At 35.7% G+C, this 144179-nt stretch overlaps 1 protein-coding gene across 1 annotated transcript; it reads left to right on the forward strand.

The window, feature by feature from the left end:
- The first annotated feature begins 65935 nt into the window (after positions 1-65935).
- Positions 65936-66892, forward strand: LOC128108877 (C1GALT1-specific chaperone 1-like). The gene has a single exon (XM_052735895.1). The coding sequence runs from the start codon at positions 65936-65938 to the stop codon at positions 66890-66892; it is 957 nt and encodes a 318-aa protein (XP_052591855.1).
- The last annotated feature ends 77287 nt before the right edge of the window (positions 66893-144179 follow it).

Consider the following 144179-nt stretch of genomic DNA (forward strand, 5'->3'; position numbering starts at 1 on the left):
TGAAATTAATCCCATTTATTTTACAATGGGGAAGTTATAAGAATAAGAAAGACTTCTCAGTTTGCTTTCAGCCATATAGTAGGTGTAAATATTTCATAGTTAAATGAAGTGCTTTTTCAAATTACAAAAGTGAATGTCATAAAATATGAAATAAAATAGATCATTTTATTATAAAAATATGACAATATAATAAATAAACTTGAGTTGAATATTTATTTGAGACATAAATTCTAAATGTTTATTTTATAGAGTACAATAAAATACCTAACAAATGGGGCATTATTTTATTTATATAAATAGGATCATAAATGTATATGACATTGCAATGATTGGTGTCAGACAACGAATTCTGAGTCATAGCAATTACTGCTATAAATAGTTATTCCTCATGGAGAACAAAAATGTGCATTTAAAGCAGGTGTTTGCATCTGAATTTTTAGGTTTTAATAATAGTTAGTAGTAAATGCTTTCGATTGTAACAGACATATCATGAGTTAACATAAATGAAGATCTGCATGTTTATACTCTATAGACAATACTCACCATGTACATCCATCAAAGAACAGAATTATTACCTTTCGCCACGTCATTTTACCTCTGCACCCTCCCCAAATTTCCACTGTTCTATTTTCCTTTCTTCTATTCCTAAAAGTAAAACTTTTGCTGAAACATTTGAAAACTTTAGCATATAATTCTAAGAAAAAGCACAATTTTATATTATTGCCATAGCATTATAGCAAGTGAAATTTAGTTAACATTAATATTGTCTAACAAATGGTGTTTTCTACATTTCCCAGTTATTTAAAAATATTTTACTATGGCCATTTTTCCTCTACTCTGGGGAATTATTAAGACTCAAAGGCTGAGTTTGATTTACATTAATTTTCAGTTTCCCTAAGACTTTCACAGAGCTTTTTTGTTTGTTTGTTTTTATGACAGCAGTATGGGTGAGGAATTACTATGGGTGTAATACATTTCCACTAGCCCTATGCACTGATGACTGTGATGCTCTAGAGTCCCACAACTCTTTCTAGTAAAAATATTTTGAAGTTGAAATACTGGATTTAGTGTGTTCTTTATTGAGTTAGACAAGGAGCATAGAAGGGCATTTCGCTCCTCATTGGTGAAGCATGGATGTAACATCTGTGATCACTCTGCTCAAAGAGATTTCTTATTTCCCTTCATAAATAATATGTACATTATAAAATGTTACTTTAAGGAAATGTGAATATTGATCCCCAAATATATCCATTCCCTGATTTAGAATCATTTGCTGCCATATTCCTGAAGCTTTTAATACATTAATGGTTGTAAACTGATTTTGAAATCAAATTAGGATTTATATTTTAAATAAAATTCATTCTTTCATCATACTCTTGTTAGCGAGTATATTCTTCTTTTTTTATTAAAAGATTTTTATTCATTTTACATACCAATCACAGATCCCCCTCTCTTCCCTTCTCCTGCCCCCCAACCTTCCCCCCAACTCACCCCCCATTCCCTCCTCCAAAGAGCTAATCCTTCCATAGGGAGTGAGCAGAGCCTGGTACATTCAGTTGAGGCAGGTCTGTAGATGTATCCAACCTTCTTATTAAATAAGAAACACAGAACCAATGTAAAGAAGAAAGCCAAGAGGTCAGAGCTAAGAGCTAAAACCTTACCCTTCCTCCTGTGGTGGTCCTACCTCTCCGAACCAGAGCTACCCCTGTGTTAAAGTCTTTATATAGAGTTCCTGTCCTGCCTTCTCATTGGTTGTAAACCCAACCACATGACCGCCTCCTCACGGCCTGTCTGTATAGGCCTCCAGGTTTTCCATGATTGGTATTAAGATTAAAGGCATGTGTATCCAATAATGGCTGTATCCCTGAACACACAGAGACTTACCCAGCTCTGCCTACCAAGTGCTGGAATTACAAGCGTACGCTACCACTGCCCTGCTTTCCTATGGCTTGCTAATAGCTCTGACCCCCGGGCAACTTTATTTATTAACATACAAATAACATTTTAATATAAATAAAATATCACCATACAGGTCCAAGCCTCTCCCCTGCATCAAGGCTGTGCAAGGTATCCCACCATTGGTAATGGGCTCCAAAAACCCAACTCATGTACCAGGGATGGATGGATCCTGTTTCTACTGCCAAAGAGCCCCTTAAGCAGATCAAGCTCCACCACCCTCTCACTTATGAAGAGGGTCTAGTCCAGTCCCATTCAGGTTCCATAGCTGTTGGTCTAAAGTTCATGAGGTCCCACTAGCTTGGTTTGGTTGTCTCCGTAGGTTTCCCCATCATAATATGGATGCTCCTTACTTATAGAATCCCTCATCCCTCTCTTCGATTGGACTTCTGGAACTTGTCCTGGTACTTGGCTGTGTATCTCTGCATCTGCTTCCATCAGTTACTAGACAAAGGCTCTCTGATGACAGTTAGGGTATTCTCTGATCTGATCACCTGGGTAAGCCAGCTCAGGCACCCTCTCCACTATTGTTAGTAGTCTAAGCTAGGGTCATCCTTGTCCATTCCTTGGAACTTCCAGAACACCAGGATTCTCTATTCATCTATTCCCATGATGTCTCGCTCTATCAAGGTATCACTTTCATGCTCTTTCATTGTTCCAGCTCGACCATATTATCATTTCAGTATAATTTAATTAATTATAAAATTGTATAAAATATTTACATAGAACTATGCTCTTCTGTCACATTATCAGTAGTATTGGAATATATCCTTTTCTCTGTTTAAGAAAATATGTTTATGGTCAACTTTTAAAACCAGTTACAACATAGTTGGGAAAATTTACTCATGAGCCATTTTAGAAGATACTTAGTTGACCTAACTTTTCACAGGAATTATCTCTCTTCCTCTCCCACTCTCTCTGTTACACATAAATACAGACACATGCAAACACACACACACACACACACACACATGCACACACACACATGTACAATAGCAAATTGTATGTAAATTTATTTTGTGAGGGCTTTGGTGTCAGCATACCCAGTAGTCTATTCAGAAAATTCTTTCTTCCATATATCATTTATGGTTAATTTTCCCATTCTTATTCTCTACATCAGGAGCAGAAAACATGATATCTATTGCCATATAGAATAACATCATCAAATAGAAAAATATGTTAATTTAGTTTTAGAAATTGTTACATAAGTAGAAAAATCAATTTTTCTCTGAGTGAGAATATTATTCTAACTCCCATGCTGAACATTGATTCATTTTTGTCGTATTTCTGAAGAAGTCCCATGATGGAGGTTATTTTTGTGACCCCCCTATTTATTTGAAAGCTTCCAGAATGCATTGCTGCTGTACAATTGGCTGTTTCTGTACTTCAGACCACATCTGAGTAAAGTTATTTAGAGATTCCATATATCACCTCTACCAATAATCTACACGTCACACAGTTGTGCTTTTACCCTCTTTTAGTGCAGGTTCTAGAATGTGCGCAGCTTTTAGTTCTGGAATCCTCAACCACTCACACCCATTTTATCATATACTTTTCTGATTTCATGTACCTTTTGATCTTTACATTGTCTCCATATTTCTCTCTGTTTTATGACTTATTTCCAAATTCATTCTCTTTATGGTATATAACACATAAGAGGATATATATATATAAAAATTTATAACAATTTGACCAAAAAAGAATAATTATTATTTATTAAGTATGTTATATTTTCCAAATTTTAGATGGATGTATCATAATGTATGCAACAACTGATTTATTTTGTGCATATAAACAATTTTATTAACCAATAATATTTCAATAAGTGTAGATGAAATGAAGTAGAAATGAACAGGCACATGAAATTTTCATATAGTGCTCACTTATTAAGTGACTGTGATAAAAATTGAAAGTTTAAATTCACATTATTTTTATGGATACATAGAAATTATAATTAAGACATAATTAAAGCTATAATAGGTTATATAAATTATTCTTGATGATTTAGAGCAAATTAAACATTAAAAAAAGTTTTGAAAGTCACTGTCAACAAGGGGATTCCTTGAGTAACCTCAGTATCTAGGGAACATTTATGACATAAAATAAAAAGGAGATAGTAAGGGAATTCCTGTCAAAATATCAATTTATGCTGTAAAATGAACTTAAAGGACTCTATACTATTTGGCAGGAGAAACACAAAAGAATGTATATAAGTTATACCACAAATTTTGTTTGAATCAAATAAATAATCTTACTTTGCTACTTGAACTATTAAACAGTTTAAAAAAAGAATCTTTTTTTTATTTTTATTTTGCAATACAATTCAGTTCTACATATCAGCCACGGATTCCCTTGTTCTCCCCCCTCCCGTCCCCCTCACCTTCTCCCCAGCCCCCCCCCCCCATTCCCATCTCCTCCAGGGCAAAGCCTTCCCCACAGACTGAGATCAACCTGGTAGACTCAGTCCAGGTAGGTCCAGTCCCCTCCTCCCAGGCCGAGCCAAGCAATCCTGCATAGGCCCCAGGTTTCAAACAGCCAACTCAATGCAATGAGCACAGGACCCGGTCCCACTGCCTGGATGCCTCCCAAACAGATCAAGCCAATCAACTGTCTCACCCATTCAGAGGGCCTGATCCAGTGGGGACCCCTCAGCCATTGGTTCATAGTTCATGTGTTTCCATTCATTTGGCTATTTGTCCCTGTGCTTTATCCAACCTTGGTCTCAACAATTCTCACTCATATAAACCCTCCTTATTCTCTCTAATTGGACTCCCAGAGATCCACCCAGGGCCTAGTCATGGATCTCTGCATCCAGATCACTCAGTAGTTGGATGAGGTTTCTAGCACGACAATTAGGGTGTTTGGCCATCCCATCACCAGAGTAGGTCAGTTCGGGCTGTCTCTCAACCATTGCCAGCAGTCTGTTGTGTGGGTATCTTTGTGGATTTCTGTGGGCCTCTCTAGCACTTTGCTTCTTCCTATTCTCATATGGTCTTCATTTACCATGGTCTCCTATTTCTTGTTCTCCCTCTCTGTTGCTGATCCAGCTGGGATCTCCTGCTCCCCCAAGCTCTCTTTCCCTCGACCCTCGCCTTTCACTACCCCCACTCATGTCCAGGCTGTTCATGTAGATCTCATTCCATTTCTCTGTCATTGGGCGCTCCCCATGTCTTTCTTGGGGTCCTGTTTTCCAGGTAGCCTCCCTGGTGATGTGAGTAGCAGACAAGTCATCCTTGTTCCACATCTAGTATCCTGCTATGAGTGAGTACATACCATGTTCGTCTTTCTGAGTCTGGGTTACCTCACTCAGGATGATTTTTTCTAGATCCATCCATTTGTCTGCAAACCTCATGATGTCATTGTTTTTCTCTGCTGAGTAGCATTCCATTGTGTATATGTACCACATTTTGTTTATCCATTCTTCAGTTGAAGGGCATCTAGGTTGTTTCCAGGTTCTGGCTATTACAAACAATGCTGATATGAACATAGCTGAACAAGTGCTCTTATGGTGCGGTTGAGCATTCCTTGGGTATATGCCCAAGAGTGGTATAGCTGGATCTGGGGGGAGATGGATTCCCAATTTTCTAAGAAAGCACCATATTGATTTCCAAAGTGGTTGTACAAGCTTGCATTCCCACCAGCAGTGGAGGAGAGTTCCCCTAGCTCCACATCCTCTCCAGCATAAGGTGTCTTCAGTGTTTTTGATCTTAGCCACTCTGACAGGCGTAAGGTGGTATCTCAGATTTGTTTTGATTTGCATTTCCCTGATGATTAGGGATGTTGAGCAATTCCTTAAATGTCTTTCGGCCATTTGAGTTTCTTTGTTGAGAATTCTCTGTTTAGTTCTATAGCCCATTTCTTAATTGGACTGTTGGGCATTTTGATGTCTAATTTCTTGAGTTCCTTATATATTCTGGATATCAGTCCTCTGTCAGATGTGGGGTTGGTGAAGATCTTTTCCCATTCTGTAGGCTGTCGCTTTGCCTTGTTGACTGTATCCTTTGCTCTACAAAAGCTTCTCAGTTTCAAGAGGTCCCATTGATTGATTGTTTCTCTCAGAGTCTGTGCTACTGGTGTCCTATTTAGGAAGTGGTCTCCTATGCCAATGCGTTCAAGACTACTTCCTACTTTCTCTTCTAGCAGGTTCAAAGTAGCTGGATTTATGTTGAGGTCCTTGATCCACTTGGACTTAAGTTTGCAACAACTGATTTTTATCCTTATAATATCTACATAGTATAGTTATGTACTGTGGAAACAGTGAGTGGATGTTAACATTAGACAGGATATTACAAAAGTAAAACAGTGAATTTAAATATGAGAGATAATTACATAGAAAAATATGAACACTATGTTTAAAAATGGAGTCACTTTAATAAATTCTAAGAAATAACTCAAGTATCCTGAGTAAAGTAACAGTGTACCTCAAGGAAAAAATTTCATGGATAAGCTTCAGTTTTGAGATGGAATTAAATCAGGAAGCACATGCCTTTCTCAAGCTACTTGTGAGAGTTCCAAGTTTCTATCAGCAAATTAACAACAATGGAGTAGTGACCTTGAAAAGAAAAATAATTTAGATTATTCTCAGTTATAACATCCCTTTACAACATGTTTTCATTGAGATTTTTGAAGGATTTATTTCATTATTTATTTTATTAATTCTTAAACTTCTGAGATGAGAAGTCATTCTCATGACTAAAAAAAAATATAAAATAAAGACACTGAATATGATGTTATATTCATGACATTAAGAACATAAGGTTTACCGGAACAGAATGAGTAAAACTAGTCATAAGACTTGCTCAAAGAAATCTTAAGGGCCTAAAATTAATCTTGAGAAAGCAACATTTGTTTCCTGTTCAGCAATAATCATCTTTTGCTCTATGATTGGGTTAAAGAAAATTCTATAAAAACAAATAGCAAGAAATGTCTTACACAGTGGATGAAGTAGCAGAAACATCCAGTAACTCTTTAGGAAATTTTAGTCAATGTGATAGACACTCTGTATCTGCTATTTTGAATCTCATGGAAGAGAAGCCCCTACCTCCTGGAAAGACTGAAGAATCAAGCCATTGTAGCTTTTACAGAAGCCATTTCTGGACCCAATAGTAGCCAGAGGGTCTGTTGGTCACTTTTGCTGTTGTTTTAGATTTACATTCTAAAGAGAAAGACTTAAACATTTTACATTTTCTTCCTAAATTAATTAATGTAGTTCATTCATAGCCACTCAGGTAGTGTGGCTAGTGCTTTCACATTTTTTTAAAATAAATTTATTTATTTTACATCCAGGCTGAAGTTTTGCCTCCTTCCTCTCCTGTTAGTCTCTCTTCCCTGAACCCGGCCCTCCGTTCCCATCCCTCAATCCACTTCTCTGTTTCTGTTTAGGAAAGGGCAGGTCTCCTCTGAGTATCCACAAAACACGGCATACCAAGTTGCAGTAAGACCAGGCACCACCCTATGTATTAAGGCTAGACAAGGCAATCCAGTATGGGGAGTAGGGTCCCAAAAGTCAGTAAAAGAATTGGAGGCAGCCCCTATTCCCACTGTTAAAGAGTCCCATAAGAAGACCAAGCTATACAACTGTAACATATATGCAGAGTGCCTAGGTCAGTCCCATGAAGGCTTCCTGGTTCTCAGTTCAGCCTCTGTGAGCCCCTAGGAGCCCAGGAGAGTTGATTCTGTGAGTTTTCTTGTGGTTTCCTTGATCTCCCTGGCCCCTACAATCCCTTTTCCCCCTCTTATGCAGGATTGCCTGAAACTTTCGGTCTGCATTTGTTTCTATCAGTTGCTGGATGAAGCCTCCTTGGTGACAATTGGGCTAAGCACCAATCTGGTCAAAGGAGACGGCCTGTTCAGGCTACATTTCTGCTATTGCTAGGAGTCTTAGCAGGGGTCATCCTCATAGAATCCTGGAAGATTACCTTGGACCAGGTTTTTACCTGACCCCAATACCACCCCTGCCTTTTTTTTTTTTTTTTCCGGCAGTCTCTTTCAGTACTCTCTTCTATGTTCCTGGTCACTCATGTTCCCGTTCCCCATCCTGCCTCAGTCTACTCATGGTATTTTTATTTTCTCTTCCAAGGAAGAGCGGGCCTTCCCCCGACCTCCTGAACCCTCCTAGTTACCTAGTCTCTCTGGGTCTGTGGATTGTAGCATAGTTATCCTTTATTTTACAGCTAATATCCACTTATGAGTGAGTACATACGATGTTTGTCTTTCTGGGTCTGGGTTACCTCACTCAGGATGAATTTTTTTTTCTAAATTCATTCATTTGCTTTCAAATTTCCTGGTATCCTGGTTTATAACACAACACTTTAAAAATGTACCACTTTTTCTTTATCTATTTCTCATTTGAGGGGCATCTAGGCTGTTTCCAGGTTCTGGCTATTACAAATAAAGCTGCTATGAACATAGATGAGCAATATTGACATAAAAAAGACAAGTGGATCAATGGAATCTAATCGAAGACCTAGACGACATAAATCTACACACCTATAGATGCCTGATCAACAAAGAATCCCAAAAATATAGAATGAAAAAAAGAAAGACTATTCAACAAATTTTGCTGGTCTAACAGGTTGTTAGCATGTAGAAGAGTGAAAATAGATCCATATCTATCAACCTGCACAAAACTCAAGTCCAAAGGGATCAAAGACCTCAATATAAATCCAGTTACACTGAACCTGACAGAAGAGAATGTGAGAAATAATCTCAAATGCATTGGCATGGGAGAAAACTTTTTGAACAGAACTCCAATAGCACGAACACTAAGATCAGTAATTAATAAATGTGACCTCATGAAACAGAAAAGTTTCTGTAAGGCAAAAGACATTGTCAGTAGGATAAAACAGCGGACTACAGAATGGGAAACGATCTTCACCAACCCCACATCTGACAGAGGGTTAATTTCCAAAATATATAAAGAACACAGGAAACTGGATATCAACAAACCAAATAATCCAATTTAAAAACAGGGTACAGATCTAACAGAATTTTCAGCAGAAGAATCTCAAATGGATAAGAAGCACTTAAGGAAGGGTTCAATATCCTTAGCCATCAGGGAAGTGCAAATCAAACGACTCTGAGATTCCACCTTACACCTGTCAGAACAGCTAAGGTCAAAACACAAGGGCGGTAGTGGCACATGACTTTAATTCCAGCACTCAGGAGGCAGACCCAGGCGGATCTCTGTGAGTTTGAGGCCAGCCTGGTCTACAGAGGGAGATCCAGGATAGGCACCAAAACTACACAGAAAAACCCTGTCTCAAAAACAAAACAAACCAAAAAAGACAAAAACAAATAAACAAAAAAAGTGACAGCTCATGATAGATAGGATGTGGAGCAAAGGGAACACTTTTCCATTGTAAGTGAAAGTGCAAACTTGTACAGCCACTTTGGAAGTCAATGTGGCAGCTTCACAGAAAACAAGAGTAAATCTACCACAAGACCCAGCAACTCTTGGGTATGAACCCAAAGGATGCTTAATCATACCAAAAGAATACTTGCTCAACCATATTCATAATGCTTTCACTTTTAAGTAAAAATTCACAACACAAATATTCACATTCAAATTATATACGGCATTATTCTCTGGACTTCAAGGTTTCCTCCAAATGGAAGCTTTTCATCCAAAGAGGAAAAGGAGACACATGAAGTAAAAAGTCAATGATACAAAATATTTAGTTTTATTACTGTTCATATGATAAAAAATGAAAAGAATAAATTATTATTAAATTTTAAATGCATGGCAAGTATGATTTACTACAACTGTCTCATGAATGTTTTAGTACAAGTATTTATCTTCAGTGGTTATTTTGTATTTTAATTTAAATATCCATATATGATTATTTTTTCCCCAAAGAAAATCTGCTTGCTTTGTAAGAAGAAAGGAGAAGTTCCAACTGTATAACTAATTTTTACATGTCCTTGAAACAGTACAGTTGGCAAAAATCACCACCCAAGTGTAAAATAAGCTAAGCTTCCAATTAAAATGTTACAAGTTGGTACTAAATCTAACCAACAATCTCAAATCTTCAGTAACACAAAAGTTGTCACTGTTTTTTTTTAAGGTGGCAGACAATGCCTCAATGTAAAAGGAGATTTTTAAATGTATCTACTCTGAGATCAAAAGAATTCAAGAATAGAAACAATGAGGAAGCTAAGTGTGCAGAATAAAAATACACTCTTAGCACAGTCCACTTACTGATGAATTAAAACAATAAAGAAAGGCCTTAGGTATATTAAAAATTATGATGACTTCAAAAGATGGTAATTAGTAGTTCAATTTTTTTTAGGTAATAAGGACAAAACATTATCAGTTAAATTTTGAAAACTCATTTTATTCTCAGAAATAATATTTTTTTTCATAGAACTAAAATCAAAGTTCTTTAATTGTTCCTAGTTTTCATTAAATGTAATCATTTTATCATATTTCTTTGGAAAGTAATCTGTCATTTCTCCTTTTATATAATTGATTTATCTATTCCATTTAGATATTCCTAATAAATGGAATTCACTGTCTAATTTCTTAGTATTGGCAATGATCAATTAGAATACAAGTTTCTCCCTTATTATGATAATGTTAGATTTAATTGCAGAATGTTTATCACCCAAATGATATGTTGGACTTCTATAAAGTTTTAATATAACAAAATTTTTGGTACTTAGAATAATGTGTATATATATATATATATATATATATATATATATATGTATATATATATATATATATGTATATATTAGTAATATCCAATTTCATCTTCTTTTTCATGAATTACCACAATCACGGTTGTGGGCAAACCAAGATCAAGAATAAATATAGTGGCCGGGCAGTGGTGGCGCATGCCTTTAATCCCAGCACTCGGGAGGCAGAGGCAGATGGATCTCTGTGAGTTCGAGGCCAGCCTGGGCTACAAAGCGAGTTCCAGGAAAGGCGCAAAGCTACACAGAGAAACCCTGTCTCAAAAAACAAAACAAAACAAAACAAACAAAAAAAAAGAATAAATATAGTGGACACAATTTCTGGTGAGATCATGGTATGCCTAGGTAGAGGTCAGAGCCTCCCTTCAATTGTTACCTTTTTAAGGAGCATTTTTTCCCAAGAAGAAAAAGAAAAAAACTGTTACATTTTATCTCTTTCTCTACACACTGAAGAATAATCCAGTGAAGGGAGTATTCATATGATCATAGTTTTCATATAACAGGAATGCTATGCTTTAGATATAAAAGGCTTAACTTCTTTAAATGACAGCTAATGTACCAAGTAAATCACTTCTATAGACATCACATGCAGCCATTTTTTTTTTTTTTTTTTTTTTTGGTTTTTGGTTTTTGGTTTTCTTCAAGACAGGGTTTCTCTGTGTATTTTTGGTGCCTGTCCTGGATCTCGCTCTGTAGACCGGGCTGGCCTCGAACTCACAGAGATCCACCTGGCTCTGCCTCCCCAGTGCTGGGATTAAAGGTGTGCGCCACAGCTGCTGGGTTCAGCCCATGTTTTAAGAAACAAAAATTTCCCTTTTTCTCTATCACTGGCTTGAAAATATAAAATCTATGTTCTGTCAAGAGTGATGGTGGAGATCACTGCATTGTAATTTCTATGTTGAAACTTTTGGCGTAGATACAAAATGTGTTCTATGTGTCACAAATCCATTTAGTGAATTTTACTTTGTCTTCTTTATGTTCCTTCTGTGGCTTTTGTTCATCCACTATTGTGTTTTACTTAGTGGTAGGTATTTTTTCTGCTGTAATGTTTATATTGAGATGGAAATTATCTAAGTCATCCATTGTTTATTTAAATATCAGACAGTGTGTGATCATGCTTTTCAAGTATGGGTGTCTGTGAAAGGGGGTTTGGTATTACTGGTTTTTTTTTTCATATTTTCACATATACCCTTGAGATTTTTGTTGTTTGCTATTAATCCTGGCTTGAATATCAGTAATCATTCAGGGATACATTTGTATTCATGAGTCTCATGTGCATGCCTCCTGAATACAAGCCCAATGGTAAATGATGTACTACCAATGTGTGCTGTTTTTTCAACACAATTTAACAATGTTAATGTTAAAATACTTAATAGAAGAGAATATCATAAACATTAAATATCTCAGTAATGGAAACTATTAGGGTCCAGTTTCCAATAGTCTCCTTCGCATGGTCTCCAGGAAATATGTTACCAACTGTGAAAATAAACCGAGGGTAAATAATTTAAAAAAAAGAAAAAAGAAAATATAAATTCTACTTTATCCATTATATTACCACTCACCCTCCACAAAAATCTCAGAGTATCATAGAAATATTACCAGTGTTTAAATATGATTTTACTTACTGTGTTCTGTACTGTAGAATTGGTTTAATTTTTCTTTTGCAGTTTTCTTTTAGTTTGCTCTAATGGTGACCATTTATTTCATGTTGCCATACTAGTATTGGGACTTCATTGAAGATGGCTGTCATTCTCATGTATGTCTTTTGTACTTCGAAGAGAATACAACAAGTAGGGCGTAGATGAATTTTTAAACAGTCTTGTTAAATAAGAAACACAGAGCCAAACACAGGGGAGCAAGCCATAGAGATCAAAGCAATAGCTGCCAACTAACCTTAGCTCACCACCTCGCCATAGCTTCCCAAGAGAACCTCTTCCTGTCTCTTGGTACTTGTACCTTTATTGCTTTCCTGTTCTGCCTTCTCATTGGCTCTAAGCCAAGCCATATGATTTCCTGGTTACTTGCCTGTCTACAGAGACCTCCAGATCTCCATGATTGGTACTGAGATTAAAGGCAGGTGTCACCACTCTTGGCTATTTCCTTGATTTGAACACACAGAGACTCTGCCTGCCATGTGATTGGATTAAGGGCATGTGCTACCACTGCCTGACTTCTGTTTATAACAGACTATGATCTCTGATCTCCAGGCAAACTTTATTTATTAACATACAAATAAAATATCACATTTCAGCACAAATAAAATATTATCACAGTAGGGATTTATTTTTTCATTTAGTCCAGGTCACCAATGATATTTGCTAAAGCTGATATTCCCTATCATTCCACTACAATTAGTTCACATAAATAGTTATATACACAAGTTACATGCAGAGTTACAGAAGTCTAAGAATTATCCCTTTTAAAAATAATGAAAGAATGATAATGTGTCTGTTATCAGCAGAATCTTAACTGAACTGATGCCCACATTGTAATTTCTAAGACCTATGAAGATTTCTCAGTTGTCCTGGCAGAAGAGGGCAAAAGATTGTGAAAATGCAATTAAGAGTGATTATTTAAAAGTCTTCTCTAACACAATTTTCCTTGCATTTCTTGAATAGGTTTAGTGTGATCCTAGACTTAACATAGGAGGGAGTGGTATGGTTTAAATATATAATGACCACAGATGTTCATGTGGTGAAAATTTGATCTTCAGCTGGTGCTGCTATTGAGAGTAATGGATAATGGTAGTGCTGTGTGTGCTGAGTTAACCCATCATAGTTGGAGATAGTGACCACTAGAGTTGTGACTTTGAAGGATACATCATATCTTCTGATGCTTCTCTCGGATCTCTGGTTCTAGGAAGTGCACAGATTGTCTTGCTGCAGCTCAAAACAAATGAAGCCAGCTGTCCATGGACGGTAAATATACAAAACCATGATGTTAATAAATCTTTCCTTTTTAATCTGCTTTATCTGGTATTATGGGACAATGAAAAGATGACTAATATAAGAAGACAGTATATCAGAGTTAGAGAGAGAAGACTGAACATCAGAAACATGGGTCAGGAAGAGAAACAATGCTATGCATCTGAAGTTTGAAGATAAAGTAAAAAGCCCCAAATTATGAAATGTACATAGCCTGCAGATTCTAGAGAGAAGTCAAGCATTCTCACCCAGAGATTCTAGAAAAAATTAAAATAAAACAAAACACATTTTTGCTGTTATCATGATTTTATGATTTGTGACATTCAAAACTTTTAAATATGATGATTTAAGCTACCAGTTTCTTAATAATTTGTAACTGTGATGGACTAACATTTCCTTATATTGGTACATTTGATGTTTGACTAAGAAATAAGTAACCATGTGTAAGCACTGCTGCATCTTTGTGATGCATGTGGATGAGGGTGTTTAGATAAAGCTTGGGTAGGACTTTTTCCTTTAGACTTCTGTGTTCAACTCATGATAGGAAGGACAGAAAGTGTTACCTCTGCCAAAATGAGAGAAATAGAATATGAACGCAACAATTAAAAATGTATTTCTAAATTATTGTTACACCAAAAAATACCATCAACATAGTTGGAATACCAATATGATAGAGAAATATACAAAATTAGATGGAACTATACAAGAGTGATCATAATAATATTTGTAGGTTTTGAATTTGCTTTTATTTTATTTTAAGAGTTCAAATTTTCTTTGTATGTGTGTGTTTGTGTGTGTGTGTGTGTGTGTGTGTGTGAGAGAGAGAGAGAGAGAGAGAGAGAGAGAGGGGGGGGGGGGGGAGAGAGTGAAGAACAAAGACCAGAGACAAAGAGATGATATGATGAGCAAGTGAGGATCAGAAGACCACCTTAAGTGTCAGTTATTGACTTCTACTGTGTTTGTGACATGATCAAGGTTAGTTACTATATACACCAGGCTAAAGAGCTAAGGAGCACCCATGAATTCTTCTGTCTCCACCTCCTGGCATTACAGATGAGTACTACCATTTTGAGTTTTATATGTGTTTTGTGGATTCAAACTCAAGTCCTCAATTTATGTGGTAAGAGATTAACTTCTGGGCAACCTCCCTAATTCCATCAAGTTCTAACATGTAGTGAATAGATTTAGTAAAAGTTAGGGAAACTTGTGACTGAATCATAGGGAAGATGTTGTTACTTCAAAATGAAGGGTGCCAGTAGAAGTATGGAGAGAAGAAAATAAAGTAGGAAGAGTTTGCTAACACAATGGAACATGCTATGGGGCAAGAGAAAGATGAGTGCTTTACAACTCATAGACTATTGATCAGAGCTATATTGAGGGTACACACTGATTTTGCAAACAAAAATAGCAAAATAAAGAGAGAGAAGAGGGATTTTTATGAACAAGTGAATCAGGATCATGATGGCGAACCCTGTAGAGACAACCAAACCAAACTAGAGAGAAATCATGAAAGTTGGATCAATGGCTGTGGAGCCTGCATGGGACTGGACTAGGCCCTCTGCATGGTGAGACAATTGTGTAGCTTGATCTGCTTGGAGGCCGCCCTGGTGGTAGAATCAGAATCCATCTCTAGTGTATGAGCAGGCTTTGTGGAGCCCACTACCTATGATGGGACACCTAGTGCAGACTTGAGACAGGGGGAACGGCTTGGACTTGCTTCTACTGGATGTGCTTCCCCATGGGAGGCCTTGACTTCTTGTGGGGGAGTGTGGGGGGGTTTGGAGGAGGAGGCTGAGTGGTAGGAGGAGGGAAGAGGGGATCTCTGATTGGTGTGTAAAATGAATGAAAAATTTTTCTTAATTAAAAAAATCCACTGTAAATCTAAGATTTATAATAAACAAGCCATGCAATTCAAAACTATTCGAATATTTTAGATTTGATGAGTGACTAGGGATTTTTATTGAGGTATACTATGAATAGTGGAATATAGAAATTTACAAGGCTATAACTCTGTGAGAAGCAGAAGGGAGAGAAAACACAGGCCTCCAATATTATAGGTTAAAAATAATGTTCAATGGGCTGTTTTGTGTACAAATACAAGAATTTTGTTTTCCTGACTGCTGGGAGTCAATCAGCAGATTTTATCATAGGAGTAAGTGATGTAAATTATCTTTTATTACACTGTTCCCAGCAGACATGTGGAAACTATGGAAGGCAGAAGACCAGTTGCCAGTGTCAGAGACTGACATATCTAATGTGTTGTATGAGGCACAGAAAAGAGGAGGATTCCTAGTCTGAGACACATGCAAGAATAGAATCATTTCCTGAGAGTGAAAAACTCAATTTCAGACCTAGAAAATTTGAGAAACATATTGGATATGGGTATGAGATATCTAGTAGATAGTAGGAAACGATCCTGAACTGCCTAAATGGTCGCCAGGCTGGAGAGCTATATTAGAATTGACTATCAGACTATAGATTTTTTTTCTTTGAAACAGATATCACTATGTGGTCCTTGGTGGCTTGAGATAGGAAGAAATACTCAGGTAAGTAAACACATATTAAGCAAACGTAAGAATCAAGAGCTATATCCAGGGGCAACTCATCATTTAGTAATTGGAGAAATAACAAGAAAAAAGAAAAAGGGAATAAGAGAAAGCAGCCAGAGGCAATAGAGTCTGAAATACTCCTGATCACCAGGAACTCACTCTGATGATTGGTTTCTGAAGGAGAATCAAAGGTATCGATCACTGAACTTATCTTCTTCAGCACTGCACAGACATCAGTGGAATGTAAGACAATTTCATCACTTTTTATTAGGAAGTTAAGAACTTCTCTGTGTTGGAGATTTCGCTTATCTCTTTCCATATATTGTAATCAGAATTTGAGTGAATCTTGATTCTCTGTCTTTTCTTGACGTCTGCGGTACAATTAGTCTATCATGTATGCTCTACGTCTGAAAAATCTCTCCATCCATTGCATAATTAGTTCTGTAAACAATTATTGACTTGATCAAGCTATCTCCTTGAATCTGCATTGCATATCACATTAATATTTTTATCAAATTGTCTTTTGATTTTCTACATTTGCTGCACTCAGATTATTACAGCTGAAAAGCATCACCATACTCACTCATATACAACTCTAACACCTTGATGAGTAGACATTAATGAGTAGTAAGCTTCAAAGTGCAGGTTTTTCAGCTGGTCTCTTTGTAAGGAATTCTGCCTCTCTCCTTTGCCTTTGAAAATTTTACTGTATTTTCTTGATTTAATGGACCTGATCATTTTCAAGATAAATATTACTTTTAAAAACTATTATGCAATTCCCAAAATGCACTATGCTGTTCAATTTATATGTTAGTAATATAAATCTACCACTTTAGAAATTGTGCTTTTCTTCTTACTTATTTCTCATGTATTTACTTTAGATATTTATGAACTTAAAAGGGTCCACTGAAAATCATGCAAAATTCACTTCTCTCCTTATATTCGGCATGCATAGTGACACATGGATGTGGCTATTACAATCCTGTGTAAAGATAACTTTAGCAGTTGGACTTCCCTTAGTGAATAGATGATGTCATTTTACCTCCAGAGCTATGGAACGGTGCTAGTGGCTGGGGATAGAGCTCAAATCGGAGCACACGTTTGACTCAGGGACTGATTCTCAGAATGACAAGAAAAGAGACAAAAGTGTGATGTCAGGAACAGGTAAATAATGCAAGTTTGAAGAAGGAAGGAAGTGAGGAAGGGGAATCTGGGCAAGATTTTCTAGAAGACAGTCTATTTGTTCTCCAGCCATGTGTGAAAATTCAGGCCTGGAATCCAGCACTAAAAAATCTGAGGCAGGATTGTGAGGTCAGAGCCACCCTAGGTTACAAATATAGAGTAAATCTCTCTCTCTCTCTCTCTCTCTCTCTCTCTCTCTCTCTCTCTCTCTCTCTCTCTCTCTCTCTCTCCTCTGTGTGTGTGTGTGCGTGTGTGTGTGTAGATGTAATTCAGTTTAGATGTAACCAATGGTTTTATCAGATAAAAAACACAGAGCCGATTCAGGGAAGAAAGCCAAGAGGTCAGAGCCAAGAGCCTCACCCTTCCTGATTCAGGGATCCTCCTCAGCCAAGAGAGCTCTCCGAAAGAGAGAGAGCCCTACTTCCTGTGTGTCTGTCTCTAGTCTCTTTGTTCTGGCTTCTCATTGGTTGTAAACTCAATCATGTGACTGCCTCGTCACTGCCTGCATGTACTGCCCTCCAGGTCCTTAAAGGCGTACGCCACCACTGCCATGCACTTTCTATGGCTCTAATAGCTCTGACCCCAGGCAACTTTATTTATACTACCACATTTCCCCTTTTCTAATTTAATAAAAAGGAAAAAAAAGAAAAAGGTTATAACTAACAAAAGAAAAACTACATACAAAAGTACAATAACTATATACAATGTCTAAATAATTTCTAGTCCATTCTTCTTGGCTGTGTAAAAATGGCTTCATCTCAGCATCCTGTTCTTCTCCACATCCCTCTGTCAAATGCTATATTCTGTAGATCTCTGAAGGGTTTGAAGATGACCTGTCTAAAATATATCTGCTCAATTTTTAAAACATATCTAATATGACTACAAGTTCCATTGTAATGTCTAACTACTAACTTTCATTTCTTTATATCCTAATAGTTGGTAATAATAACATTCAAGGATCAGAAAATTGCATTGTTAAATGAACGGTATAAGTACAATTAGAAATATACATATAGCATTTTCTAACAATATCAATTCCAATATATATAACTTGTATACAATATAAAACAATCCAGTCCAATGTAAAATACTTAAAACTAGTAATTGTCTTTTTCTTCTTCTTTCTTTCTTTCTCTTTTTTTTTAAACAAGAACCTTAAATCTAATCTCCTTTGCTTAGCCTTTTTCCTAACCCTTGACAACAACTTGTAACCAACCCCCTAAACAATGAAAACTATCCCAGACCCAAAACCCATTAAAAAGACCAAAAAACCACCTGCCCCACACCACCTCTTTGGGAATGTGGGCGTCGTATTCTTAAAATTGCTTCCTACTGGGTATGGGCGAAGTTATCTTTATCCTGAAAGAAAAATTTTAGGTTAATTGTCAAATTCTAGGAAAGGTAACCATATCCTTCATTATCCAGTCTGTGTATAATGCCAAAGTTCAGGGTTTATCTCAAGTCCTTATTCAAGTAGTCTTTGAGATTGGATTATCTCAGCTAGTCATCTCAAAATTACTCTGAGCACCTTGTAGTTCAAAGCTGATCAGTTGTCTCATTTGTCCAGTGTTCTTCAGATTCCTTAACCTTCATTCTCCTAAAAGACAAAAACAAAAACCTTTCCCCAAGACTAATTTTGGGGATGTTCCTTTTTGGCAAGTTATTATCTGATTAAATGAAAAGACATGTGTTACTGGTATAAGTTAGTTTAAATTGGATGTTCATGTTGGTTGATGAACTATCACCTCCTCTAATTAAGAGGTTTCACTTGTTCAAATCGAACCTTTATCAATTTTGATGGTACCCACGACTTATCTTCTCCTGTAGAAACAAAAGCAAAACCTCGTCCCCAACGTAACACATACCCTGGTTTCCATTCTGAGGTCAGCACATCTTTAAAGTATATAGGCTGATTTAATTCTGTAGTTTTTTCTATTATTCAATGTCTCTCTGCAGCTGTTGTTCCTTTCTCATTGACATTAAGAAAATTCAAAGTTAATAGAGCATTATGCAGTCTGTTTCTGGGGGTTTTTGTTACCCCTTTCTGTTTATTTAGCATATCCTTTAGAGTTCTGTTTGAAATAGAAGTTTGCCAAAAAATTTTCTTTATGTTTTCTCCTGAATTTTCTATTCTCTCTGTTTCATCATCCTGACCAGCATGACTTATTCCAATAGGCATTTGGTTATTTAATTGTTCTGAGTAGGGGTTTCCTCTACGACTGCAGGAAAGGTTTGAACTGGATTTGCTATTGGGGCCTGCATGAGGCCCCTCTGGGAGTTTCCCGAAGACTGAGGCAAAGGATTACCCTGTCTGTCCCTTGTTGATCTACATTCGTTGGTCCTGTGTTTTCCCTTACCACACCTTCTGCATACTCCAGAAGGAAGGGGCATTCTGTTGCCATTGTTCCTTGAGGAAACATTGTTTCTAGAAATGACCTGTTTACAGTCCCTTCTCAAATGTCCTTGCCTTCCACATCCAAAACATCTAACATTCCTCAAACCTTTTGAAATTGCTTCTCCTACCCACGTATCATCATGCTCATGAGCTTCAACATTAACCGTGTCTCTAATCCAATCTTCCAAAGGTGCAGATCTTGCCTTTAACGGCCTGATTATTGTTTTGCATGCTGCATTCGCATTCTCAAAGGCCAAAGTTTCAATTATTATCTTACCAGCTTCTGAATCTGGGACCATTCTCTTTACTGCTGAAGCCAGTCTTTGTAAAAAATCTGTGAAAGATTCTTTTGGGCCTTGTACAACCTTTGTAAATGACTCAGTTTTTTTTCCTGGTTCCTCAACTCTGTCCCATGCATTCAAGGCTGCTGTTCGACATAAAATTAGGGTTTGGACATCATATAAACATTGTGCTTGTGCTGAAGCATATTGACCTTCTCCAATAAGCTGATCCTGGCTGACTTGTATTCCTTTATCCCTCCACTGTTTTTCTATGTTTTTAGCTTCATCCTTGAACCAAGTTAGCCACTGAAGCCTTTGACTGGGTTCCAGAACAGCTTGTGCCAGCTCCCGCCAATCCTGTGGTACAATCCTATTCTATGTTGACCAAGAGTTTAACATTTGCTTTACATATGGGGAATGCATGCCATAAGATACTATTGCCTCCTTAAACCTTCATAAATCTAACATTTCGATTGGAGCCCAAATATTTTGTGTAGTCATTTGATCAGGCAACTGCTGTACAGTTACTGGACAAACTAAGGGTGACTGTGTGAAAACAGGCTTTCTTTCTGTAACCCTATGATCCAATCTTGAAGCAACTTCACTGTTAGTTTCTTCTGTCTGAGTTTTTACAGGTGTATCAAGTTTTTGTAAAGCTGTCACCCTGGCACTTAAATTGACTATCTTCTTAAATAGTAAAATAAGAATAAATATAGTAATAAAATGCATAATTCTATCAACATTAATCTTCTCATATAGCTGTTCCATTGTTCGACTGTCTAAAATTGCAAACAAAGCCCAATTTTCTTCCAATGAACATAGAAAACCCATTTTTTTTTAAATGTGGAAAAAAATTTCTCTTTTAAATAGTTTCCTTTAAAATATTGGATAACCAAGTCCTCGTAGAACAGTACCAATCCGAGGGAATTTCAAAACAGCCACCTAGTGTCCGAGGTGTGAATCCAGCTCAGCAGTTAAATGGTTTTTAACGGATTCTTGTCACGTTGGGCGCCAAATGTAGATGTAATTCAGTTTAGATGTAACCAACGGTTTTATCAGATAAAAAACACAGAGCCGATTCAGAGAAGAAAGCCAAGAGGTCAGAGCCAAGAGCCTCACCCTTCCTGATTCAGTGATCCTCCTCAGCCAAGAGAGCTCTCCGAAAGGGAGAGAGCCCTACTTCCTGTGTGTCTGTCTCTAGTCTCTTTGTTCTGGCTTCTCATTGGTTGTAAACCCAATCATGTGACTGCCTCGTCACTGCCTGAATGTACCGCCCTCCAGGTCCTTAAAGGCGTATGCCACCACTGCCATGCACTTTCTATGGCTCTAATAGCTCTGACCCCAGGCAACTTTATTTATACCACCACATGTGTGTGTGTGTGTGTGTGTGTGTGTGTGTGTGTGTGTGTGTGTGTGTGTGTGTTTGGCTACTTTCTGTATCTATTAGAGATTCTTCCATTGAAAATATCAATTTCATGTTATTTGCTTATTTTAGAATTAGATATTAATTGTTCAAGATTCTAAACCATTTGTTATTTGTTTTAAAATAGGTGAGCTACAAGTGTGTGTGTGTGCATATTCATGCCTGTATTTTCCACAATTATGTCATTTGTCTTAATCAACAATCTACTTTCAAGGGAGTACGCAATATTCAACCAGAAAGAATATACTCCAAAGTGCAGTATTTTACATATTTCAACTAGGTTTACTACCAAAGCTTTGTTATATTTTATAAGTATTAAAATCATTTTAATGTTTTATATCAACCTATTAATCATCAAAATATAGTTTATTAAAGTTAATTACTAATAAACTATCATTATTTATGTTACTGTTGTTTGGGGAATATGGATTAGCTACTTTTATTTTGCTTATTTTGGAGGTAGTTTCAACACTTGCTAAGGTCTTTAGATATAACAAATAAGGATTTATTCTCCAGGGGTTTAAATCCACTGACTGATAGGTTTCTAGCTCCTTCATACTATTGCCTAAGAACTACTTCTAAAATCAAATCATGTCAGAAATACAGTCTTTTCATAAACAGCATGGAGGAAGAAAGAAACAACTAAACATTGCTCCCAAACAATTGAAAGACTTTTTAATTGTAATCATTAAATTGTGGTAATCTTTTTTTCTTGTGATAAAGCCTGAGTAAATATATTACATTCAGCCAAATCCTATAGCTGATAAGAGCTTAATAAAGTAATTGCCTTATATCCAATTGTAACTTTGACCAACACTAGTTTTTAAGAATTTTTAAAACTAAATTGGGATTGCATGGATGTTACTATGCAACAGTTAAATATGATATGGTGTAGGAGAAGCAGAAAAGGAGATGTCAGACTAGGAGCTAAAGTGTTGACTATCACTACATCTGCTGATGAAGTCAATTGCATTTGCCAAAGCTCTTTCAGGAATGTGCTAAGGTGTTCCAGATAAGAGAAATCAAAGTTCACAAGGTGAGGTGTGATAGGAAACCCTTTGCCATAAATAAAACATGTTCTGATGATGTTGTGCATCTGTTTCTGTTTCAAAATAGCAGAAGAAATTGTTCACATCAAAATAGACGAGAACATCTATGGGTTATTTATTCCATGCCTGTATCTTTTATTCCTCTTAATATTTCTCAAATTCAGTGTCATTATATCTTATGGTATATTAATATTTTTAAGACTGTAAATTACTACAGGGAATGTCAAAGAACATGATAGACTCCTCAAATGAGGGAGCCTGGACACTAGAATGACTCAACAAAACCCAAGTAGAATGAAATAAAGGGATAATGAACTGTCATTCAATTACTCAGCCCCTCCAAGAGCAATTCTTTTCAGAATAAAATACTATAGTTTCCTAAGGAAGTACACATAGAAACAACAGTTAAGCCATCCAGATACCCAAATTCAATGCTGGCTGTAGCAGGAGACATTGGCACCCTTCACTCTACTACAGCATTCCTATCTTGTCACTATGGCTCCTTCAGCTTCATTCCTCATTGTGATGCTACTGCTCAGACAGCACTAAGATTTCTTCATTTTTTTCATCTATACATTTTAGTTTTCTCAGAATATAGAAATTTCAACATCGTATTATTTATGCCATATATATATATATATATATATTTATTTATGCCATATATATATATATATATATATATATATATATAATGAAATTGAACAGTAGAACTTTCTTTTAGGGCTATCCTGGTGTTGCATAATATTCTTAAGGTAGATAGTCATATATCATTCATTTAACCCCTTTCTTTAGTCCCTTGGTTGGTTTTGAGAGGTTTGATTTCAATAATTGCATATAACACAAATACTCATGGCTAGAATATATGTCTATTCCATCAAGGCTGAAGAATAGTTTCACCATAACAATGGACAAGAAAAGCCTCCTCCACATATATACATTTAGCTTGGTCAGTACTATGTCAGGATTTTGGTCTGAGGAAAGCCCAAAATTTCTATTGTTTTAAAAGACTAGGTCACTAGGTGGTAGTGGTGCATGCCTTTAATCCCAGCACTCAGGAGGCAGAGACAGGTGGATCTCTGAATTCGAGGCACACCTGGGCTACAGAGTGAGTTCCAGGAAAGGCACAAAGCTGCAACCCTGTCTTGAAAAAACAAGAGAGAGAGAGAGAAAGAGAGAGAGAGAGAGAGAGAGAGAGAGAGAGAGAGAGAGAGAGAGAGAGAGAGAGAGAGAGAGAGAGACAAGATCTGTGGTAATCTAGACCAGTTAGCAATAGAAAAGTATTACAATTGCTAGCATAAAGTAAGAAATTAATAATTATTCATGTGAATGAATGACTGACTCTGAAACAATAATGTAGAAAGTTCAACAGATTTGCAAACACAATCCAATTCCTGATGAACAGAATTTTGAATTATAATTATCTATTTTTTTTTTTTTTTAGTTTTTCAAGACAGGGTTTCTCTGTGAAGTTTTGGTGACTGTCCTGGATCTCACTCTGTAGGCCAGGCTGGCCTAGAACTCACAGAAATCTGTCTAGCTTTGCCTCCTGAGTGCTGGAGTGAAAGGTGTGCACTACCACCACCTGGCACTATCTAATATTTTTACATAAATATACTTATCTAATTTACTGTATTCATATGTGTCTTATTTTTTATGTATGATTTTAAGGATTTATCTCAATCCAGCCAAAATCTGCTGTATTTTGGTTGAATTTCAAATATTATTTTCTTCATGTACAAAGCTGGTTTTTCATGATGACTTGACATCATTATATTTTAATTCATTTGCCAAGACATGATGCTAGACACATGAAAAGGAAGTATTATGTATTGCATATAGAACTGATAGAAATAGTATCTAAATTGCAAAGTAATTTCCAAATCATTTTTGTAATATAAAAGCAACATCTTGACCTCTGTGAAACTTTGGTCTACTTACATGGGCAAAGCCCAGCTCCTTGCTGCCCTTTAGCTATTTAATTTTATTTTGCCTCAAATAGAATCAGCATTGCTTTTAATGAATACTTTATTCCTTAGTGCATTCTACCAGCTGCTTATAAGTCCAGTTCACACATATTTTTTATTTCTCTGCACCTAGACACCATGACATCACTTTTCCTCACTCTCAACTACTAACACTATTTCTTTTATGAAAAACAAAGCAGGTAGAAATGAACTTCAGCCTACTTAAACATGTGACCATATGCATACTTAATGACTCATCTACTCTTAGTGGTGGAAATTTCCTGAAAAGCAGATCCTGAACTTGCTGTGTGCTGGATCCTGTTGTCTCTTTAAAATATTGTAACTTTAGCTCTTCTTCTCCTTTTTAAGTTTAGAAAATAGAAGGATAGAAGGCAGAAAGAGAAAGGGAGAGAAGTCTTCTCTAGTTCCTAACCATTCTTAGTGTTGGGTTATTCAATGAACCTTCCCTTGAAAAGTCCCTGTATGTTGCCACCCACCTCCAGCACATCTGTTCCTTACATATTTTAATTATTTGTTCCTTACTGATTAATCTGATTTAAATATGTATCAAACATCTTTCTCATTTTCTCATGGATCCTCTTCTCTAAATACAGATTACAATGAGAGCCCATTAAAGGCACTGCATTGAAAGACTGAGAAAGTAGACAAAGTAAAAATGGTATGTTCATATACACAAAGGACCTATCTCATACCCTCTCAGGCTCCTATAATATCACTACAGTTTCTATGAGCCTCTATGAGCATTGCTCATTTCATTCTGTGGGCAATATTCTCTAGGTGTTCTCGACCCCTCTGGCTCCTACTATCAGTCCTTCCCATCTTCTGCAAAGTTTCCCAAGTTCTGCCTAATGTTGGCTATGTGTATCTGCATCTGCTCTCATCAGCTGTGAGAGCAGATGCTTGGAGAAGGTACTGAAGATATTTGTCTTTCTGAGTGGGGTTACCTCACTCAGAATGATTCTTTCTTCTAGTTTCATACATTTGCCTATGAATTTCATGATGCTATTTTTTGAACAGTTGAGTAATACTCCATTGTGTAAATGTACCACAATTTCCGTATCCATTCCTCAGTTTAGAAACATTTAGATTGTTTCCTGTTTCTGACTATTATGAATAAGGCCACTATGAACATGGAAGAGAGCAAGTGTCCTTTTGGTATACCGCTCCCGGGCATATAACCAAAGTTGTTATATGCCCGGGAGTGGTATAGCTGGGACTTGAGGTAGATTGATTCCCAATTTTTGAGGAACCAACATATGGATTTCCATAGTAGCTGTAAAAGTTTGCACTCCTACCAGCAATGAAGGAGTTCATTTCCCTTACTTCACATCCTTGCCAGCTTGAGTTATCACTTTTGTTATTGATTTTAACCATTCTGATAGGTTTAATATGAAATCTCAAAGTCATTTTGATTTGCATTTCCCTGATGGCTAAGGATGTTGAACACTTCTTTAAGTGTTTCTCAGCTATTCAAGATTACTTTATTGAGGATTTAAACCTGTACTCCAATTATAAAATTGGACCATTTGGTTTGTTGTCTAGTTTCTTGAATTTACTATACATTTTGGATATTAGCCCTTAATTGGATATGAAGTTGATAAAAATCTTTCCCCATTTGGTAGGCTACTATTTTATCTTATTGATGGTGTCCTTTGTCTTACAAAGGCCTTTCAGTTTATGAGGCAAGACTTTTAACAGTGGAAGTAGGGTTGTCTCTGACTCTTTTGTCTGTTCCTCCTACTGGGTTGCCTTGTCCAGCCTTGACATGAGGGTTTTGCCTAGTTTTATTGCATCTTTTATGCCCTATTTGATTGTTATCCCTTGGAGGACTGCTCTTTTCTGAAGTGAAACAGAGGAGCAGTGGATCTGGGGAGAAAGGAAGTGGGGTCAGGACTGGGAGGAGTGGAGGGAGAGAAAACTATCATTTGGATGTATTGTATTAGAGAAGAATAAAGAAAAAAAGAAAAAACTGGTATTCTCACCTCAAATAATGATGTACTTTAATCGACAAAATGAACTCAGAGGGTAAGTCTCCAATACCAAACAAATGAAATTAATATTTCAATGGCTCACCTTAGCTCACACTATTAAAAATAAATATATATTTATTCTCCCTATTTGAACATTTTATATTAAGAAATATTCTATTACTGAAAAGTATGCACTATTTTAATGCAACACCTGTTTAATTTTTAAACCACTATATTTTTAGATCTGTCATGTTAATTTAAAGAAATTTAAAAGAATGCTAACTGAGAAAATGGAGAATACAGTATTATTGCCATTTATAACTGTCATCATATATAGAATATTAAGATGGAAGTCCTTGTTGAAAGTGTTTTATGCATACATAATAGACATAGGATTAAATGACAGTGGTTAGAACTAAAGTCAAGGTAATATTTTGTTACCTTCAACAGGAGCATCAGAATTTAACGCACTGTTCTTTTTGGTGTGATTCCACAGAGGCAGAGCATAGCTCTAAAGCAATGATAAGATACTTGCTTTACTATTGAAGTCTTTTTTCATTCTGTGCTTTCTCCAATAAAATATTTGTCCATTCAAATCATTGTCTAGAGGTAATCTGTTATGTTCCCTTCTCAAAGTGAATTCAGCTCCAAAGGTATATCTTTGCCTCATTGACTCAACCAAAAGATGAAACCTATACCCAGAAACGTGCCTATAATTTCTGTTGTTTGCATAGCTACTTTTAAACAATATGCAATTTCTGAGCAGATACTGTATTCTATTCAGTCTTATATAAATACTGTAAAAACTGTACAAAATAATCAGGAATAGGTTCTTGTTTGATTTTTGCATAAATATCTCTTCTCTTCATCTGAAAAAATAATTTCAAGAGGCAACCAGGAGGTAGTGGTGCATGCCTTTAATCCCAGCACTCAGGAGACAGAATCAGGCAGATCTCTGAGTTCAAGGACAGCCTGATCTACAGAATGTGTTCCTGGACAGCCTAGCTGTTACATAGAGGAAACTTATCTCAAAAAATAATAATTTGAAGAGTGCACATAAGTGATATATATATATATATATATATATATAATGTATCATTTCATATTTCATCACTATTTCAAAATAAACACATTGACTTAGTAAAGTAAATCATTTGCATTTTTAAATAATGTCAACAATATAGTGTCAATGAAATGCAATAATCACCAGGGAGGCTACATGGAAAACATCACCCAATGATGAAGAAATGGATGAGATCTACATGAACAGCCTGGACATGAGTGGGTGTAATGAAGGGAGAGGGTCAAGGGAAAGAGAGCTTGGGGGAGCGGGAGATCCCAGCTGGATCAACAACAAAGAGGGAGAACAAGGAATAGGAGACAATGGTAAATGAAGACCACATGAGAATAGGAAGAAGCAAAGTGCTAGAGAGGCCCAAAGAAATCCACAAAGATACTCCCACAATAGACTGCTGGCAATGGTTGAGAGACAGCCCGAACTGGCCTACTCTGGTGATGGGATGGCCAAACACCCTAATTGTTGTGATAGAAACCCCATCCAATGACTGAGGGAACTGGATGCAGAGATCCAGAGCTAGGTCCCGGGTGGAGCTCCGGGAGTCCAGTTAGCAAGAAAGAGGAGGGTTTATATGAGCAAGAATTGTTGAGACCAAGGTTGGATAAAGCACAGGGACAAATAGCCAAACAAATGGAAACACATGAACTATGAACCAATGGCTGAGGGGTCCCCAACTGGATCAGGCCCTCTGAATGGGTGAGACAGATGATTGGCTTGATCTGTTTGGGAGGCATCCAGGCAGTGGGACCGGTTCCTGTGCTCATTGCATGAGTTGGCTGTTTGAAACCTGGGGCTTATACAGGGTAGTTTGACTTGGCCTGGGAGGAGGGGACTGGACCTGCCTGGACTGAGTCTACCAGGTTGATCTCAGTACTCAGGGGAGGCTTTGCCCTGGAGGAGGTGGGAATGGGGGGTGGGCTGGGGGGAAGGGGGGGGGAAGGGGGAGAACAAGGGAATCCGTGGCTGATATATAGAACTGAATTGTATTGTAAAATAAAATAAAATAAAATTTAAAAAAATGAACTGCAATAAATTAACTGTACTTATAGTAAGCAATTCTTATTACAAATCAAGTGTTAAAACAAATAGGTAGTTGACATTCTCATATAAAATAAATGTAAACATAAACATTTTGAAATATGGCAATAAAATCTAAATCTATTAGTATATCTGGATAATAAGGGCAAACGAGTGCTTTTACATAAGCAATTTGCTCTCCTTTGAAGAAACAGTATTTTTCAACAAGAATATAAAAAAATTCATAGATATACAATATCATAAGGTATATAAGTTTTCCTATACAGATGATGAAATAGAAAATCAACTATGAAAGTATTTGAGATCATTTTCTTAAGAAATGGAGATATATTTATCATATTTGCTTTATTCACAGTATGTTATAATGTCATATGAATAGCTTTATTTGTGTCATATTCCTTTAAAAACACTCTGTGAAAATAATTTGTGATTCAGTTTCCAAAATATTATTTGTTGTCAGTCTTTTGTTAGCTTACTATTTTTAAGTATTTAAGGATTAAATCTTTTGTTATTTTTAGAAGTAGTTGAACTCACCAAAGTTCTCATGTCAATATGTATGATAAGTTTATGATTTGAATAACCAGACTATATTAAAATCAATTTATTAAAAATTAAAGTGTATCAATGTGCTCCATTTCAGAATAAGTCTTAGCACTATTAAACAAACTAGCAAACTTAAAAGTTATATACTCTTAATTAGGGTTCAGCCCTGTCATTTGCTAAGTTTTGTTTGCTGGAAGGTATTTTCTTTATTTGCTCATTTGTGTCTACATATTTTTGTTTCACATGTGGACAGACAGAATTTGGCCAACGATATTTGAATTCTTTTTTATCCACAGTCTCAGACAGAACAATGCTGTCTTGAGAGCATTCTGTTTGGTCAATATTAGTAAAGCAGAATGGATGTAAATGTTCAGCTCATTTTCCATGCACAAATTGGAAATCATGAGTAATGAATACTAAACTCACATTTCTTATTTATGTATTTCTTCTCATTTTTGTGGATGTTCCCTTTGCCTCTGGGCACATTTACAGGATTTAATAAGAGGAGAGGCGATATCTGCCCTCTTAATTGTACAGCAGGATGATAAACTCAGAGACAGAAAGCTTGTCTTGTAAATTTAATTTCCTCTAAGCTTGTTAGGAAAAATATTCTAGATGATATAACAGTCCTCATTCCAAAGCATTGTATTACATGAACTTTCAATTTCCACCACAATTAGTAGAAATATAGTTAAAGCCATATTGCCTGTTTTAGAATATATATGGTACACACTTTTGTTTAACTCAAGAAACATCTGTGTGGTCTACATCTACTATAGACCTATCTGACTTGTATCCATTAAATGGTTTTAATAAGTAGGGCTTTAGAAAATTTCTGATTGCCATTATTGTTTGCATTCCAGGGGGCATGATGTACAATTCAATTTGCCATTACTTAAGGGAATTACCTTGTCCCCAAACTAGGCTTATTGTAGGTGAAGGAAAACATGAGGCACTGGATCATTTTCCTGTAACAGGATAAAGCTCTGTAATTTTGTTCTATTTGAAATTTTTATTGCCACTGATTTAAGAAACTTCCAAATTATAATTATCGTGGAACCAGTATGTGCATACATTTTAAGAGCATAATACTACAAGAATAATGTGATATTGATTAGAAACATCAGCACCTCATAATTGTTAAAGCTCAGAAGTGGCAAACTGAGCAATCAAAGTAAGATAACATTTGCAAGGGTACAGTGAAGATAAGGAAACATGTTAAGATTTACTAAAGGTTAAGCAGAATATTGTTTTTATAGACACATTTTCCTTCTACCCCTGCAATATTTAGTGAAACACACACACACACACACACACACACACACACACACACACACACACACACACACACACACATATATATATAATCTTCAGGCTTAAGAAACTGAAATTTTAATTGTTAAGTTGCTTGCTCATTGCCAGTAAGCCATTGAAGATGAGAATCATATTTTCCCCTCTAACAAAATGTTTAAAAATATGCCTACCATTCTTTGCTACATATTTACTGGGGATGAAGAGTTACTAGCATTTCCTCTTGAGTCTGGTTTTTATCATTTTTTTTCTTGAGCAATGAAAGTTTTGACAAAATGTGAGGATAATCACATCCCTATTATAGGAAATTTACTCTTAGAAAGCTCAGCTACCATGGGAAGCTCTAGTTTCCCACTTGAAGTACAAAAGAAGCCTAATAACTCCCATAAATTAAAAATAAATGAACTCATATAGACCTTCTGCCACATTGTCAGTTAATTGGGCTTGTATGTGACTGTGTCTTAGAATCTACAGTTAAACTAGTCTCCACCTGTGCAGCAGCACAGTGACAGAGTCCCCACCATAGGTAAGAGTATATTGCTCTGCTGAACTGTGCCTCAATTGTTGGACCCTGAATCATGAACTATAACAAAACAGTTGTTTTTTGAAACCAGAAATTAATGAATAGTTTGCTAAGCAAGAATAAGCAGAAGAAAAATAGATAAAACAGTCAAATTCAAGACAAAACTTTGCTATCTGTGGAAAAACAAAAATAAATATTTCTTCTTTATTTTTTCGTTTTCTTTTTTTTCTCATTTTGTTGTTGTTCTTGTTGAGGCAGGGTCTCAAGCAGCTCAAAAGACTTATTCTGGGATTTCAGGCATGCACCACCTTGTCCAGCTTCATTTATCTAATAAAAATGATAAGAAGAAGATACTGAAATGAAACACTCCTATGAAAATGATAAGAAGATTTGAGCATACAATAGACAAATGTAAAGTGATACAAATAGTACGAGCTGTTCATCTTAATATGATCACAATTTTAGGTACATATCATTGTCTGGATTCAATTTCAAAATACAATGTTTTAGATCATGGATACTTTATTAGGCAAAGATCATGAATTAAGAAGCATACATGACACGCTGTCATAAAGATCAGGTAGCTCATATTCTACCTCCGAATAAATCTAAAGAAAGCCAGTTCCAATCATGCCATCATTCGGCCAAAACCTTTCTACATTCCCAGTTAACTTTATAATATGAAAAGCCATTGTTTCCAAAAGATATTTGTTTAGATATTTCCCTCTTCATCTATTTGAAAATAGGCACCTCTATACTGTAAAGTGAATGCTTCTTTTATTTCTCCTGTACATTAATGCACATGCATATAATATTTAATTTTGTCATTGTAGTATTGTATGTATTGTGATATATACTGTGATTATTCCTATCTAAAACAGTTAAATGTAAAAAGGGAGATTTGGGTATAATACCTAGAAAAGTTATTTCTGTAAAACATTTGAACTGTAAACATTGCTGCCCTAGTACCAATGACACTGTAGTTATCCCAGATATTGGCAGTAGATTGAAATGAATCATCATATCCAGGGTGCACCAGAATGGGGAACTGCAATGGCTATGTTGTCCCTGCCTCAGATTTAATTAGGATGCTCTCTGAATATGATATCCATGACTAAAGCTGAAGGAGTGTGTGATTTCTTTATAAACTGTTTTATGTTTGCAGGCCACCCTTTACTAGAAAAACATTGATTTTTTTCCTGTGACTTCTAGAAGCCAAAACATCATAGGCTAAAAGGGTTTTTAACACAGATGAATAGTTTGGTGGACAATGGTATTGTTAATAAAATAAGCTACACATACACTTCCTGTTTTTTGGTATCATGTACCTGGCTATTGTTTTCAGTCCATTTTATTAAATAACTAATTTTGCTTTCAGGGTTACATATTCCATGCTCTCAGCTTAATTCCCTCAAAGTGTTTGAACTTATAGATGTGGGTAGGATAACAACAACCTTTAATACATTTAGTGAAGTGAACTATAAAAGCTTTAGGCAAAGAGAAAAAATTGAGGAAGAAGTACTAATTAAACAAAATATTTGAAAAAACACCTTAGAAATTGTGAAGTCAACAAATTTTGATCAAGAACCAGTGGACTGAGTACACTGGAAACAGGGAAAGTACTAAATAAGCACATTTAGAGTTCTTGAATGAACTGCAACTCAAGGGTATACCTTACAGGCAGGAAATCTACTACCAGTCAGGATGAAAGAGATTTGAAGCTATGTTAGAATCCAGAGGATATATGCTCAGTTAACAGAGTGACAGAGAAAACAATCTGCTCACCCTCTTCTCTGCTTTCCTAGATTGAAAATGTCCTTGAAATTTTCCAGTCTCCTCCTTCTTTCTCTCGGTGTCCTTCTATCTTCCTTTGAGTCTCCCAGAAAACTCTGATTCACTCTGGCCAGCTGAATGTGAACTGTGCCCTCTGAATGGAAGTTCAACTCCATTGTGAGTCTTAGAGAAACAACACAAACAAAATCTCCCTCAACGTCCCCCCCTCTTTTGTCTAAATAAAAAGGAAAGGTTTTAACTCTAATATAGTAAAACTATATACAATAAGAACAATTATCAGGTGTTTTCTAAATAAAAAATGAAAGGTATTAAATCTATCAAATTGAAACTATATGTAATAAGAAAAATTATCAAGTAAGAAATACATTCACAGTGTCCAGTCCATTAGTATTTGGCAAATGCAAAGGCGATACACCATTATTGTTAATACAATACAAAATTTTATACCCAATTACATTCCATCGTAACTAAGAAAAACTAACTATAATAAATTGCTTTTCTGAGAAGTGGGAAATTTTGAAGTACTGTCCTAACTTGTTTTTCAAAAATTGGCAGTCACATTCTTTTGTGTCCTGTTTGTCCAATTTGGACATCATACTGTCAGCAGTCGAGGCAGGGGCAGTTTCTGGCCCAGTGGCTGCCTTTGCCACAATGAAAGCAAATTCCATATGTAGGTTCTTCAATACCTGTCATCTTCCTTTGAAGTAAATTGGTACAGCCAGGAGCAGATATGTCTCATTGTCATGAATAGCCTTATGTTATTAAAACATTTTTAAATGCCACATTCTGTAGGTCTCAGGGTTAGGCATAATGATAGAGGTGACTCAGTTATGGAGATGGGATTGTGGTGTATGTCCATCACAGACACCCAATTTGCTGGATGAATTCCTTATCCCAAAGCTCCTGCTCTGACAAAATCAGTACCACCATGTGGTAACAAAGCGTTACAACATGAGAAACTGTGGAGACTTCTGGTTTAAGACATAACAACTATTGAGTCAAATATTTCTGTAGACAGTTGGCTATGAGTGTGTATCTGGATGATAGTTGCCTAGCCATGAAGATATATGGACAGATATCTGTATTCAGGAGATCCATTCTAGCTATGAACTGTGTTCTTATATTACTTTGTGTCTTTCCTTTCACCTTGTACATAATAGCACATAAAGCAATTTCTCCTTTTCAAAATAATCTTTCTAATTTTACTTTGAATATACATCAGAGCAGATCCTAAGATATGTGATTACTTACATAACTTAGGATTTTATCAGAATTATCAATTGATTATGTGTGCTTCAGAATGTATTAGCTACTTTTCAGTAGTTGAAATACAATCCAATGACCAAAGCAGCTTAAGGAAAAGCAGGTTTATTTTGTCTTATGGCTCCAGAGATATAAAGTCTACCATGTCAGGAAATTGCTGACTCATCACATTTTATCCACATATAATAAGCAATTGAGGGGAAGAAGTTCAGAGTGGAAATAGGGTTATAAGCCCTCACTCCCCACCTAAATTGACATAGTTCCTTCTAAAGGTTCCACGAATTTACCACCTAAAGCTTCCATAACCTCCCTAAATAGTGGGCCATCAACTATATGACAAAGGGTTCAAATACTTGATTGTTGGTTGTTTTTGTTCTTTTGGGGGGCCCACCATTCAGCTTCCAAATAATTCACACATTGAGGCTTATTCTTAATTATAAATGCCTAGCCTAAGCTTGGCTTGTTTCTTGCCAGCTTTTCTTAAATTATCCCAACTACTTTTTGCCTTTGGGCTTATACCTTTTCTTATTTCTGTATATCTTACTTCTACTCTTTTAATGATGAAAAAGGTGTTTTTCCTCTCTATCTATCTATCTATCTATCTATCTATCTATCTATACAATGCATCACATGTTTTGGATATAGAAAAAATAAATTTGATGCATTATATAATTTTATAGGGCACATTTATTTGAGGTTGAGATTGTTTCCTATCAGAGAATTAAAGAATTGAGTTATAAGTCAGTGCTTCATCCTTGTTATTAGACTGTGACTGCCTAATACATATCTCACTCATTTTTCTATTACATTCTATCATAACATCTTCCAAATAAGAAGCTTTATAGCAGTACTTATATAGAAGAAAAAATGGAAAGTTAGCTGTAATCTCTGAGATTTTCTCCAACTGTCTTGTTGCACTTGACAACTCATTATTAATTGGAAAATTTACATACATATTTTTATAAGGTGTAGCTTTTCAGATCTCATCACAATTTTAAAAGAAAATCCTCCAAGGGCCTCTGGGTTTATGCATATATTTTGAGCAAAGGCATTGCATTAACTATTGTTTGCATGGAATAGCTCCAGAGATTTTGTAATTTAAAAGAACACACATAGGATGTGGCAAATATTAACCCACAGTGGCTAAGACTACATGCATAGGACAAGATCATACGCAAAAAGGACATCCACACAAGATTGTCAGTCAAAATGTCAGCAAAGGATGGAGAGGGACTTATGAGGTCTCATCCTTATCTGAAAGCTATTGATAATTAATGGCTGCCGAGGAAGGCAGAATAAATTTTCTTCAGGGATTCTGCCCCTAAAAGACTATCCATGATCAAGTGGATGGTCTTCACGCATGTACAGACAGCACTAAGTGGACTATGTGGCTTTTAGAAAAAGAGCACATGAAGTTGGGAGACAAGAGTGGAGCTCAAAATAGGGGAGAGATTGGAGGGGAGTGGATGTGGGTGCATTTTATCACAATACATTATATGCATATGAAGTTCTCCTACAATAAAAAATGAATATATGTTATTATTCATAATGATGGGATTCCAAAAGCTCATCATAACCTACAGATCCCCAAATCTAATTGACTCATCTGAAAGAATAAATTACTAATATGTAAACTATGCATACCTTCCCCTACACTTTAAATAATCAACATATTATTTAAAATACCTGGTCCTATTTAATGTTCTATGAATACTAATACTATATTATTAACTGACCTTGTTTAGAACAGATGTGAAGTTTTTCTAATAATATATGTCTACTTTTGGTTGAAACTGTGAAGGTAGAACTTGTGAAGGTAGAGGATCAGTTGAAAATTATAATCAAATCTTTACTATGGATTATAAATTTTGGTAAAGATTGACTATGCTCTCCACTTAGGTTTACACAATGCTCTGATCCAGGTTTTTGTCAGGGCCTATGGAACCTCATTTGGGAAAGATCTAGCACTACACTCTTGCCGATTATTTTTAGATTTTATTTCACTCTTGTAGCAATTTGATGAGTGTTGTGGGGTGTTGAATGGGGTCTACTCCATATTCTTGGGCATTTAAGTATTCCATGCCAGTTGGTGGCACTATTTGGAGAGGTTTAGGGGTAAGGCTGTGAAGAAAATGTATCTTACTGGATAAAGGTGTGCTGTAAAGTTTCAAAAGTCATATCCCATCCCCAAGTCTAACTTAATCCCAGGTTATTTAACACTTTGTTATGCTTGCCAGCCTCGAGGCTGGTCTGACTGGATCTGACTGGATCAATTTACATATTTAGTTGTAACAACTTGAGAATTAAAACAAACAAAAGGAACAGCAAACTTCCTTAAGTGGAGGTTATTTTCAGGATTTATGTCTGGAGAAGATGAGATCTCTGTAAGCCTACGCACTGTTAACTGGGGTGTTTGTTGCTTTGATCCAAAGGAAATTCTGTTATTCAAAAATCAAATAAATAGTACTTAATACAAAAAATATTCATTTATTAAAATTATTTAATAATCTATCATACCACATCTTCCATATCTGAGGTCATGATAGCAAGAGTATGTATTATACATTAAAGGAAAGACAAATGAAAATTTTAAGGTGATTGTATAAGTTTCCTTTCTGGATACTGTGATAAAATATTCTGACAAAAGCAATTTAAGATAGAAAAAATACTCTTGCTCATAATTTGGGAAAACAGTTCCTCGTTAGAGGAAAGTCATGGTGGCAGGAAGCTGAGGTATCTGGTCTCACTGCATCTGCAGTCAAGAAACAAAGATCAATGGACATCTGTGGCCAGCTCATTTTGTTTTTTTACAGTCCAGCACTCTTCCCCAGGGAAATGTCACCACCCACAGTTGATATTCCACTTAAAATATTCTAATCAAGACCATTCCTGCCAGACATCCACTGAGGCCCATCTTCCAAGTGGTTCTAGATACTGTCAAGATGAAAGTTAACACTAACCACCACAATGATGATAACACAATTCTCTAATATATGTATATTTGGTGAGAAAACTTGTTAATCTTAAAAGTTCAATATTGACATTTTGCCAGGGAACACAGCCTAAAAATATTGTCATTAGATTATGAATATCTAAATAGGCAATCCAGATATAAATAGTAAAATATGGTCAATGCATCTCATATACTAGAATAAAAGTACCTATAACTATATATAATAACACACGCCACTAAAAATTTAATAAATATATTTATTTAATTATAAAAATAACAATTTGTTTTTTACCTATTTTTTTCACTGCCTGTGTAAATGTGTTTTTATGAAAAAAAGACTGAGAAGAAGACACATGATCTGGTCCATTTTATATATTCATCAATCATTTTAACAATTATCACATATATTATTTTTTCTGGGGGATGCCATAGCAAAATGTACACACGGTAGCTTAAACAACAAAAACATATTTTTCACTGTACTAGAGATTAAAAATTCTGATTTTGTAATATCAATAAACCAAGTTTTCTAGATGTCATTTTTTTTAGATTGTGGATGGCCACATGCTCATGGGAGTCCTCATCTGATTCTTACAAGGGTACTTTTTTTTCAGATTACGTTAGATTATGAAAACACCTTAATAGTGATTTTTGTTGTTGAAAGGCATTTAGAGGTTATAATATGATTACAACATTTCTTCCTCCCCTTACCTTGGTCCACATACTTCTATATAAACCTCCACTCTCAAGCTCTTGGCTTTACTAGTTGTTACTACATGCTTATTATCTACATATATATCCCTAAATATAACCTGTTCTGGCCAGATAATGTTATTTGTACATGGGTTTTCACAGCTGACCCTTTGTCTCTGGACAACATATTGTTGTACTCTTGCCTGTGGAAGACCACTTCTCCTGTTCCCAGCTTTTCTCAGTTGTCTAGAGTACTTTGTGTAGGGATGGGGTCTTTTGGTATTATCCCTGTCATGTCCAATGATATCATCTTTCTTCTGCACACATTTGGACAGTATGTGGTGAGACTTCATGGACACAGTTTCTGATATTACTAGGAGGCATAATCCTCAAATCACATTTGAATTATAGCAAAGCAGTTAGGGAATCAGCAAATGATTTTAGGGAAAATATATCTTAGCTCATGCCACTATATATTCTTTCTTATTTAAATTATCTTGATATACCTTTATGTTTCAGTTTTGCTAAGTCTTTTGAACAGTCAATAAATGGCCTTAAATCATAGTATCAAAATATCGATGTCTAGGCAATGCAATATAGTGATACTCTCATTGTAAAGCTTGGGAGAAAACATGAATATACCAAAATGTGCTTAAATGTACCCAACTAATTCTATTATGTCTATGAAAACTCTTTTAGATAAATTTTATAAAAATAATAAAAGGCATACTATAGCATATGACTTTATCCAAGAAATGTCTGCTAATCATATTTTTTCAGCAAAAAATTAAATCCTTATTTTCTTTCTTTTTTCAGAATTGATTCATTTGCATTTTGTGTTCTATTGACATGTATTCATCTCAGTATTTCCCATAATTTAGTAGCAAAACAAAGAAACAATGCAGTACAATATAAACCATCTAGTATATATTACCTTTTTATTTTTATTCTCGTAGAATATAGGTGATATCTAACTGAGCAGTAGTTTGGTATTTAAACTTCATCAGAAATAAATTATTTCAGCTCTCTGAAAACTCTCTTTTATTTGAGGTTTTTTTTTAATGTTTTCTCTGTAAACTCTCTTGTGGTTGATATATTGTGTACCCCAATAAACTTAACTGGGGATCAGAGAACAGAACAGTCACCATATTAAACATAGAGGTTAGGCAGTGGTGGCACATGCCTTTAATCCTAGCATTCTGGAGACAGAGATTCACCTGGATCCCTGTGAGTTCAAGGACACACTGGAAACAGCCAGGCATGATGACACACACCTTTAATCCCAGGAAGTGATGGCAGAAAGAAGAAAGGTGTATAAGGCGTGCAGACCAGGAACTAGAAGGGTTTTTAAGCTTTGAGGCTTTTAGCAGCAGTTCAGCTGAGATCCATTCAGGTGAGGACTCAGAAGCTTTCAGTCTGAAGATCTGTGGAAGAAGAGGAGTTGTTGAGGTAAGGTAAGCTGTGGCTTGTTCTGCTTCTCTGATCTTTCAGAATTCACTCCAATAGCTGGTACTGAGTTTTTTTTATTAATAAGACCATTTATAAATTCATGTTCCTTTCTCTGCCTCTAATAATTCAGTTGGTCACTTGGTAACTGAAGAAAAAAGAAAAAATAAACTATTCAATAAAAACAAATAGTAAAGGTAGCTTAGTGTGAATGAATTAAAAATAAAAATCATACCTATAATAATAACTGGCTTGAAATGTATTATTGGTGGAAATACAATGAAATTTGTGTTTTATACTCAAGTTCTTAAATATTAGGGAAAAACACTTTAAATGACAAAATGTAAACATAAATTAAATTTTTGCAATAATGTCTTAAACAAGATGGTCAAAGCCGGGCGGTGGTGGCACACACCTTTAATCACAGCACTCAGGAGGCAGAGGCAAGCGGATCTCTGTGAGTTCGAGGCCAGCCTGGTCTACAAAGTGAGTTCCAGGAAAGGCGCAAAAATACAGAGAAACCCTGTCTCGAAAAACCAAAAAAAAAAAAAAAAAAAAAAAAACCCAAGATGGTCAAGATGTCAGAAATTATCCATGACCTTTTGAAATTATGTGAGCCTTTAATTTCTTGCTGATACTATTAAGGGATTAATTCAGCCACCACAAGAATAAATATTAAGTAATTGAACTAAATAAAAACAAATACTTAAAAGGTGTTCAAAAAGGATAAAAAAGAATTGAATTCACTCTAAACATATCTTTATCTGACGGTAGTTTTTCAGGGATATTTGATTCTTCTAGAAGTATGACTAACAAAATGTTCTCTGTCCTTGAGTAGGGTACTGTGTATCATTAAACACACATGTTCACACACTCTGAATTAATAATCAGATTCCACAAGTGACAGCATTGTTCTCTTCAGAGTTTTAAATCTTTATAAAAGAAAAACTCAGTGGCAGCAAAAAATTAAAATCAAAACAAAATGAAACAACAAAATGTACCTTTGTTATCTTACTTATGAAATTCTTTCAGTGTGAAATATCTGCTTTCATAGTGGAGGTATAACAAATGACATATTAGTAAATCTTATAGCCAATCACTGTTCTCTCTTCTCGGAATATAATGAAAAAGGCCCAGCTTTCTTCATAGTCGCATACGTGTGAATCTTCCATAGAAGGAGTATTTATGTCTAGCAGAATTAAGGTACCTAACTAACTACAGATGATGAAATGGCCAGGGCCTGAACTCAGTAGCCATTAAAATCAAATCAATAATAACAAATAGATATAATTCATTTCCATTGGGAAATAGACTATGCTGGAGAGGAGATTATTGCCAGAAACACTGCATGGAAGAGAAAATAGATGCATACAGAGGTAGACGGCACTTTTTATTCTTTCCTTCATTTATTTAAACCATTCATTAGTTGACCACTAGATTGAAGTCAGTTTAAAAATTGTCACTTGATAATGCAACCCATAAGAAGCAATCTATCTGGGAACAAACTAAAGATAATGCATATCCCTAGTGTTAGGTTTAGGATAAAAAAGGGAGGTTAAGCCAAATGATGAAAATGTGCTTTGAAAAAGGCACAATTCTGGCAAATTCCATCCTCTGCTTTCCAAAAATTTGCATTGGTTGAAAGAAAACAAAAACAAAAAAAGAAAGAAACAAAAGACAAAACAAACCAAAACCAAAACCAAAACAAAACAAAAAAATAACAAATACAAGCATTGAAATTTGTGTTGGCTAAACTCAAATTTGCCCTCTGTCTTAATTAATGTTTTATTGCTGTGAAGAAACACAGTGACCATGACTGAACCAGCTCTTAAAAGGAAAGCATTTAATTAGTGTCTTGCTTACAGTTTTAAAGTGTTATTCTATTACCAATTTGGTGGGAAGCAAAGTGGCATGGTGCTAAAGCAGTAGCTGAGAGCTTTACATCTTTTGAAAATGAAAAGCCCTCCTTCAGTAATATAATTCCTCCAACAAGGCCAAGCTTCCTAATTCTTCTAATCTTTCTCAAACAGTTCTGCTCACTGGTGACTTAACATTCAAATACATGAGCCCAAAGGGGCCATTCATAGTCAAATCACCACAAGCTCTTAAAAAATAAAGGAGATCACAATAATGTATTTATACTTCATATAGGCCCAGTAGTCTTCCTTAGGGTGTTTATATACTCATATTCCTTAAGTCATGGTAATTTCATTTTGACAAATATATGTCAGTACTCAAAAAATAATGCATATTATTTTTATTATTATGGTAAATAACAAATATTTGCCACATTAGTCCCATTCACAACGCCTATAAGTACCTGCTGTTTGCTTCAACTATAACTTGAGTGAGCCACCATAATCTTATCTGCAATTAGTCTATCTCTCTGTGGCTGTACTCTTGGTCCATAAGTTTCTCACTCTTCCCTTTCCCACTGTTAACAAAACTTCCCAGAAGTTCAATGCCCCTGTATCATTGAAAGGTGCTATGTTACATCCATAGTGACTAGACTTCTCAGCAACATTTGAATTAGCTAAACACTTCATCTAAAAAAGAATTTCGTCTTGTCCAGAGAAAAGTCTGGACTCTACTCTTGTTTGTGAGACATTAAATATGGGAGTGGCAAATTCCCTGGGTGATAAGAGAGTCTGTTTTATATAAGGGGTCTCTGCTACCATGGGTCCTAGTTTATTTTAACAGGGTTACTCCTGCTGGACACTCTAATACTGGTTCAATATGTAGGTAGGTGAAAATTAGAGATAGAGATCATCTATAAAATCAGTTATGAAACATGAAATTCCAGGGAAAAAATTCCTGGACACACTAGATAAAATGGTTCCTCTGTTTGTACATATAGTACATGCTCTAGGCATCAATTCTGGAAATCAAGTGTGTGCTGAAAACACTGGAAGCCTTGTGTGTGGAATCCTTCCACATCCTGCCATATGGAATTCTTAACTTGTCTGCTTTTGAAGCTAGAAAGTCCCAGGAATAAACAATGGTTAATATGGCAGTTTTCAGTGAGAGCTTTATTCATTTTAGGGAATTATCATACCAGGGGTTATCTTGGAAACCCTTCACTTGATATTTGGTTTCAGCAATACATACATTCTTTGAACACTGTCTTCAGTCAGACTGCAGTTTGGCTAAAACTGGGGACTACATTTTAATTAAAAACTCTTCAAAAACTAGAAAGCACTCCGATTATCTCCTCCTGCTTTAGTCACCCCATTGTCCACTTTTCGTTTATTTTCTTCTATCTCACATTCAATAATATAGTTCTGCAGACTGGAAATACATCCTTTACTTGCTAAGGGAACCCAAAGGTATGTCTACTCTCCTCCAAGCCAGGCTCACTGGTCCAATAATGGAACTGATGCTTCACCTGGGCATGTGTTGGAATTCTTTTTTTTTTTTTTTTTGGTTTTTCGAGACAGGGTTTCTCTGTGTAGCTTTGCGCCTTTCCTGGACCTCGCGCTGTAGACCAGGCTGGCCTCGAACTTACAGAGATCCGCCTGCCTCTGCCTCCCGAGTGCTGGGATTAAAGGCGTGCGCCACCACCGCCCGGCTGGAATTCTCCCTAAAATGTCCAGGTGAGCATTAGGTTTCTGCTCTACCACTTATTGTGCTGGGCTCATAAAAGGCTATCAAATGTACAAACTGAGGTGTTGGACATCTTCATGAGCAAGAGGTTAGGAACATTTCTTTGGACTCTCTTCTACTTTTCTGAGTGAAAGTCCAGTCATAAAGAACCTTTGCAACAAACTTTCACTAGAGTATGTCCTAAAGTCTTCACTGCAGAAAGTTAAACACCATATTTAAAGAGTTGGAGTACTATAAACACTGGCCACACAGAATCTGAATAGACCTATCTTTCTGGGCACATCCCCAAATCCCAGTCTGTCAACTTAAGATCCTAACATTTTCTTCAATTACAAAATAAACGTCTTTCCATTCTTACCTGCAGATAGTCCATTAACAGTTGTTTATGGGTCTTTTTCTTAAATTTTCTGTGTTTTGAAACTGAGGACTGAACCCAAGGTCTGTATGTCTGAAACATGTACTCTGCAACAGAGATGAAACAATATTCTTTCTGGAATTTGGGTGTTCGTTTCTAATGGCTCTCATGTCATAAAAAGCTTATTAAGTAAATGTGCTACATACTTCCTTTGTCAACCTGCCTGCTATAGAGATTTTAGTGCTGAGCATTTTTCCATCAGTATGGATAAGGCAAACTATGATACTTCTCTTTACAGTACATTCTAGACACCAAACAACTTTGGACTTTCTCATTTCTTTGGATTAGATATAAATTTTTTACTTATTCATATCTATTTTTTAAGATACTCTCTTTCCATCTCCTTCTTCATACTCACACTCTCTCCTGACCTTTCTCCATTGTGTGTCTGTGTTAAAATCATAAAGAATATTTATTAGGAATTATAATTTAATGTTTTTGTATTATTTTCAATAAAACAACTCATTCTATTATTTTTTAATAATCCCATCTATAGTCTATTCTGGGTACACATGATCTAATATTGTCATATAGCAACAAAAATTATTTGTTTATTATTTATTCTGTGTATGTGTTTATATGTTTGTACACATGTGTGCTTGTGCGTGTATGTGTGTGTATACATTTGTGTATATGTGTTTGTTTATATACAGAAAAATACCAACTCATTCATGTAGAGGTCATAGTACAACTTACAGGTGTCAGTTTTCTCTATTGTGTATATCATGGAGATCTAACTTAGGCCTTCAGATTTATGGACATTGAGTTACCCCTGTTCCTCAGGATGAGTGTTTAGAAGTACAGATCAAAAAATGTGCTGCCTCTACTCAAAATCGAGGGATCTCACAAGTCACTTAGAAAAAAAAGAATCCCTACAAAGATCAAAATCTGCTGAATTATTATACTCAATTATTGGCTTTTAGATTTCTTCATGTATTCATAATGCCAGGGCCCCAATATTCACCTTGTAGTAATGGTGGTCGGAGAGTGTGGGGCTACATCAGACCGGTGAACCCACAGACTACTGCTGTCAGTGAAGCAGGTAGCCTAATGCAGATCTTCAACTCTCCCTTCTGTCTTCCAATTTGAATCCCTTAGTATCACCCCCATCTCTGCAGCAGACCACGTGCTGTGGCCTACCCCTCCTCTCTGCCCTTTTCTCCAGCGGACCATTCAGATCTTCTCCTCCAAAATTCCTCCCCATTCATTCTGTTATCCCAATTTGTCTCCAGCAGACATTCCCTGGGAACACCCAGGCCACCCAGGCCAGTGAAGCAAGTAGAATAACTGCCTATCTTCATCTCTGCCTCTATCCCTCCAAATCTAACCGTCAGTCTCATCCCAGCCCTGTAACAGACCACCTACTGCAGTCTGTCCTCACTATACAGCCTGTTTTCTGACCACTAAGCAGATCCTGTTGGAACACCTGCTTTTCTCTCTCATGTGTACAGCATCAATACCTCTTCTATCTCATCCCCATTCCTGTGTATCAGGTTCTAATACCTAGAAACATATTTTACCTGGAACCCTCAGTGGCCACAACTACAAGGATACCAGAAATATTTCCTACCAGGAAAAACATACTTTCAGAAGCTAGAAAACCACACTCTCCTAAGAACCAGAGAAATCAACAGAACACAAAAACAAAATCCTCACTCAAGAAAGACAAAACCAGATATTATCAACTATAATTACAATATTCACAAAACCATATGACTAGGCACCAGAATAAAATATAATTAATAACAGCCAATACAATATATCTCCACTAGAGCTCAGCAATTTTCACCACAGCAGGCCCTGAGTAATCCAACATAACTGAAGTACAAGAAAAAGACTTTAAAAATACTCTTTATGAGTATGATAAAGGTCCTTAATGAGAAAATGAATAAATGCCTTAAAGAAATCTATGCCACACAAACAGTGTAAAGAAATGAATTACCAAGACCTGAAAGTGAAATAAATAAAGAAAACTCAAATTGAGAGAAGTCAAGAAATGAAAAATCTAGGAACTCCAAAAGTAACCAATCTCAGAGTTAAGACTCAGTAACAGAATACAAGAGATATAAAAGAGAACTGTAAGCATTGAAGACGTGATTTAAAAAAAAAGTGATACCATGGTCAAAGAAAGTGTTAAATCTAAAGAAATCTGGCACAAAATGTGTAGGAAATTTTTGACACTATGAAAAAGCCAAATCTAAGAGAATAGAGGAAGGAGAGAAAACCCAAGTAAAAGGCACGTAGTTTATAGAATACAAAATAGATGGGACCAGAAAAGAATATCCCCTCAGTAAAAGAGAATGACATCACTAAATGTACAGAACAGAGAAAGAATACTAAAAGCTAAAAGGGAAAAAAAGGAAGTAACATATAAATGCAGGCCTACTAGAATAACACTTGACTTCTCAGTGGAGACTATAAAAACCAGAAGGGTCTGGATAGAAGTTCTATATCCTCAAAGAGACCATAGATTCCCATCCCAGATTATGATACCCAGCAGAAATTTCAGTCACCATAGATAGAGAAAATAAAACATTCCATGATAAAACCAAGTGTAAGCAATATCTGTGTGCAAATCACTCCTACAAAAGGCATTAGAAGGCAAACTCCAACCTAAAGAGTTTAACCACCCAAGAAATCACAGCAACTATGTATTTCCAGACCAATAAATCAAAAGCAGAGAAACACACACACACACACACACACACACACACACACACACACACACACACAGCAAAATAACAGGAGTCAACAAACACTGCTCACTGATATCTTTCAATATCAATGCTCTAAATTCTTAGATGAAAAGACACAGAATAACAGAAAGGATGTGAAAACAGGGTTCATCATTTGGCTGCATGCAAGAAACACACCTGAACATCAAGGATAGATATCATCTCAGTGTAAAAGGATGGAAAAATATACTCCAAGCAAAAAAATCTAAGAAGCAAGCTAGTATAGCGATTTTAATTTCTGACAAAATAGACTTCAAACACAACCTAATCAGAAGAGATAGGGAAGAACAAACACTAATATTCATAAAAGGAATAACCTACCATATGGAAATTATAATTCTTACCATCTATGCAACAAATAAAAAGGCATCTAAGTTCATAAAAGAAATGCTACTACAGCTTAAACCATATATTCAACCTCCCATATTGATAATGGGAGATTGCAATATCCCATTCTCACCAGCAAATGGGTTATCCAAATGAAAACTAAACAAAGAAATACTAGAGCTAACTGACCTCACAAACAAAATGGACCTAACAGGTATTAACACATTTTACTCAAACACAAAACAATTTGCTTTCTTCTCAGCACATCATGGAACTTCCTGCAATCGATCATACACTCTGACATAAACAAGTATCAACTAATACAAGAATATTGAAACAACACCCTGTATCATATCTGACAACCCTTGATGAAAGATGGTTACCAAAAACAAAGAAACAACAGAAATATTACAAACAAATGGAAACCAAACAACTCATTAATGAAAAAAAAATTGGTCTGGAATGAAATTAGGAAGGATATTAAATAGAACCAAAGGAAAATGAATGCACAATACACACAAACTTTTGGATGTATATTAACAAAAGTAGTTCCATGAGTCAAGTTCATAGCACTAAGTGCCTACATTAAAAAAATTAGATCTTTTACAAGTAACGTAATAGCACATCTAAAATGATTATAAGAAAAAGAAAACATTACATCCAAATGGAGCAGACTGCAAGAAAAAATCAAATAATCAAAGTGAGGGCTGAAATCAATAAAATAGAAAAATACAAAGAATAAATGAAACCTTTGATCCATTTGTACTTCACTTTTGGGCAGGGTAATATATATGGGTCAATTTGTAGGTTACTACATGCAAATATCTAGTTTGACCAGCGCCATTTATTAGAGATGTTATGTCTTTTCCATTGTGTATTTCTGTTTTATTAATCAAGAAATCAGATGTCCATAGATGGGTGAATTTATGTCTGCATCTTCCATTCAATTTCACTGAACAATATGTCTGTTTTCATGCCAATACCATGTGTTTTTTATTACTCTCTGTTTGGTGTATGCTTGAATTCAGGGATTTTGGTGCTTTTCGTAGTTCTTTAATTGTTTAGGATTGTTTTAGGTATCCTGGGACTTTGCTTTTCCACCTGAAGTTGAATATTTTCCTTTAAATATTAAATATTTGTAAAGAAATGTGTTTGGAATTTTGATGAGATCTCATTGAATCTGTAGATTGTTGTTGGTAGCATGGACAATTATACTATGATAATCTTACCTAGAAGATGAGGAGTAGAAGAAACACTCATCTATTGCTTGTGATAGTACAAACTTGTAAAACCATTATGGAAATCAGTCTGACAGTTTTTCAGGAAAATGACAATCAATCTACCTCAAAATCTAGCTCTACCACTCTTGGGCATCTACTCAAGACACTTCACCCTACAGCAGAGACCCTTGCTCAACCATGTTCATTGCTGCTCTCTTCATAGTAGCCAGAAATTAGAAATAACCTAGATGACCCTTAACAGATGAATAAAGATGTGCTTAATTTACATGGATTGTTATTCAGTCTTTAAAAATGAAATCATGAAATTCTCAGGTAAATGGGTGAGTGCTGGATAGTTTTATGTCAACTTAACATGAACTACAGTATCCCAAATGAGGGGCCCTCTACTGAGAAAATGCCTCCTTAAGATCCTTCTATAGGGCATTTTTTATATTAGTGATTGATGGGAGTAGGTGCAGCCCATTGTGAATGGTTCCATCCTTGGGCTGGTAGTCCTGGGTTCTATAAGAAAACAGGCTGAGCAAATAAGTGGGAGTAAGCCAGTAAGATGCAGCCTCCATGGGTTCGGCATCAGCTCCTACCTCTAGATTCCTGCCCTCATTGCTTTTGATGATGAACTGCTGTTTGGAACTGTGAGAGAAATAAACTCTTCCTCAAGTTGCTTTTGATAATGATTTTCTCTCACAGCAATAATAGCCCTAGGATGTAAGACAGGATGTAACTAGGGGAAAAAAAAAATCATCCAATGTTACATATCCCAGACCCAGAAAGACAAACAGACTTACATTTGAATATTACCTATTTGTTGTTGATTACCAAGGTACAATCTGTAGAACCACAGAGTTTAAGCATAGAGTAGGGAATTTTGGTGAGGGAAAGGGGATAGATCTCCCTAGGAACAGGAAATAGAATAGACAGTTATGGTTGGATGGCAGATGTATTGGAACAAGAGGATCAAGCGGTATGAGTGAAGGAACGAGTTGTGAGGAAGTGAATATTGTGAGTGACAGATAAAATTAAGGGGCATTGAGGCATAAAATGCTAATACATATGATGTTTCATAAAACTTATACATGTATAATGGCGATACAAAGAAATCACCAAATAATGGGCAAACAGAAACTTAGAATCTCAATTGGTTATCTCTAGTCACCAAATGAAGCTTCCAGTACCTGGAATAGGTAATATCTGAGTAGCTGTCCAAAAGGAATCTCCTAGGAACTTCCAAAGAGCACAGTCTATTGGTAAGATTCTAAGTTGCTCTCTACAAACCAATGGCAAGGAACCATTGTTGAAGACAACACCTACACAATTCATTGAATATGAAAAGGATAATCTGGTGCCTACTTAGAGCCTCTATTTTTCTGTGCTAGGATCTTTAGTACAGGAAAGTACTCTGTAGAACTGTAAACACCACCCAGTCACAAAATGTATACAGTATTGTTCAAAGTGCAGGATATGGTAGTGCAATGGTGACATAAAGCTTGTGGGAATAACCAACTAATATTTGATTTTACTTGGTGCACATTCCACTACATGGAAACTGTAACTAGTTTTGTGTCCAATAATGTGAGAATTGATAGCCCAGGAACTTTGGGTAAAAGCAAATAATGAATCCTAATGATATTCTGTTATATTCATAGATTAGTGCCCTCCTCTTCTTTCACAGAGAAGCTTCCTTCTGCAGAAGATGGGAACAAATACAGAGGTCCACAGCCAGATATTATGCAGAGAATGAGAGGCCTTGGAATGCTCAGCCCTACATGGGATGTCTCCATCAAATCCCTTCTTGAGAGCTCAGGGAACTCAGCAAAAGAGGAAGCAGAAAGAACGTAAAGGCAAGAGATGATGATGGAGGACACCAAGGAAACAAGGTCCTATAACTGAACATGTAGATGCACACATGGACACACTGCATCAGATGGGGTCCTAGAGCTAAAAGGATAAGTAACACATGCCCACATCCCTAACCTACAATATATTTCCAATTGATAACTACATGTATATCTCACCAGAAAAAAAAATAAACTACTCTGAAGAGTAGGCATCATGCCCAGAACTCAATAACCAACAAATATTAACTCAAGGCATCATTATAGATTTCTTATCTCATAATGTCATGCCAGGGATATTTATGTATTTTTATATTTTATATTTTGTTATATATTTATATATATATATATACATACATATATAATACATAAATGTAAATATATGTGTATGTATATATGTGTGCTATGTATGTATGTATTATGTATGAATGTATGTATATGCACCCTACAGGTTCTTTGCTTCCATTTAAGTTTGTTTTATGGGCTTCCTGAGTGTGTGATTGAGTGTGTCTCTGCATTTATTGATGTCTCATGTTCCTTTGAGGGGGGCTCTTTTCTATTCATTTGTTTGTTTTTTTCCCTATTCCAACTTATTAGTTATGTTTATCTCATTATATCATATTTTATTTTAATATTAACCCTTAGAAGCATTTTTTTTTCGAGACAGGGTTTCTTTCTGTGTAGTTTTGTGCCTTTCCTGGATCTCGCTTTGTAGACCAGGCTGGCCTTGAACTCACAAAGATCTGCCTGCCTCTGCCTCCTGAGTGCTGGGATTAAAGGCCTGCGCCACCACCCCCTGGCCGGCATGTTGGTTTTATGAGGAGAGGCAGAACAAGGATAGATCTGGACTGGAGGAGAGGTGAGGAGGAAGTGAGAGAAGAAAAGTGAGGAAAAAATGTAATCATTTGAAAAGAAAGCTGTTTTCAATAAAAGTAAAAAAAAAGAAGAAGAAGAAGAAAAAAATCACAACACTGTAAGGTTTCAGGTCAAGGAAAAACCTGCTAGGCCATTAACATTTAAGAATCTTCTTCAGAAGACGTAAATTCTTTTTCATCCATTTTTGCATACTGATACAACCTAGGCTAATTATATATTTTTCTTATGAGAATTTGGTTTGAAAAAGTAAAAAAAAAAATCAAATAGATAATCAAGCATTATGATTTTCCCTCAACATTCATAGCTTTTTTTCTCTGTCTGGTGGTGTTTGATCTATATCCCCAGATTAATCAATAAAACCCTGCTGTGGGATGGTCTGTATGTCAAATGTGTTGCTGATTGGTCAATGAATAAATCACTGATTGGTCAGTGGCCAGGCAGGAAGTATAGGTGGGACTAACAAGGAGGAGAATAGAGCTGGGAAGTGGAAGGCTGAGTGAGAGAGACACTGCCAGCTGCCATAATGAAAAACAGCAGGTGAAGATGCCGGTAAGCCACGAGTCATGTGGCAAGGTATAGATTAATAGAAATGGATTAATTTAAGCTATAAGAACAGTTAGCAAGAAGCCTGCCACGGCCATACAGTTTGTAACCAATATAAGTCTCTGTGTTTACTTGGTTGGGTCTGAGTGGCTGTGGGACTGGCGGGTGAGAGAGATTTGTCCTGACTGTGGGCCAGGCAGGAAAACTCTAGCTACAAAACCCTAAGTCTGTTCAAGAATATTTTTATTTTATTATTCTTTTACTGCACATATAGGAAACTAATTCTCTAAAAGCATCTCCCAAAACTTAAACATACCAGTATGAGATGATGACAATTACATTAATTTGATTAAGTCACTTATAGATAGAAGAACCTTTAAATAATTCTCATTTCCTGGCTCTGTCATCTATGTCTAAGAATTGTTTAGTTATTTAGACTCCTTGATGTATCTACCTCATACATATAAACAAACTTACTGTAGTGCACCAATTACATTTCATCAGAAGATCCTATTCTTAATTATACAGTCCCAAACACTTAACCAACAATTTTCCCCAAATATAAAGATGTTTTCCAGCTCTCTAAACCTCAATAATTATCTCTTCACTGACTATTCCAGACAAGTTGATAATAAAAATACCTTAGACTCAGACAGAAGTGACACAAGGCAGTTATTTTAATTACTGTATTGATTATGATTTGATTCTTTTACCTGTGATGAAAACCACAAAATATTATCTGTACTTGGCTGATGTGTTTTATGATTTCAGACAAATAACATCCTGGTGCCAGCTTATCAATACTGTATGTCTTTTTCTTTTACCTCCCAGGAGACCCTATATTGGATGCTAGGTCACATCCCCTAAGAACTATGGCTTTTGATCATTCATTTTTTTTTTTAATTTCACTCTCTATAGGGCTCCTGAATGGGCAAAAATTAATGCGATAACTCCTCAAGCACATTGTTTCCTTGAGCACATTCTAGTATTCTCCTGTGAACTTCTTCTTCTAGACACTGGGGTATTGGTGTCACCTTCTGGATGGTACAATTATAGTAAAACTCATTCAACAAATTGTTCTTTGATACCTAATCACCATAACATTTGTTCGGATTCTTAATTCTTGCCTTTTGTAAACTACCTTCATCAAGAATTTGTTCATATAAATTTAGCTATAATCCCCTCTGACCCTTCTGATCAGTTTTCCTTTTAGCAGTCTTCCAATCACTGACCCCCATGCAATTACTTGGCTTTAAATTTCTACTTTCCTAAGTTGTTAAAGTCAAGTCTCTCCCTCACTGCAAAACTCCCATTGTACTATACTCTACAGGAAAAAAGTCCATCTTAATTTTTTTGAATAGATATCATGAAGATTTTTTAGTATTTCCATCTAGAAAATCAAATTCATATTGTCAATTCTGAATTCTATTAGATGGCAATAATATCAAATAATTAGGAAAAGCTCAGGTTTTCATCTGTCTTCAACATGTTTCCTATAAAACAACATAAAATATTGGCTGACATGTCAATGGCAGAATCTTAGTCATATGGACATGCAAGGTATGATTAAATAAACATTTTATATTCTTATTGAGTATATGTTTTATTAAGTATTTGAAGGTTCTATGGATTTATGCATCTTGAGAATGGAAAATAGAAATGACTTATATACTTACTAAATAATAGGCCAAATTTGTTTGTCTGAATTTTAGATATAATTTTTATGTATCACACTCACTGGATTATGGACATATAACAGTGCATAACTTAAAATTATATTCATAGTTTGAAAGTTACTCAAGGCTTATGCTTATAGCCATCCCAGAATACACAGCTAGAGATTTATTGAATAAGACAGATACAACATTGGAAATATTTTACCAAGACATGAATTGGAAATTCTTAATTTTAATGTGAGAATTGGTTGTGCTTCTACAATATAACAGGAAGTTTATGTTTTTTTTGTTACAAATAAATATTTATGCTTCTATAAAAAAATGTCCAAATAAGAGAATAGACCTTGATAGCTAGCTTTACGGATGTAATCTAAAGGTTTTTACCAAAGTTGAGGGAAGAGGCAGGGCAAGGCCTGTCAGAGCCACATGCTTGCATGGGTCAGCATCCAGAAATTTGTGTTTTATTACTTCTTATTTCCTCTGTTTTCAAGTTTTCCCTAAGTATTTGAAACTACAAATATCTAAAAAGGGTTGGCCTTTTCTAATGGAGAAATGATATTAGAATGTGTTAAGGTATTATCTCTTTCCCTCGAGGAGTGCAAAAAATTTACATATTATTTTGATCATATGAGAAATATGTATATGTTGTGGTGGTTTAGGTGAGAAATGTTCCCCATGGGCTCATGAATCAGAACATGTGGTACTCAGTGGGTGGTATGATTAGAGAAGAAGCTTGTGGGAGGAAGTGCACTATACCATTTCCTGTTCTCACTCTCTGCTTCCTGTGTTGTTAAGAATGTCTTAGCCAACTTCCTGCTCTTGTTGCTGTGCTTTCCTTGCAAATTTCCTGGCCTTCCTCACCAACATGGACTTTTTTCCATCTGGAACTGTAAGCTAAAACAAGCTCCTTTTTCTCAAGTTTGTTTTGGGTTTGGTATTTCTTCACAGCAACAGAAAGAAATCACTAATAAAAATGTAGACAAATTTCTTTTCTTTTCTTTTTTTTTTTGTTGTTTTTTGAGACAGGATTTCTCTGAGTAGTTTTGCTGCCTGTCCTGGATCTCACTCTGTAGACCAGGCTGGCCTTGAACTCACAGAGATCCACCTGGCTCTGCTTCCCGAGTGCTAGGATTAAAAGTGTATGCCACCACCACCTGGCTTGACGCATTTCTAAACAGTCTTATTAAATAAAAAACACAGAGCTGGAAATTGGGATTAATGCCTGAGAGAAGTCAGAGGAATAGGAAGAGCCACCAGCCAACTTCACCTCACCAACTCCACAGCTTCCAAAAGCAAGATACTTTCTGTCTACCCATACCTATATGCCTTGCTGTTAGATTGTAATGGCTAACTACTAACTTTCATTTCTTATATCCTTAAAGTTGCTAAAAATAACTTTTGAGGATTAGCAAACTGCATTACATTGTTAAATGAACTGTATAAGTACAATACCTTAAACAAGATTAGAAATATACGTACAGTATTTTCTAACAAAATCAATCTCAAAGTTTTATCAATATATATAATTTGTATACAATATACAAAAATCCAATCCAATGTAAAATATTAAAACTAGTAATTACCTTTTAGAAGTAGATTCAATAATCAACCTTTTTAATCTCTATCATATCTATACCCTCTTTTTTTCTTTTCGGAGTAGATTTAATAATCTACCTCTTATCTATATCCATTTTAAAAAAATAAGAACCTTAAATCTAATCTCCTTTGTTTATCCTTTTTCCTGACCATTAGTAATAACAACTTGTAACCAACCATCTTAAACAATAACAATTATCCAAAACCCAGAGAATGACCAAAAACCACCCGCCACACCTTGGGAATGTGGGTGTTGTGTTCTTAAAATTGCTTCCAGCTGTGTGTGGGCAAAGTCGTCTTTAGGGGTTCCTGAAAAGAAAAAAATGGGGTTTATTGTCAAATCCTGGTAGAGGTAGCTGAATCATTTGTTGTCCAGTCTCTGCATGACACAAAAGTGCAGGGCTTATCTCAAGTCCTCGCTCGAATAGTCTGTGAGTCTGAATCATCCCAGCTAGCCATCTTGAAATTGTCCTGAGCAGTTTGTAGTCCAAAGCTGATCTTTGGGTGATGTTTGTCAGTTTAGTGGTATATTATTGTCCATATGGAATTGTCATTGTGAAGCTCGATCATCTTTTTGGAGACTTTAAATTTTCTGTTAGGTGTGGTCATGATTCCCTGCAGAAAACTAATAGAGACTCCAACAGAAAAGCATGAATAAGGAGCTAAATGAAGCCTTTTTTTCTAGAATTAGTTAGTACTCTATATGACCATTAATATCATAATAAAAGTTTAAACTATACACATATATAATAATCTTATAAATTTTGATATAAAATTCATACCTTAAGAAAAGTTTAAAGAATCAAAATAGAACCAAAGAATTGAGATTAGTGGCAATAGAATAGTTCCTTAATTTTGGTTTTCTTTTGTCCCATATCAAATGTCTCTTCTGACATGATACAGAGATTTTGCATTTCCCTTTTAACAAACATGCTTGTATTTAGAGAAGGAGAGAGCCTTAGCTTTCAGTAAACATCTGTACTTTTTTATTACTAGTTTAAAGACCTCATGTTATCAATGACAAATTCAGGAAGAGTTCTGGGTGTCATTTTGCTTTACATATTGCGACCTGTCCAAAGGTATGTCTTTACGTGGTATATCCTTTTCCTAAAACTTTTTTCCCATTAAAGTGATTCTTTTTTTCCATTAAAGTGATTCTTGATTAGACATGACATGGAAAAGCTTAGAGTTTAATTAAACAAAGAATATACTCTAATTTTTATAATTACTTGACAGGGATATTATAAAATAATGAAGACTTTACCTTATTATAATTACTGCAAATTCTATTAGGAAACACACATAAACTCCTGAATATTATCTGCAAAGTCACTGAAATAGCTTTGTGCTCCTAAGCAGACACATGATGGCTCTCACTTGTGCAAGCTGTGGCAATTAAGAAAGCATTCCAATTCTATTATAGAGTCTTACATCCTCCATTGGAAACACTGGAGGAGGACATGCTCTCTTGAATTCTGAAAAAACATGTACATCCCTAGCTTACTTCAGAAGACCAGTAGTGTGTGGATGCTTCATTTCCCTTAGAAGAGAAAAAAAATTAGCAATTAACTCCTTCACAGGTAAAAACAGACTGAATTTAGTGAAGTTTTATAAGGTCTTAGGTGGTACAAAGATTAGTAATAGCCTCTTAAACAGATGAGGTTAAAAGGATCACATGGAATGAGACAGGATTAGATATTCACTTTTTTTTATTTATATTTATTTGTATGGCCGTGGCAGGCTTCTAGCTAGCTGTTCTTATATCTTAAATTAACTCATGTCTACTAATCTATAAGTTGCCACATGGCTCATGGCGTTCCAGTACCTTACATCTTGCTTGTCATGACAGCAGCTGACAGCATCTCTCTGCCTCAGCCTTCCACTTCTCAGAATTCTCCTCCCTCCTTGTCCCACCTATACTTCCTGCCTGGCTACTGGCCAATCAGTATTTTATTTATTAACCAATCAGAGCAACACATTTGACATACAGAACATCCCGCAGCACTTCCCTTTTTCTTTTTTTTTCAAAAGGAAGGTTTTAACTTTCACATAGTAAAATTACAGATAACAAAACAATTATCAAACAAGAATTACAATTATAATATTCTATCTATCCTATATTTGTGAGTCTAAGATTTTATATCTGACTTATCTTTTATCATAACTGAGGAAATTATAGCTATCTAGTCATCAACCACATCAGAGACCCCAGAAGGATATACTATTACCTGAGAAACGGGAGAAGGAGGCAAGGAACTTTCAGGAGTCTTGCAGTGTCCAGGCTGCCTGCTGTCTCTGTCTACCCTGCAAGATATTCACATTTTTAATGTGAGTTGGGATGAGTTCACTGCCTTTAGGTTTTAAACTCTTTTTAAAAGTACACTGGTATTTATGGTGCTAATGTAGCATAATTACTCACATATGGAACAGGGATTGTAATGTCTGATTACTGGTCATGAAAGAAACCACAGCTTTTATTGTCATGTGACATGAAAATTATAATATATTTTATTATCATTAATAATAACTTTCAAAGTTAAAAAGGAATGCAGAAAATATATAAAAAAAGAAAAAAGGAGAGGGAAACATTTAAAGTTTTAAAAATGGAATACCAATTATCTGATCAAAACAGAAGACCAGAATGCCAACAGCCAGTTGTTGACACCGTAATTATAGCACACAATGAACTCTAAAGTGGAACTGTGCTTAACATCAGAAGACATCTTTTGGTGCAACATCAAACAATTGTTTCCCGGTAAATGATTTAAATTATTGCATTGATTTCATTTTGTTTTTAATTTTCATTACAATCGTGTATGGACTCTTCTCTTACCTCCTTTAAGCCTTCTTCTTTTGTGTCTGACTGGGTAAATTCAGTCTTGTGAATTATATTTCTCACTCCTTTCCTTGCCAAGTGGCTTCTCATTTTTTTTTTATCTACTTGGCATGTTTCTTGGAGTTATAAACTGTCTGACTTCCTTTCTCTCTTCTTTTAATTTGTATTTTATTGAGGTGTTAATTATGATCATTTCAATGGAGTTTCCTTGTGTGTGTGTTTATCCACTTAAAGACATAAACCTTGGTATCCATATAAATTATGCTGACCTCTATGGTAGCCATTTAACTAAACTGAATAATTCCCTCAGCAGGATAAAAAATAAGTACTGAAGTAGGTCAGGGATTTGCTCACCAATACTATTGCCACTGTGCTGCTCCAATGTAGAAAATAACAAGGGCATGTTTTCATCTGATAGTTAAGTGTTTGTCATCTTCTGTATACTTTCAAGGCTGCAGGCCACAGTGAAATCGGTGGAGTTAATCTCTTTGGGTTCAAGCTTATTCATCAAAAAGGAGGACAGCTGACTGCTAAAGTCATAGGTCAACCTTCTGTTTTCAGTATGTCCTTCCACATTTGTACAGCAGAGATGAGCCTTAATAATGTCTTTACACACTGTGTCTTTCCTGGTCCTTGCAATTACTGAGCACAGAAAGTCATTGTGCAAATGTTGAACCATATAATGTCCTTAATATACATGTGAGTTGAAGAACACTATTTTGTATGCATATTATGTGTCTATATATTGTATGCAGATGTATGTTTATATTTTAACATGTGTAAAATTATTAAATCAGAATTTTATAGTAGATATAAAATGTGTAAGAAAACTGTTTTTTTTAAATAATTTAATAAATTATCCTAAACAATGCATTTCAAGTCAGATACTTGAGTGCATTCCTTAGGCTGGTCAGTTTCGATTTTCTAACTTTAAGTAAAGAGACAGATGAGTAATTGTTAGAAATCAGTTGTGAATGCTAACATAGTAGCGACCTTGGACAAACGTAACAAGACAGCAAGATGTGTTCCTATGAAACTGCTATCAGTTCAGATTCTCTCCAGCATGAACAATTCCCCTTCCTTATTCCCAGCGCCAACTCTAAATCATTTATGTATTACTATCATTTCCAAACTTTATCTATGCCATTCTGGATGCATAAATTGAAAACCTACGAAGGTATATTCCACATATAGAAACAACTAATAAAACACAACATCTGCTTTGATAAACTGAGAAAAAGAAGGTATTCATTGACTGAGAAAAATTCTTGTAATTTTTTTTAGTTATAAATGTTTTTAGATGATGGGGAAGTGGATAAACAAACAGTAAAATGGTACATGAGAAAATCATATTTATTTATTTATTTATTTATTTATTTATTTATTTATTTATTTTAATTAAGAAGTTTTCCATTCATCCTACCTATCAGTCACAGATTCCCCTGTTCTCCCTCTCCCACCCCCAAGCACCCCCCAAACTAGCCCCCATACCCACTTCCTCCAAGGCAAGGTCTTCCATGGGAATTCAAGAGAGCCTGGCACTTTCAGTTGAGGCAGGTCTAAGTCCCTCTGCGACTGGGTCCCAGGTGGAGCTCCAGGAATCCAATTGACGAGAGAGAGGAGGGATTCTATGAGCAAGAGATATCAAGACCATGACTAGAAAAAGTGCAGAGACAACTAAGCCGAACTAGTAGAAACACATGAACTGTGAACCAATAGCTGACGATCCCCCATGGCACTGGACTAGACCCTCTGGATAAGAGAGACAGTTGTTTAGCTTGAACTGTTTGGGGGGCCCCCAGGCAGTGAGACCAGGACCTGTCTCTAGCACATGAGCCAACTTTTTGAAAATAAAATTCTTAACTGAGAGAGAGAGGATGGAGAAATAAAAATAGATTGATAGGTGTTAGATAGATAGACAGACAGAGAGATGAGGTGTCTGTAGTTACATTTTTTTTTAATTTGTGACATCCCTTCGATCTTCAGTTTTAAACATTCGTCCCCCAGCCTGTTGGGAGATTATGTATCCTTAAAAGTTGGGCTCTACAGATGGGAGTTAGCCTTTAAATTTCATATAACCCTGCCCTTGCTTTCAGACTTTGTCTCTGTTTCTTGTTAATCAGTGACATGAACAGTTTCAACATCATTCTATAGCAATGTCCTGACTTCTTGTGTTTTCTGTATCCCTTCTCTGTTATGATGTGCTGAACCTTGTATAAATATGAGTCAAAACAAATGTTATGTCATTTAAGTTGTTTCTGCAAGGATTTTGGTCACAGAGATGTAGAGGTAAATTCTACAGAAAATTGTTACCAGAGAAGTAGATTTTTCCTTTGAGTTCTTAGGAATTTAGAACAACTTTGCTGAAAGAATTTGCAAAAATTTAAAAATGTGGGTTACAGAAACCCTGTAATACTTTTACCTGAGCTTGATAAAAGATCATGAAATCTCATTCCATGAGATGGAAACCTCCCCTGACACTGTTCTGGTGGCCATGAATTTGAGAATAAGTAGGCCAGGGACGTTAGGGGAAACCAAATACTACGTTTTGTTAAAGGAACACAGCAATAAAATGACTCCTAATGACATTCTGCTATACTCATAGATCAGTATTGTACTCAGCCATCATCAGAGAAGGTTCTTTCTATAGTACATGGGAACAAATACAGAGCCCAATAACCAGACAGTATGTAGAGAGTGAGAGACCATGGAACACTCAGCCCTAAGTGGGATATCTTCATCAAATCCTTCCTCTCCGGGCTCAGGGAACGCTGTGGCAGAGCAGGCAGAAAGACTGTAAGAGCTAGAGGGCGTGGAGGACACCAAAGGAATAGGGCTTTCTAAGCACAGCAGAACTAATAAGTGTTGAGCTCTTAGAGTCTGTGGATGCATGCAAAGGTCCATGCCTGGGCCTGGGACATATGGGTTCCAAGCACTGAGAGGGGAAGTGGACACAAGCCTCTATCCCTAACCCAGAAGCTATACGCAACTGATAGCTATCCCCAATTGAAAAATTATTTTTATCTAATAGAGTCTCACTGGGTATACAAAGCACACTTAAAGGCAGGCCCCATGCCTAGCAGGAGATGGCCAACACAGAATGAATTCAATGGAATTTTTGGAGTTTCTTTGTCTCATATTGCTTCTTGGGCCTTTCTTTTTAAACCTTACAGTCATTTGCGTGTGTGTATCGTATTTTCTGTTTTTGGTATTTTATGAAATTTCTGTGTGCAAATGTGTATGTATTTGCATCGATTTCGCTGTAATTCTCCCTTGGTTTGTTTTGTCCTATTCTATTTGTTTTTATTTATTTTATTTTATTATTATTTTAATGACTTTTTGTTTTCTGAAAAGCCAGAGACAGGAAAGATATGTATTTGTATGGGAGGGAATGAGAGGTGGGGGGATTCTTACAGGAGCTGGGGGAGGTAAAACTGTATTCAGAATATATTGTATAAAAATCTATTTTCAGTAAAAGGAATATAAAAGAGAAAGGAGATAAAACTGAGAGAAAGAGAGACAGAGACAGAGAAACAGAGAGAGAGACAGAGGTGGAGAGAGAGAGTTCATGGTAAGAGCTCAGGAGAATAATTCCAACATAAGTACAGATAGCAAAGGCTACCCCAAGAGGTTTCAGATGGTAAGGAAGATTCTATTAGGAAGCGGACAAAAAAGTAATTTGTCATGTCTAGCAAATGATTTTTCTGTTTTACTCGTGTCCTAAGTATTCTAATGAAATTGAATTCAAAAGTAACCTTCTTGTGCAGAAACAATGGCTCAGAATTTGAGAATACATACTGCTTTTGTGGGAGACACCGGTCCAGCTCCCTGGAACTATGTGGGGGGCTTTGACACACCTAGTAACTCTAGTTCTAAATTATTTTATATCTTCTTCCATGGTACACACACACACACACACACACACACACACACACCACACACACCACTCATACACTTAAGTATAAAATAAATAAATGTTTAAGACAAATAACCCACTTAATTTGGTGTGAGAAATTTCAAAATAGCATAGCTTTGCAGCTAGGGCATTATTGTTGCTGGATGCTTTTACTTAGGTAGACAGTTAAGATAAGGAATAGAAAATGGAGCAAATTATGTAGAAGAAATATTGATTTAGAATAAGAAATAATAGATGTAGGGGGTCAAAATTGTTAAAGATACTGATGTCATTAAGAATGACTGTAGGACTTTGGGTAGAAGCATCAAGAACCTTCTTTGGTGGAATTTCAGAGATTTCTGACACTCAATCATTCAAAGACCCCAGGATATAAACTCTAAAAACATTTTCAAAGGAAATTCTTCAAAAAGAGACACCTCTAATGGTTCCCTGTTCAAACTGTGCTATTTCTGGATTTTCCCAAGGTCACCTACCCACACTATTTGGAAGTCACTGGATAAGTATTCTGAGAGCATCAAATTGCTGCTCAAAGTTCAACAAAAGTCAGTATTGCCAGTGTAGTCTGTTTTTGAAGGCATTCTACATGAAGAAATGATAGCGTCATGAATTGTTGCTTGTGAGGTCATCAGGGTGGAATGTGCATTAAGGTACAACAATCTGCAAGGAGCATCACAGCAACTAATTTCATAAAATCTAAGATTAATTTGGGAGTGACTCTATGACAATTTTAAAGTGAATATTTCCTGGCCTTTAAGTTGTATAAGCAACCCTTAGTCTGCATGCTTGATAAAAATTTACATACTAATGACAAGAATGTGTATTTATTCAAAGAGATATATCAATAATTAGTGAATTAGTGACATCTTGTTAATTAGCTCATCACAGTTTGAGAGCTATGAGCTTAGTTTTTTTTTTATATAAATTTCTATGTCATATACAAGAGAGAAGATCCAAGTATTGCAGATACTAGAAAAACAGTATGACAGAGGTATTACACCAATAGATTGTTGTAGCAATATTATAAGTACAAATGAATCTCTATTTTAACTATATAATTGTGATTTATTCTCTGAGATCTGTGTTTCCATCTTGTAGTACACACTGACCTGTAGAATCTAGGGTTCTATAAGCTATTATTTTAGGCGTCAGTCTTAAGGGACAACAACTACTTCCAGAGAGCTCCAAGTTCTCACAGCAATTGTGAAAGGGTCAAAAGGACAAGTATAATTGCACTTTGTGTCCATTAAGCTTCTGTAAACCTATTCAAGCCATGTCAGATGGCCAAGGTCAATATTAGTTTAGAGGTATGTGTATCAGGTTCATTCAGGAGAAAGAACACACATCCGTTTGTCAAAGATAACTTAATAAAGAGAGCTGGTAATATGTGAATTAAATTGTTCATTTGATAAAATAGCACCGCTGTTACACCTATGAGATTAAAGGTGTTTAAAATAATGAAATAGATAAAAGGTTCTATAATGGACTACATTGTGCCTTTTTGAAACTGGGTGGTTTTATAATAGTAGATAAGGGTACCTATAATAGTCCATTTGTGCCTTCCCTGAGTTAGAGGTCAAAGCCGAACTGCTAATGTTGACTGCATGTGGAAATAGAGCCCTTAAGGAGATAATTAAGAACAAATGAGGTCATAAAGTAGGAGTGAAATCCAATACAAGGAGAGTCCATTAAAGGGAAGGAGCATAGATACAGAGGGTATGCGTGAGAACAGGCGTGAAGAAAAAGAAGGTAGGTGTCTTCACACACTCCTCAACAAATACCAATAATACACTAATAGACTTTGGAATTGTAGGTGAAAAAACCTAGTTTAAACTACTTAGCCTATGATACCTGCATTGTTTTCTATATTCCTAATGCAGAGGATCAATTAAAAATTTGAAGAGTGGTTCCTAGCATGTATGACTGAGATATTTGAGGATTTAAGGTCTCTAATAAGAAAAAAAATAACTGAGATGGCAAATATTCATTGTTAACTTTACTGGAATTCAAAATCACTTGGGAGACCAAACTCTGGATATCTTTGAGAGTTTCCAGAGATGTTTAATGAGGAAGGAAAACCCAAACAGTACTATTGACTGTGTACTGGTTATTTAAATCAATGAGCCTATGGAGAACTTTTCCAATTCAAACCACAACAACATATTAGCAGGAGTCTTCTTTTCTCCATATTTTCTGGCTTTCCCTGTACATTGACCAGGCATCTCAGGATTCAACTACTATGACTTCCTCACCATGTGAGAATGAACCATGACAAAGATTTAGATGCCCTAGAGACATTTAAAACCTCTCGTAGTTTCTTTGTCAGATAATTTTCACATCCAGGCAAAATATATTTAACCAAAGTAATACTACAAAGTAGGAATATTTCAAGTAAGATTTTAGAAAACTAGCTACTATTGTCTGGTGAAATTTACAGATGATTAATAAACTTCTAAAGTATCAATTGCTTACTCTCAGAAGTCTTCTAAAGATGTCAGTATAAACTACTATAAATTTTTGCAAGATTGTAAAATGTAGTTTTAAATTTTATCACTATGAAAAATGTGCAATTACCACTATCTGTAGCACTTTTAAGGTTATATTTAACATATCTTAGGAAAGCATCCTTCCATATGTACAAGTACACAGAGTAAATGATTCAGGATTGTAAGTCATGAGGTTAAATGGAAAAATTACCAATAGCTTGAATACTTGATAGAAATTCTTTATGTAAACAAATATGAATAAATGTTAGGTAACTGTGCTTGGAAAAATCCTGTTCTGAAAAAATAATTAGTTGTCCTATACCCACTAACACATTTCTAATTCTTGTGATTATACTTTCTTCTCTTTTAATTCTTTGGATAGAAAACACAGGTAACTTTGAGTGTATTTCCCCTGTAAAGTCTCTGCCCATATTTTGTTTTGCTGGTTTGCTTTCTGTTCATATTGAATTTGTGCATAAAGTAAATTATCCCAAAGTATTCAACATGATAATCCCTACATAAAACAAAGAATGGCACTGGACAGTGAAACTCTGTGACCATTTCACACAGACCTAAATGACTTCCTCGTTTGCACAGACCAAGTGAAGATATGAACTTTGAATGCACAGAAATAATACAAAAGGTAAGAAGGGTAGGTTTCAATTTACATATTCCTTTCTTTGTCCTGAAATTTGTGTGAACTATTTCAGATTATGTTTGAATTAATTATGAAAGTATCTAGGTTATAGGGCAGCCACAAATAAATTTAAAAATGTACATGTAAAACTTTGACTTTGATGAAGGGATAATAACAAAAGCTAATACAAAAATCAATATTACAATAATTTAAAGTAAAGGAATTCAAAACAGGAGGGAAACAAGGGATTTAAAATTGACAAATAGTAAATGTACAATTAGTAGAAATTAAAGGTTACAGTAATTACAATAAGAAGAGCTAACCAGATTTTTTGTTCCATGACAAAAACTATCACATTGGAAGGGTGAGTAAAAAAGAAGTGTGCATTCAAGGAGAGATGCTATCAAATTAAAAATTAAATATAAGTTATGGGAAAATGTTTAATCATTAATCAGAAGAAGACTTATTTATCTGTTTGTTTAAGGAATTATTTCAGTCAAATTGTTACTGAAAGTAATAAGTAATAGTTTTTAGAATAAATTTGTTTTTAAATCACCATCTTTCATTAAGCTATCATGCTTCTACATACAAGTATGGCTTGGAGTGGACAGATGGCTCAGTAGGTAAAACATTGTAGTGAAAGAGGAAGAAACTGAGCTCATATGCGTTACACTCCTGTGATTACTAGAACAGTATGGCAGCCAATCTGTAATCCCAGGATTACTGATACTGAGCAAAATCTCAAACAAAGATGGGTAATGAGATTGGCTGAGTTGTCAATGCTTGCTTTAAGTGAGAAAGCCATCATTAATAGATGAGATAGAGTAAAGACCAAGAACTCATTTGACAGGACTCACACAAATAAATGGACTTATATACACAAACGGGCACATCACATACATACACACTGGCAAAGCCAATGTGTTCCTTTTAGTTTGTTGGTGTGTTTATTTTTGAGAGAAAACCTCTCTATATAGACCTGGCAGCCAGTGAACTCACAATCTTCTTCCTCAGGCTTCCTAAAGCTAGAATTATAGTTTTGTTACCTACACATGGTTCAAGGTATCTGCATTTCATATTAAATACTTAAATAGTGGAAAGAAAACTATTCAATTATCCATGTAGTGGAAGTTAAATATATAACTGGATTTTAATCTGATTAATGTTGAAACAAAGAAAAAAAATAGAAAATTAGCTAATGAGGGGCTTGATGTCTCTAAAACAAATATTTTGCTGGATACACAAGGAGTCACCTTGAACTTTAGGAGTTTGAGATTTTTCTCCCAGGCAATTCAGTTAAGAAAATCATTTTTTTTTCTTTATTTTATTTTACAATACAATTCAGTTCTACATATCAGCCACGGATTCCCTTGTTCTCCCCCCCTCCCGCCCCCCCTCCCGCCCCCCCTCCCGCCTCCCTCCCCTTCCCCCCAGCCCCCCCCCCCCCCCCCCCATTCCCGCCTCCTCCAGGGCAAAGCCTCCCCCACAGACTGAGATCAACCTGATAGACTCAGTCCAGGCAGGTCCAGTCCCCTCCTCCCAGGCCGAGCCAAGCAATCCTGCATAGGCCCCAGGTTACAAACAGCCAACTCATGCAGTGAGCACAGGACCCGGTCCCACTGCCTGGATGCCTCCCAAACAGATCAAGCCAATCAACTGTCTCACCCATTCAGAGGGCCTGATCCAGTTGGTGACCCCTCAGCCATTGGTTCATAGTTCATGTGTTTCCATTCGTTTGGCTATTTGTCCCTGTGCTTTATCCAACCTTGTTATGGTTGAACTCCCAACAATAGAGAATCAAGTTTCATTCTGTTTTTTAGATACTTATTGGTAGCTAAACAAAGTCGCTGTGGTTATTTGCTAGGGTCAAAGGGACCAGGTTCCCTGGTAGTTTTCAAGAGCCCTTTTGCTGTCCTAGTTAGAGAAGGGCTCCTAGTTAGAAAAGACAGTGAAACTCTTTTGCCCCTTCAGGCTTTCCGTACTTTTAAGACAACCCCCGCCCCCAGCTTCCTTCAAAACTATCTCCTCTCAGGAGACCAACAGGAGGGTATCCCTTTCATTAGCTACTTCCAGGTCAGTAGTATAAGAGAATACCTTGGATTCGTGCAGAAAGCCATACGTGACTGACTGTGCTGTCTGCCGCTGAGAAATTTTAGATTCAAAAAGATGCTTTCAGAATGCAGCTCGTTTTTGAAGGGTGTGATGCTAGGAAGTACCGTGTTTGCCTTGATCACAATGCTTGGACACATTAGGCTAGGTCGCAGAAACGGAATGCACCACCATGAGCATCATCACCTGCAAGCTCCTAACAAAGAAGAAATCTTGAAAATGTCAGAAGCTGAACGCGTGGAACTCAGTAACAGCTTCCGGGTATACTGTCTCGTTCCTGTCACCCCTAAAGATGTGAGTCTGTGGGCCGCAGTGAAGGAGACTTGGATCAAACACTGTGATGCAGCAGAGTTCTTCACTTCTGAACCTGTTAAAGTGTTTGAGTCTGTTGCTGTGAATGAGAGCGACACCTGGTTGATGATGAGAACAGCTTACATATATGCCTTTAATAAATACAAGGACCAATATAATTGGTTCTTTCTCGCATATCCCACTACATTTGCTGTAATCGAAAACTTAAAGTATTTTTTGTTAGGAAAATATCCATCACAACCTTTCTATCTAGGTCAAACTGAAGTTCAAGGAGGCCTTGAATATGTGCGTCTTGAGGGAGGAGTAGTCTTAAGTATAGAGTCGATAAAAAGACTCAACCACCTTCTCACTGTCACTCAAATGTGTCCGGAAGAGGAAAGACAGATTTGGAAAATGACTGAAGAAGTGCTGCTAGCTCTCTGTCTCAGAAATGCAGGAGTGTTTGCAGAAAATGCTGAAGATGATGAAGGAAAAAATGTATTTAATACCAAAACTATTGGGATGTTTATTAAAGAAGCAATTACTGATTACCCGAATGATATAGTAGGTGGATGCTGTTCTGACATGGCCGTTACTTTCAGTAGACTGACTCCTGATCAGATGCATGTGATGATGTATGGGGTGTACCGTCTTAGGGCATTTGGACATATTTTCAGTGATGCTTTGGTTTTTTTACCCCCAAATGGTTCTGACAATGACTGAAAAAAGTATGAGTCTGTACTTGATAACCATAGAAGCCATGTTAGCGGCAGTAATAATATAACCAACAGAGAAGCATGCCTCTTTTCTGGTCTAGTCATATTGTGTCATCACACGTTGAAGTTTAGTTTACATCCTTAAATGATATGTTATTTTTCCCTTAAAGCACTTGGAATATTTTTTACATGTTATAGATAAATGCTTTAATAATAACAACCGTGAAAATAAAGGATGCATTTATAAATATATTTATTTGATACATACTAAATTATAAAAATTAAAATATATGGTATTCTTTTGTGTATTCACTTTAAAAGTTTCCTGTCTTTTTAGCTTTTGGCTTTTGAACATGTAAATGAAATTTCAACTGTGTATTTATGACTAATGAAATACTTAAAAAATATATTTCTCTAAATTGAGCAGTGGAGGTGCATGCTTTAACCCCAGCGCTTGGGAAGCAGAGACCAGAGACAAGCAGATCTTTTTGAGTTCGAGCCCAGCCTGGTCTACATAGGGAGTTCCAGGGCTACACATCACAGTGAAATCCTGTCTCAAAAAAGAAAATAAAATATAACAAAAAACAAACAAACAAACAAACAAACAAAAAACAGTCACCAAGACCCTTGCAGTATCCACTGAATAACATTCCAGTTATAAAACGACATATTTAAATTAACCCAGCTACCTATAATTTGTTTTTTTTTATTAATATAATGATTTTTTTGTTGTTGTTGTTTTGTTTTTGGTTTTTTGAGAATGGGTTTCTCTGTGTAATTTTGGTGCCTGTCCTGTATCTCACTCTGTAGACCAGGCTAGCCTCTTGAACTCACAGAGATCCACCCTGCTCTGCCTCCCAAGTGCTGGGATTAAATGTATGCACCACTACCACCCAGCAGGATGATGCTTCTTTCAGCCTCATTTGAATCTGAAAGTAGGCATTAACTGTGGATCCTTTAGAACAAACACTAGAACAAAAAATCACATTATGTAAATTATATCCAAATTTTCACTTAAATATGGATGAAAAATTTGTTAGAAACCATAAAATATGCAATGATATCTGTCAGTTTTTTTGAAAATATTCTGATTTATAAGGTGTTCTCTAAAGCCATTGTCTGAAACAGTAATCTGAATTTATATATGCTCATTAATATTTTTCTCCAAATTTTATTTGATTTGATATTTCACATGATTGTGTAAGGGAGAAAGAAAATCAATAAATCTAAAGAATTCAGGTTTAGTAATTTACTAAAGAAATATGACTTATCTTTAATTTTAAAGCAAGGCCATGTTTTGCAGTGTTAAGCTGTTTGAAACATGCTGATTTAAGAACATATAAAGGGAGGAGTAACATTAGTACTTAATTGATATTAAAGACATTAAAAAATTAAAATTCATAAAAGTTCAATCGAATTGGCTTATGGAACTGCTTTAATAAAACACAAAAATACTTACTTAGAAAACTTCGTATGTAACTGAAACATGTAGACATCATCCTTATACTTGATTAAGATTGTCCTCAAATTCTAACACGACATGAGAGACACTAAGGAAACCAGAGACCTAGAAAGCATGATTACAGGAAGCTAAAAATTGAATTCTTTTTATCTAAACTTTGAAAAACATCCTAGAAGCTAGAATTTTTTTATGAAATGGAAATTAGCTACTCTATCTGATATTATACGATCTGTTTCTTTGTTGCTCTATTTTACAAAGAAGAGTGGAAGGAGAATGGTGAATTTCCAAGGTGCCCTTCATGCCACAATTTGATGTGATTTGTGGAATTCTCCTGGCAGTTGGCACAAATGGGTTTTTGTGTTTGGTGTTCCTGTTGGCTTAATTCTCCTAATTGTGCCGTAGCCGTTATTGCCCGGAAGTGGTTTTGTTTGTTTATTTTTTCATATTCCAGTAGCTCTCATATACTTTTCTTCTTTTGTCTAATGCACAAATTTTATTTTGACACCCCAACTCCAGTCTCATATATTCTGTAATGTTTTGAATATCCAGTAAGTATTAAACTTTTCATGAACTCTGTTCTTTTATTGCATTTTCTACTTAGTCAAAAATACACAATTCATAAACAAATTTGGAGCAATGGGACTATCAGAATGAATTTTAAAGTTCTTATGGTGCAGATTGATAGACTGGTAAATTGATTAGACATCCATCTAAACTGTCACTTTATCTGATATTTATTACTTTTGAGGTCATTATTATTTGGAAACTTCCTGAACATCTTACATATTTTGACTGACATAGACTTAAGCAGAATATAATCAGTTGTAAACGTCTCAAGGACAATAATTATGACCTATCTCTTGTTTATTATAGGAAATATATAAGTATTATTGAAGACACAAACCCTAAAATTAAATTACTGAATACAATGACAAAAATAGTTACAGATGCATTTTGTAGTGAGATTCCAATGCTAATTCTTCAATTAATAACTGTAAAATTAGACAGACATTAAAATATCTAAACCTCAGGTTGCAAAATTTCAGACAAGGTAATGTTCCCATCCTGTGTGTCATTGCAATGATCAAGGGAAAAAGGAGATATGAAGATGAATATTTAAGTGTCAGGATTCATCATAGCATGGTATCATCTTTCTATTACCTTTGCTAGAAACTATCCATCTTTGGAAATATAGAAAGATGTAGTGAAATGTAAAAACAAAAAAGAAAAGAAAAGAAAGAAAGCAATATAAATAAAGATTTTTATTTTGTAGGCTCTTCATAAATATCCAAGAAAAAATAAACCAAGTTTTTACTTTATGGTTAGCTTACATTTTATATGCATGGCACGTAATGATTTTGAAAATGTGAAATGTTGTGTATCTACCATAACTGCATCATACAGAACAGTATGATGAGTATAAGCTTTATTCTGGTCCACCAGTTCATTCCTTTCTACTTACCCAAGAATGATAATTCAAATCATAGATATTTTTGGTTTGCAAGCTTTGTTAGATTTTGTTCTATGTATGATTTATTTTTACAACAGTATGTGAATGTATTCTATTTAAAACATATACCATATTTCACATATCCAACAACAACTCCCAATATTACAGAATTGTTAGGATAAATAAAAACATTTATTTTAAGGTATGTTTTTGAGAGTGTGTATGTGAACTTACATTTTGTTAGTGTACAGGAATATGCTTAGCTTCATAAAAATGAATTGTCTCCCATTGGACCTACATCATTTTGCTCTCCAAAGTGTAAATAATGAGAAGTCTTGCTTCTCCACATGCTCAATGATATTTAATCTGATCGCTGTTTTTCAATCATCCCAGAAAGTCTGTGATGGTATTCACTGTTAATTCACTTTTCTGTATAGAATATTGAATGATTTTTAATATGTTTATTTCCAACTGTATTACCTCTTTGCTTAAGAACAAAGATCAAATATCTGTGGCAGGTTGAATCAGCTCCCCGAACAGTTCACATTCTAAAGTACTTACTTCTAGTATCTCACTTTGAAACTTTATCTGGAAGTAGGGCCATTGTTAGACACTTGAGAGGAGATCATTGGTAAAAATGAACTCCTCCTCTAAACTGGTTGGTGTCTTCATTAAGGGGGAAAATTTAAACACAGGCTAGAGCATTGGGTTAAGCAAAATGGAAGGCAAAAAGAAGGGTAATGCTCCTAGAAGCCAGTGATTGGTAAAGGCTAATGTCAAGTCAATTAAACATACTGTCTCAGAGCCCCCAGAATGAAGCAGATTTCCTAGTTCCTTGAATATGGATGTGAGACCATGGGATTATGAAGAACTAAATTTCTGTTTTTGAGCCACTGATATTGTGGAATCTGTTATGGCAGCTTTCGCAAATCATAAACTAGTCAAAACTTAGAGGTTGCTTTTGAAAAAGAATGGACTTTCAGTTTTATCGTTGACTTTTGTCAGTTGTCTGTAATCTCGAGATATGAGTCTTTGATCAGATATCTATTTCCTTGAGCATTTTCTCCCATTCTGTGGTTTGCTTTTAAATTAATCACTTAATGTGTAAACAAAAAACAACAAAAAAACACTTCAAAGAAGCCTAACTGACTGAGTTTAATATACTCTACATTTCTTAATATATCTAAAATTCCTATCACCAAACACAAGGTTAATTAGATTTGCTCCCATGTTATTCAAGAAGTTTTATAGCTTTGGCTAATAAATTTAAGTCTGTGATCTCTGTGCATGTGTGAGAGAAAATGGAGCTCCAATACACAGCTGTGTTGTTTTCTTCTTCTTTTTCTTCCTCACTCCCTTCTTCCTTCCTTTCGACTTCCCTTCCTTTCTTGTTTTTCACTTTTTTTATGGGAGTATCCAGTTGTTCCAATACAAGTTTTTGAAGACCCTCTCCATTGACATGGTTTTGCTTTATTTTAAAAAGTAAATTACCGTTATTTTGGTGATCAGTTTCTAAACTCCATATTTCTTCCATTGAACTATGTCACCATTTTTGTTTTTTTGCTAATACTACATTAATTCCCAAAGTGTGAGTTTACAGCAGAGCTTAAAGTTGCTGCTATTTCTCCGATGAAGTTCCCCTTCAGTATTGTGGTGATTAATCTTATTTGTTCTTCTGCTCACACACACTGCTGAACTGTAGTTTGTAGATAGCCATGAAATAATTTGTGGCTATTTTGATTACAGTTTTTTTTTTCTGAGTCTGCACAATAAAGACAGAATACCACAGTTTTCACTTAATTAAATTTCAGTGTTGAGTATGCAATAGCTTCAGGCATTAAATTTTGATTTTTAATGAGATATGAATCTATTTGAACTGAATGAGCCACAATACTAGCCCATCAGTTTATAGTATAGAATTGAAAATATGCAAAGAAATTGAATGAAATTTCTCCTGTCCACACATAAGTATAACGTACCTTTAACACACCTCACATACATTTTGCTAATCGCTGAAAACAATAACAATGATATTTAATAAAACTTAAGTATTTGATAATATTTAATCATGGATTAATTTAACACATTAACTTTTTTCATCATGTACATAGTTTCTTTATTAACTTCCTTATAACATATCAAGAGTAGATGAAAAAAATCAGTTTTGGATTCCTTCATGCCTGAAATATTTTTTCTAACACTGATATACCAAAACGACTTTAGATTTTATGCTCCAAACAATTTATACACAAAAATATGTAGTGATAACTCTATGATTTCTTGATTGCAGTATTCTGGATGAGTCTCATAGTAATCTGAAATTTGGCTTATGGAATTAGAACTAGATATGTTTATTACTCCCCCACCCTATCAGTTGAATGCTCAAAACTATTTTCTACTAATCCATCCTTACTTTTGTTGTTGTTTTTTTGTGGTTTTATTCTTTATTTTCTTAAAAAAGTTTATTATTTTGATTTTGTGTATATAAATATTAGAATATATATATATATATAAATATTAGAATATATATATATATATATATATATATATATATATTCTACATGCATGCCTGTGGTAATATTTTATTTGTGCTGAAATGTGGTGATAGTTTATTTGTACTTTAACAAATAAAGCTTTCCTGGAGATCAGGATGAAAAAGCCAGGCATTTTAAGTAAACAAGAAGTCCGGCAGCACAGGCCCTTAATTCCTTAGCAGGCAGGATCTCTGTCTGATCAAGGCTACACTAGGGAACAGAGCCAAACCTGGTGACACATGCCTTAATCCCAGTACCAACCATAGAGGCCTGGAGGTCTGTATAGACAGACTGAAAGAGACAGAGCTGTGTAGGAAGAGGAAGTGAGGTAGCTGGGCTAAGAGTCAATGAGAGGGCAGAACATCAAGGCAATAAAAGTATGGGTAGCCAAGAAGTAACTCATATTTGGAAGCTGCAGAGTTGGTGAGGTAAGGTAGGCTGGTGGCTTTCTCTGATCTCTTGAAGGCTTTCACCCCTATATTTGGCTCCATGTTTTTTATTTAATAAGACCATTTAGAAATTGCTCTACACATGCCTGGTGCCCATGGCCGCAAGGTGATGCTAGATCCTCTGGACCTAGACTTAGAGAAGGCTTTGAGATACCATGTGGGTGCTGTGAACTGAACCTGTGTTTTCTGTAAGAGCAGCAATTGCTCTTAACTGCTAACCATCTCTTTAGTCCTTTCTATTTTATATTTTTTATCTATTTTATTTCGTTCACCTTTTTCAAAAATAAGTATTTCTTACAATTTTGACATTGTTTTATTTGTTCATGTTTGCCTCAATTAATGTTATATCACTGCAACGAAACACCATAACAAAAGCAACTCAATGGGAAGAGGATTGTTCTGGCCCAGAGTTCAAGAACACAGACCATCATGATGAGGGAGTCTAGGCATCAGGAGCTTAAAACAACTGGCTGTAGGACACGCACAATCAAGAACTGACATTGATGAATCATGCTGACTTTCAGTTCTCTTTCTCTAGCCGTACAGTCAAAGATGCCAAACAGAAAAAGATACTACTCACAGTGGGAAGGACTTCCTACATGAAATAATTTAACACAATCTCCAAAGTATGGCTAGAGACCTTTGTGTCACACTGATAACCTGACAAGCATTGCTAATCATCAGAGTATCTTTCTGGAACTCTTGAACTTTTTACCAATCTTGGTTTTAAGGCTGTTGTCCTGTTGCATAGGAGATTTCCTTTAATCTTTATTGTATATATTCTTTTGCAGATTAATGTTATTATTGTGTTTCAGTTTTATTTTGGACTAAAACAACAACCAAACCCCAAATCTTGTACTCTAAAAAGTTAAATTAGAAACATTTATCTGTAGCAGTTCTGGAGACTAGAAAAGATTAAATTTTTTTTCTTTTTTTTATGTCTTTTTTATTTAATTTTTTTATTTTTATTTTGCAATACAATTCAGTTCTAAATATTAGCCATGGATTCCCTTGTTCTCCCCCCTCCCGCCCCCCTCACCTTTCCCCCAGCCCACCCCCATTCCCACATCCACCAGGGCAAAGCCTTCCCCATGGACTGAGATCAACCTGGTAGACTCAGTTCAGTCCCCTCCTCCCAGACCGAGCCAAGCGATCCTACTTAGGCCCCAGGTTTCAAACAGCCAACTCATGTAATGAGCACAGGACCCTGTCCCACTGCCTGGATGCCTCTCCAACAGATCAAGCCAATCAATTTTCTCACCCATTCAGAGGGCCTGATCCAGTTGGTGACCCCTCAGCCATTGGTTCATAGTTCATGTGTTTCCATTCATTTGGCTATTTGTCCCTGTGCTTTATCCAACCTTGGTCTCAAAAATTCTCGCTCATATAAACCCTCCTCATTCTCACTAATTGGACTCCCAGAGATCCACCCAGGGCCTAGCAATGAATCTCTGCATCCAGATCCCTCAGTAGTTGGATGGGGTTTCTAGAACGACAATTAGGGTGTTTGGCCATCCCATCCCCAGAGTAGGTCAGTTCGGGCTGTATCTCGACCATTGCCAGCAGTCTGTTGTGTGGGTATCTTTGTGGATTTCTGTGGGCCTCTCTAGCACTTTGCTTCTTCCTATTCTCATGTGGTCTTCATTTACCATGGTCTCCTATTCCTTGTTCTCCCTATCTGTTCTTGATCCAGCTGGGATCTCCTGCTCCCCCAAGCTCGCTTTCCCTCGACCCTCGCCCTTCACTACCCCCACTCATGTCCAGGCTGTTCATGTAGATCTCATTCCATTTCTCTGTCATTGGGCGATCCCCGTGTCTTTCTTGGGGTCCTGTTTTCCAGGTAGCCTCCCTGGTGATGTGAGTAGCAGTCCAGTCATCCTTGTTCCACATCTAGTATCCTGCTATGAGTGAGTACATACCATGTTTGTCTTTCTGAGTCTGGGTTACCTCACTCAGGATGATTTTTTCTAGATCCATCCATTTGTCTGCAAACCTCATGATGTCGTTGTTTTTCTCTGCTGAGTAGTATTCCTTCAGGAATATAGCAGGATACAAGATCAACTCAAAAAAATCAGTAGCCCTCCTATATACAATGGACAAAGAAGCGGAGAAGGAAATCAGAGAAATATCACCCTTTAATATAGCCACAAATGACATAAAATACCTTGGGGTAACACTAACAAAGCAAGTGAAAGACCTATATGACAAGAACTTTAAGTCCCTGAAAAAAGAAATTGAAGAAGATGTCAGAAAATGGAAAGATCTCCCATGCTCATGGATAGGCAGGACTAACATAGTAAAAATGGCAATCTTACCAAAAGCAATCTACAGATTCAATGCAATCCCCATCAAAATACCAACACAATTCTTCACAGACCTGGAAAGAATAATACTCAACTGCATATGGAAAAGCAAAAAACCCAGGATAGCCAAAAGAATCCTGTACAATAACACAATCTCTGGAGGCATCACGATCCCTGACTTCAAACTCTACTATAGAGCTACAGTAATAAAAACAGCTTGGTACTGGCATAAAAACCGACATGTGGACCAATGGAATCGAATTGAAGACCCTGACATGAATCCTCACACCTATGAACATATAATTTTTGACCAAGAAGCCAAAAGTGTGCAATGGAAAAAAGAAAGCATCTTCAACAAATGGTGCTGGCAAAACTGGATATCAACATGTAGAAGGCTGCAAATAGATCCATACCTATCACCGTGCACAAAACTTAAGTCCAAGTGGATCAAGGACCTCAACATAAATCCAGCTACTCTGAACCTGCTAGAAGAGAAAGTAGGAAGTAGTCTTGAACACATTGGTATAGGAGACCGCTTCCTAAATAGAACACTAGTAGCACAGACACTGAGAAAATCAATCAATCAATGGGACCTCTTGAAACTGAGAAGCTTTTGTAGAGCAAAGGATACGGTCAACAAGGCAAAGAGACAGCCTACAGAATGGGAAAAGATCTTCATCAACTCCACATCTGACAGAGGACTGATATCCAGAATATATAAGGAACTCAAGAAATTAGACATCAAAATGCCCAACAGTCCAATTAAGAAATGGGCTATAGAACTAAACAGAGAATTCTCAACAGAGGAAACTCAAATGGCTGAAAGACATTTAAGGAACTGCTCAACATCCCTAATCATCAGGGAAATGCAAATCAAAACAACTCTGAGATACCACCTTATGCCTGTCAGAATGGCTAAGATCAAAAACACTGAAGACACCTTACGCTGGAGAGGATGTGGAGCTAAGGGAACTCTCCTCCACTGCTGGTGGGAATGCAAGCTTGTACAACCACTTTGGAAATCAATATGGCGCTTTCTTAGAAAATTGGGAATCCATCTCCCCCAAGATACAGCTATACCACTCTTGGGCATATACCCAAGGAATGCTCAACCACACCAAAAGATTAAATTTTTATGTTATTTTATGAAAAGGAAATCAGGAAGCAGATAGCATGGCACTAATCGGCACTCCAAGCACAGGAGATACTAACCCATGGGGACTGAGAGTTTTAGGACAGCCTGGAATGTGGAGACACCCTCTCAAATAAACCTAAACAAAGAGGAGAGAAAGAGGCCAAGGAGAAGAGAGTGGGGAAATAGACAGCAGAGAGTTAAGGGGCTGAAATGCTGACATTTTCCAAATTGTTAAGTTTTCATTTCTTTTGGGTTAACACGGTTGGTTGTATTCAGTTTATCTCTACTGTCCTCATATCTCTATCAACCACCTGGGTAAATCCATCTGCTTTGCTCAACATTTTGCATAGGAATTTTTCTCTCTTTCCATTACATTTTCTCACCCCTTGCTTCAACTTTCTGGAAAACACCAGCACAGAGTTAAAAATTTGGTCGACTTCGTCACCACTTTACAACAAGGATCACTATTGCTCTGATGCCCAATAAAATGCCATTAATTTCTATCTGTGTTTTGTCAAAATTCATTCACTATCCTTATTTTAACCAACTTTCTGTAAATATTATTTAAATGTTCTCATTTCTTTCTCAATCATCTGCAGAATTGCTCTTAATAAGTCCTGCACAGCAATTTTGACATCTTCCTAGAACATACATTAAAAATGTTATCATTTCAACCCATTTCACAATTCAAAAACTACTTCTGCATATTCTTATAATTTTTACTCATATATATGTTCTCACCATTTTTACATATATATATACATATATATGTATATGTATATATATATGTATATATATATATGCCAAAATGAAGGTGACAACTGCTTTGATTCCTAGATAATTGCTTTTCCTGGTTTGTAGTTGGTAGACTTCATCTTGTAACCATAAAAGACACACAGAAGGAAATAGTGTGCTTTATTCATTCACTTTCAAGACACCAACTTCTACCCTGTGATAACTATTCTCATAATCTCATGTAAAATCTGTTAGTTCATAAAGGTTTCATCTACAAATGCCATCATACTGGGGATTAGACCTTCAATGGGTGGATAAGGTTGGAGGGCACAATCATTTGATCCAGAGTGGTCCATAATTCCACAGACAGTGAAACTTTTGTCCATAACTACTGTGTATTAGTCATATTCATCTCTGTGAATATAACAACTCCCTCTGTCAAAAGGGGGAAAGATTTCTTTTTCCTCATTGTTCCAAGTATGTCTTTTCACCCAGCAGAGGGCCCTAAGGATTGAGCATAAGAACAAGGTGCGCATAAGATGTGATGGAGTAGCGCATCTCAGTTTCTGACAGGCAAATAGAAACTTTGGGTGGAATATAAACTGGCAGAGTAATTATCAATTTAGCCTTTTATTTATATTACTGTTTAATTTCACACTGCTTCCTTTTTTTAAATTCCTGCTTCCCCATATTCTTTTCTAATCTTCTTCTTTCCTCCTTTCCTTCTCCCCTCCCCTGTCTTCCAAACTTCTTTCATTCCTTTCCTTCCCTTGTTCCTTTTTCCTACTTTGTCTCTATTGTTATCTCTGTCCCTCCTTACCTCTCTTATTATCTATTTCCCTTTTTTTTTTTGTTTGTTTGTTTTTGACAATGAACTCTTCATCATGTTACTGGAGTCATTGATGTCAGAGCATGTGCTCTGGCAGCGAGAACAAAGCCGAACTTAACCACACATCCTTCATAAGAAAAAAGTAAGTCAAATTAACAGTGGAAAAAAGAAAGATAATATTTAATCAATATAGCCATATTTGGACAAGAGACAAAGAGATTCAAAGTCCATCTTCTGTTTCTGACAATAGTTTCAGTTTAAGTAGATGGCAAGATTCATTCTCAGCTAAGGCATCCTAGCCCATATGTGTTTGGGATAATCTTAGAGCCATGATTATCTGGACACATCTCTCCTGAAAGATGATCTGAAAAGTTGTAAATATATCCCAACACAAGGAAAAGTCCACTTCAAATTACCCCAGGCTTGAAATAGCTTGGGGAACCCCAATTTCTAGTCCTATAGCCAATGTAAGGAACATAGGAGTCACTAATTACACCATTCTATCTGTAAAGCTGGTTATAATAACTTCCAACCAAATCACCTTAATAGCAGTTTGATTATATTATGTTAATTTAGATTTTAGGGACAGAATATTAGTATACTTCCTAGATTTGAACTGTACTTCTGTACAGAAATGATCATCCAGTCTTTAGTCTCCTGAGTAGCTGACACCACAGGACACATCTCTATAACTTGTTCCAATACTAATTTTTAACCTATCCAATACTTAATTCATCTTCATGTAATCCATATATGTTGTGCCTATAAGAAATATTACCAAAGAACATAAGAATTCATCAGGAAATTTGTCTAGTCTTAGAAACTTGAATATGTGTTTTTCTGTCCCTTTCACATGACTTTGTTTATATCTGGTTAGAGTTTAGCATCATGAGCCTTATTGTCATGTTTATGAGAAGACGCTCACTAGGATCAATTTGATAGCACTCATTAAATAATTTATACAAACCTCAATTTAGTATTTATTATAAATTTTACAAGAGCAAGGTATTACGCTTGGTATGGCTTATCAACATTTTTAGATGTTGGTCTAAAGGCTTTGCCACAGTTCAATTAAGGGTACTTTGATTAAACTATTATAAAAGTGAAGGACTGATCTAATACGAAGGAATTATTTTTTAGTTCAGTTACATATTTTGACAAAGGCACACTTTGAAAGCTAAAATGTTAATTTTTCTACTAGCTGTTACTCTACTTCAAGATAGGATATAAAGTTTCTGAAAGAAAAATGAAAGTGAGCTTTATGGTCCTAAACAAAATACTTCCTTGAAACAATTGTTTTGATCACCAACTTCACTTTCTAGTGATCCTAAGTCTTAATACATGATGACATCATTTCTTACCAATAGGACATCAGAAATGACCTTCAAGCTTCAAATTACCTAGGGCTTTCTGCATTTCAATAGCATTTTATTCTAAAATTCAAATGTTAATGTGTGTCTATCATGCTCAAATTTTGCAATAGTCTCACTGTGACCTCAGAATGAACATTTTCCTTGTCTTTCCTTCCTTTGACATCCATGACCCCACCCATTTTACTGCATTTTGCCCTTTTCAGTTCCCAATGCTTCTTGCTGCCCTCTGCTATTAAAACATGTTGCTTTGATATTCGATATTTTCCTTGTTCTTAGAAGCGTTCACCATTCACTGCTTCCTTTACCAGTCTCATTCCGATCATGAGCTTTGCTTCAGGCAAGTCTGTGCAAGGCAAGGCTTTGAATAATAAAGCTTTCCTAGGCTTTATTTAGCTTTTGGTTTGGAAACTAAACTATGTACCTACTATACTCCCCATCTTGCGAGGTATTGAAATGGTTCTGACACACACAGAAAAAGAAGAATAAATCTCTGCATAGCTCCAAATGAAATTATAAAAATTCTGCTTGTTTCCTATCCTGTGATTTCAGCTCAGCATCTGGAAATGCAGGTCTTTTGTCATCGCCCATTTCTGTCACCGAAGATAATGGCGATGCTTGGTTAATGGCTCAAGGAAAATAAAATGAAGCCACCACCGAGTTCTCTGTTTTATTTATTCTATTATGATACTTTATAGCATGCAATTTCATTTATGATGCTATTTATCATCAAGTACTATACCAAAAAATGATATGACAGGGTTGGAAATAATGAGAAAGTATAATATTTCAGTTGTTTTAGCTTTGAATTTGAGTTCCAAAAGCATGCTAAGGCATTTGAAGGTGGAATTTATAGGAGATTAATGACACAAACACACTGGAAAGTTCTTAAAAAATGTTCTAAAGTATCTGTATGCAGGTTGAATAAATAATCACATCATCCTATTCATATTTACCTTAGTGAACTGAACTCTATTTATGTGACTAGTATTTCATATACTAATACTATATTATAAAAGTAATATACTAGTATTTCATATACTTTCTGAAAAGTATAACTTTCCTAATACCCTTTGGCTTTGCATATTTTGAATTAACAGTAGACTCCCCAACACATTGGATTTAAATTCCAATATTGCTAAAGGTTGTCAGAAACCACTGATACTACCAAATCCTACATATACTGTGGTGTTTACTATGAGAAAAAATGTGTGTATGGCAAAGTTTAGTTCATAAATTATGAATAGTAAGTTATCAGTAATGGTAACTAATTATAATATGGAACAATTGCAATGGTATTGTGTAGCCACTTGTATGTGAACATGATCTGCCTCTTTATATTTCAATATTGAATTGTACTTTCATCTCCTAATATTATAGCTCCACTTTGTCATAGATGTACTACCTGCATTGATACTCTCAAATATCACAGAATTTAAATTAAAAAGGTAAGCTGAACATGAAAACTTGAGTGTTTTGGGAATTGATTTGAGCCATATATACACAGCCAAGAATGGACAGCTGAATTAAAAACCATCAAAAATTTCCAGAATTTAAAATCCTGACTCATGACATGACACTAGTGGAATTCAGGTGTTTCTGGTACATGGACTGCTCTCACCCAATGTGAGGTTGAACTGTTGACCTTGTGTACATCCTACTTCACAAATGAGTCTGTCAGATATGCTAAGCATATAGGCTGAAGATGATGCCCCAGCATTGCGGAGAAACCTCAGGTTACTGTCCAGGCAGGTGGCTGTTTCTGTCAACTCACAAATTTTTTGGAAGTTGCTTGCATGCACTTCCTGTTTTTATTTTTATTAGGTAATATTATTTCCTTCTTGGGTCTCTGAGGGAGTTGAAGATTAGTTAGTTAGAGTTGAAGATTAGTTAGTTATAGTTGAAGATTAATTAGGATAGAAAGTGAATTAGACACATTTTGGACTTAACAAAATAGGATAGATAATGAAATTATTATCTATGAATTTGTCAAATACAAATGGACTAGACATTGTTTAGACATTTATTATTTGTATATATTGTATATAGTTATTGTACTTTTGTATATAGTTTTTCTTTTGTTAGTTATAACCTTTTTCTTTTTTTTTCCTTCTTATTAAAATAGAAAAGGGGAAATGTGGTGGTATTTTACTTGTTCTGAAATGTGATTTTAATTGTATTTTAATAAATAAAGTTGCCTGGGGGTCAGAGCTATTAGAGCCATAGCAAGTGCGTGGCGGCAGTGGCGCACGCCTTTAACGACCTGGAGGGCAGTACATACAGGCAGTGACGAGGCAGTCACGTGTTTGGATTTACAACCAATGAGAAGGCAGAACAGCTAGACTATATAAAGACACACACACAGGAAGTAAGCCTTTTTCGGAGAGCTCTCTTGGCTGAAGAGGATTGCTGAATCAGGAAGGGTGAGGCTCTTAGCTCTGACCTCTTGGCTTTCTTCTCTGAATCGGCTCTGTGTTTCATATTTAATAAGACGGTTGGTTACATCTACAGAGTAGACCTCAAGTCCGATTTGAAAATTTTGAGGATATCTTACTGTGTTTTCCATCATTGTGGTCTTTGGCATCACAGTTGGGTAGGTCTATTGAAAATACATGGTCAAATTTCTAGATTCATCGAAACTATCAAAATTAAGCTAAGAAGAGATCAACAACTTATATAAAACCATAACAAATGCAGATATTGACATTTTAATGAAAAAATTATCTAATATAAAAGCCAGACACATATGGCTTCAGAGTAAATTCTGCCCTACTATCAAAGAAGATCTACTACCTCTAATTATTTAATTGTTAAAAAAAGTAGAAATCAAAGAACTTCTAAACTCTTTTTCTTAAGCCAATATTACTCTAATACTAAAAAAAGGTAAAGATACAAGAAAACTATAGGCCAGCATCCCTGGTAAATACTGTAGTAAATATTAATAAAGTATTTGCAAGCTAAATATACTCACAAACTATAAAACTCATGCACTGTAATCAGGTTGGTTTTACCTTAAAGATATAGTAAAGTTTCAACATGCATAAGTCAATAAATGTAATAAATTTTATAAATGAACTTATAGAGAAAAATCACATGATATTCTCAAAAGATACAAAAAATAACTGTCTTTGATAAAATCCATCATGTCTTCCTGATAACAGTTCCAAAGAGAATTAAGACTGAAGGGAAATGAAAAAATTTGAGTCCATACATTTCTTTTCTCTTAATTTCTGGAACTGATTTAGATTGACTCAACACACATATAGCACAAAGAAAACAAGCTGATGTGAAAAACATCAAGCTGTGTGTGTATGTGTGTGTATGTATGTGCATACTTGTATGTGCATGATGTGTGTATGTTTGTATGTCTACGTGAATGGGTTGGAGAACTTGTGCATGCGCTTGTGTGTGTGTGTGTGTGTGTGTGTGTGTGTGTGTGTGTGTGTGTGTGTGTGGTGTGTGTGTGTGTGTTTGTGTATGTGTGTGTGTGTGTTATATTTCTATGGATGGAGCTCAGGGCTTCAGAAAAGCTAGGCTGCTGCTCTGTCAGAAAAAAAAATACACTGACTATAATTTTTAAATGAATGTTATAGTAGCTATCAATGTGTTTTTCAAATGTAAAGCTTTTTTTCTAAATAAAAACAAATTTTAATATATTTACTTTTTCAAAACTACTTATCTCTACTGAGTGTGGATAAAATAACAATGAAAAAGGTTTTTTAAAAAGAAGCACTGTTGCTTTGGCATTTGTTAAGCAAATTTAGTGTCTATGTCGTTTGACATTTTAGGAAATACATATTAGAACTATTGGCTAATTTGCCTTTATGAATCAAAGACTCATATACTTGGAAATGGAAGGAGTAGAAAAGTGATTCAGGGCTGTGTTCTTTACTTGCATGTCAGGATGACTCAATTTTCTCTACTGTAAACTCCTAACTCTGATTTAAGAATTCACTTGTCTTCTAGTATGATAGATTCTTGTAATTCATGACACAGGTATCCAGTAGATATCTAATTGCCTACTAGATTAAATTAAAATGCTAATAAACATCTCAACTTTATTACATTAGGGAGGGTAAAGAGAAGGCATCCAAATCATACATGGTGTGTGGAAGTCTCTCCTGCTCAGGCAGCAAAACCCAAACCAAAGTAGGTCAAACAAAGTGCTTTCAGGAAGTTGATATAAAGCGACGAGAGAAATGCAAGATGAGCTGACAAGCATTCATTTATGTTTTCCTGTCCTTGTTTTATCATGAGACAATATTCTCAGAACAGTGACTGCAATTTATAGCCTGGATTTTGTTATAGGATTGTGTGCTGGTTAGTTTTGATTGTCACCTTGGCACAACTAGATCACTTTGGAAGGAGGAACCTCAATTGAAGAAAAGGTCTAGATTAGATTGGCCTCTGACCATTTCTACTACTGCAGCTTTCCAAAATGTATAAACTCTAACTGCAGTCTCTCTTAAAATTTAGTTATTTAGCATTTGTATGAGTGTTTTTCTGTGTGTATGTAGGAATATTATGTACATATGTAGTGCCCATGGAGGCCAGAAGAAGCTGTGGAATTCTGTGGAACTGGAGTTACAGACAGTTATGAACACCATATGGGTGTTGGGAATTGAATCTGTCTCCTCTGGAAGTTGACCCAGTGCTTTTTAATCTTTAAGCCATATCACCAGTTCTTCTAACTACATTCTTCATACTTATTCTTATGAATTCTCATACCTTATCAAGGAAACTTCTTCGCACAGCAGACCGAGTCCAATACAGGAAGGCACAATTGGTCAAAATACAGGGAGCAGCAGACTCCATGGTTCCCAGAGTTACCATGTACAATAAAATCCCTAAACATTATACTCAGTGAAATTCTATGAAGAAATGAAAGTCAGAATGTAAGTGCCAGTGGGTCGTAACATCTGCTGAGGGACAGAGAAGACCCACCCATGAACTTGAAAACAATATGGTTGTCTAGAATGAGAATAAAGTCGGTGGATAAGACAATAAGGATATGGAGAGTCTCACAAGGTCACACCACTTGATAAGATCTATAAGTAAATAATACTGCTGATAGGGGAGACATAGTCTTTCCCAGTGCTGAGCCCCTTAATTAGTAATTTAAAGTCAATGCTCAGTCCTAAGAACATATACTTAGGAGCAAAAGTAAATGGACTTAGTGAGTTGTATTACATATTTATTAATAACAATAACCAAAGAGAAAGAGGCCATGAATTTTATAGCTATAAATTTAAATAAACATGCATTGTTAACATATATGTTATAATACATTACACACACACACACACACATACACACACACACACACACACACACATATATATATATATATATATATATATATATATATATATATATATGTTCAGTAAGAAAGGACACTAAAGTAATGGTTATCAGGGATTAGAAGTAACAGAGGAGATGAAATTGTTGCTTGATGGCTACAGCATTTCAATTGTTTCAGTAAAATTTTTCTACAGAGAGGAATGATAATGTGAATTGTGCAATAAGACTGTATTTAATATAACTGAACTAAAAATTGGCTAAAATAATAAATTTAGTGTCACATACATACTTTTGCCATAATGAAATAATTTTTATTGATTAAAAAAGGAAAGTACAGTAAAGAGGGAACGCAGATGTTGTTCACACGTACAAAATATGATACGCTTTCCAGTGAATTTTCAGCGCAATGATTGTGAACAACCACAAAGAGCAAAAGACCTCACAGGTGACCAGTGATAATTGCAGAGATCATTCAAGTAAGTTTCCAGCTAAAAGCAGGTTACTGCATAAAGATTACATAATAATATGTAATAGATAAAACAGTCTCTCAGCAACTTAAACCCTGATTCCACAGAGAAAAACTGATCATAATTATAATAGTGACATTCAGAATGGTCATTGTTAATAAATATGTCATTTAACATTACAAGTTTGATTATTTATATATTTTATGTATGAGTGCTGTGTCTGCATGTACACCTGCACCCCAGAAGAGGGCATCAGATCCCATTATAGATGGTTGTGAGCGGTCATGTGGTTGCTGAGAATTGAACTCAGGACTTCTGGAAGAACAACCAGTGCTCTTAACCCCTGAGCCATCTCTCCAGTCCACATGGTTCTTGATAACATTACAAGTTTGAAATAAAGAGTAATAGGCCTTCCTAGTGATATAATTTCCATATATTGACAAACAAGCAGTTTTCAAATACATAAATATAAGCACAGAAGAAAGATTTCTAAATATTTTAGTAAACTGTATTAGCATGACAAATAGCACATTGTAAAATCAAATGATTGTTTTGTCAGTCAAAATAAAAGAATTTTATTTATTTTAATGTTTTAATTATTTTAATAAATTTTGTCCTTAAATTTTCAAACTTCTATTTACAAAATCATGTACTGCTATTAGAAAATCATGAATCTGCCTTACTTATATACATAACTCTCTCTGTATCCATTCCTCATGTAAAGGTACTGTTATAATGGTGGGTGATAAGGCAAATATTTTTACTATTATTTCATGAGTCCTGAATATTAAATATTCAAAAATGGTATGTTTAATAATTGAGATAATATAATCATGCTTTGACATAATATTTGCATGTTATAAACATAATTTTATTGATATATAGCTAACAAATTTCTTCTGATTCAAATGACATTCATTATTCACTAAATATGAATCTGAATGGCAACTTAATTTATGAGCCACATGTATTTTTCTTCAGGCCTGAGAATTATACTATACATTTTAATTGTAATAAAAAAGAGAGCTTCATTAGTCTGTATAACAGTAACAAAAAGTTTACATCAATAATATTACTTTGGCATTAATTCATGATAAACAATGCATTCAATGATTTTAACCAAATAATTTTTAAAGATAATTGGCACTGAGAAGTCAGAATCTTTCATTAAATATTTTAATATTTAAATTTAAAGCATTTTCTGCCTTGTTAATTAAGAAGTTACAGCTTGCTGATCACTAGGAAATGAATAAATGTATAATAAATTCACAGTAAGCATCTCCTTTAATTCATTTCACATGGATGCAAATGGCACTCATACATTTAATAAAGTTCTGAGTTCTTGTAAAGGTAATAAAAAAGGGAAAGAACCATTAATCACACTCTTTCACATGAGCTGAAATAAACACCCATCTGACAGAAGGTGATCAACAAATATGAAAGAAAATAATATAATAAAATTTAGGATATGACGCTAGTAGAAGCATTGAAAAAATAAAACACCCTCTGCACACAAAGAGGCAAAAAAAATCTACCAGTCTTGGATGCTGTTTTAAGGAAAACAGAAAACAGTATGATAAAATAATTGGAAAGTAACTAGACAACATAAAGGATGGTGATCCAAAGGAAGGGGTAATTTACTAAGAATATATAGATTCTACTATCTCACTAAAACAGGATCTTTAAAAATAAATATTTGATGATCTTATTTTAGTTACAATATTTAATGTGAGTATTTTATTAAATATGAGACCCATATTTATTCTGCAGATGCTTGGTAGAATAAATATAAGAAAATAAGAAAACAGGACATGGTTCTAAATATCTTATATTGGTACCTGTCTTATAATCTCTACCAATATGACACAAATAATTTTATTCTCAGTGGTATATATTATGGATATTTCATTCACCTTAGTAGAAACAGAAGTGTTTCGAAAGTATTTACCAATACACCAGAATTTTAAAGAGCCTTAATTTTTTTGTAAGAAAAATATGAATTGAAATATCTCATGTTTATTCTATATTTGTCTTTTTGTAATTACACATTGCCAAAGCACTAAAGTGTCACAATATGAATAATGTCTTTTTCTTCTTGTTTGTGATATTATTATTTCAGAACTAGCAGAATTTCCCAAAGATTATGTTTTCAAGTCAGTGAAGCTTTTTAATTCTTGCATTGCATATATAAAAAATGTTTTTTTAATTAGTTACTTCTGTTGTTCAAGGCATTTTGAGAAGAAAAGAGACTCACAGTGATGATTTTCTTCCATATTATTTTTGTAACTAAGTTACATGGTAATGCTCAGTGGTTTAGACTTTAGTTCACAATTGGCCCTAAAACATAAACCATAAAGTATTAATTAGAAATATCCTTCAATAACATGGCACAAAAGGAACATATTTTCAAGAATAAATAATATATCGTCACTTTCTGTAGAATTGCTGTGTTTTCTCAAATATGCCCCAAATCCATGTTTAAATAAGGTTAGATTTATTGTCATAAATATACATATGAATTAAACTGAAATTAAAATAAATGATATTAATAATTGAGGTCTATGAGATCATGTGACTGCATAGAAAATATTACCATAAATGGTACATATATGAATATAGAATTTATTTTCATGCAGAAATTACAGAAAAATATATTTTGGGATAAATTCAATGAGAAAACCAATTATTTACACGTACATGTCTCAGCTCCATTTTAAATCCAAATCAATGCAATACTGTAGTTCAACGTTTTTTTCTGGTACCTCCTTGCCCCCCAGTCCCACAGCCACTTATAAAATAACCACTCAACAGCTTAATATTATTTACAAACTATATGGTCTATGAAAACCCTCTTCCTAGCTAGCTCTTATATCTTAAATTAACCCATTTCTCCTAATCTATGTTTTGCCATGTATTCTGTGGCTTTACTAGCCTGCTAGCATGTTGTTCCTTGGGAGGCAGGCTGGTATCTCTTTTGACTCTGCCTTTCTCTTTCCTGTGTCTCCTCTTGGATTTTCTGCCTAACTCTAAGCTGCCTTGCCATATGCCAAAGTATACAGTATTGACAGTATAGAGAAAGACATCCCCCAGCATAATACAATAGTAAACAAAGGAGAAGGAAGACAAATAATGACTTCTTTACATACGATTTTAAAATCATTTGAACATATTTAGCAATGAAGTGATAGATATTTTCTAAAATCTTTTCAACACTATGAGTCCTAAATCTGCTTGATAACATGTATTAAGAAGATAGCTATGCAGTCCATACTTCCAAAGAAAATGAAAATGGAAAAAAAAGCTAACCAATATATAAAAAGAAAAATACATACCTAAAAAGTACAGATGATCACCAAATATTATAGAAAGCATCCAAATGTTAATGAAAGTGAAATAAAATGAAATGAAATTACATAACTTAGTAATGTAAGGTAAACTCAAATTTCAAGAATCAAAAAATATTAAGGTCAGGAAAAGAAGTTTCAGAATACAAATAATTTTTAGAAAGAATACTTTATTATGGGATGAAGATATTTCAATTTTCTTTAAAATATGCTAATTTTAGTGTGAATTATATCATGAAAACCTAGAAAATTTATATATTTATAACCATCCTTTATAGTAGAAAATATAAACATAATTTTCCTTATTGTTAATTTCCTATTATTAATCATTTCCATAATGTTAACTTATCAATGGATAATTAAGCTCACCTTTGAAATCTTTAAATGAAAGGCAACTTTCATAAAAGCAGAAAATGCATTATAAAAATGGGCATATAATTTTAACATATTTGTTAACACAAAATTGAAAGTTTTATTCAAATATTTACCTTAATATCAATATTTGTAAATCAAGTTGAGTATCAAAATATTTGAATCAGCTTCTTTTAAATCTAGATGACAGTGAGAGCTGTTATATACGACTTGCATAACTATCAGTTACAGTTTTACCTGGTGTCTTGGAATGAGTACAAGAAAAATGGAGGTTAGACAACAAAAGAAATATAACTGTGAAGGAACTAGTGAGCATTTCTGCACAGATTTCAGAAGAAAATACAGAGTTATGTTATTAGTTCTTACACTAGATGAAAGGCTCTGAACACCAGAATAAAAATTGTCTTAATAAGGAATACAAAATTCAAAAAAAAATGTATTACTAAGCAATATTTTCACAAGTGAAGAAAGTTCACTAGAAATTTTTGGAGACAAGGTGCTATATAAATATCTTTTTATAGGAAATTATAAATACTTGAGAAAATATGTTTAAGACAGTCTAAATAAATTTAGGGAAGTATCATGTTCAAGGATAGTCATAACCAGAAGTATGGGAGTTATTTCAAAATTTATCTACAATTTTGTGTAGTTCTGAGAGTTTATCCAGGTTCTTCATGAATTTCCACATAATAATTACACTTTTGATATGGAAGGAATGTGAAAAAAGGCCACCTATAATACTAAAGAAATAATAGAAATTGATGAATTACACATATAATATTGTAAAAATAAACTACTTAGTAAGTAAAGAAAATGATATTAATATTTATTGTTAAAATATCTGAAGTACATATTAGTGTCTCTTGTAGCTAACCTAAGCATAAATAAAAACTTCAATAGAACCGAATTCTACAGGAAAATAATTGATAATCAATGAATGGAAACATAGTGGAAAAATCAATTTCAAGCCTATTAAATGTTATAATTTAAAATATCTTTTTAATACTTAAAAATAGATTGAAATATATTTTAAGTATTTGAAGACAAAGTGAGCAATTGCAGCAGTTATATACTGTAATAACTATTTCATGTTTCCATACGTCACTCTAAGTAAAGTGAAAAGACTCACAAATCTAAGAGCATATGTGCAGAAATTGTAAAATCAACAGAGATTCATATTCAAAAATCCATAAACATCCTCTAGAAATCAGTTTTCAAGACTACCTAAACAAAAGTAAGTAGTGAAAATTGTGTAGTTTTTCAGTGAGTTCAACACAGATCTGTAGAAAACTTTAAATAAAAAAAAATTCTTGGCATCACTTGTAATCAGCAAAATCCAAATTAAGGTCCATAAAATTTGATCCTTAATTAGCCTAGAAACAGAGGAAGTCCTAAATGACTTTAACAGTTTGTGCAGGTGGTAATCAGCAGATATCATTTTAGAGACTGTAACATTTTACAATCTCTTTAGAGAGATACTCACACATATCCAAACAATTTTGTGCCTGGGATAAAACTTAAACAATATTTGTATTTGCACTCAGAAAAACACGCCAGAAGAATGCTGTGAAATTACAAGCAATTCAAAATAGTGCAAATTTTCATTGACATAATACCCAAAAAATATTTAAGCAGTCATGTAAAATAGCATTACATTTGTCACAAATAATGCATGCATTTTAAAACAGATGAGATAGGTGAGTAGCCTCAGGAAGAACATGATTATGACTCAGTATAACCAAATGCCTACATGTTTTCCTCATGGGCAAGCCAGAAGTCAAATACTTATCTCAGGATGCCCTGCACACATCCTCTTTTCCCACCATTTCCATGAAACTAACAACCACATATTTCCTGACTTTCTTTTCATGGAAAAAAAAATTGCATCTTTTGACTTACATTTATTGACTTTCACATTGTTATTCTAACAAGCACTGTTTTAGTACAGAATAAGTTTTTATTGAAAGCAGAATCGTGGCCAGAAAATTATATGATATATATGATTTTTAAAATCATTCCCTATGCCTAGTAATCTTATGACCTTTTATAAAATATGTTATTTCCCAAACATATCATTTAGAATTGTCTATAATTTTATCAATATTTTCTACAAGTGAAATGACAAAACCTACTCTTCTACTGTTAATCTTTGTCAAACACATTGAGAAACTCTTGATATTCCCTGGGCCTTTGCTCTTTTTGTTTTTCCTTGTGAAATATCAGTCTTGTAGATATGAGATATCCTTTCTCTTTTAGTTACTTAGTTTCTTAAAATGGTTCAGCCAAAGTCACCAAATTCTAGTGCTTTTCCTTTACCTTTATTTCTGAAACTGTCATTGTTACTCAGCTTTGTATGGTTGGTTACTACACAAATTTATCTAAGGATTGACCATGAATTATTAATAGTTATAAATAAAATTGAGCAACATGGATATACAATAGTCCATGAAATACTGAATTTTCCATTCCACATAAAAATATCAATATGATCATCTACATATTAGTGTTTAATGTGTGTTGCTACCTGTTTTGGTCAGGTTCTATTGCTGTGAAGAGACACTATGACTATGGCAACTCTTAAAATGGAAAGCATTATAGGTGGGGATTCCTTAGAGGTTTAGTCCATTTATCCTCATGGTGTGGAGCATGACAACCTGCAGGAAGACATAGTAGCTGAGACTTCTACATCCACATCAACAAACAGTAGAAAGAGAGAGAGCCACTGGACCTGGCTTAAGGTTTTGAATCCCCAAAGCTCACCCTCAGTGACACTTTCTCAACACCGACTCCCACAAGGCCATACCTCCTAATCCCTCTCAAGTAGTACTACTTCCTTTTTAATTTAATTTAATTTTTAATTTTAATGAGTATTATTTAAATATATTTTATTCAAACCACCACACTGCCTTACATAGGTATGTTCCTATTTGTTTATGAAACTATAAAAATATACAAGTCTACCTATGAATTGACATATCCACAACTCCCAAGACAGTGGGCTAAAGATTGGACATGAAAATGTGAAAAGATTATACTAAAAAATAAAACACTAAATAATTTAATCCTCTCTTTTGACTAATTTCATGTAAACTTGATACAACCTAGAGTCAGTTTGGTAGAGAGAACCTCAATTGAGAAAATGTCCACACCTATGGGCAAATCTGTTGTGGATTGTTCCAATTGATGACGTTGGAGAGGACCACTCACCCTAGTCAGGTGCACCTTCCATGCTGGCAATCCTGAGTGCTCTAGTAAGACAGGTTGAGCAAGACATGAAGAATGACTTCTACTTCAGTGCCTGCCTCCTGGTTCCTGCCTTGCTGAGTTCCTACCCTGGCTTTTTTCAATGATAGATTGTGACGTGGTAGTCTAAGCAAATTAAACTCTTCTCTCCCCAAGTTGTTTTTGGCCTCTGCATCTATATGGGTTTCTTGTGGTTTTTCGTGGACACTTTGTTTTTCTGTTGGTTGTTTGCTTAGTACTTTTCAAGTTTCTTTGTGTTTATTTTATCTGATGTCCTTATTTCCTCCTCCTCCTCCTCCTCCTCCTCCTCCTCCTCCTCCTCCTCCTCCTCCTCCTCCTCCTCCTTGTCTTCTTCTTCTTCTTCTTCTTCTTCTTCTTCTTCTTCTTCTTCTTCTTCTTCTTCTTCTTCTTCTTCTTCTTCTTCTTCTTTCTTCTCCTTCCCCTTCTCCTTCTCCTTCTCCTTCTCCTCCTCCTCCTTCTTCTTCGTCTCTTATTTTTTCTTATGTCTTATTTTCTTGTAAACACAGGTTAGGCCCTGGAGGTCACTTCCTGCAGCATCATCTTCTTTCCACTAGTGTGAGAACACATACCTTCACCACAATAGGAACACAGGCCACGGAATTCATTTCAGACTCCAAAATCCGAAATGAAAATAAACTTATTTTCCTTTCAAATTTCCAAGGTCTAGGTGTTTCACTAGAGCAATGGAAAAAAAAGAGTGGGCACAGGCAGCATGCTGAACCCAGCCTCAGGTGCTTTGAGCCTCAAGAACAGAGAATGAGTGGACAGCACTATAGCCTTGAAGCAAATAGCAACCTGAAAGGCCATAATCCTTTAGTGTCACCAACCGAAGGTCATGTGTGCAAGTGCCTTTGGAGGCCAGAAGAGGAATCTCTCGGAGCTTATGTTCCAGGTGATCGTGAGCTGTCTAATTTGGGTGCTGGAAGCCAAACTGAGGTCTTCTTAGATGAACAAGCACTCTCAACCACTAAGCCAGATCTTCAGCCATAGATGTGTTCATTTTTTTTGATGTGTTCATTTCTTAACTATACAGATAGATAGATAGATAGATAGATAGATGATAGATAGATAGATAGATAGATAGATAGATAGATAGATAGATAGATAAGGTATCTCCAAGTAGCCCTAGGTATCCTGGGACTCAATATGTGGATTAGGCAGGCTCTAACTCAGAGATCCACCTCTTCCATTCCACACCAAATGCTGGAATTAAAAATTGTGTATCATCATGCCAGGTCACAAATATGTATTTTTAATAAGGTGTTACACCTATATTTGAAAAGTTCTGCAAGGTGCTGAGACAAGCAATTCTCTCTCTCTCTCTCTCTCTCTCTCTTTCTCTCTCTCTCTCTCTCAGTGTCTGTCTGTATGTATGAGTGTGTGTGTGTGTGTGTGTGTGTGTGTGTGTGTATGTGTGTGTGTGTGTGTGTGTGTGTGTGTGTGTGTGTGTGTGTGTGTGTTTCTTACAGGAAAGGTTAAGAACTAATGTATAAACTATGTGTGGTGGTACACCTCTTTAATCTCAGCATCTGGGATGCAGCATCAGATGGATCTCTGTGAGTTCACAGAGAGACTGATGCACATAGTGAGTTCCAGGACGGCCCGGACTACATAAGAAATCCTGTCTAAAACAACAACAGACATATGTATAGAATCACCAAAAGAAGGGAATTTCATCTGTGAAATAAAGATGTAAACTTCATTTAAAAATAAACCTCTTTTAGAGTGCCATTCCTTGCCCCGGCCCCCATCCCTGGGCACCAGCCACTCCAGGGAAGACCTGCCCAACTTGGCCCCAGGTTCTGGCCACCAGGCAGGTTCCCTGCTAGCCCCACCGGGAAGGATCCCCTTCTCCAAGACCCCTGAGAGACCCTGCAGTCTCCACGCCCTGCCCCCACGCCCATCCGCCTGAGCCCCAAGTCTCTCCCTGAGACTTAGAGGCCGGCCCCCAGCTCCCATCCTGCCCAGGACTTCCCTTCTGGAGAGAGAGAGAGAGAGAGAGAGAGAGAGAGGGAGACGGAGAGAGAGAGGGAGAGAGAGGGAGAGAGGAGCTCCCATCCTGCCCCGGACTTCCAATTTGGATAAGAGAGCTCCCATCCGGACAAAAGAGAGAGACTTCCTGAATCTGTCAGGTCTGTCTGAACCAAGTGTGCGGATAAGGCCAAGAACGAACCACAAGGAGATGGGCAGACGTCAAGGCAGAAACATATACAACAAAATGAATAGCAATACAGCATCACCAGGCCCTAGCCCTCCTCCAACACCTAGACCTGAACATCAGAAATTGGAAGAAGCAGAAGAAAGCAGCCTTATGAATGACATCATGAAGAAGCTAGAGGCTTGTGTAGAGGAAAAGACAAAAAAATGTGAAGAATGCTTTAAACAACTAGAGGAAAGGGCAAACAAATTAGAAGAAATCAATAAAGTCCTGGAAGAAAACAATAAAGTACTGAGAGAAAATCAAGAAAAATCAATGAAACAAATGAAGGAAACAGTCTAAGACCTGAAAAGGGAAATAGAAAAAATGAAGAAGACACAAACAGAGGGAATGCTGGAAATAGAAAATCTGAGTAAACGATTGGGAACTTCAGATGCAAGTATAATCAACAGAATGCAAGAGATGGAAGAGAGGATCTCTAGCGTTGAAGATACAGTAGAAGAAATACATTCATCAGTCAAAGAAAACACTAAAGCCAACAAAGTCATGAACCAAAATGTCCAAGAAATTTGGGACACCATGAAAAGACCAAACCTAAGAATAATAGGGGTCGAAGAAGGAGAAGAATACCAACTCAAGGGCACAGAAAATATATTCAACAAGATCATAGAAGAAAACTTTCCCAACTTAAAGAAGGAAATGCCTATGAAGATACAAGAAGCTTATAGAACACCAAACATACTAGACCCCCCAAAAAAGTCCCCTTGCCACATAATAGTTAAACAACTAAACGTACAGAATAAAGAAAGAATATTAAGAGCAGCAAAGGAAAAAGGCCAAGTGACATATAAAGGCAAACCCATCAGAATAACACCCGATTTCTCAATGGAGACTTTGAAAGCCAGAAGAACCTGGACAGATGTAATGCAGACACTAAGAGACCATGGATGTCAGCCTAGACTAATATACCCAGCAAAACTTTCAATCACCATAGATGGAGTGAACAAGACATTCCATGACAAAGCCAGATTTAAACAATACTTATCCATAAACTCAGCCCTACAAAAAGCACTAGAAGGAAAATTCCAACCTAAGGAAGTCAGATACACCCTCGAAAACACAGGCAACAGATAAAGCCACAGCAGTAAACCTCAACGTATAGAAGTACACACACATCACCACCAAAAAATAACAGAAATGAACAATCACTGGTCATTAATTTCCCTCAATATCAATGGACTTAATTCACCTATAAAAAGACATAGGCTTCCAGAATGGATATGAAAGCAGGACCCATCTTTCTGCTGCATACAAGAAACACATCTCAAATTCAAAGATAGACACTACCTAAAAATAAAAGGCTGGGAAAGACTTTCCAATCAAACAGTCTTAAGAAACAAGTGGGTGTAGCCATCCTGATATCCAGCAAAATAGACTTCAAACTAAAATCAATCCAAAGAGATCAAGAAGGGCATTACATACTCATCACAGGAAAGATCCACCAAGATGAAGTCTCAATTCTGAATATTTATGCCCCAAACACAAGGACAACCACATATGTAAAAGAAACATTACTAAAGCTTAAATCACATATAAAACCCCACACATTAATAGTGGGAGACCTCAGCACCCCACTTTCACCACTGGACAGATCTCCCAAATTGAAACTTAACAGAGAAATAAAGGATTTAACTGATGTCATGACTCAAATGGACTTAATATCTACAGAACATTCCATCCTAACAAAAAAGAATATACCTTCTTCTCAGCACCCCATGGAACCTTCTCTAAAATCGACCACATACTTGGCCACAAAACAAATCTAAACAGATACAAAACAATTGGAATAACCTCCTGTGTTCTATCAGACCACCATGGTCTAAAGTTGGATTTCAACAACAACAAAAACTACAGAAAACCTACAATCGCATGGAAACTTAATAATACCCAACTGAATCACCAATGGGTTAAGGAAGAAATAAAGAAAGAAATTAAAGACTTCCTAGAGATCAATGAAAATGAAGACACCACATATCCAAATTTATGGGACACTATGAAAGCAGTACTAAGAGGGAAATTCATAGCACTAAACGCCCACATAAATAAGCTGGAGAAATCTCACACTAGTGACTTAACAGCATACCTGAAAGCTCTAGAACAAGAAGAAGCACAGTCTCCCAGGAAAAATAGACGCCAGGAAATTATCAAAGTAAGAGCTGAAATCAATAAAATAGAAACAAAGAGAACAATACAAAAAATTAATGAAACAAATAGTTGATTCTTTGAGAAAATCAACAAGATAGACAAGCCCTTATCCAAACTAACCAAAAGACAGAGAGAGAGCATCCAAATCAACAAAATCAGAAATGAAAAGGGGGACATAACAACAGACATTGAGGAAATCCAGAGAATCATCAGGTCATACTTCAAAAACCTCTATTCCACAAAACTGGAAAACCTAAAAGAAATGGATAACTTTCTGGATAGGTACCACATACCTAAGTTAAATCAAGACCAGATAAACTATTTAAATAGTCCAATAACCCCTAACGAAATAGAAACAGTCATTAAAAGTCTCCCAACCAAAAAAATCCCAGGACCAGATGGTTTCAGCGCAGAATTCTAAAAGATCTTCAAAGAAGAGTTAATACCAATACTCTCTAAATTGTTCCACACAATAGAAACAGAAGGAACATTACCAAACTCCTTCTATGAGGCTACAATTACCCTAATTCCTAAACCAAATAAGGATACAACAAAGAAAGAGAACTACAAAACCAATCTCCCTCATGAACATTGATGCAAAAATACTCAATAATATACTGGCAAACAGACTCCAAGAACACATCAAAACAATTATCCACCATGTTCAAGGAGGATTCATTCCAGGGATGCAAGGGTGGTTAAACATACAAAAGTCCGTCAATGTAATACACCATATAAACAAACTCAAAGAAAAAAACCATATGATCATCTCACTGGATGCAGAAAAGGCATTTGACAAAATCCAACACCCCTTCATGATAAAGGTATTGGAGCGATCAGGAATACAGGGAACATACCTAAACATAATAAAGGCAATTTACAGCAAGAAAACAGCCAACATCAAATTAAATGGAGAGAAACTCAAAGCAATTCCACTAAAATCAGGAACGAGGCAAGGCTGTCCACTCTCCCCATACTTATTCAATATAGTACTTGAAGTTCTAGCCAGAGCAATAAGACAACATAAGGAGATTAAGGGGATACAAATTGGAAAGGAAGAAGTCAAACTTTCCCTATTTGCAGATGACATGATAGTATACTTGAGCGACCCCAAAGATTCCACCAAGGAACTGATACAGCTTATAAACACCTTCAGCAACATAGCAGGATACAAGATCAACTCAAAAAAATCAGTAGCCCTCCTATATACAATGGACAAAGAAGCAGAGAAGGAAATCAGAGATACATCACCCTTTACTATAGCCACAAATGACATAAAATACCTTGGGGTAACACTAACCAAGCAAGTGAAGGACCTATATGACAAGAACTTTAAGTCCCTGAAAAAAGAAATTGAAGAAGATGTCAGAAAATGGAAAGATCTCCCATGCTCATGGATAGGCAGGACTAACATAGTAAAAATGGCAATCTTACCAAAAGCAATCTACAGATTCAATGCAATCCCCATCAAAATACCAACACAATTCTTCACAGACCTGGAAAGAATAATACTCAACTTCCTATGGAAAAACAAAAAACCCAGGATAGCCAAAGGAATCCTGTACAATAACACAACTTCTGGAGGCATCACGATCCCTGACTTCAAGCTCTACTATAGAGCTACAGTAATAAAAACAGCTTGGTACTGGCATAAAAACCGACATGTGGACCAATGGAATAGAATTGAAGACACTGACATTAATCCACACACCTATGAACATATAATTTTTGACCAAGAAGCCAAAAGTGCACAATGGAAAAAAGAAAGCATCTTCAACAAATGGTGCTGGCAAAACTGGATATCAACATGTAGAAGGCTGCAAATAGATCCATATCTATCACCGTGCACAAAACTTAAGTCCAAGTGGATCAAGGACCTCAACATAAATCCAGCTACTCTGAAAGTGCTAGAAGAGAAAGTAGGAAGTAGTCTTGAACGCATTGGCATAGGAGACCACTTCCTAATTAGAACACCAGTAGCACAGACTCTGAGAGAAACAATCAATCAATGGGACCTCTTGAAACTGAGAAGCTTTTGTAGAGCAAAGGATATGGTCAACAAGGCAAAACGACAGCCTACAGAATGGGAAAAGATCTTCACCAACCCCACATCTGACAGAGGACTGATATCCAGAATATATAAGGAACTCAAGAAATTAGACATCAAAATGCCCAACAGTCCAATTAAGAAATGGGCTATAGAACTAAACAGAGAATTCTCAACAGAGGAAACTCAAATGGCCGAAAGACATTTAAGGAATTGCTCAACATCCCTAATCATCAGGGAAATGCAAATCAAAACAACTCTGAGATACCACCTTATGCCTGTCAGAATGGCTAAGATCAAAAACACTGAAGACACCTTATGCTGGAGAGGATGTGGAGCTAGGGGAACTCTCCTCCACTGCTGGTGGGAATGCAAGCTTGTACAACCACTTTGGAAATCAATATGGCGCTTTCTTAGAAAATTGGGAATCCATCTCCCCCAAGATACAGCTATACCACTCTTGGGCATATACCCAAGGAATTCTCAACCACACCATAAGAGCACTTGTTCAGCTATGTTCATATCAGCATTGTTTGTAATAGCCAGAACATGGAAACAACCTAGATGACCTTCAACTGAAGAATGGATAAACAAAATGTGGTACATATACACAATGGAATACTACTCAGCAGAGAAAAACAATGACATCATGAGGTTTGCAGACAAATGGATGGATCTAGAAAAAATCATCCTGAGTGAGGTAACCCAGACTCAGAAAGACAAACATGGTATGTACTCACTCATAGCAGGATACTAGACATGAAACAAGGATGACTTGTCTGCTACTCACATCACCAGGGAGGCTACCTGGAAAACAGGACCCCAAGAAAGACACAGGGATCGCCCAATGACAGAGAAATGGAATGAGATCTACATGAACAGCCTGGACATGAGTGGGGATAGTGAAAGGCGAGGGTCGAGGGAAAGAGAGCTTGGGGGAGCGGGAGATCCCAGCTGGATCAACAAGAGAGAGGGAGAACAAGGAATAGGTGACCATGGTAAATGAAGACCACATGAGAATAGGAAGAAGCAAAGTGCTAGAGAGGCCCACAGAAATCCACAAAGATACCCACACAACAGACTGCTGGCAATGGTTGAGAGACAGCCCGAACTGACCTACTCTGGGGATGGGATGGCCAAACACCCTAATTGTTGTCCTAGAAACCTCATCCAACTACTGAGGGATCTGGATGCAGAGATCCATGACTAGGCCCTGGGTGGATCTCTGGGAGTCCAATTAGTGAGAATGAGACCAAGGTTGGATAAAGCACAGGGACAAAAATCCAAATGAATGGAAACACATGAACTATGAACCAATGGCTGAGGGGTCCCCACTGGATCAGGCCCTCCGAATGGGTGAGACAGTTGATTGGCTTGATCTGTTTGGGAGGCATCCAGGCAGTGGGACCGGGTACTGTGCTCATTGCATGAGTTGGCTGTTTGAAACCTGGGGCCTATGCAGAATTGTTTGGCTCGGCCTGGGAGGAGGGGACTAGACCTACCTGGACTGAGTCTACCAGGTTGACCTCAGTCTGTGGGGAAGGCTTTGCCCTGGAGGAGATGGGAATGGGGGGGGGGGTTGGGGGGAAGGTGAGGGGGACGGGAGGGGGGAGAACAAGGGAATCCGTGGCTGATATGTAGAACAAAATTGTATTGCAAAATAAATTAAAATAAATAAATAAATAAAAACCTCTTTTAAGCTACCAAAAAAGAAAAAAAAAAAAGAATGGGATATAGAAGAGAGCCAGCACACAACAAAGAGATCATGAGGTTACATCGTTTATTTCTAAGTCACTTTCAAAATAAGGAAGATATTTTCAATTAATATTTTCTTATCAATATATAATCAATATATAATGAATCATAAAAGAAATATGTAAATTCATCCTAATTTTTTGAATGGGCTTGCTTTATTCAAGATTACTTGCTTGGAGATTATATTTGATATTTAAAATGAGTACAATTTAAATTTCCTTTCAACTCCCTTGTGATTTTGGCAATTTTCCCCACTGATGTTCTACCCTTGACAAGTAGACACTTGTGGCCCCACACAGCTGAGTCTCCTACTCCAGGTTACAGACAAGCAAGTATGCTCTGCAAAATACTTGACTCACTCAAGAGCTACACGCTAGAAGTTTTACTTCCTCTACTTAAATCTTTTCTCTAATTTTATTTATTTTATATTCAAGGTGAGATTACTTGGCCACTCTTTTAAAGATTAATAATAAGCAAATGGATTGTATTCACCAACTCATAAAACAATAGAAAAAAAATGAATTAATTCTTTTTGAACTATATCTTTTTTTTGTCATGGGTATTAAATCATGGGCCTCTCCTATGATAGACAAGCTCTCAATATCTAAGCTTTGTTCTAACCCTTTTTTAAATTGTGGTTTGAAACAAGATCTCATTCAGTTCCAAAGGCTGGCCTTGATCTCTATGAAGTCCCAAGCGTCCTAGAACTTGTGATCCAATCCTCCTGCCTCAGCCATCCATGCAGCTCCAGTCATAATGCTACACTTTCAGAAATAGTTATTTTTTTCTGGTTTGTTCATTTGCTTATTAATTTAATTGTTCACTTTTGGTTTCTTTTACGCTAAGGTCTTATTTGTTAGACCAGGTTAGGCTAAAAGTTTCCAGGCAGCCCATATCAGTCTCAATTTAATGATATTCCTCCTGCCTTCATTTCCAGAGTGTTGAAAGTATGGTCATGAGTCATCATGCCCAAACTCTGGCCATTCTTATTATTAAATGTATTAAATGGTTGTATTAGTAAGGGTTCTCTACAGTAATTGAACTTACACAGTGAATCTCTCTCTCTCATATATATATATGTATATATATGTATGTATATATATGTATATATACATACATATATATACATATATATATACATATATATATATCTGTGTGTGTGTATGTATACTTGTGTATGAATAAAGGGGAATTATTAGAGTTACTCACATGATGCAATCCAGTTAATCCAACAATGGCTAGCAGAGAATAAGAAATTCGAGAATCTAGTAGTTGATCATTCCACAATTCTGGGTGTTCAACTAGTCTTCAGTATACACTGGAACCCCAAAGAAGCACACTCTAATACCTGTGAATGAATAGACTTGCTAGCAAGGTGAGGACAAACAGGAACAGAGCAAAAGTTGCCTTCTTTCCTGTCCTTATATAGGCTTCCAGCAGAATGTGTGGCCCACATTAAAGGTAAATTTCCCTGCTTCAAGATCCAGATTAAAGACTTGTGTCTTCCTACCTCAAAGGTCCAGATTAGAAAATAGATATACAAATATGGTGATATTTCATTTGTGCTGAAATGTGTTTTTTATTCGTATGTTAATAAATAAAGTTGCCTGGGGGTCAGAGCTAATAGCAAGCCATAGCAGAAGCCAGCCAGCCGGTGGTGGCGCACAACCTTAATCCGATCACATGGCAGGTAGAGTCTGTGTGTTCAAGGATACAGCCAGCTTGGAGACACACGCCTTTAATCTCAATACCAACCATAGAGACCAGGAGGTCTATATAGACAGGCAGTGACGACGAGGTCATGTGGTTAAGTTTACAACCAATGAGAAGGCAGAACAGAAAGTCAATAAAAAATACACACACACACACACACACACACACACACACACACACACACAGGAAGTAAGGTCTCTTTCTCTGGAAGGACGGCAGTGGCAGCAAGGGATAAGAAAGTGGTTTTAGTCTCAGCTCTTAGCTACTGCTCTGACCTCTTGGGCTTTTAACTCTGCGTTTGGCTCTGTATTTCTTATTTAATAAAACCGTTACATCTACATACAAATGTCAAAATAAGCAAATATCCCTCACAGGTGTGGTGTGCTCTCCATTTTTGGATTTTAGTTAATTCCAAATGTAGTCAAGCTGAAATTAAAAAAAAAAATAGCCATCACAGTTATTTGCTATTCAAAATGGCAGATTACCTTTACTCAACTGTATGAAATATTGAGAATAAATACAAATGAGTGTTGTAGAAGAGCTACATCATATACCCAAATATTCGTTGGTCGCTTTTCATGGGCTTATTCTCAAGATAAGAACAATGTATTGAAAGTAATTATCAACAGATAAAAAAACATTTCATCCCAATTAATATAGCTTTTGCAGTGACTATCATTCATTTAAGCAAAGCAATTGTTTCTGACAGGCAGGATATAACTGTACCTGTCAAAGTATCTCTATCATTATTTTATGTTGTATATAAAATGTCAATTATGATCATAAAAGCATAGTTTAGAAGAATGAAACAGCTTTCAACACTGAAAATTACATTTGAAATCATCTGTTCTAAATATCAGAGAACAAATGTCTACAGCAAAATGCTATTTGTACAACACTGAAACAAAAACAATACATTATTTTCCTTGAATTATTTAACTTCCCTGGCTGAAGCTTATTGCTCTAAAAATAAGTGGACATTTTAGATAAAATGTTTGAATAAGTAAACTATATCTATGCATCTGGATGAAGACTTTACAGAATATTTGTAATAATCTATAATCTCACTAGCCTTTTAGGAGGACTTGTTAGGCTAGGAAAAGAGAGATTTATTCCAGAACATGGAGAATCAGAGTCCTCAGTGAGGGAGTATGGCCAGGACTAGCTTCAGTAATTAGAAAGATGGCTGGTAAGAGGTGGCCACTCTGTTGTCTGTAATTTAACCTAGGGCCTCATACAACTTTGCAGATACGTGCTGTCTCTTTGTCTTTCTTCCCAGACAGTGTATTTAGACAGATCTCCATACATTCCATTTGAGACCAGGATATTTCAGGAAACCTGAGCGTACTTAAAGGAAGGTTGGGGTATGTTTGCATCTAAATGTAAACAAAAAAGAATGATCTATAAATATAAATTGATGGAAGTCCATCTGATATTTTGAAACATATGTATTGTGTGATATTTAAATGAATTGAACATGTCAATCTTCTCAAAAATATTTTTCTATATAAGATAAACTTTAAAACTTATAGCTTTAAGAAATATCTACTGTTTTATTATTTTGTATCAATTAATCTTACAATAACACTAACTTTCTGCACCTATCTTAGCTAAAACATATCAATTGTATTATATTTCTAATAAATGTTATATATATGTATATATATATATTAATTTGATTTCTTTGAACATGATGATGTTAAGTACATTTCTACTCAACATTTTGCTGCTTTTTAGATTTAATATAATGAAAACAACATAGAATATTCTCTCACTAATTTTACAGGTTTTTTTTGTTGAAAATAAATAGCAACTAAATTCTTATTTAAGAAAATGAGAGGATATAATTAAACTTCTAGAGGGCATGAAATATTTTCATATGAGCAAAGTAGTGATGCAACTTTAAATTTATTACATAATAGTAAAATTAAGAGTTTGCATATGAATGAGGGGGATATATTCTAATTATATTGTGTTTAGAATCAGAATATCTCTGACTCAATATGGAAAAATATCATAATAAAGGCATAACTAATATGAAACATAAAATAACCATTTACCAAATAAATATTGAGAATTAAAATGATTGCATGAAGTAAGATTTGATAGGGAAAAAGCCTACAGAATACAGTTTGTTCTGATTCCATCAGTGAGGTCAGAATCCTCCTCATGATTGTGAAACAACACATATGGCCTGGAGATATTCTATGTGATATATTTACTGAGGTTACTATGATTGAAGAAAACACAACACAAAGAATTGTAGGCAACTGAGGAAAGCTGTAAGTGGGAGATGTGGCCTTCCCGGGGGAAGAACACATCAAATAGTTGTCCAATGCCAAACAGTCTATCATGTAAACAAACATACTGATAATTTTATATGGACTCAAACGTTTATGTGAAGTTATATATATGTATATATACTATACAAATATACATACAATAACAGTTATGGAGGAAAAAGGCTATGAAATTTAAGAGGGTGGAGAGGGTTATATGAAAGAGTTTAGAAGGAGGAAAGGGAAAGGAAAATGTAATTACATTACAATCTTAAAAATTAAAACATTTTTAAAAGAAAGTAAAAATATAATGAATCTTTTGAATATGGAATTATGTTCTGAATTGAAAAGTTATTTTTTTATGAATCAAGTCAAGTGGTTAATTTTTCATGTAACACAGTGATGAACAAATGCAGAGAAATTATATTGTAAAATTTACACAAAACTCTCCAGGAAGTTGTGTTGATGGGGCATCCTTCCATAAAGAAAGATCTATCATGTAAAGAAGTTTAGCAGATTTCTCATGGATGTATATGATTATAAAATGTCATACAAGTCCAAACAAAAACATTTAGAGATAATTAAAAAAATATAACTGTGTATTATAAATAATTAGAAATAACTGAAGAAAATATGGATTCATTACTTAAATGTCATTAAATCATCCTAGGTATATGCTGCATTACATGCCATATAACATAATTATGAGGAATTCAAATTCCAATAAATCAAATATGCATATATATCTAAGTCAGGTTGGCACATTAGAATGTTATTGTTTTTGTTTTCATATATTTTTTAATTTCAGCACACATGTATTTGTGTTGAGCTTGATCATTAATTTAAATGCACACACAAATTGCATGTGTAAAAGAAAGGATCAACAAAAGCATAATTTACTAAAACACTCTATGATGTTATATATTTTCATACAAAATGTTAAAAAGAACTATGACAATATAATCTTGGTGTCTCCCCCATTTATACCTAAATCTTTCATTGAGCCAATTTCCACTTACATTACTCCAAACATTTATAACTATAGTAAACCAAGCAACCTACTTTGATAATATCCAAGTGCGCTGGCTATTTAAGTACTTACAACTCAGTAAATGTGAGAGATGTGCCTTTTGGTCCTTTACAGAGTATGTCTGTAGAAAGTTCAAACTCCTAGGGGGGATATAGGAAATACATAAGCCACATAATTTTAATTAGTTATCTCAGCAGGCATGACCCCAACCATAAATTGCTATAATGTATTTTAGTTTGAAAGGTATTACTCCTCTTGTATTCATCAAAAAGAACAAAAACAAGTTGATAACTTAGTGTGTCTACTATTATTTTGTCTATGCATTTCTTTGTTCATTATTTTAAATGTTATAAGGATTTTTGATATTTAAACACTAAAAATTTCATTTTAAGGATTGAGAAAATAAAATGAGATTTATATAACCAGTAGAAAACAGCCACCTATCATATTATTTCTGTGTAGTTCTCAAAACTCTTGCTTTTTTCTCTTTTGTGTGTTCATGAGCCACTTCATGGGAATCAAATGATAATGAAGTAGAATTCAATTCCAAATATTTCAACATCATTTTAAAGATTTAGACTTTCAATAAAAATACTGCAATCACATTTTTCTGTCTTATTCATTTTATTTTTTCACCATTTCATACATTTTTTCTATATATTTTGTAATAATAATGACATTATTTTCCCATTCCCTTTCCTCCCTTCTGTCTTCCTAGGCATTCCAACTCCACTACTTCTCAAATTTACCAGCTCTCTCTTTAATTGTTGCTAAAAACGTGTTTGTGTAGATGTGTACTCCTAAATAGATATTTATTATTTCTATTACTTTTGAGATTAAAAGTATATTATTTCTTCTTTCCTTTCCTCCTTCCCAACAGTCACATATAAGGTCTATCTATATAGCTCTAAATGATGAAACTCACAGTCCAAGCTTGTCTGAAACTCATGACACTCATCCTACCTCAGCCTCTGAATGACTCCTGGGATTATGGGTCTTTGCTAATGTTTTGTAAGCATTACTTAACACTCTAAGTTCACAAAATTCCTCTTTTATACTATTTAACCAAGGCAGGGAAAATTGCAAATGATAAAGTGTATAAGAACATACCCATAGGTTGATAGACACATTCACATAACCTGTAATTTCACAGGATATAATCTTTTATTTCAAGCTTATGTTTCACAGGCTTAAATAATGTTTGATTAAAACATTTCCTTGCTACACCAACTGTAACTAGTATAAAAGATTTATAAATTAAAGCTTGACCCTGGGAATTATCAGGTAATTCCATAGTATGTGCTTGTACTTGAAGTAGGTATCTGTTGGTGGGCATGACCTTGTGCATGAGTTGTTTAATATAGCACCTCACTTGATGCATCAATTTTATTTACTCGAGTTTATGTCCAAGAAGATAAAAGTATACATTTAGACTGGGATAGCCAAAGAACTGTATTCTATATGCTTAAAAAAAAAAAAGAAAAAGAAAACAAAACCAACAATCAAAACATACACACATATACACGTACACAAAACAAAACTATTAAACCATCTTGTAAAAATGCAAAATTTTTCTATGTACTGCTCATTATGATGAAGTTGCTATAGGTTGGCAACTATTAGATGTCTTTATGGTAATATTTTATTTGTACTGAAACGTGATTTTATTTGTATGTTAATAAATAAAGTTGCCTGGGGGTCAGAGCTAATAGCAAGCCATAGCAGAGCTGGGTGTTCGTGGTGCATGCCTTTAATCCCAGTACTTGGTAGGCATAGCTAGGTAGATCTCTGTGTGGTCAAGGATACAGCCAGCATTGGGCACACACGCCTTTAATCTCAATACCAACCATAGAAGATCTGGAGGTCTGTACCAACAGGCAGTGACGAGGCAGTCATGTGGTCGGGTTTACAAACAATGAGAAGGCAGAACAGAAAGTCTATATAAGACAAACACTCAGGAAGTAGGTCTCTCTTGGCTGAAGAGGCTAGCTGCAGCAGACGGGTAAGGCTCTTAGCTCTGATCTCTTGGCTTTCTTCTTTGCATTGGTTCTGTGTTTCTTATTTAATAAGATGGTTGGTTACATCTACATGTCTTAGCTATCTATGCACTCCATGTGGAAAACTGCTGTCATAAGAACAGTCAAAAGAAGTTTGTAAGTTTGATTATAAGTTTCTATCATTATTCATAGGCAAATAATTAGAATTCCAAAACCATTTGTGTAAATGGGAAGATTGATATATTGATTTTGAAATGTTATTCAACTTTAATTAAAAAATACATATATTTACAGTGTACCCATTTAAATTTTCAGCAAATTTCTATATTTGCAGTGATAACCATTAGGAGGCAGATATTGTGTAAAGTATGCAATAAATCTGAAGAATATTAAGTATGATTAAAATAATTCCACCTTACATTTTAAAAATAATTGCTGAGCTTTGATAATTTTGAAATATGGAAAGTGGAAATTGAATTTCATAAATGTATCTTCATAAGTGATATTTTAAATAACCAGACAAATGTTCTGCCATTCTGCCTAATTATATAAATTTTGCTTCATCTTTCATAGTATTAATATTATTTATGAATTCATATTCTTTACTGCTTTCACTTCAAACTTGTACAAATATTCAGAACTCTAGAAATATATGCCATTTTACTTGGTAACTAGAGAATAAAACTCTTAGATATTCCTATACACTTGAATTGAAATGAGCTATAATCTAAAAATGTAAATTATCTTTGACATAAAAAATTAACATTCAATACCACATGTAGCTTTGAGATAAGCCTTTTGCTTCATGGAGCAAATATTCTTTCAATTGTTTATTTATCCCCAATGAACGGATAAAACCCACTTCATATTACCAGTGCTTAGTATTTCAGACCTTACTTGTTAAATTGCCATGGGAGTGATGCAGACACACAGCTAGTGTACAAGCACTTAAAAATCAAATTATTTAAAAGACATATGAAAGAAATCTTCATGGAAACCAGGATTGCTATCATGATTAAAGGAAAAAAATCAATGTATTATATATGAAATTTTACATTTTCATATATGAACATTCTATAGAAAAAAATAGCATTTCCTATATTCAGTATTAAAGACATCAGGGAAATGTCTTTCATATATGAACATTGTATAGAAAAAAATAGCATTTCCTATATTCAGTATTAAAGACATCAGCCAAAATGACTTTATGGCTTCTTGGTGGGCATGTTTAAATTAATGCTACATTTTAGTTTTCAAATTTGGTCATTTATTTATGTGTATGTTGTGTGCTTATGTGCTTGTATGGGGACATGTGTGCAGATCCCCTAAAACAGGAAGTTACAGGTCATTGCTAGCTGCCTGAAGTGGGTGCCAAATATTGGTCCTCTGCAAGAGTAGCAAGTGCTCTTCACCATTGAGCCATGACTCCAGCTCCTGGATTTGATTCTAAAGGTCAGCCACTGTGAACCTTAGATACTTGTGTGCAGCATTCACATACTTTTATAATCATTTTCAGTGCTTTTTCTTCAGAATTCCCTTCTAGGATGAATGACTACTTATTTTTCTAAAAAAATAATTTAATGAAAAAGTTGTCTTTCTGTAAACATTTCATTATACTATAATTACAATGAAACATTTAAATCCATTACAAACCACCTGTGATGTCTCCAAGATCAGAACACAATGCAATCTTTATAAGTGAATATTTGCATGAGCTATGATCCCTTACACTACCCTGCATATGTGAATGCTTACACACTACCCTATGACACCAATTACTGAGATATTAATTAGGAATATTTCAAATTGTGACATGATGGAACCCTTGGGAATCAACAGCGGCTCTCTCTAGTCTCCTACCCAATGAACTATATGTTCCCTCACATGTGTTCCCTCATTTTAGACGTGAGTGTGAATGTGGCTTTTAGACATGGAAACTACATGCTAAACAAAATCAAAATGTGCCTCGACAATTTCCTATTTTATGTTCACCTATTCATCTTTGCTTCAGACTGAAAATGTTTCTCCAGAACTGACAGTGGAGCTACATTAAGTGAAATAATTTTATTTTATAAAGGTAACAGAACTTAAATGTCTTGAAAGGAAAAATGTTTCCTAGCTTTTAAAAAAATGTATTTCTCCAAAACCACATCAAAGAATTATTATTAAAAGATTGTATCCTTGCTTAATTATACATATAGTTTGTTCAAACTCAGTGTTGACTTAAAAGCCAAACGAACTTCCAGGTAACTAAGCATTTCCCAGCTTGTATAGGAAACATGAACTCTAATTAAGAAACCATTATTTTGAGTATCTTGCCTCTGAAAATGTTTTATTAATAATTAAACCGAACAAAGCTTTGTTTAAAGGAGATTTTACAGGGCAGCAGAACTATCCCTTATTTGAACAATTGGCAAACAATGTGAATATTAACCAAACTGTTATTTAGGAAGATGTCTTTGTTAAACAAAGTACAAGTGTCAACTGGTGAGAAGACAGAAGAGTTGGGCAAATAATTACTTTCTGACCTAAAACTTCCACTGACACACAACTGGAGTTTTATGACTTAGTAACTAAGCAAATTGTAAACTGTTCTAGAACAAAGAAGAAGGAAAACACCAAAATTTCCTAGAGTTGGGAAGAATTCACATGATATACAAGACAGATGATGAGTGTACTTGTAACAGAGAGTTTGGGTTGGTGTTAGCATTTACATATTATACAAAAGGTTTCTATCTTACTGCTTCTATGTATGTGCTTAAAAGTCAGTATGACACCTTTAGTGTAACTTTAGAGTTTATAATTTTTATAATTAATTATTCCCTAGCCCAATCACAGTTTCCCCTCCCTCTCTCCTTTGCTCCCAGGCCCTCCCCCTGATTTTCCCTCTGCCCCTCCACAACCCACTCCTCTTTTCTCTTCAGAAAATTGTAGGCCTTCCAGCCCTGGCATATCAAATTGCAGTGAGATTAGACACCTCCTGTCCTATTGAGGCTGGACAAGGCAACCCAGCAGGAAGAAAGGGCCCTAAGAGTAGGTAGCAGAGTCAGAAGCAGCTCCTGATCCCTCTGCTAGGACTCTCACAAGAAGACTAAGCTACAATTCTGTAAATGTATCCAGAGGGCCTAGGTCAGCCCCATTCAAGTTCTCTGGTTGTCAGTTCAGTCTCTGTGAGCCCCTGTGAGTCCAGGTTAGATGATTCTGTGGATTTTCTTGTGGTGTGCTTGGTCCCTTTGGCTCCCATCATCCTTTCCTTCCTCCCTTTCTTCCACAAGATTTGCGGAGGTTTGCCTAGTGTTTGGCTGTGGGTCTCTGCTTCTGTTTGCATCAGTTGGTGGGGGAAGCCTGTCTGATGACAATTGGGATAGGCAACAATCTATGCATGTAGCAGAATATCATTACGAATCATTACATTTAGTTTTTTTTTTTTTTTTTAATATTTTGCTAGTCATGTTTAGTTCTATACTAAGTCTCTGGGCTGTCCAGTCTCTGGGTCCTGGACCTCCAGGCAGTGTCAGGCTCCACTCATGGTATGGGTCTCAAGCTGGACCAGTCATTGAATGGCCTTTCCCATAATTTCTACACTACCTTTGTGCCAGCATATCTTGTAGGCAGGGCAAATTGTAGGTCAGAAGTTAAGTGGCTGGATCAGGGCCCTGATCCCTCCACTGGAAGTCTTGCCTGGTTACAGGAAATGGCCCATTCAGGCTCCATATCTCCTATAGCTAGGAGTCTTAGATAAGGTCACTCTTGTAGATTCCTGGGAGTTTCCATTACACTATGTTTCTAGCTCATCCCAGAGGTGCCCCTGATTACAGTTGTCTTTCCCAATACTCTCTCCCTCCATTCTCCCAGTACCTGATTGCTCATCCCATTCCCCCATCTAGACCTCTCCCCCTGAAACATGAATCTCAGTGTGAATGGGAAATAGAATAGCCATCACGGGTAGAGTTTATCATTTTAATTTTCAATTTTACACTGTTGTTTCCTAAGAAAACCATAGGGAACAACAATCACGTGGTACATGTAGTTCACTGTAAGACATGAAAGAAGGCATAAGCGTTGTTACAACAGGAAGGCATTTAAAAAGAAGCTGAGAGAGAGAGAGAGAAAAAAAAACTTCAAATACATTAGTTGGATTAATTTAAAGATACCTAATTATGATAGATTTACATCTAAACACTGAAGGATTCTACTGTGAAAATACACTAACATATGACGTTACTCTTGCTGGAATTATGATCTCTCTCAAGTCAATAGCCAAAAGCTGGTCATTAACTACAGAGGAAGTCCTAGCTAAACATATATATGTTTAAAAAAAAAAACAGTGGATATCTAATGTGCTTACGTTCCTATAGAATAGTATGCACAAGTGACACCTGAATTAAAGTTGCTGATGAAAAATAATGCTAAGTGTGAGACTATGAATCCTCAGCAATGCCTTCTCTAGATTTAGCCAGTAAAATATCCAGAGCATATTACTCTAAGAAAAAGGAGGATATCAACGAACATACTGAACTGGATAGGGAAAAGCCCATACATAAGGCCTGAGAAGTACAGGCGTCTTTGCAAAGCTTGTTGCGGAAAAGGTGGTCCTCCCCAGGGAAGAGCGCTGCAATTTCCAGTGCTGAATAGTCAGTCAGCCTTGATTAATACATACAAGTCACATTACACGGACTCAACAGGTTATATTGAGGAATACATTTGCATATACAAATACGTACTTGCATGCAATAACAATCAATGAAACAACAGGCGATAAACTTGAAGGAAGGAGGGAGGGGTAGGAGGGAAGGTTTGGAGGACGGAAAGGTGGGCAGAGAAACGTTGTAACTAAATTACAATCTCAAAAATGAAGGAAAAGAGAAGTGTCATGTTAACTGAGAAAGGGGCCAGAGATTATTGAGCAACATGTGTTCTAGGGGTGCTAGGGTTGTGCTAAGTAAATAATTATCTATAAATAAAATGAATTCCATCATTTAAGTTTCTTGTAGCTCTATCTGTCACTTTGGAAAAGTCATTTTTCCATTTTTAAGCCTCTACTTTGGCATTTTATAGTGGGAGTGATAAGAATGTCTATTCATTTTAACATTTGTGGCCTCTACCAGGCTATGCAAAGAGATCAGAATCCCAATTTGTAAAGATGTTTCTTCCCTCCAAAAATCTCAACTTTGTAGCTTTAAAAAGAACAAATAATTGATCGACATTCTTTCAGAGAAGAAGTAATCTAGATGTCAAAGTTATTTTTCCTCAGAATGTTCACTATAGCGTGGGCCAATTTTTAGAGTATTATTAAGTGGTTTAATTCTTACTTAGTTTATGGTATTTCCCAGGGACATGAACTTTTTATGTTTCTCTGCACTTGGGTCTTGCTGCACTCTCCATGGAACCAAGTGTTACTTAATATATATTTCATATTACACATAGTAAGAGTAAAGTGTCTGGTAATATGCTTTTAAACACACTAGAAGTTACAGAAAACCCAGTGTATTTTTTAAAGAACAAAGAAAAGCACAATTAAAATTTTAAATGCCTTAGAAATCCCTTCAGCAATTATGCTCCAGAAAGTTCATGATAGACATTTTGATTGTGTGTCGAAAATCTAAGAGGCTGAATGCCTTATGCTGAAACGGAAAAAGGTAGAGAAATACAAAGAAATGTGGTTCTCAGGCTCTTTCTGGCTCTGCTGTGTGCATATTCCTTAGTGACATATAAATGATTTCACAGCCAAGGTTCTCACAGTAAATAATTTACTTTCCCACCATAGACTTTATAGGTGTTATATACACTCTTTACGAGATAGCGATCAAATTCAGTAGGTTCCTTTATTTGTCTGTTGCCTTTATTCATTTGCAGAAACAACATATACACAGAACTGCTGCACTGGAAGTCAGTTTCATTTCACAGTTGAGAAATGACATTTTTATAATTAAATCAGTTTTAATGAAGTTATACATATGATATATTACCCAGTAGTTTTCTAAATTCACAATTACATAAAAATAGATGATAAAACTATATTGTGTACAGTTTTATTGCTGCAGATAACCCAAAGAGCACTTTATGTTCACAAAATATATTACAAGCATGATTATGGCCATTGCTTGTCATTTTACTAAAATATGTGGGAAAAAACCTCACTGATGGAGAGTTCCTAGAATTGCATTTTAGAGAACCAATGTAATTATGAAAATAAAACTTTTATTCATATGCAATAACTTTACAACATCTGACAATATTTTTATTTGCTTGCTTTCCTTACCAACTGCCTGTTTGAATATGTGATGAGCCACAGACCTTGGATTATCAGGCCAGAGAGAAAACTTTCTAAGCTAACTTTAGTAAAAGAGAAAATTCTTGTACACCTAATATAAATTTGATCTCAAAGACATGTTCATCTTGACTCTTTTGTATCAAGACAACCCAAAAATGGACTTATAAAGGACACATCACATCTCATCACAGAGTGATGTTAAACAATTAGACACAGTTTCCATCTGTATATGCCTAGCACACCACATCTTTTCCTGTTTGCAATTTGCAATACAAGTGACTTACATAGTGTACTTTATACATAAACATGAACCATATGTATATATATATGACCTCAAGAATTTTTAGGAATAAAGTATACATAAAAATTATGAAGGTTGATATCTGAAAATAAAACTTCAAGTCTGGGTTCTTGTACCAACTGACTTTGTAATTTCCAGCAATTAATACTTAATTTCTCAATACCATGAGATCATGGTGGTAGTAATTTGAAATAACATATATTATAAATTTCACAAATGTACTCTAAATGCAATATGATGACTTGTTTAAATACAAAGTATGGTAAATAGTCTTTTTAGCATTTATTGACTGTTTTGATCAAACATCCTCCCCCAACTTTTCACTGATCTTCTCACATCACTACCCATCTACCTTTTTTTTCCCTCAAAAGATTAAAAACAAAACAACAAAAAATATGAGAAAGACCACAAAAGAATAAATACAACAAACACAAAATCAAAATATGTACAAAAACATGATATCCATTTTGTGTTGGCCATCTACTACTGATCATGAAGCCAGCCTTGGAGTAGTTTTGATATAGCCCGTATCACCCCATTGAAGAAACCAGATTTTCTCCTCCTATCTCAGGTATCAATAGCTTTCTGGTTAGGAGTGGGAGTTTTGGGTCACCTTCCCATTCTTCCAATTAAAATATGTTTGGCTTGACCTCGTACAGATCCTGTATTTGTTGACACACTATGTATGAGTTCATATGGATTCAGCTCCAGTTGTCAGGAAGATGCTGTCTACTTGGAGTCATCTACCATCTCTGACTCATAGTCTTCCCACCTCCTTTTCCACATAAATCCTTGAGCTTCCAGTGGAAGTGTTTAATAAAAACCACTCCACTTATGTATGAGTCCAAACTCTCTCACTCTCTGTACAATGTCCTATTGTGGGACTTTGTGTCAGTTATAATCTAATTTCTATGATATATTATATCTAGTTTCTATGATAAGAGTGCAGTGGTTCACTGATTAAAGGGGATAGCAATATGTCATGAGGAATTACTCTTATGTTCCCTTAGCACAGGAGTTCATGACCTGTGTGTCACACCCCCCTTAGGAGTCTAACAACCCTTTCACAGGGGTCACATATCAGATATCCTGCATATCAGAAATTTACACTTCATTTCATAACAGTAGCAAAATTACAGTTATGAAAGAGCAACAGAAATAATTTTATGGTTGGGGAATCACCACAACATAAAAGTTTCAGCATTAGGAAGTTTGAGAACCATAATCTTAGGCAGAGTATAGGAATAAGTTTTACCTTAGGATCCATGACCTATTTAGTTTCAGCTTATGGCCACTTTAATAGAATCATGAAAGAATTCCATCTCATGGAGTTGGCCTTAAATCCAATTTTTAGTAAATGGTCAATTATTCCCATAATATTAATGCTACTACCACCTCCACATCACCTTACAAACACCTTCTAGTTCCAGTCATCTCTATCCATACTTTCTCCATTTCCTGCCCAACTTTCATGATGTCAACTTCTGTCCCCCAGTGTGGCAAGGGTGATGTTGATTTTATTATGAAACAAAATCTTGCTAATGCAAGACATAAGGATAACATCATTTGATAAATGATCCTTTAACCCCACAATGTATTATTTGGAGATTCAACTCATTCTTTTAAAAATGAGAATAATGGCATTCACTTTTACGTAAGCTGTTCACTATTCTGTTTGTCTTATCTTCCCTCTTGTTCTTTTGTTTATTACTATACATAGCATAAAGTGTTCACTCAGCTGAAACTTCCTCGGATTTTGAACCAAGGCTAAACTACATTGAAATTGGTGTAAATGGTGATGGTACAGTAATTTTATAATTAGGTTACAAAAGACAGTACCTGTGTCTTGAGGGCACTCTACTTGCTGTATCTACAGCTGCAATATAAAGGCATCACTCATTACAGACATATTATGCGGAAGAGTATGCTTAGCTTCTCATGAAGATACACAGACGAGTAAGGTAGGCCATTTTTAGTAGAAAACAATGATAATGAACCAAGGTTTCTTGCCAATAATGGTTAGGAAAGAAAAGCCAGCCACAACAACTTGAATGAATTTGGAAGTGGATTCTTCATGTTGAACATCCAGGTAGCACTTCTTAACTGAAATTTCATTAGGAATACTGATTCATGACCCTTAACTTAGTTACTCCTTAATTTCAGAGGCATGGAATCCGACTCATCATTTCTTTCTGCTATTGGCGAGAAAGAGGAGGGTTTGTATGAGCAAGAATTGTTGAGACCAAGGTTGGAAAAAGCACAGGGACAAATAGCCAAATGAATGGAAACACATGAACTATAAACCAATAGCTGAGGAGCCCCCAACTGGATCAGGCCCTCTGGATAAGTGAGACAGTTGATTAGCTTGATCTGTTTGGGAGGCACCCAGGCAGTGGAACCAGGTCCTATCCTCAGTGCATGAGCTGGCTGTTTAGAACCTGGGACTTATGCAGGGACACTTCGCTCAGCCTGGGAGGAGGGGACTGGACCTGCCTGGACTGAATCTACCAGGTTGAACTCAATCCTCAGGGGAGTCTTTGCCCTGGAGGAGATGGGAATAGGGGGTAGATTAGGGGGAATGTGGGGGGGAGGGGGAAGAACAAGGGAATCCATGGCTGATATGTAAAATCAAATTAAATTATAAAATAAAAGAAAAAATAAGAAAAAAACTTAAAAATTAAATAAAATTTTTAAAATAAGTTGTCATATAGACATTTTAATAACTTGTTCAATGCATAGTAGAAAAGACCAGGTAATGTGGAACAGGTATGCGTCCCCTATCACCTTATGAATATCAGTTCCTGCTATTTATTTTCAGTCTTTTGATCCTTTCCACACCTGCTCTTTATGGGAAGACTTAGAACTACAACCTAATAGCCAATCAACTATGTAAACACTCAACTCAATGTCAAGATAATCCTTAACATCCTGATAGTGCTTTTCACAAAATTCACTTTAAGAAAAGCAAAGCAACAAAGAATTTGTTAAAGATATTAATAGAGTATTAGCAGCCATTTGAGATCTTGTCCCAACTTTTGTGACTAAGACATACCATCAAAGTACTTCTGCCTTAGCACCAAATACATGTGTATTCACACACATACACACACACACACACACACACACACACACACACACACACACACACACAGAGTCTTTTAATAATCACTAGCCAAATCAGGAAATTAATTTCTAGTTTCACTCAAGTGGTTTCTCGCAGACATGTTTTCTAAACATTAGCTTCATTCCCATTTTAATGTATTTTCTAACCCTACTATTTCTGGGGAGTAGTACCTGCTTTAGTGTTTTACTAATTTTTACAATGTGAAAATCTTATGTATTCAAAAATCTGTTTATTTCTCCCCACTTCTGCTATCTAAATCTGGAGCTGACTAATTTTCATCGACTTGGTTTTCAATGCTTGTTTCATGGATTTATGCTAGAGTCATTTACTTTATCATTCCTTGGTTATTAAAATATAATTCTACAAAAGAATGTAAATCTCCTAGAAGTCTGCATTTTTCTGGTGTATTTATATCTTTACAATATGTGCCTTTGTCCAGTGGCTCTGTATTACAAAGCAATGATCATCAATTAAAAAAAAATTCAAAGTTTTGTTTGGAAGGAAAGCAAAGAATGACAATGAAATATTTTAACATAGCCAGTCCATATTCATCAAATATAAAAAAACAAACAAACAAACAAACAAAAATAGCATCCCATCAGAGGAAAAGAATTAGCTGGCAAGTGAAACATTTTGAGTAGTGGTCCAGTTCTTGTTGGGGTCTATTCCCTACTCATAAAATCCATTATCATTTCCAAAAATGTGCTTCATAAAATAAAAATAATAAAAGCAAAAAAAAAACAGATCCCATAAGTGTTAATACCAGTGCTTGCTAGCAATTTTTGGAAGTGAGGCAGCAAAGTGCATGTGACGTAAGCATTTGTGATGCTTGGGAGGGAAACATGGAGGTGTTTGCTCCATTAACAGCACGGACAGGCTATCTAATTCTGCTCATCCAAAGAGAGCTAACAGAAATATCTCTGACACTTTAAAATATCAAACAGTAAGCTTAAAATGTAAACATTTTTCATTTATGTATATTTTGTCTTATCTTCTATTCAGTCCAAGAATGCATCCCAGAAAGATTAAATCTCAAGGATTAAAAAGAATTTATTTCTGCAATATATTTCCCTGATACATTAAACATTATTTTGAAAATTCTTCTGTGCTTACATGTTATTTTTCTTTATCGCCTAGTAACTAAATTATTAAGGAAAATTTCTTATCTTAAAAAAGAGGACTTGCTAAGATAGGACCAAACTGCTATGTTATTTCAGATTTGCAGATGTTAGCTGAAGCTAGTCAAACTATTCTCATTGAGGTGTAGTTTACTACTTCAACTACTTGAAATATAGGAAATCAAATGCGTATATTTGAGTGAAAATACATTGAAAGTTCTGCTATGGAATAATGCTTTTGTACACTGGTTTAATAAAGCACTGATTGGCCAGTAGCCAGGCAGTAAGTATAGGCAGAATAAGAAGACAAGGAGAATTCTGGGAAGAGGAAGGGCTGAGTCTGTAGACACCAGCCCACTATCCAGGAAGCAGCATTTAATAGAACACAGGTAAAGCCATGGGACATGTGGCAACATATAGATTAACAGAAATGGGCTGAGTTTAAATGTAGTCAGTGAGTCAGTAGGCCTGAGCTAATGGCTGAGCAGTTTTAATCAATATAAGCTTCTGAGTGATTATTTTATAAGCATCTATGTGGTCTGTGGGGCTGGGCAGGACCAAAGAAAACTTCAGCTCCAAAGTTCCACCTTCCAGGAAGATAAATTATGTTTTTTCCTAAATGATATTTTTCATAATTTTGCACAGGTTCCTTTATTTTTTTCTGAAGTCTCTTTGCTGTTTTTCAGGCAGAATTACTCTCTGTTATTTCAAATCTTGGGAAAAAAATGGGAACACTGGCTTTCATTATATGACAGTTCATGTTAACATGACTTCTCACCAGTAGATAGTGACTCGCTTAAAGGCAAAAAAGGTCATTTTTTGGGAGGGTTTCGCAAACATGTTTCATTGCTCAATCAGTTATTAGACACTCTAAAATATTTACCAAAGGTTAAAAGCAAGTTAAAATTATTTGATTTAAGGTTACAAGAGAAAAAAATATAACCACTGGATTTGGCAATGAGTAGTAAGCTGCCGTCTACTCTTATTAATTTTATGAATGTCACCAACAGGAATAAAAGAGAAAATATTATAGCAAGAGGAAGGGTGTGGTATGGGTGTAAACTAAAAGTTGCATGGATCTCATTTTTTAAGTAATACCTTGTTCTTAAATTATCAGGCTGTCAGATTATTTTCTAATCCTAGTTTGGCAATACTCAAGAGTCCACTCTGCTCACTTACCTGCAAGTGAGCCACCACAGTTTCACAGCCATCAAAAGACTGATTTCCATGCATTTGCAATCTCCACTCGTATGTCTACTGGACATTTTTCCACTTGGATTTTCTCAGAGTAGAGTGACTAAATCTGGTGCAAACAGGGCTGATTCTCCTCCCTGAACACTTGAGTGTCCATCCATCAGGCTTTTATCCTCTTAGAGCACCACACACTTCTTATTTTCTTAACTTTAGGGGATTGAAAATATACTGGATTCATTCCTCTTGTCACCAGGATCTATAGGGGGGATTGTCTGGGGCAGTATTGATCATTATCACACTAATTCTACCAATCCAGATCATCATAAAATTTTGCTCATATTTCTTTTTCCATTGATTTTTACTTATTCTACATTCTCCTGAATGAATTGAGATTTCTTTAACGCTTCCTATGATCTTCTCATTTTTCATCCACACTAGCTCTTGTAGTCTGTATGTATTCCCATTGTATGCTATGGGATCAAAGTGTTAGTGTAATTTTAATTAAGAAAATACCAACTTCTCCTTGTGCTTAACCAAAACCCAGAAACTGAGAACTCCTTTATCTGCCAGGAACAGCCTTTTAGTTATCCCTGATTAACAAATCAAACAGGATTCTTTTTTTTTTTTCTTTTGGTTTGTTTGTTTTGTTTTTTCGAGACAGGCTTTCTCTGTGTAGTTTTGGTACCTGTCCTGAGTCTCCCTTTATAGACCAGGCTGGCCTCGAAATCACAGAGATCCACTTGGCTCTGTCTCCCGAGTGCTAGGATTAAAGACATGCACCACCACAGCCCGGCCAACAACTAGGATTCTTAACGGTTGTTTCAAAGACTACTTGAATTATTTACCAAATAATTGTAAGAGGGGGTATTTGACATTGGTGCTGAGAGAAGATCTTTTTTTTTATCATCACTACTAGAGATGTAAGATTGCCATGGAAGGCACCAAATATGCTTCAGTTTCTATGAAACAGGAAGGTAAGTTTATCAGTCTGCAAGCATAGAGATCATTGCAGCTTCACATTTCTTCACACCATTCTCAACAGTTACTGAATCATTTAATGGGAGTATTGGTTCATTTTGTAGTTCTATTGGTAAATTTGTGCCTTCAATAATTTTTAATTTTTCATCAATAAAAAAAAATTAATTTGTGTATCAACTACCCTGAAAACAGTTTCTTTTTTCAAATTGTCTTTTCATTTCACTCATATTGGAGTATATCTCTTTATCAGGCCTAGCATAACCCTTCAAGTATACTTGCCAAAAATATTTGCAAGTAAATTTACATATGCTTTAAAAGTAATTTGGATATGATTATTAGAAACCTCTACACTAAATTTAGCACACACACACACACACACACACACACACACACACACACACACACACACACACAAGATTCCTGGTGGCAATGATGTTATTTGGAGGAATAGTATGTTTTTCATTGAATACCCAAAGGCTTTAAGTTCTAGGAACTAATGACTAAGATCTAACATTAGAAAGAGTCTTCCAGCAAGTGAACAATTTTGAAATTCAACTTGAGTAGCATCGAGGCAATTGTTCTATGTTATATATTTTAGTTCAAAAGCTATAGATCTAAACTATGGAGACCAAATTCAATAGAATTATATGGAATATTGAAATGACAATAACTTGTAATTTTCCAATATCCAATCTTCTTGAGTAGGTAAGCTTCTGACCTTGAGCTAGACATACTGATTCTTAGATTAGGTACAATATTTCCCAGCACTAATTGCAACAAATTGTTATTGTCAAGGTGATGCCACTGCGTGGGAAAAATAAAATGTGTCATAAATGTTATCATCCCATGTTATGTCCTACTTCAAACGTGAATAAAGACAGTTTTTTAACCAAGGCAAATATTTGCATTGTGCCATCTGTAGGTTACTTCATATATATTTTTAAGATAGAATATCATTATGAAGGTTACTGGTCTTCTAAAAGCTGTAACTTTCATCTTTGATTTTCTTCATAAGTAATGAGTTTTATGATGGATTAAAGAGATTTCTCATTGTATTTAACCTATAATTACTATCCATTATTAGTTTACTTTTTTAATTGCATTGTTTAGCTTTCAAATCTATATTAATTATTGAGCATAATAATTTAATAATAAATTTTTTCTAACAAACATTTAAGGAACAAATAATGACTCAGATTGTGGAGTTTGTTTCAAAATGATGTCCTTAAACTTCCCACCGTTTTCTATACTTATACATCCTTTTAAATAACTACAATATGCCAGTTTTATAAGGGTAAAATATTTAGTCCAAAGGGAAAACCTATATATCGGCCTAGGAATGCAATTCACATATATCAAACACCACAGCCTTACTTCAGCTTCACGTTGGGTAGTCTGATAGGATGAATGTGATCAGAATAGTTCTTAAAGAATGTAGCCACAAGGAGACAACAGAGCCTGCTCTGCAGAAACAAAATGGAACTGACTATGCCTCTCCCAAGCTCACTGCCTGCAGCAACTATTAGTGCTGTTGTTTTGGACATCTTCGGTAAGTTGGGCAATCACACTGTAAGTTATTATTGTACAGGGAGCCTCTGCTGCTGAGCTTTCTTTGTAGGTGGTTATACTTGTATTCTATAGCAACACAGTGAAGAAAATCTTTCTTCCCAGGGCTCCTTTCTCATTTACAGAGATGATGCCCAGAATTATTTTCTTGTGGACGTCTTCCAGACACCAGAAACTGAGCAGTAAAGGGGATTTTATACTAGTAGCATTATTTTTTTTCCACAATCTTGAATTTTGAAAAAAAAAATTCTTACTTTTCTGATGTTTTTATACATATTTTTAAAATGATAAAACCAAAACAATATAGTAGTATTTCAAAATAAAATTTTAAAAATACTGCTTCTTTAAGTATGTAGTAGATTGGACTTCAAGAGTTGAATAGATGGTAAAAGAAACAAACAAACAATAATTAAGAACTCAAAGTTTTTCTAAGAGATGATCAGTTGTTGTCGATGAGGCACAGGATTGATTGTGATTCCACAGACTGTATGGAATGCGAAGGGAGGTATTTTGCAACAATTTGCCTGTAGTTGTTCCCAAACAAAGGAACCTGTGATGCTCAGAACCACAAGTTCAGTACTGCATACCACATAGCTTTAAGCCCTTCTGGTAACATGACAGATAGGTGCCTGTGTTCCCAGAGAGAACTATTTGGAAAATAAATTATTTATCTTTGAGTTTTTTTAAGATCCCATTTGCCTCTGATGCCCTTCAGGAGGTGAGAGGCAGCAAAAGTCAATGCAGTTAACACTTAAGAGCTTAACGTGCACTCCTATGTGGAGATGACATGGGGTATACACTCAGGAGCCACAAGCTAAAAGACTAGTAATTAGCTCCTACTCTCATTCATAAAGGAGAAACCAGTAAAGTTATTAAATAAATGTAAAATTTGAACCCGTGGGTATTAATGAAGCTTAGCTGACAAGGCAGCACCCAAATCGAACTGAACAATTGTAGTATTGCAAAAAGGTGAAAATATTATTATAGCGCAAGTTGTCAAGTGTATTTGTTTACCTCACAAAGAAAAAATGCTTAATGGTTCTCTTCTGACTGTTTCAGGAAATGGCAACCATGACATGTTTCACATATGCCTCTTTCGGGGAAAAAAAAAAAAGAAATAGAAACAGCATCTTAACTGGAAATCAGCTGGGTAAGAGGACTCTCAGCTCTAACCCCAGGACTAAGAGACAGTGGCAGGAGCAGCAGCAGAACTTTTGGGCAGACTTGTTCTGCATTGTGAGTCCTAGCTAGCTTACTAAATACTCAGTACGTAGTAAGACTGTCTCACGACAAGGAAACAAAGTGTATTATAACAAGATAGCTGAAAATCTGTCAGTGCCACTAAATAGAGATTTCCATTCATTCTCACTGTCTACCCTTAGCAATGAGTGACAGAAAGAATCAGAAAAAAAGTATACTACAGAGAAGGAGCTGTAGTATAGGTATTCTCAGGGTATGTCTCAGTACTACCTGAAATGAATAGGAAAATATTTGTTTCATCCCATGTTTTTGAGATTTAAATATTTTCTTTAAATGTGATTTTTGGAGGCAGTAAATATCATAAAACATACATTTTTAACATCTCCTGATTTGTTTGATATTCCAAAATTGAGGTTCAATAACTAGTAAAACGTCATCGGTGTTCATCCCAAAGACTCAGAGAGAAAGACCACTGACCCAATCACCATGGGATCAAAGGTAGGTGGTTTCCAAATGGGGGATTTGGCAGGCAAGATAGGCAGAGCTACAGGACCAGAACAAATTAGTCATAATGACCTCCTGAAACAAAGACATGTTTGCAAGGTGATCATAACAAGGTAGTGATGAAAAGTTGTCGTAAATAGTCAATATAACCTTGTGAAACATGTCATGGTTGCCATTTCCTGAAACAGTCAGAAGAGAACCATTTGTAAATGAAGATAGAAGGTTTGGCATAGCCCAGTCCTTGAGAAACAGAGGTCTGGTCATAAACAAGAATGAGTCTAGTTTGTGTTTACTCTAAGAAGGCTTTTAAGCCTATGATAGAGACAAACTGGTTCATCAATTGGTCATATATTTTTAGTGAAATGAGTAAGAATAGGATAATTTCCTTTTTCTGCATTTTATTAAGACACATTGTACTACAATATCCTGGGCTTTCTTTTCTGTTTCTAGTCTCCTTGTTCTCACTTGCTTCTTTCCCCTTCATTGTTTTGCTAAGACCTGCATTGTTTCAACTAAGAGGAACAATATTGCAAAAATTTATTTGGTGTTGTCTTTTGCCAATTATCCAAATTGAAATAACTCTGAAATAAAAAAAAATCTAATAAACAAGAAAACATAATTAAAAATAATTCTTGGTAGCCCCAGCCTGTACAATGGTAAGGGATTTACCTTAATATGCTTCCATTTCTCATTTGTAGGAATATGTTCAGAATTTGGACTTGCATGATATTAGTTTGCTAAGCCAGATGACATTTTCAGTGACAGGCAAAGTTTAGGAAGAGGATACAGAGTATCTACGTATTCATGAGATTAGATGATTCAGAGAACCTTTGTGATATGGCAAACCAGAATATGCATATGCATGTCCATCAATATAACTCTTTTGTTATCCAAAGAAATTCTATATCAGAATTGATAAATTTGCTGTTATTGCAGAGGGACAACCTAGAATCTGGGAGTGTTCATCACTTGATCAAGTCCTTTAATATAAAGAAAACATGACTTTAGGGATACTTAGAAAACACTATTCAGCTCCATAGGATTGTCAGAACACAGTCCATGATTAAGCTATGTGAGGAAATTTCTGAGACATTGTGAGAGAACTCCAAAAAAATGAGACAAAAGTCTTGTAATCTCTGTTCGTCCATAACAGGTAATTCTTGGAATGTGCTTTTGAGCCCTTCCAGGTATAAATTGGAATGGGTTTACTTTAGATTACCTATCATATTACTATTATTATTTAGATGATGCTTCTAAGTACAGGCAACCCTTGTGACTGTATACAGCCTAAACTCATGTGACCTTTGTCCTTGTGACTGTATACAAATTAGACTCAAGTGAACTTTGCTCACATTACCTTGCTTAACCCTCAGAATGCCCTAAGAATGTAAATTGTCTGATGCCCTGAATAAAGTTGACTATTAAATAAGACTTTAGTTTGCCTAATTTTTAAGCTCCACTCTCTCAGCTTCATGACACAAAATAGAGCAGTAATATAGGACAACATAAAATTTGTTCTCAAATGTCTTATCTATCATGCAGTCTAAAGAGTAGTTAGTGATATTATATTAATTTGAGCTCCATATCCATTTAAATTTACTTCTTAAAATATTTTCATAGAATCATAAAAATAAAAATCAAAGAACTAATATAAAACAACACAGATTTTGACAAAGACAGGGTTACTATGGCATATGTTCCTTTCTGAGGCATGAGAAGAATGTAATACATTGTTGATTTAGACACCTGCAATCCATTTCTTGTCTGGGTTTCATAATAACTTGGGGGCAACAACATGGTATATTATATTCATAAATTTTCAGTACTTACAAAAATGTGTGCAATGTTTGTAATCTTAGCAGATTTAGTTCCTCCTTTGAGGAATAGTAAAATATAACCTGAAAAATGTTACTGACATGGAAATACACACCTGTAAATAGCCATATCTATCTGTATGATATGAGGGAGGGGTACTCTCAATAGTCACTAAAATCTACTGAAGTTTAAGTCCATTACATAAATTAGTGTAGTGTTTTCATATAATCCACATACATTCTTCCCTATAATTAATCTATACCACATATAGTATCAAGTACAGAGCAAATGGTGTGTGAATTGTTGTTATATCATATAATTAAGATGCTAATGGCAAGACATAGGAATGTAAAGGTTTAGTCTTCTTGCATTTTTTAGCATTTTGCATGTGGTTGGTTTATTTTCATAGATATAAAACACATGAACACGGAGGGCATCCTGCATTTGTTTACAAACAACTTATTATCTTATTCATTCTAGAAACATTTTAATCACTAATTGGTGTCATACATTAGAAGAGGCAGAGGGGGCTGAGTGTTAAAAAGACACTGAGTACACTTACTAACTTTGAAACTTGCTTTTTATTTGTCAGATAAATAATGTACAACTGAATTAACTATGAATCAGGTAATCATAGACTGAAAAGCTCAGTGAAGGAATTAACCACGTAGATTGCTATAATCAAACAAACAGGGAGAGTAGGGTTTAGTGAAGTCAGTCAGGGCAGGTGACACTCACTTTAGAAGTGTATTCTAAATAATCTGATGGGTAAGAAGGAACCAGATAGTTTAAGAGTTATGAAAATCATGTATATGAACCTCTGAGGTAGAAAATAAATTTGTCATTTACGTTTCTTGGAAGATAATACGTTGGAATGAGTCAATAATTTAGAGAATGATTTGTGATGCTGTTCAATATATTAATTCATAGGTTTTGATTCATGTTTTAAGGTCGTCAAATTGCTGAAACAAATATCTTAGTCTGAGTGACATAAAGAACACAAATGTATTTCTCATACTCTTAGTGGATAGAATGGTAAGATGAAATTTGCATATGGCCAAGTTCCATTAAGGACACAATTTTTTTTTTTGTATGGTATCTGTCTTGTGCTGTCCTGTGTAATGAAGAGAAAGGATGGTCTGATCTCCTGGACTTCTTGTAGGATGACACTGATAACCTCAGGCAGGCCCTACACTTATATGTTATTAAACCTACTGAACAAACTTACATGGGGGTTAGGATTCTTCCATATGGTAGTGACATAAGCGCTTAGTTTATATCAGTGATCATGAGGGAACCACAACCCATGGTATGGAAATTAGATGATTTATTCAATTTTAAAATACACTTATGTATAGCTATTCATCTGCCACCTATCTATCATATATTGATTCATGAAATTTCCTAAGAACTCCAATTAACAGAAATATGAAATTTGGTCTAATATACACATTTGACTCAAGTGTTTTTATTATTCCAATCAAATAAAGATAAGAATTATAGCTTTTGTTATCTTTTTACTTAATTTATAGTGAACATTCTATTTTCTGTATTAGTTCCCATACTGTTAGAAAGTCATAGTGAAGAAAGTCATAGATGTAGACTTTGTGAGGTGGTTATAAAGAATTGAAAATTACCATCAAAACAGATTCATATTTTACCAAAATTTGGGAGGGAAGAACAGCATTTTTAATCATATAAATTTATTTTATTTTATTTTTCTTGTTCTTTGCAATGGAATTAATTTCGCAAATGGCAAAAGAGTTAAGGAACAAGACTCCATAGTCCTAGTCATACAATTTTTTTTCTAAAATAGTATGCATACTTTTCTGTATCATTTACTTAAAAGGTCACTAACACTTCCTTTTGTGAGACCTCAAATTTCTGTTTACAACTTCCTTAGAACTAGAGATCCATAATATTTTGAATTCCTTTTCTCAAATATGTATTTGAGAAGATACCACTAATAATAGAGTGAAGAGACCCACAGCATTGCAACATTGGGATCCACAGGAGTCTATGGCACATACCTTACTCGGGTAGATAAAATCACTCCTTTCTGCTGTGTTAGATAAAGACAGATTAATCAAAAAAACATGGAGATACATCAGATATTTAACATTCTTGAAAGAATGAGGACTTAGACAGACAGCATGGAGAGATGGAAGAGAGATGACTTTTTGTTGCTTCGAAGGTCTTCCCTCTGGGAGATATCTCTTGTATAGGTATAGGCTGAGCTTCCCAAAGCACATTTGAAATGCAAGTCAGGGTTCATAGAACACGGGACATGTATTGGCATTCTCAAATCTCTGTGCCTTATTTGGAACTACAAAATTCTTCTGAATCACAGCATCATTCTCTGTTTGGTCCCTTGTTTAGTCTGCTCAAGAGACTGATGACATGTCTCTAGTTCTTGCAGAAGTTACGTCACAAGGATTGGGCTGGCATTTGACTGAATCCTTATAAGCTACAGAAGACCTGTAATTTTTATGCTTTCTTCATCATGGTAGCTACTGGAGGTTCTAGACAATATCTGTTGATGTCTCCTTATGATTTCACTTCATGCTTACATTAGGGAGCAGCTAGTCATCCCAATGGGGTCTTTCCAAAAAGGGCAGTGGGTTTCATATTTCACTTCACCATTCTTTTTTAATTATCCCCACCCTCTCTCTATCCTCCTCTTTATCACTCCTCTCTTCCTCTTCCCTGTCCTTCCATTTCCTTCTCTACTTCTCTCTCCCCTGTCTGCACTGCATATGCTTGTACATAGCCAAGCATACTGGATTTTAATTTCCTTTACTAAACCAGAAGATCTTAAGAAAACAAGTAGGCTGAAAAAATAGTGTATCAAATTTAAGAATACAACCTGCTGTACTTAATCACTACCAAATTTAGTATAAAATTGTCCTTACTGACCTGAAAATAATTATTTTATTTATATGAAAATATTTTAAATGTAGGCAAAAATCTTGCACAGTTTTGCAATCTCTAATTGTACAAAGGCCGATCATCCGGTGTGAGATTCTTAATGATGGAATTTTGATAATAAAACTTTATATATTTTGTACTTCACAAATTAGGTTACTTATATGAAGTTTCTTGTTAGCTCTGTGTACTTTACATTCAGGCAATAATTAGGCTTATTTTTATAAGCAGACAAATTTAACTTCAGGAAAATAATTTAGTGACTTCACTTCCTCTTCTCCAAACTCTCACAGGAAAATGGAAAATACAACATGCAAAATATGAGATGTGTGTTCAAAAGAACATTTGGTACATCAAAAATTCATGATAGGTGCCAGGATAAATTTGGTACTACACAAATTTCCTGAACCAATAAAGTTTTAAAGGTATTTATGACATATTATCTATAACACATTTTTTAAAGTACAGAATTCATGATCCATTTTTAAAGAAAAATAAGTATTTATTCCTTCACATTGTCAGGAAAAATAGACAAAGAAAGACAGAGGAGGAGGTCCAAGAGAGATACAGAAATATAAAATCAGTTGTATAAAATTTAAGAAATAAGAATTTGATTAAATGTACAACATGCTAAACATTTTAAATAAATAAAAGTTTAAAAGTGTTATTATATATTTTAGTATATTCCATATAAAATGCAGTTCTTTCAAAATGCTTTGATGACTAATATACCATACTGAAATACTTTTACTGAACCTATATTTAGTTAAATATCTCTAAATCCTCAATTACAACTTTCTTATTAAGCTTTGCTTAATTTTTCTTCTCCCCAAGAATGCAGATACTGTGCTTCAGGAGGATGGGGAAAATAACATACAGCTGCCCAAATTTTCATGGAAAATTATGACAGAACAAGTTCCATAACTTAGGAAATATATTTATCCCTCAAAGGAAAATGTATTTGAAGAGTTGTGGTTTTGACCTGAGCATTCAAAATGACATTCAAAGTAAAATAGTAAAAGATTTAAACGTTAAATCAATAATTGACATTAAAATCATGTAAAATTCCACAGTGTCTGAATATACATATAATATGTATATATTACCTATGCTATTCAAAAATTCATAGTTTATAGAAAATGTGACACTATTTTAAAATATTTCATGTAAAACTATATGTATTCTGCATTATGAATAAAATTAGCTTAGCAATTACCTACTGTATGTTGTTTTCTATTATATTAATTTCTATGCACTATTTTATATTATACATATTATTATGGATTGTAGAGAACGTGAGAATTGATCAGTAAATCATGCAAACACCTCAAATGATTTAAGGTTTCAAAAAGAGCTAAAATATTTTCAGATAATTGTTATTGTATGAACATATTAATTAATAATCCAACTTTCTTTACTAGCAATAAGAATAGATTGGAGCATTTGAATATTTATGTGGGTAATGACATATGAATAATTATTTTAACTGGTAACTAAAATTGTGACATTTTGTAGATTACTTTGAAAGCAGACTTGAAATTTGGAAAATAAAGAACATATGTATAAATGAGTTCTGGACAACATTGGGCTATTTTTTTTAATTATTTGCAAGAAAGGGCTGTGTATATATAAGAAAACTATTATTTTAAAACCAACTGGCACAAATGATCTTATTTTAAACAGTTTTCAAAACAATTAAGTATGAATTTTAAGGATATCCCTAATTTAACAAATACCAAAGATCCACAGAGTTTTATAAATACATTTTGTAAATACATTTAAATATCCAAGGGCATTGTGACTTCTTTGTAAGAACTGAAAAGAACATTGAGAGGGGACTTTGGCTTCTATTCAGAATGTAGTCTAAAGCAGTACATCCCATTTCCATCTGTAATTTCCCTGCAGAGAGAAGCAATTCAGAGTCATCTCTCTTTTCTTCTATTGCCGTTTTTAAAAGCATTCCATGTTTTCCCATTTGGAATCAAGAGATTTAAATGTGTGAGTAGTAACAAACTGGAAATTGAGGCGTAAATTTGAGGCATACCAAATATACTGAAAAATTAAAGTAAAAACACTAGAATTACTTATAGAATACAAATACATTAGAAGAGAAAGGGAATCAGTATTTCTTAAATAAACATGTCCCTAAAACAGTTATGTAAATGATGACCATCCCACTTACCTCATTTGATAATTTAATATTGTCTACCTATATGAAAATATGTACAACTCTGTACAAATTGTACATTAATTAACAGGAGAGAGTTTAATGGTCAGCTATGCATGACTTTTCTGGTCTCACTGCTCTTGATACTTCTGTCAAAAGAAATATTTAAGCAAATTTTAGTAAGTCTTTCTGATATAATGCTTGGCTAGGTTTACTGGGTATTCAATTTCCATGGAGAATTTTAGAAAGGTATTGAAGGGATCGCAGTATTTTGAAGGAATCAAGCTTTCTGCCCAGACTGTGAAGTCCAGGACAATGTAGCTTCAATAGTAAGGATAATGGGGTACAAAGTAGGACTGATAGGGATTCTAGAATGACTACAAATTAATGAGATTCAGTTGTCATTGCTCCAAATACTAAAGCAATACCGTTTTGGAACTCAAAGATACTGACCATTTTTGGTGCATTGCTCAGAAAAGAGTATTTTTATAAAAATTTCTAGTTCACTAAGATTTTAAATTTCAATGGACATTATAAGAATATATTCATTTTCATTCAAGTGAGTTGCATTTTTAAACTACAATGGTGCTGTGGGATGGTCTGTATGTCAAATGTGTTGCTGATTGGTCAATAAATAAATCACTGATTTGGCCAGCGGCCAAGCAGGAAGTATAGGTGGGACTAACAGAGAGGAGAATTGAGAGAACAGGAAGCTGGGGAGAGAGACACTGCCAGCCGCCACCATGACAAGCTGCATGTGAAGATGCCGGTAAGCCACGAGCCATGTGGCAAGGTATAGATTAATAGAAATGGATTAATTTAAGCTGTAAGAACAGTTAGCAAGAAGCCTGCCACGGCCATACAGTTTTTAACCAATATAAGTCTCTGTGTTTACTTGGTTGGGTCTGAGTGGCTGTGGGACTGGCGGGTGAGAGAGATTTGCCCTGACCGTGGGCCAGGCAGGAAAACTCTAGCTACACAATGGATTCAAAAATACTGCATCACAATATTCCTTAACAAGTAAACTCAGGCATAGTGTGATTCATCTAACAACAGAGAGACCTCTTGCTTGGCTGTGCAGAAAATGTCATTTTATGTACTAATGTAGGACAATGCAGCTTACAAATGGAAGCTATCAAGTTGATATACATATAATTAAAGAAAAATACAAATATAAAGGAAATAATATGTAACATGCACACTTATGTATAAAAAGAGTTAAAATAGTGTTATAGAGCAATGGGGCTATAATGTCCTTACTAGATAACATGGATCCAGTTGTCTAGTCCTTACTAGACAATGTCTTTACTAGACAAAAAAGCCTAGTGCCAGAAATGGGTTATTTCTTTTGGAATTATTGGCCAATGAGGACCCATAGCTCCAAATTATTGTAGAATATTAATGATGTTGCTAGTTACATTCCAGTACTGGATGGTAAGACTCTAATATTGAAGACATCACATACTTCAGTCATAGAACATGGGAGTTATTAAACTACTAGTGACTTGGAAGCCTCACTCTTGCTGTATGATGGAAGGTGTTATGCTTCCTATAAGCGAAAAATAATTATCAGTCTTATTCATATGTGAACCTGTGAGCTATAATAATGACCAGCCCAGAAAGACATGCCCAATGGTACAATAGTAGCATGAACATTATGTAACCAGTCTCCATTGGCTATAAGTTCCGAAACACAAGAGTATCTCCATATCCAGCACTATTATTGGGCCATGAAATTATGGATAGACAGGTCATAGGCCTTAAGGGAAAAATACCACTAGTATTCTACTAAATGAAAATAGTGCTAATCTGAGTCTTAATGACTGAAACTGAGTCTTAATGACTGATGGTTATAAATATAAGTTAATATGTCTCTCGATGCTCATTGGGAAAGTTTCTGTTTGTAGTTGGTGTTTAATACATAATCCACCAAGATAAATGAAATAAGAGACTGCCTAAATGTTTAGCCTCAAATACACACCTCTCCTCCCAAGGTCAATGGCAATTGCATAAGTGCATGTAGAAAGAGTATTAAAGTCAGAAGTGGTAGAAGACTACAAAGAAACAGTGTCTTCCAAACATACTAGGATACACACCTACACACCCACACACACACACACACACACATGAACGTACAACAGTTGCCATAGCTGGCACAAGACCTTTTTAAGCCCAAGCAAGACTAAATTCCAACATGGAGAAAGAATTTGGGTATGCAATCCCATGCCTAGTCAAGGATTAACTGGAAATTTTAGTGCTGGGAGAGACAAATCAGTTTCCCCTAATAATGTAGCCTTTGTTAACTTGAGCATGCTGCAATCAAAGGCCACACATCCAACAAAAAATATTTATTCAAGACAAAGTAGTCTTTGTGAGTTTAAGAAAGAACAGAATGAGGATAAGAAATGGATGGGTAGTGAAGGAAGTGAATATGGAAAGATTTTAGGAGGTGGAGTTTGAATGGAATCAAAATACCATCTATGCAATGCTGAAAGACATAATTTAAAAATATGGGCACAGTCTTGAGTCTCTGGAAGTGTTCTCTTCTAGAACTGTCATCAAAGGACAGAAGAGGGCTTCCCAGCCTTTATGAATTGACTTTGAGATTCTGGAGCTTTCTGTACCATTTGTAGGCAACCACAAACTCAGAGGATAACTCCCAAGCCAGCACAGATGCCGTGTGAAGTTTGACTTACTTCTTTCATGATTATAGTCATGCTGTATAAATGAGTTATACTCATCTAACCCTTAAATCCTAAACCATATCTATCTATCTGTCTGTCTGTCTGTCTGTCTGTCTATCTATCTATATCTATATATCTCTATCTATCTATCTATCTATCTATCTATCTATCTATCTATCTATCTATCTATCTATGAAAGTTTTACATGTTTCTTTTGCAAAAAAAGCTACTGTATTTATTTTTTAATATAGGTTTCATGTTTTCCACTCTGACTTTGAACTGGTTATGGAGCTAAGTAGGAATTCATGATCCTCTTGCCTTTACCTTCCATGTATAAGGACTTAGAGGATGAAAGTCCAGATCAGAAAACTACTGGAAGTACAATTTTGCTATAGCTATTTTTCATACTATATTACAATATAGTTATCCCATGTCCATTTTGACATAATAAGAAACAATAAAGTTAGCTCAGTGAGCATGAATATCAAAATATAGATGAAAGTACTAAAAATTTCATCAACTTTTCAGAAAATTGTTGAAAAATTTTAAATAGTATAATAAATAGTATAGTTTTTCTATTTATTCATGTGTGTGTGTGAGTGTCTGTGTGCACATTTGTGTGTATTTGAAAAGCAAGTACATGTTTTTATCCATTTATGAGTAGGTGACACTATTTAAGTCAAGGACAGCCTGATATGTAGAGCTTGATAAAAGTTAGATAGGGATAGTGGCAACCAACAGATAATAATCTTTATTAGGAACTTGGCACTATTTTTACATTAGTGATGGATGCTACAAATTACCTTTGCTTTGCTGTGAGAAAATAAGGTAGAGAGGGAGGAGGTTGGTAAGGTATTGAGCGAAGATTCAAACTCAGGCAGTTCCCCTGTACATAAAATAAGTACATTAACTTAGTGATGGAAAAGTGTGACTATTAATATATTTTGGCAATATATATTCAAAAGGATATTGCTACTGTCTCATTTTTTTGGTTTGAGTATCCAGAAATCACCCTCATTAATTCAGGTACACTCTTTTTGTCAGTTCCCTCAAATACTCAGAGTTTGTCTCATTCACATTCCATTGGACTATCTGAATGCCATCTAATGCCCCATCTTTTGTGTTTGCAAGCCGACTTTGTGAGAGCATGTGTTCACATGCATACATATATGCATAAATAAAGCTCATTTTCAGGTATGATTCCCTTTAGAAAGTTTGAAAAACGGTAGCTTAACGCAATCTTTTCTTTTTTCCCTCTGATTCTAGGTCTGGGGTATATTTGGGGATTTTAGGGTTTAGACTGCCGCCAAGAAGGCTGCTGCTGTTATCGGACTGAACAGCTGCTGCTGCCTCTTAAGCTCCAGATATTTCTGTGGAAGCTCTTCTAACTCTTTTAAGAGTTTGCTCAGAGAAGCAAAAGGTAAGATCAGACTGTCGCAAAGCTGCCCGTGGTATTTTATCCTGCAAGGTGACAGGTTTGCTCAAGATGAAACTCTCCCAGTCATAAGCCAATTCAGGGGGGAAAAAAAAAGTTCTTAATTGTTTCTTCCTATAAAGTTTTCTCACACCAACTTTTAATTCATTTTGCTAAAATGGAATTTTATTGAGGCTGTCAGGAGCAGACTGCATGCTGGGAGTTGTTCAGAACCAAAAACATTATCTTAGCCTAAGTAACAGCTGGAAAGAAACCGTGGGACCTCCCCCCCCACCACCCCACCCCCCACTGAGACCCAGACAATGGGGGAGTTATTAGACAGAGTGACAACAGCCGCTGTAAAATCGGTTGAATTCAAAACTCAGGTTCGAAAGGTTCAGACTCGAAATAAACAGGTTTATATAGTTATCAGGGACAAAACAACTAGCACATTCCGTAGCACTTCTTTCTCAAATGAAATTTACTTGCTCTGACATTTCCTTGGTAATATTTCAGGTCATCTTAGTCTACTCAGCTCAGAAACATTTTTGATTGAAATGAGTTTAGTTTTAAATTGTGTGCCTCCTGCAAGTTCCACATTGCACAAGCTATCAACAATTATCTGATTAATCAAATGGTGGACTGGGTCAAAATGTGCTGACCAAATATTTGTTGTCTTTTTCAGATAAGGTAATATTCATCAACACACTTCTTAGACATGTAAAAATTGAAGTTTTATAAGCAGGAAAGGAGATTATAAATGGCACTGCAGATTGAAGTGATACCTTTCTTTTAGAATAGGGCATTTTTTTAAAGAATAAAATACATGTATGATGCAGTTTATGGTGGCATTCTCTTGTGTGACAAAACTGTAACAGTTTCCTGAGAGGTAGAAATATTTCATCCTCAGGGAAGCTCCTCAACTGGAATGTAAATGCATCATAGTACAGCACCCAGATGGGGAACCCTTGACAGACCAAAGTACCAATGTCACCAAAGTTCAACTTGGTGAACCAGGGTAACTTACAAGAATACGGATAAAGGGGTCACATACAAGTTAAAAATGACTCAAAGACAGCTGCCTCACCCAAAGCCCACTCCATGATTGGTGACAGCCTACAAACCTGGGTGCTTGGAGCACAATGCATAGCCTGCAGGCAACTAAACAGGTTGGAGAGGTTTTTTTTTTGTTTGTTTTGTTTTTCCACATGAATCTGGTCTAAACCTCTTCCCTGCAGCTCTGCTGGTTTCTGCTCCTACCATGCAGCTGTTCTGATCTAAGAATCATCTTTGACGCCTTTCACTCTCAGTTTTCTTTGCAGCTGTTTGTCCAACATCTTCCTTACACTTTGCAGCTTCCTTCTGATCAAGGGGACTGTCAGTTTTTATTGCCTGCTCTGGGAGAGCCTAGTGTAGCTAGAATTTTTCTCTCTCGGTCCCGCCAAGCCCTGGTAGTCCTGTAGCCCACTTATAAAATAAGTATACAGATGCTCATATTATTTAAACTGCTCGGCCATTAGCTCACCATTAGCTCAGGCCTACCATTGTCTAGCTCTTACTCTTATATTCAGCCCATTTCTGTTAATCTATATGTCGCCACGTGTTCCATGGCTTTACCTGCTGCCTTTACATCATGTTCCCTGGAAGGCAGCTAGCCTCCCCTCCCAACTTCCACCTCCCACCTCCCAGCCTTTCCTCTCTGTCCTGTGTATCCCAAACTTACTGCTTGGCTACTGGCCAATCAGCGTTTTATTTATTCACAACAGACAGGACATCCCACAGCAGCCTAGTGAATCTGATCATTTTCAGATACTTCTGGAAGCGATTTAGAGTTGTTTAGCTTCCTGTTAAGCAGCTTCCCTGAAGGTTGGAAGGTTTCACTCTCTGAGGAAACTCATACAACACCTTTTCTATAAAAATTGTAACAATTAAAATGTCAAAATTATCAAATTACTGATATTCCTATTAAGGTATGTATATATCCGGATACTCTTCAGCTAGGATAAAGATCTTATTAACACTGAAACTGGTCAAATACTTGTGTGCGTCTATCTATCTATCTATCTATCTATCTATCTATCTATCTATCTATCTATATGTGTATACAATTTTATACACACAAGTATATATGTAATATGTGCATATATATACATATAGATAAAAAATACATATATACATATATACAAAATACTGATGGGGGGTTGGTGCATGCCCTTAGTCCCAGCACTTGTGAGGCAGAGGCAAGTGGATCTCTGTGAAGTCGAGATCAGCCTGGTCTAGAGAGTGAGTTCCAGGACAGCCAGGACTACACAGAGAAAGCCTGTCTTGAAAAAACAAAATCAAACAAATATAAGACATAAAAATAGTATTTCTAAGGACACATTTTAAAAGAATATTAACTAAAAGGTGCTAAATCATATGTGTTGTTACTTAACAGAAATGCCTTCCTGTCTTCTTTCTTAGTGGACATATTATACAACTAAGCCTATCATAGATATGATTTTTAGCTCACTCAACAACTGAAGTTTTTCTGTAATTCCTCAGGCAAAACCAAACCAAAAAAACTGGTATGTTTCTGCATATGAAAAAGTCCAGATCAAACCAGATTAGAAATAGATTAAATGTATGTTTATTTGGTGTCAATTCTGGGTCGATTTACCAGCCCCCCAAAAAAGCCAGAGAAGTTGCACACCTGGGCTGAGGCAGAAAAGTCTTATAGACTCTAGGCGAGTGGTAATGACATGCTAGATTGGACTTGGGACTGTGCCCAAGTATGGTCATAAACTAAGCCCCTGGGAGGGCACATGGGTGGGCTGATCATGTTAGAAAGATGGGTTGCATCCAGGTGCCAGAAATGGGGAACTGAGCTTCTGGTGTCATTTCTTTAAAAGTTTTCTCAGTGGGATGAAGTTGGAGGAAATAGGGCATCAGGGGTTTCACAGCTTGTACAGGGCCAAGCAGGAGTTTCAACGAAACGCGAACAAACATAAAAACTATGGAGTGAATAGATTTTTAGGGTACCTGTAAAATGTAAAAATCAAATTTGATTTATTTATCCAAGTAGGAAACAGACACCAGTCTCCGGAGGATAGGGATGCGGAGGGTAGGATTAAACAGCTGGTTTGGAAAGCACAACATGTATTACATATTACAGCAGATGATAATAGGAAGAATTTCATTTCATTTCCCCCCAGTGTCTATCGTAAAATCTGATGGTAAATCCTTAGGAGATTTTGAACTTTAGTCCTGCTCAGTTGTTGAGATGCATAAAATGTTAGAATGTACGTTGAAGAAGTGAGATATTTCCTCTCTTCAGTCTAGACTGAATATTCTCCTTATTTTAACAGCACATTTAATTGCTTTGAAACAGTTTGTTTTTCCTTGTAGAAGCAGGTCTCATTATTATATACATACCTGTTCTTATGATATAAGATACTTTAGAAAGATGAAGGATGTTGGTCCTTTGAAAGTTGTGTGATCGATCCTTTTTACCCACACAGACACAAGAGCCTCTCTGGGAGAAAGCTTTGAGGTAGAATATAATGTCATTTAATGGATAAATGTATAAGGACATGTAAAGTGGATATTCGATCTTTGATATAGATAGCGGGATCCTAGAATGGCAGAACTTTTGCCATAACAGGAACAGTATTGAGCTGTTCTTTTCTGTGCATCCACAGCAGTCCATACTTTTATAAATGGTTCCTACAGATTAAAACTTGAAACAAATACATAATTAAAGAGGAGTCCCAATGAGAATGAAACATTTTGAATAGATATCATTCTCGTGATGGTGATGACTATTTTTGGAAGTACATTCTAAGTGAACTGTAGAAGCCTTAATCTTAGAAAGAGTAGTAGTACAGAATGATAGGTCTGAGCCCAGAGTTCTACTACTCACATCATGAGTTCAGATTTCAAAATTTTCTAAAGACAATGCCCCCCCCATAGATTTTTTTGAAAAGATCTTCCACAGCACAGCTCACAGTTGGGTCCAAAAGGATTAAAGGCTTAAATGGAGCCAGCATATCCCTTGCTTAATTAACAGATTTTATTAGTAGTCTGTAGACGTTTGTTGACATGAAACTGGGTAATTTGGTTGAAATGAGTACTTTGCCCTTGAAACAGTACAAAAATGAACCTGGAAGCAAAGAAGCTACAGTGGAGCCACATCCCAGTAAGTCCATTTTATTCACTTATGGTTTCTCTCACATAGATCCTACTGCCAATGTCAAGGTTGTAGCTCCATATCCTTCTCTCCCTTCACAGAGCATTTTTGAAAGTGAAACAAAATTATCTCCGTTTTCAAAATGCTTGCCTATTTATTTCTATCTTCTTTTAACTAGAAAGTACAACCACTCTACAGATGTTTAGAGCTGTGTCCACTCCTCCTTAAAATTTCTTGCGATTTTCTTGCTTCTTTCTGTTTCCACTGTCACTCAAAAAGCTTGGAGCATTTTTTTCCTGTTTTATATTAATCCACTTAGGTCCAGCTTCCAGGGATAAAATCTCCCATTCTCTACTCAAATACATTTCAGTAGGTCTCAGTGTGGTATTGTGACCATAGGTAATATTTTTTCTTGCATCTATTTAAATTTTCATCCTTCCTGTCCTTGGTCTCCTGATGGATGCCAACTTTATATAAGCTGACAGTGTTTCTAACTCAGAGACAGTGATCTCCGTGCTTTGCATGGAGTAGGAATTTTGTCATCTTGTGTGTATGTTTTCCTGAATGAGGAGCTCTACTCTATTTATCTAATATCTCCATAAATAATTAATTCTATGGAGACAGAAGTAAGGCTCCTGGATTATTCCAATGGACAATATTCTGTGCTTTCTTCTAACTTTTCATAACTCATTCTATTATAGAACAAATTGTAAAAAGAACAGCTCGCAGTTCAAGACAAACATATTAATTGTAGAAAGGGGGAATTGTATAGTATGCAGCCAAATGTTTTTAAAATGCATATGACAAGCGTTAACAAATTATTTCTTCTTGTTATTTATCTAAAATTTCCAAATAGAGATGCCATATGGTGTAGTTAAAAATTACTTAACAGCCATTTCTTTTTTCCAGAGTAGATTACTTTCATTTCTATCAGTATTATAGAATTCTGAGGACGAATGATAGTTAAGAATATAGTCATCCACACAGGGAATTTATTACTTCAACACCTATCACTGACATCAGATTATCATTCTTTCTCTAATGGGTATCACTTTTTACAAACATTCTCTATGTAATACAATTAAAGATGCTTTGATGTTTTTCATAGGAAAACATTGAAGTGAAATCAGCACACACATGGGTATAAACATACACCCTCACACACACACCTCTCATATAGTCTTATTTCTTGCATGATGAAGTCAAAGATATTGATAAAATATGAATATTTCATTAAAATTTACTATTTATAACATTTAATTAAATTCATATATTCAAAATGTGTCATTAATTGAATCTTGACTTCAAAAGTAAATGACAATAGTTAACTGTATTCCTCATTTACATTAATATTAAACATCTTTTGATATTAATGAAAATAATGCTAATTTGTTGAAAGCTATTTAATTAACATAAGTCTAATGGAGACTGTCATATGAGCTGACATACAGTTCTTATATCCCATCTCTAAAACTCGGGAATAAATATCCTCCTTAAATGGAAATCTCTTCAACAAAGTTGCCCATCTTTGACCACCTCTTCTAAACAGCAGACCCCAGTCCACCATATTTCCTTAGCTTGATTTCTTTTAATAATGTCATGCGCTGTACTAGATATCATATTACACATCTCTTAGCATTGATGTTTATTGTATTCTGTCATAGCTACAGTGTAAGCCCCAGTAGGCAGCACACTTTCTCTTTTACTTTGTGTATACTATTCTAAGGATGTAGAAAATAAACAGATCTGACATAAGAATGTGTGGTATTTAACCTTCAAAAGACCTTGAAGAATGCTCTAACAGAATATCTGACAGTGAAGTCTAGAAGTCAAGGGCATAAGGCTTGTCACACTGTGTCTATTATCAAAAAGCAGAGATGGCAGCTGTTGCTCAGTTCACTTTATTCTGCCTAGATCACAACCTACACTCGGGGTTAAACCTTTCTAGAAATAGCCTCATAGACACAGGGATTTTTCTTTCATGCAGATTTTAAATCCCATCAGGTTCACAATGAAAACGGAAAAGGGTACTTTCATTTTATCATATTATTTTACTTAAAATTATGATGCTGGTTTTTTGTTTTCCTTGCATGACTTTAATTAACCACATGTCTTTGTTTCATGGGTTTTCACCAAACACATTAACTGAAAAATTCTAAAGTCAAATTCCAATGTCACAAGACCAATTAGTAATGGCATAAACGTTATTTTTCCTGTCTATCACCCACTCAGCCAGCTTCATTCTTTTACCTTTAAACATGTATAGATAAGCCCTCTAGTCTGATGGAAAGCTTTGTTTTGTTGGATCTTATGAATTGAACTTACCCTATAAAAACCCCAATAATGTGTTTAATGAATTCTTCTCATTTTCTGTGCACCTGTTTTCTCTCATTACATATGAAAAAATGGAATTATTCCAAATCTCCCTATAATGGGATTTTGGAAGCAAGAGAAGTAGGATAAATTTTCTCCAAGAACAGAGTGAATATTTGTTGGAAGCCGATTAGCTAATTCAGTTGGATAGGAATGATAGCTACAAGTAAATAGTATAAGATCCATCATTTGTAGGTAGAGTTTTTAATTTAAATTCTTTTTTTATTTTGCATACCAACCACTGTTCCCCCTCCCTCCTCTTCTTTTCCTCCCAATTCCCCCATTACACACCTCATTCACTCCTCATAAGGGGTAGGGCCTCCCTTGGGTAGGCAACACAGGCTGGTATACCAAGTTGCAACAGGACTAAGAGGCTCCCCACCGTATCAAGGCTGAGTAATATATCTGACCACAAAGAATGGGCTCTAAAAAGCCAGTTCATCTACCTGGGATAGGTCCTGGTCCCATTGCCAGGGGACCCACAAATAGATCAAGTCACACAACTGTCACCCACATTCAGAGGGCTTAGTTCGGTCCCATCCAGGCTCCCCAGCTGTCAGTCCAGAGTCCATGAGCACCCATTAGCTTAGGTCAGCTGTCTCTGTGGTTTTCCCCACCATGATCTTGACCACCTTGTACCTATAATCCTTCCTTCCTCTCTTCAACTGAACTCCAGGAGCTCAGCCCAGTGTTTGGCTGTTGTTATCTTCATCTGCTTCCATCAGTCACTGGATGTAGGTTCTATAATGACAATTAGGCCAGTCACCATTCTGAGTACAGGGGAAAGCTAGTTAAGCACCCTCTCCACTATTGGCTAGGAGTCTTAGCTGAGGACAGCCTTGAGGGTTCCTAGGGATTTCCCTAGCACCAAGTTTTTCCCAAATCACATACTGAATTACTCTGTTAAGATATTACTTTTATTGCTGTCCCTCTCTGTCCCTTTCCAAATTCGAAATCTTGAACTCTTGTGTTCCCACCATCTATCTCCTTCCTGTGGTGATATTTTATTTTTGCTGAAATGTGGTTATATTTTATTTATGCTTTAATAAAGCTTGCCTGGAGATCAGGGGAAAAGGCCAGCCATTTTAAGTAAACAAGAAGTCAGGCAGCACATGCCCTTAATCCGATCAGTTATCAGGCAGGGTCTCTGTGTGTTCAAGGCCATACTAAGGAACAGAGCCAAGCGTGGTGACATATACCTTTAATCCCAATACCAACCATAGAGACCTGGAGGTCCGTACAGACAGACAGTGACAAGGAAGTGAGGTGGCTGGGCTAAGATAGCCAATGAGAGGGCAGAACAGAAAGGCATATAAAGGCATGGGTGGACAGGAAGTAACTCGCATTGGGAAAGTGAAGAGTTGTTGAGATAAGACTGGCTGGTGGCTTTCCCTATTTCCCTGATCTCTCTAAGGCTTTTAGTCTTATATTTGGCTCCTTGTTTCTTATTTAATAAGACCATTTAAAATTCATCTACAACTTCTTTCTGCTTCCCCTTCCTAGTTTACACAGGAGATCTTAACACTTTCTGTAGTGGGTAGCCATTCCAGCTTTGATCTGGAAGTTCCAACCCCCATTGAGACTTCGGCAACTGTCACGCCTACAAGGCGGGGCGAAAGGAGGCGCCTGGGGACCTGAGATCTGGATCGGTGGGCTCTCTCTCTGTTGCGGGACCCTGGACTGGAGAGGTGGACCAAGCAGAGCTCCAGAGAACACCGCTGGACTGCGATACACCTTCCCCAGACTCCGCGACCTACCTATCCCTTAATTTGTAAGTTACGCCATTAAATAAATCTCCTTTTATCTACGTGGAGTGGCCTTAATAATTTCACCAATATCTGGCGCTCACGTGGGGCAAATTCCAAAGGCCTGGGTGGCTCCCACCCTCAGCCTCTTCCCCGGCTAGCGGGTACCTAAACCCGCCTACAAAGTTCCATAGAACCAGGGAACGCCTACAGGGTTCCATTCCCTAAAGAGGGAGCAGCTAGTCCGGTCTCAGTTCCCTAGCTTAGCCCCGAGACCAGCGAAAGAGGCACTCCCCGGCTTCCCGAGTGCCGGCGCCAGCTTCGGCTCCCGCCATCTTGACTCCAGCGAGCTGCAGTCAGCCAAGATCACCAGCAGGCCCTGCTTTGGAGCTGTACCAACGCCACCTGCTGGCTGAAAAGTACTACTACATCCCCCAAAAACCACGAAAGGTAAGCAAAGGCACCTGATAATTTTACACCTTAAAATTGACTAACAAATTTTGAGTAATTCTTGTAATATGGCTGACAACATTACCTCACAAGAATTCGAAAACCTTTTTGCTTGTATGATGAATGACATCTTACTGGAAATATACGACCTTCCTAAGGCATATCTGGCCTGTACCATTTTGGCATTCATTGTAATAATCCACACAGTGTTCAAACACTGGTTTAATAACAAGAACAAAGATGAGTCATTATTGGGACTGATACAGGCTTTAAGCGAGAGCAATGAAGGCTTACAGAAAAAGATTCTATCTCTGGAATCTGCTTTAAGGGATAGCAATGAGACCTTAGAGAGAAAGATTCTTTCTCTGGAATCTGCTGATCAGGATTTACAAAACAGGCTTGTACCAAAAATTGATCTTATTGATAATAAATGTGAATATTTAATGGACAGAACACTAACTCTCCAGACACTATATAAGGAAGAAAGATTATCATTAATTGATAAGATAAGGTCCATGGAATCATGTGTTTCTGAGGAACATAAAAACTTCTATGATTCCATGAGGAATCTGGAGTCCCTTGCCAGAGAGGAGGCTCACTCCATAGAACAGACCCTAGGTGCTCGTTTGCAGGCCTTAGAAGAAACTCTCAGTAAACATGACAAGGGACCTAATAAGCAGAAGGGCAAGACCATAGAGGTTGTAACATCTTCAAATGGCTCTCACACAATGGCTTATCCTGTTATCATCCATGAGAAGCCAGCGGATGACACACACCCCGAGCCATATAATACATATACATTACAACCAATTTCAACAAGGGACTTTAAAAATATAAAGGAAGCAGTAGTTACATATGGGATACACTCCACGTACGTAAAACAGATGTTAAATTCATGGTCTACCTCACATAGAATCATCCCAGATGACTGGCATCAGTTAATTTCAGCTGTTCTAGAATATAGCCAGCAGCTACAGTGGAAAAGCTGGTTGAGAGAAGAGGCAAAAATTTTAGAACAACAAGGTAAACTCAGAGGTTTCGTGATCTCCCAAGATCAAATACTTGGTGAGGGATGTTTTGCTGACAGGAATGTAC

The sequence above is a fragment of the Peromyscus californicus genome, unplaced genomic scaffold, assembly GCF_007827085.1.
Source record: "Peromyscus californicus insignis strain IS unplaced genomic scaffold, ASM782708v3 Scaffold_13__1_contigs__length_99412109, whole genome shotgun sequence".
NCBI classification, from domain to species: domain Eukaryota; kingdom Metazoa; phylum Chordata; class Mammalia; order Rodentia; family Cricetidae; genus Peromyscus; species Peromyscus californicus.

Coding starts and splice junctions, on each gene's coding strand:
- LOC128108877 (XM_052735895.1), top strand. CDS start 65,936: ATGCTTTCAGAATGCAGCTCGTTTTTGAAGGGTGTGATGCTAGGAAGT.